This window comes from Anomalospiza imberbis, chromosome 3 (assembly GCF_031753505.1).
Source record: "Anomalospiza imberbis isolate Cuckoo-Finch-1a 21T00152 chromosome 3, ASM3175350v1, whole genome shotgun sequence".
NCBI classification, from domain to species: Eukaryota; Metazoa; Chordata; class Aves; order Passeriformes; family Viduidae; genus Anomalospiza; species Anomalospiza imberbis.
In genome coordinates, this window is record NC_089683.1 from 29,771,122 (window position 1) to 29,915,300 (window position 144,179).

At 39.8% G+C, this 144,179-nt stretch overlaps 2 protein-coding genes across 6 annotated transcripts; one reads left to right on the forward strand and one right to left on the reverse strand.

The window, feature by feature from the left end:
• Window positions 1–4,820: 4,820 nt before the first annotated feature.
• Window positions 4,821–96,686, forward strand: SMAP1 (small ArfGAP 1). 4 transcript variants are annotated; one of them, XM_068183770.1, is made up of 11 exons: window positions 4,821–5,033; window positions 31,685–31,818; window positions 32,516–32,601; window positions 35,526–35,601; window positions 47,517–47,591; window positions 51,592–51,672; window positions 74,246–74,330; window positions 83,631–83,758; window positions 92,263–92,431; window positions 93,068–93,399; window positions 95,706–96,686. In XM_068183770.1, exons 1-11 carry the CDS (start codon window positions 4,916–4,918, stop codon window positions 95,838–95,840), a joined length of 1,419 nt encoding a protein of 472 aa, XP_068039871.1. In that variant the 5' UTR covers window positions 4,821–4,915; the 3' UTR covers window positions 95,841–96,686. The 4 variants fall into 4 exon arrangements, with proteins under 4 accessions (XP_068039871.1, XP_068039872.1, XP_068039873.1 ...); XM_068183771.1 differs by having other exon boundaries at window positions 74,252–74,330; XM_068183772.1 differs by lacking the exon at window positions 47,517–47,591.
• B3GAT2 (beta-1,3-glucuronyltransferase 2) lies at window positions 96,135–116,506 on the reverse strand. Of its 2 annotated transcripts, none has more exons than XM_068183775.1 (4): window positions 116,398–116,506; window positions 103,863–104,007; window positions 97,316–97,464; window positions 96,135–97,236 (listed from the first exon to the last, which is right to left on the reverse strand). In XM_068183775.1, exons 2-4 carry the CDS (start codon window positions 104,005–104,007, stop codon window positions 97,150–97,152), a joined length of 381 nt encoding a protein of 126 aa, XP_068039876.1. In that variant the 5' UTR covers window positions 116,398–116,506; the 3' UTR covers window positions 96,135–97,149. The 2 variants fall into 2 exon arrangements, with proteins under 2 accessions (XP_068039876.1, XP_068039875.1); XM_068183774.1 differs by lacking the exon at window positions 116,398–116,506 and adding an exon at window positions 115,106–115,789.
• Window positions 116,507–144,179: the final 27,673 nt, after the last annotated feature.

Below are 144,179 nucleotides of genomic sequence, written 5' to 3' on the forward strand. Positions count from 1 at the left end.
GACAGTCACCCTCTCTACCCTTTATTCTCAATTAGGAGACACAAACTATCAAGGAAGTCATTCCCCTCCTTCTAAGGCAGGCCCTTCCAGACAGTAATTCAGCTCACCCCAGTCAGACAGCTGTCTGAGAACTTGGCAAAGCACTTCCACAAATATCTGTTTCTCTCCACTGGCCATCAAGGGTAGACAGGGTGACAGGCTCATAGCTCAAGGTTTTCTTAAGTTTGTGATAGAAATTGCATCTGAAGCATTTGCTGACACACACTGGTTATGGTCAGCTTTTCAGGTTCTGCCATTCCCTGCCAGCCAAGGATCACAGGTACCACATTAACTGACCCTGTGGGCTGCCCAGACACTGCAGCATGGGCAGCCAACTTGGAAGAGCCAATTTTCAGAAACATTACTGAAATGTCCATTTCCCGGGAAGTCATATACATATACATACTTATATATATATGTATATATATATATATATATATACACACACATATATATATGTGTGTGTGTGTGTGTGTATGTATATCTATATATGTATATATATATCTTTTTCTTAAGAGCTTGAAAATATCTGAAACACCAAGCTTTCTTATGAATCAGAAATTCTCAACTCAACAACTCTAACTGGAACCCCATTTATTTCCGGTCTTTGATATTTGAAGATGAGGCATTAGAGAAACACAGCTATTTTAACACCTGCTTCCAATCCAGTTAATAACTTTGCACCTGATACATTCTCTCCCATTAAGTCAAATTTATGCTAATACTGTCCTGATTAGCAAATGCTATTTAAAGCTAGTTTATGGGATGATTTCTGAATAAGGTAGCTGTCTAGATTTGGTGAACTTCAGCTATCAGATTATGAAGTTCACAAACTATCTATAGGTATCTCTGCAAAACAGTGGAATAGCCTGAAGGATGACAAGTAGTGACAATTAGGGAGAGATTTTTCTCATGCTGGGTAAATTTGCTTTTACTAAACACAACACAATCTCTAGTATTAAAAAGCACAGAACTCCAGTGTTAAAGTTACTTTATGGAAAATTCAGTTAGCCTCATGAAACTCACTCAATTCTGAAGATAAAGGTCTGGAAACACAAGGCATGTACTTTAAACAATTCCAGAACTGGATTGCAAAGGCTGCGCAGTACAGGGCTTAAGGAAAGGTGAAGCAAGGGGCACGGAGCTGACAGGCTCAGCATGACAACTGTGTATCTTCTTTTGAAGGAGCAACATCCCCGGCCTCTCTGCGCTACAAGTCATGGCATGGTGTGGGCAGACTTGAACTCGTTCTATAAATCATACTGTATCCTGAAAAACATATTTTCTTCCTTTTTTCCCCCTCTGAAAAATGCTTTTGGAATAACTTCACATCTACAACATTCTGCTACTGTTTAGGATCTAGAAAAAGCAGCAAAGGCACAGAAGGGATACATTTTTGTCCTCCTTCAATTAATTTGTGCTCTGAGGGAAACACCTAATGATGTATTTACAGCATGCTGTTTTCAAAGCACTATCTATTAAAATATTAATAACCTGTTCATCTCACCTCATGGTGAAATAGATGTTTTCATATTTCTACTACATTACAGAAGCAGAAGTACTTAGAAGGATAATTTTCAGAGCTGAACACAAGAAGCACATCATCACACTCAACAGTTAGAAGATGACATCCCACATCAATCAAGACATAACATTTAGTTTTAAGGCACTAAGGGCAAAAGCATACACTGAACAAGACAGCCTGCACAGTTGTGTAGGTTTTCTCAAGCACAGGAACTGCATCAATAGCCATTTTACATGGGAAGCATCATCACTGTATTTGTTTTAGAATCAGAGAATCTGATGCACATTAAACCAATTGCTTAAAGCTATTTGATATCTTCTGGCAATATGGCAGAGAGTTTCAGACTACGTGTAACCTACAGGTCAAGTCTGTCACAACGAAAAGCAACTACTATTTTCTTCTAAAATGGCAATGCTGCAGCTTATCTAGCACATGAGAAGCAAGTTCATGTCCTTTACTCTCTCTACCCATGGCTCTTGCCTTTTTGACAAGCATACAAGCATCCTGTTTCTCAGAGTCCTGGGATAACAGCAAGGAGTAGAAGCTCCCTTTCTAGCTGAAGCTGGTTTTCTCAAAAGAAAAAAAAAAAAAAAAGAAAAAAAAAAGTAAAAAATGGAGTAAGTAGCCCACTTTGGGCTAGAAAACAGTTATATGCTTGTAGATAAAATGTTCAGGTAGACGTCAGTCCTGCTTAATGTTATGTTTAATGTGCTTCAATAATCAAGCCTCTAGGCAAGGGCTGATGGCAAATATCAGGATACAGTAACATTGGTGTTACACACCTTCTGATGCAGCAAGTTTTTGTATTTTGGCACTGTAAGGCAGCTGGAGCTCAACTTTGCTGTGCCACTCTATATTTCTGGTTTAAACCCTTAAGGCCTGCTCCGAGTAGGATGCTAAACCATCTATTTGAATTATGTATTTATACCAGATCCTCATTTTACAACCTCATAGCCAGTAACTCACTGGCCAGGAGACTCCCAGTGTACAGGCAGACCTTAACTCTCTGTTTAAGGGAAATCTAAACACATTTTCCCATATTAGGTGCTAGTTGAACTCCTAATTAACTTAATGTGTAGTATTTACATTTTTTTTCTGTTGCAACTCTATTTAATTCACTGTTGTCTCTGAGAAAAAGAAAGACACGGAGAATGATTCAGTAATTTAGTGGCTGAGAGGGAAAAGACCTGAATTTCCATCTGCCTCATAGAAGCATTTTATAGGCTATATATAGGCTTCAGCTCTTTCCAGAAGGGTTGGATTAGAGGCAAAAAAAAGCAGCAAGCTAGAACTGAGCTGACAAAAAGGATGTTACTGGTGAACAGACTCTGTAACAGAGTACTCAGCAGCAGCGAAGGGACCTGATACAAAATGGAGGAAGGGGACAACAGAGACATGGCATTTTGAGGGGCAAAATGTAGAGGTGCAGTCTTGGTCCCAGAAGATCAGCCCGGGCTGTGCTTTTCTGCAGGTACTTTGGATCCAACTCTGACTTCCCCAGAGCAACTCACCACCTACACAAGAGTGGAAAAGCACCAGATTCCTCATTGTAAGGTCTCAGCCGCCTGTAAAGCTTTATTTCAGACAGAAACACGTACTGTTGGAGAAAGCTCCGAGGCCGAGTTGCGGCTACGGCAGAGTCCATTCAATCAAAAGGCTGTAAGAGGTTTTTTTTTTTTTTCTCCCCCCGCAGTGGCCTGGAGAAAGAGACAACTGTCCCAAGGACACAGGGTGCCCAAACTCACAGGCGCTGGCAGATCCCTTGGCTGTGCTTTGGGGTATCTGGGAAATGCAAGGACAGGGGTGTCCAGTCCCTCGGCGGTGTGTTTTGGGGTATCTGGGAAATGCAAGGACAGGGGTGTCCAGTCCCTCGGCGGTGTGTTTTGGGGTATTTGGGAAATGCAAGGACAGGGGTGTCCAGTCCCTCGGCGGTGTGTTTTGGGGTATCTGGGAAATGCAAGGACAGGGGTGTCCAGTCCCTCGGCGGTGTGTTTTGGGGTATTTGGGAAATGCAAGGACAGGGGTGTCCAGTCCCTCGGCGGTGTGTTTTGGGGTATTTGGGAAATGCAAGGACAGGGGTGTCCAGTCCCTCGGCGGTGTGTTTTGGGGTATTTGGGAAATGCAAGGACAGGGGTGTCCAGTCCCTCGGCGGTGTGTTTTGGGGTATTTGGGAAATGCAAGGACAGGGGTGTCCGGTCCCTCGGCGGTGTGTTTTGGGGTATTTGGGAAATGCAAGGACAGGGGTGTCCAGTCCCTCGGCGGTGTGTTTTGGGGTATTTGGGAAATGCAAGGACAGGGGTGTCCAGTCCCTCGGCGGTGTGTTTTGGGGTATCTGGGAAATGCAAGGACAGGGGTGTCCAGTCCCTCGGCGGTGTGTTTTGGGGTATTTGGGAAATGCAAGGACAGGGGTGTCCAGTCCCTCGGCGGTGTGTTTTGGGGTATCTGGGAAATGCAAGGACAGGGGTGTCCAGTCCCTCGGCGGTGTGTTTTGGGGTATTTGGGAAATGCAAGGACAGGGGTGTCCAGTCCCTCGGCGGTGTGTTTTGGGGTATCTGGGAAATGCAAGGACAGGGGTGTCCAGTCCCTCGGCGGTGTGTTTTGGGGTATTTGGGAAATGCAAGGACAGGGGTGTCCAGTCCCTCGGCGGTGTGTTTTGGGGTATTTGGGAAATGCAAGGACAGGGGTGTCCAGTCCCTCGGCGGTGTGTTTTGGGGTATTTGGGAAATGCAAGGACAGGGGTGTCCAGTCCCTCGGCGGTGTGTTTTGGGGTATTTGGGAAATGCAAGGACAGGGGTGTCCAGTCCCTCGGCGGTGTGTTTTGGGGTATTTGGGAAATGCAAGGACAGGGGTGTCCAGTCCCTCGGCGGTGTGTTTTGGGGTATTTCCCCCCTCCGCCGCGGGGCGGGGCGGGGCGGGGCGGGGCGGCGCGCGCACAGGTGCGGCGGCTCGCGCCGGGCCCCGCCCTTGCCCCGGGCACCACCTGGGGGCGGGGTCACGCGCCGGCGGATGGATACATCACTCGCCGTTGCGGATGACCCCTTATGGCCGGGCACGGCTCCGTGTCCTTCTAACGCCTGGACGGCGTTTTTTCTCTCTGTGGCAAGCGCCGCGTAGGGGCGGCATCGCGGCGCGGCCTTAGGGACCCGGCGGACTATTTCTCACGGCCGGAATAAGGGACGGTCGTGGCCAGGGTGGGCGTGTGCGCGCGCGCCATCCCGGTGGCAGGAGGGGAGGGAGGCGGAGGCGTCCGCGTCCGCAAATAGTTCCGGTTAAGGAAGTCGGCGCTCGCGGCCGCCGGTTCCCGTGGCCGCGCCAGGGCAGGAGCGTTCCCGGCCCCGCTCCAGCCCCGCCATGGCCACCCGCTCCTGCCGGGAGAAGGCGCAGAAGCAGAACGAGCAGCACCAGGCCATCCTGGCCAAGCTGCTGCGGGAGGAGGACAACAAGTACTGCGCGGACTGCGAGGCCAAGGGTACGCGGGGCGGGGGGCGCGGGGGCCCGGCCCGGGCGCGGCGCTGCCCCGGCGGGTCCCGGCTCGGGGCGGCTGCGGGGCCCGGCTCGGGGCCGCGCCACGTCCGCAGGGGCGGCGGGACCGGCGGGCGGCTCCTCCCGACGGCGGGCCCGGGGGCGGCAGCGGGGTCGGGCTCGGGGGCAGCGCCGGGGCGGGCAGGCGGACAGACAGCCTGACCTTTCCGTGTGAGCCGCGTTCCGCTCTTCCATGGCTGGGCTGCAGCCGCCTTGTCCTCCAGCGAGGAGCCCCCAGCCGGGCTTTATGCAATGACTGGCCCAGCCCTTTCCTGAAGTTTCACGGCCGCGTCCGCTTCCTGCGCTGCCAGGTATCGATTTGGAGCGGGCTGTGGCCTTCGGGAAGGGACTGGCCGATGCCAGGGGTAGATGCCAGATGAGTTGAATGTCGAGTGTCCAAAACAATATACCCTGCTTTGCTGACTCAGTCAGAATGCCAGGCTCTGTGAATCTGGATGTCCGAGTCTGGTTAAATGTGTCACAGATGTGGCTTTGGCGATGAATGGAATTTTAAAGATTGTATCACTGACAAACCTTACAGTGCTTTAGTCTATTTTTTTTCCCTGCACAAAAGTAGATATATATATTTGCATTTGTATTTACCTTGGATTCTGTCGCTTTCAAATGGAAAATTGTAGCACATCCCTCTTTCATCTAGAGTCAGTTTATTAAGATCTTTAGGTAAGGTGGCTGCACAGTAAGTTATTAAGTCTAATGTTTCCTGAATAACAATTGGGAGTTCACACTGTATGATTAATGCCAGAGCTGCCTTGTTCAGTCCTTCTGCACATAAAGTGGAGGTGAAGTGTGAGTGAGCTTCGTTTGAGCAACCAGAAATGGCGCTGTGTTTGTAAATTCTCTTCCCATCTGTGTGTGCTACTATTTTTCACTGTGCACACAAGTCATGCCATGCACAATCAGAGAGAAGACTCTATTGTCCTAATATAAACTCTTAGAAGTACATGATATGGATTACACCAAAGAAAGTGGGTCTTTATATTTTGCAAATAACTCTGCCTAACCATTTCCTAACACAGCTCCTCTTGCCCCCTGACAGCTGGTTACCATGTACATGACTCTTTTTAACCAGTGACTTTCTGGAAAAAGCACATTTGTATGTTTTATGTATTATTGGCACTTTGTATTTCCATGCTGAATGCTGCTTGGTGTTGCTTGCTGATACATATATAAGTTGTTCTGTAGCATTGGCCTGAGGGCTGTGTTGCCCAAGATTGGAGTCCAGAATTCTCCAATTCCAAATTTTCTCTTTCTGACTCTCGCTCAGTCAAAATGTTTGTACGTCTCCATAGCCCTTTCAGTTCAGCAGTGCTGACACTTTCAGCTTCCTTTTCCTTATATATGTGTTAATTAGTGGTTTTATTCACTATTCTTTTCTTTGGTGCTTTCTTTCACAAGATCAAGCTTTGGTGTATCTTAAATTTGGTTTGTTTTTTTTTTTTCCTGTTCAGGTTCTGGAGGACCTACCAATATCTTGACCAGGCTGTCTTCCACTAGTACATATTCATTCAGTTTTCAAATTTTTAGTAGACTCTTTTACTTAGGTACCTAATAAAATCTGATGGCACTTCTGAAAGCTTCTTGCTTTTCTCTTTTGCTGTCTCTGTATGCCAGAAGCAAGGCTTGCTTTCACCCTGTCCCCAAGAAAGCTGGCATGAAAATACTGGGTGATGCAATGTGAGGGACTTGTGGTTTGGTGGTTTCTTTTTTGTGTATTCTATTCTTCCCTTCAAGTTTAATTTGCATTTGCTTCATCCCGTTGTATTTTAACAGCCTGTTTTTATTTTAACTCTTGTATCATATTAGCTTTGTAGTGCTATCTGACTTTCCCTGTACTGTGTATGTTTGGGGTTTTTTTATAGTTGGAAGGAAGAGTGTGGAATGATAAACTTGCTTTAGTTGCAGCTCTTCTAAAGGCACTTGACTGAGATGTGCCCATATATACATAGTTTGTGGAGATGTCTTACTTGAAGTTTAGTAAGTTTCCTTCTGGGAAAGAGGATTGTGTGAACAATGTTGAGATGCTTCCATTATACTCTGAAGTCTAGATTTCTGTATACTTCCAGGAGACAGCTCGGAAAAAAGGAAGCATTATCAGTTGTTAAGCTGAAAATCAAGCTTGTCATGAGCATGCCACTGCGGAACTCTTGCTTAAAGGCTGCAGCCAGCTGTTTTTTTGTAATGTGTTTCATGTTTAATCCATGGTGCTTGAGTGCTCATGACTTGCTGCTGTCTGGCAAAGCTGTAGTTTTGCTAGTCCTGGAATGCAGAGCTGTCTGAGGCAGCAGCTATTAACGTGGCTCTGTTAGCTAACCAGAGCCTGCCAGCTGTCTGGCATTCCCCAGCCTGTGAGGTTCCCTTCACCTCTTGCAACACTAACAGCATCCCTTTCATCTCTAGTCGTGTTTATTAGTCTGGAGTTCCCTACGGTCAGTTTCACTGGAGGGCCTCTTCATCCTGGATTCTGCAGAAATTAACATGAAGCTATTTTTCATTAACATGACAAAAATTTAAGGACTTCTCTTGTGTCAGTCCTAGTTCATCATGTCTTTAGTTTTCCTAATGTAATGTATTCTTTCTTTCTTTGCAGTGTTGTCCACTTTAGTTTCTGTTACTTTCCTCTCTTGTGTGAGCTTTGCTCCTTTGCCTGTCCTTCTTTCTGCTGCTCAGTAGGACCCTCCAATTTCTGTGTTTTGTTTCTTTTTCTGTTCACCTAATTGTGGGGTCATGTCTTCATGATTAACTCTAGTTGTTTTAGCTGAGTTGCAGTTGTCTTGGATCTTATTCTGGCAGTACTTAAAAACATTGTTTTCAATATGTTCTTTCAGATAGCTGTCAGTTCAGCATGGGCACTTAACTGAAACTAATTCCTTTCTCTTACCCTAGGTATTACAGTATCTCTTAAATCTGAAGTATTACATTTTCCCTGGGCTTCTTTTCAGATACGACCACATCCAAAGGTTGTGGAAATCTTGCAGATTGTACTTGTATATCTAACTGCTATTCTTTGAGGCTCTGGGAATTCTTAAGCGGCTAGACATAATTTAAAATCTTACGAATATCCTTTTGACCCTAAAAATGTAATGTGGTTCTGTTAGCATATTTACCACTCATTGCTTTCATTGCATCTACTGGAATGCTGCTGGAGAACTCTTCCTTCATACCAATAAGGCTTTTCTGCTGGCTTTTACTTCTTGCATCAGAAAGGTGATAGAGGATCTCACTACCATCCTGTCACTCCTGAGTTACTGAGTTAGCTTCCCTTGCCCATGTATAGGACTGCCATATGCATTGCCTGCAAAGAAGTTTGAAGCATGCGTCTTTCCAGTATTTATTGCATGCTTGCTCTGTGTATGAATTAGAAAAGCTATTTCTTGGTCATCCTCAAAATAATCTTTCTGTCATTAGCAGTGGTCTTGTGTGAAGAATAAATCTATCCTTTGATTTGTGGTCTGCTTCTTCAAGTGTGAGGTATGCAGATACATTGGATGGCTTTGTAAGGTGAAGAATACAGCTGAGGGCACATCTGCCAGAGTAGCATTAAGTAGTAGTTAGGATTTGCTGACCCTAGCAACAGTTTCTGGAAGTGATTTTTATTCTGTATTTGCCTTTTGCCTGTTTAAATAGCTGCTATGAATTTGACTGTTGCTGCTAAAATGTGTTGGAAACTACCTGTTGTAGGGCCATACGGTAGTTACCATATGTCACCTTCAAATTGTAAGTCTTGCAGATGTCAGAAAGGCTAGATGATACTTCTGTGGGGAAGAAACCTGAAAATTAAAGGTTCTGGAACTGTCTTTGCAATCACTGAGACTTGAAATAGTGAGGAGCCTGGGATGACATTTGACAAGGCAGTTCTTGTCTGTGTACTGTCTGTTCGTTACATCCCTATCTGAACTGCTGTCTGCATAAGGCAATAGATGTCTTCCCAGTGTTACATTACTGGGAAGAAGTTACACTACTGTTTCTGATACTTGTAGGAAATAGTAGGGTGTGTTGACAGTAGCTTGAGTCACCCTGAAGTTTTGAAAGAGGCAACTGAAATTCCTTTGTGATCCTTTTGTTTGTATAACTAAATAAAGCTGGCAGGAATTGGAAGGATGTAGGAGAAGCTGTATCAGGTATGTAGACTATGCTGAAAGCTATTGTAAAGCATTTGAATTTTTCTTACTTTTCATTGTAGAGGGAAGGTAATGCATTTTTAAATTGCTGTTTCAATCCTGATATTTGAATCCCTTAAGCAATAACATCTCTTAGAAATCTGTCAAATGAAGCCAAAAAAAACCCCAAAACCTCAAACTCTTAACATCAGTCAGGGACCCTTTGACTATAGGGGCTATAATTTGCTATTTCTGTGTAGTTAATACCTGCTTACAACATGCTAGAAGTCTCCTAGACTTGTGTTCTTACTGCTTGACAGTAAGGCTGGTGTTGTTAGGATGCTGAAATGAAATACTGAATCAAGTACTTATAAGCTGAGGTGTGTGATGAAGCACAAAAGGAGATTAGTTTCAAACATCATTAGGAACAGTAATCAGTCTTATGCTCCCCATTTACAGAGGCAGTCACACTAGACCAAGTTTGATGGCCTTCAGTTTACAGACTTACTTGCTTAGATGGACAGTTCTTCAATTCTGTTGAATATCTTGTCCCCTTCTAAGAATAAAAAAACAATGCAACTGTTCTCTTTAAGCTGAGAGCTGTCTGAGCTGCTGCCTGAAACAGAACATATCTTTTCTGTCTGTTATGCTTGTATTTGGATGCGGTCTTTAATACCAATGGATTGACTACTGAAGTCTGTAAATTCATCTCCCTGTCAAGAAATCAATTACTTGAGCTGTCAACTGCTTTAGATTTTTTTAAACTAATCAAGTTAAAATAACATAATTGGAAACTTTCAGACCTTAGTGTAAACAATTGTAGATGTTTTGGAAACTTCAGAAAAGTTCTGGATCAGAGGAAGTGTTCTGGGTTTCTTGGGTTTTTTTGGTTTTTTGGGTTTTTTTAATGTTTACTTACTTCATGCTTGTAGTGCTTGAAGCCTTTTTAAATGATCTGTTACCAAAATCGTAGCACATTGACACTGTTGTTTGTTCAACCAGATTAAAATTGGTTTACTTTGGTTAGAATGTTAATGAAAATACTTTTCAGTATTTATAGTTGTAATGTACAGTCGTTAAATATCTGTATGTGACTGAAGACTTGGCCTTCTGTCTTAAGAGTAGCAGGTACAGGCACTTGGGAGTGTGGAGAGAGACTCAGCAGGAAAGATTGTGGTACTAATGTTTGTGTAGCTAGAACTTAAAGTTAACTCCCCTAACAACTGACCAATCCCAAGCATGGTGTCTCTTAGCAGTGGGGGAGAAAATAAATACATTTAAGGGAGCAAACTAGCTATGGAAAGAAATCTGGAATATCCCAGAAATATTTACAGCTGTTCAGACTCCTTTCAGTAGGCATTCAAGTCTTGCATATGATCTCTTCTATGGCTAGGAGACCAACTTAAATATTTGTGTATGCTTGTCACTTTTTGTGAAGCTGCTTTGCTGCTTATTTGTTTGATGTCTGGTATTTTTAACTGTCTTAATCTTGCCTGTATACTTTAATGGATAGTATACTTATTTCTCAAGCAGATGGATAACTCTTACAGCTCACTGCCCTCAGTCTGTGCAAGGCATCAGCTGTTGCTTCATTGTCAGTGTAAGAAAGCTTTGTGACAGCTCATTGACAGAGCTCACACTAGGGCAAGGTGCTGGCTGCTGTACTTCCTCAGGTGAAAATCCTGTCTTCCTCCTCAGGTGGAGAAACCCCTGGGAGTACACTAGGGGGAGCAGAACACAGTTGGACTATGCTGGAGGTCATTTTCACATGTCATCTCCACTGCAGCTTCTAGCCCTATATTGAAGTTCAAACACAAAGTACTACCTTACTAGCTAGATTGTGCTGTATGGCTGTTCTGTACCAGTTGCTGCAAATAGCAGATGTTACTGCAGGTCACTCAGATCAAGAAATTGCTGGTGTTTCTTTGTGTGTTTCTCTTGCAGGGTTCACATTATTTCTGCAAGATAAGCTTGGGAAAGATCATGTGAGTGTAACAGACTGGAACATGAATTGACAGATACAACTGGAGGCCTCTGGCTCTCCAGTGAGGAGCCATTATTCCTTATCCTTCCATAAGGAATATTGAAGGCAAAGCATTTTGATTCAGGGTTGTTTTTACTAAAGCTTAGCAAATGAAATTATATATCTTGAACTCTAATAATAGTAAGGAACTATATCACTAGAAGTCCTAGTGATAATCTGGTACTTAGCTGGTAGTTTTGTGGCCTTTTTGTCAAAGACAGTGCCTTCAGAGACTCTTAGGGACCAGAAACTCACTTTACTCTCTCTTGGGGCTATATAGCCAGGATTTTTTTCCTGATTTCCTGATACTAAATTACCTCAATGCTCTCCTTCTGTGTGCTCTTAACCTGTTGCTGACACTGGTTGGATGAGACTGAAACTTAGGAATTTTTTGCTGTTGCAGCCCTGAGAAGGATAATTGTCTTCTCCAAGAAAAGAGCCCTTAAGACACCTCATTTAGTGGGAACAAAGTGTGGCAGCCTTAGCTTAGGACTTCTGAATGGGGTGTTGCAGTGTTGGGTGACACTAGCAGCCCATGTAAGGAAGGGTCTTGTTTCTGTCTCCTGACACTTACGGTGCAGAAAAATATTTTCAAATAAGTCACAGGAAATATGTTTAGCTTCTAATAGAACTGGATTATTTGCAAAGTTGAAGGACTTTTTCCTGAAGTGGATGCAATCTCTATTCTTCAGGACTTAAATTAACTTGACTGTGTGAAACCCAAAGCAGCAGGATTTAACTTTGAACTTAGCATTGCTTTGACAATAGGCCAGACTAGGTAACCTCCAGAGATCCCTTTCAACCTAATTATTTCTGTGACTACTAATAGAAATATTTGTGGGACTTCTTATTTTTATTGTTTTATTGTGTTGCAAATCTTTAGATTCTCTGAGATGTATTATACAGATGCAGAAATCCTTATGGGCTTAGTTTGCTACCTGATGTTCAGAAGTTACTGGCAGTCTAAGCTTTTCTGTTGTGTGGACCATAAAGATGGCACAGTTCCTGAAAAGTGATTATTGCTATTGATGAGACCATGCTCTTGCCTTTTTAAAGTGCAAAACACCCCAGTTCTTTTGTTCAGGGCTCCAGGTGTGTGTCTTCAAGTTGTCCTGAAGCTGCAGTTCTGCCACCCTTCAGTGATGAGAAAAAGCTGCTGCTGCAGGATGCTCTTTGTACCACTTGGTCTTTGCTTTGTTCCTGAATTTCCTTTTGCAGAATGGAACGATGCTGTCTTCCATCTTTGGTCTGAATGCTATAAAGAAGAGTGAGTAACTGTGCTGCAGCCTGTATCATGTCCTTGTATATGATACAGAGGAAGCAATTAGACATATCTATGTGATAAGCACACTTTTAGGGGAGGTACCCGTTCCTGGAAAGGTGACTCCCTCTTTAATGCATGCATCCTATAGGATTTAAGAGAGTTAATTATCGGACATTACTCAGGCAGTAGTAGTAGTCAGCAGTTGATTCAGCTCAGGTGTCACATTGCCTTAGACTGGGTCCATAAGGTTCATTTGAGCATGATTCAGCTTTACTTTAAGAACTCTGGTGTTTTACAGTGTCTCTTGTGGCCACAACTAAATTCTCCTAGACATGTTTTTCCCTTGTGAACAGGTAAAGTTGTTCAGTGATACCTTATTTTCATGTTGAGGTGATTCTTTAAAGTTAGGCTGATGAACCCATGACTAATTAAATCCATCTTCACTGTATTGTCAGCAAGTTGTTTGCAGATATTATGGCAGAGTAAAATGAGTTAGGACTGAGCTGTGATTTTTTTTATTGGCATTGCTAAGTGGGATAGCTCACAGCTGGAGGACTGTAATGGGTAAGTACAGATGCTTAGGAAGGGCAGGCTGGGATGGTGGTAAAGGGGAGTTGCCGTTTGCTGTGAGAGCAGTGGGGCTGCCTGCAGCTTTACCTGGAGATGGGTGGGCCAGTTGAGGGTTTATGGGTCAGGAGTAGTAATGAGGATTTCCTCAGACAGCGCAAGCCTAATGTTCACAGGCTTTCTTGCTTATAGGGTACTTGTACCATCCTTATTTTTTCCTGGGGGAAAAGCACAGCAGGGAATAAGTAATTAAGGAAGCTTCTGGCATGCATTGATGCCCATATCTCAATACAAGTGGTTGAGGACCTGTTTCTTGCAAACAAGCAATGACAGGTTGAGGAAGTAAACGTAAGGAGTATTCTTCGCTGCAGTGGTCATGAGGTAGAAAAGTTCAGAATCTGAATTGCAGACAGACAAGCAAAGAGTAGGATTACAGCCATAATCTTCAGAAAGGAAGATTCTCTTCTGTTCAAGGATCTTCTTGGAAGAATCATTGGGAAGATGGTTCTGAGCAGAGAGAGCCAGGAAAGGTGGTTGACTACTTCTCTAAGCTCTGGTGTGGCATATTGCAATGAATAGGAAATGGTACAAAGGTACCAGGGGTCCTGCTTGAATGAATTGAGGAGCTTCTGAAAAAGCTCAGACACAAAAAGGAAGCATATAACCAGGTGGAAGCAGAAACGTGTTGGCCCAGGGAGTGCCTGGAGACATCATCCAAGCATGCAAATGTGTCCAGGTCAGAAAGCCAATGTCCATGTGGAGTTTAATCTTACAAGGTTCATGTGAATGGCAACAAGGGAGGTATTTACAAATAATTGGCAGAAAAAAGAATGGAGAAAATGTAGGCCTGCTGCTGAATGGGGAAGGGAACTGCTCATAAGGGATGTGGAAACAACTGAGGCATTCAATGTCTTCTTCACTTTGTTCTTTACTAGTTAGACTTGTTTTCAGTGATTCTAGGCAAGGAAAGTGTACTTTCAGTAGAGAAGGATCAGGTTTGGGATCATTTGTAGAAACTGGATGTACACAAGTCTGTGGGCTCTGACACGACACAGCCAGGAGTGAGACGGGGTAGCTAAGGTAATTTTGTGGTGACTCTCATTAACTAAGGTCATGGTGACTGTGGGGGTGGGTTTTGGGAGCTGAACTCAAGCAAATCTCTGAAGAGGGCAAGAAGGAACATCTAGCCAGTCAGCTTTGCCTATGTTCATGGAAAAGTGACAAGACATCCTGAAAACACATGAAGTAAAATGATGGGCAGTAGTTGCTATGGATTAATCAAAGGGCTGTAATGTGTGACCGACCTGATAACAGCCTTCCACACTGAACCAAGCAAGATGACTGGCTACTTGGATGAGAATGATGGGTGTTTTCTTACCTTGACCTTTCATGAGGCTTTGGAAACGGTCTTGTAACTTCTTTGGTAAGTTGATGAAATGCTTTCTGGATAAAGACACAGTGAGGTGGATTGCAAATAGCTTAGAGGCTGAAATGCCAGGCTCAGGGTGGTGATCAACATCCTAAAGCTGAGTGGGAGGCCAGTCCCTTTTGGTGTAGCTCAGGGATTGTTATTGAGGTCAGCACTGTTTAACATCTTCGTTAATAACCTGTGTGACCGGATAGACCCCTCCCTTGGCAAACATGATGGGATACAAAACTGGGAGGAGTGGTTGATAAACCAGATGGATGTGCTGCTACTCAGGAGCAGGCAAGTGAACAACTGGAAGAAATAAGCCAACAGGATTGTTACAAAGTTCAACAAAGGGAAATGCAAAAGCTCTGTACCTAGGGAGGGGTGTTGGTAGTGCAGAAGAGATGCTGTGGATCAAAAATTGGTCATGAATCAGTAATGCACCCTTGCCGCAAAGAAGGCAAACAACATCTTGCACTGAATTTCCAGAAGAGAGTGGTCAGTGCGTGGGTCTAGGAGATCCTTTCCTCAGCAGTGGTGAGACTGCATCTGTAGTGCTGTGCTGTTCTGGGCTCCACAAAGAAACAGGGACAGACTGGAGCAAACCTAGCAGAGTGGCATGAAGGGGAAGGTGAGTGTGCCTTACAGTCAAGTAGAGGCTGAGAGCACTGAGAATGTTTAACCTGGAGGAGAGAAGACTGCTGGGGGGTTCTTATGTATGTGTATAATAAATACCTGGTGACAGAAAGTAAAGGTGATGGAGGCAGACTTGTCTGTGATATCTAGTGATAGGACCAATAGGCAATGAATGCAAATTAAAGCACAGAATAGCCCACGGAAAGATAAGGTTTTTTGTTGTTGTTTTGGGGTGTTTTGTTGTTGTTGTTTTGGTGGGTTTTTGTTTTATTTGGGTGTTTTGTTTTGGTTTTTTCTATTTATGTTTGTCTTTTTTTTCCCCTCTGGGAAAGGCTGAATAGGATCAGATTACCTGGAGAGGCAGTGGAGCTTGCAACATGGAAGTCCCAAAAATCTGGCTGGGAACAGACTGCTGTGTTTCCTGTGCTCTGAGCACCAGGGCTTGGACTAGCTGATCTTTCAGGGTCCTTTCCAGTCTCTGCTACTTCAGATCCCTTTCAGTTGTTGTATCACTTAACAAGCTGATATGGAGTCCCACTGCAGATACCATGTAATTTATTTCCTCTTTCTCCCCAGTGTGCAAGTATCAGTCTAGGTCAACTCAAAGTAAATTCTTTGTTTAAAGTTGAAGTCCTTTATGAGAAAGTGATTAAATAGTACTAAATACAGACTGCAGTAGAGCTTTGAGTTTTCAATACAGAAATCTTGCTGTTGTTTGTGCATCCAGATACAAAAAGGTTCAAATCTAGCCACTTAAAGCAACTGGGAATTGAGATGCTATGGTAAAAGGGTTACTCATCTACTGTGTTTGACTGAAATGTTTTAAGTCTAGCTAGGATAATACCTTCACAACTTTAACTGCTCTGTGGAGCTGGTAGGAAGTTACTTAGAGCTAGTGTTCCTTGTGTCAGAAACTTCTCTGGATCTTAAAATTACTGGTTTGAACTCCATGTTATGACTAGCAACAATTTCCTCTGGAAGATTGAGGCAAAAAAAATTCTACAGATCTACAAATGGTACTATGGATTCCTGTTTTTCTTCCATTCTGGCCTCTTATTTGATTGTTTGCTGAGAGCTTGAGCAATATTAGTTCTCTTAACATTTTTCTCTTGAATGGCTTCACAAAAATCCATTCAAACAAAACTGCTTTATTGTCTTAGTGATAACGTGGCAAATTTAAAATTTGAATGGATACCTATTTATATTCATCTTTGTTTACAGTAGACTCCAGTTATATGATATACTGCTAGCTTCTGCTTATCTTCCACTGTCTTGATCACTTGTTGCTTTCCATTACATGATAAACTTGTATGTCTGAGTGCATGTTCCCAAGGAGCTCCTGCCCAGTACTATGAAACAACCCAATCAAGAGAACCTGAGTTCCCGCCTTGTTTCCTGCTTATCCAAAATACTGATGAGATTTGTCTTCCTCTGACCAGAGAAGACAGATGCTTTTCTGCTCTGAGGTAATGATCTGAAAAGGAGGAACAACTTGGAGGAACAGAGAACATTATTGTGCTGCAAGTCTGTGGTAGATGTGGATATAGGGAGTGCTGATGTTATGGAGTTTGGGACAAGTTTTGTGGGGGAAGCTGATCTGTGTGGTTTTTGTATTCTGCCTGTCTCTGTAGTCTTAAACTGTGAACTTCCCCTTTCCTCCCTTCAGGAAAGGTGTTTGTTTCTAGTAGATGATGGAGGAAAAAGAGGTAGAGACTGAAGCTCAGTGCCTGCCACAGTGGAGCTGTGGACAGCCATGTGTGATAGTTGGAGGCAATGTTGCCAAGCAACTGACTTTGCAGGTGTGATTTGGTACAGGAGCAGTTCTTTCTCTAAAAGCTGCGTAAGGCTATGATTTTGTGTTTAAAAAAGAAGAAAAAAATGGAGTAGGTAACATTCTCTCTTGCATGGATGAGAAAAGGAATGTAATATTCCACATTCAGCTACTGATTGCTATAGAAGAATCTAATGCATTTTTACTGAAGTCTTTGAATGGAAATGAATAAAGCTTCATAAATAAAGGACTTCATTGGTAGGATTAAAGGCAATAGTAGTCCTATAAGAAGTTGTCCAAAAGACAATGGAAGTGATTCATCATGTAACCTGGTATTTCTGAATGCCACTGAACTTGCAGGTGAATTCAAAACATGGCAGTAAGGGACAATCAGGAATGAACGATCATTTGAAATAAGCTCCTGACAATGTGTGCTGAAGTCATTTGGGTTTAAATTTGTCATTCATAACAATTCATAGAAGCAACCAATGTATTGATAAGTAATGATGCTTTTATAGTATAGGGACTGATTATCCCATTAAGGTGTATATGTATGAGGTATTTGTTCAGTTGCCTGTAGAATGACAGAAATATCCCTTTAAACATGGCAAATGCCACACTTTGTGCACTCTAGACCTTCAGAGGAAGTGTGCTTGGGTGAAACCAAAGGGGTATGTCAGTAAGACACTGAGTGCAGGCTTTTTGGTCTTTGTTCTCATTGCCCAGTGATACCTGGGTTATCCTCAATGTTAAATGCATTGAGCTGCTGTACTGGTGTTGTCTGAGGGGGGGACTTTTCCATAGCAGCACTCATGGTGCTGTGCCTTGCAGCTCTAGAGGGGTGTTGATGACATACCAGTGTTTCAGCTGGTGCTGAGCAGTGCAAGTGCAGCATCCAGGCTGTCTCTTCAGCCTTCCCCCAAAGACCACTGGGCTTGAGGTGGGTGAAAGTTTGTGAGGGGACGTAACCAGGACAGCTGACCCAAACAAACCTAAGGAATAGGCTGTAACAATTGACAAAGTAAAGCTAAGAGGAAGCAGGGGAATGGGGAGGTTTTGTTATTAGGGTGTTTGTCTACCAGAGAAACCGTGTGCTGAGACCTCACTTCCTAGGAAGTGGAGATCACCTGGTGATAGGAGAATAAATATTTTTCTTCTTATTTCTGCACATGGTCTTTGCTTTTCTTTATTAAACTGCCTTTATCTTGACCCATGGGGGTTTTTATCTTATTTTCTCCTCTTTGGTGGGTGCACAGTGATGAGACAAGATTTATCCACCACAGCTGCTGAGGGTTTCTTGTGTGTTCTAATACAAAGTAACTGTCATTCTCATTAACTAAGACTGTGAAGCCTTGGTTCCATTTTCTAGGCGTTCTGCAGCATAGAGCAAGCAACTTCTGAAAGAAGTGATGCTAAATACCCCTTGACACTTGTCTTTTTCACTGCGATTTCTGTGGAGCTTGGGTGTTCATGGAGTCCTTGCTTTAAAAAGGTTATTCCAAAAATGTATTTATGGAATGAAAGGATTCTGTCAAGTGTTTGGTCTTAAGTGAGAATTTGAAAAATACAACAGATCCAAGATCTCATGCCTGAGAGGCTTGCAGAGTTTTGAGAGCATATTTGGAGAAATGATAACTTTTCAAACAATCTTAATCCTGCTTTGAGCTCATACTCATGGGTCTGTATTCCTGACTGCTTTGGTGTTGTATTCCATTTCTCTTCTGGCATCTGAAGCAAATGGTATTTTGAGGAAAAATACTGTACAGGTACAACTTATTTTCTACACAAAGTACAGAAGATCACTTTGGAAAAACAACTTGCACAAAAAACCCTCCCAACTTTCTCTCCCTTTTTCTGAAATTCAAATCTAGTTAAATCAGCTGTGAAGAACACTACTTTAAAGTAAATTTGTTCTTTCCTTTCTCAGTCACATGTAGCTGATATAATGATGTCTGAGTATTGATGATTGTTTGTCATGCTGGAATGTTTAACTGTGTTAGTTTGAATTATATTTAGTTTAGTATCATCATGCAGGAGACTAACATAGTTGTAGGAAGCAAGAAGATGCCTTTAGAAAAATGCAAAGCACATGTAAGCCTTGAATGTGTGGCATGATGCGTTTGAATTGGATATAAATAGTCTACTTTGTGGTTTAAAAATTTTTCAAATAGTGGACTGAGCATTTCCTCAAAGAGTTGGTGAACTATACCTTAGAGTTGTTCAAAACAACTGAACAAAGTCCTAAGCAGCATGATCTAATTAGATCTGATTGAAACATCAAGTTAATCTAAGTGACCTCAGGAAGTCCATTTATGCCTAGATTATAGTTATTTTGTTCACTGACGGAGGAAATACAGAAGTTAACACCTGCTTTTTAAAAGATAGATCTCACAGAGCATAGATACCTTCTGTTATGTGATTGGCTTAAACCTAAATTCAGGGAGGGGTATTGAAGCACTCCAAGGTGTGATCCATTTGCCGAGACTTGGGCAGAATGTAGTATTGGGTTGTAGCTACCCTGACATGCAGGTGCTGGGCATTTGTGGGAAGGGTTTGTGTCTATGACACTGGAGCTTCAAGTGGAGAAAAGGTGTGATTCTGCCTTCCTCTTCAGCCTATTCTTTTCCCCCGGTCTTCTATTAATTTAGTACCCTGAGCTCCTCTGAAAGTTCTGCTCTGAAGATTGATAATATTGTTACAGTAAACTTGGTGGTCAGACCATTTGCGAGGTAGGCTGTTCCTGTTCCTGAGAACTGTGGTATATTAGTGTTTGAGGGTGGGCCAGTGGGCTCTGTAGGTAAGACAGCTGAATGGTGCAGCCTAAAAATCTACTTGATCTGATCTACATAACCTGAAGAGGAAGCGAGACAGTATGTAGAGGAGGAATGTAGATTAATGTCTGCAGTGAATGTGGATTATGTGGATGCCAGTGGGATGGCAGAGCGATTCAAAGAGTAAGAGTGAGAAAACTCATGGGTTGAGATAAAGACAGGTAAAGCAAAAGCTGTGCCCACAAGAAAAGCAAACTAAGGAATTAATTCACTACTTAGCATCAGCAAGTGGGTGTTCAGCCTTCTCTGGGAAAGCAGGGTTCCGTCACATGTAGCAGTTATGTAGCTACAAACTCCAAATGTCTCTCCTTTTTCCTTCTTACTCCAGCTTTTATTGCTGAGCAGAGTGTTGTTTGCGATGCCCCTTGGGTCAGATGGGGTCAGATGTCTCAGCTGTGTCCCCTTCTGGCTTCTCGCCCACCTCCAGCCTCCTTACTGGCAGGACAGTTTGAAGAGCAGAAAAGGCTTCAATGTTATGTAAGCACTGCTCAGCAATAGCTAAAACATTGGTGTGTTTTTTGATGCTGTTTTGGTCACAAATTCAGAACACACCACCATAGGGGTTTCTATGAAGAAAATAAACTCCATCCCCATGCAAATGAATAGAACAGAGAGGATTGGTACAAGAAACAATCTGTCTGGTCATTATAGATGTTTTCAGTGTATTTCTACTGTCTGGAGCCTGAAATCTGGCACTTTCCCTGCTCATGGCTGCTTGAACAGGTGTACTTTTTGCTCAGTATAAACTGACTGGATGGCCAGGCCCAGAGAGTGGTGAATGGAGTCACATCCATCTGGTCACTTGTGGTGTTCCCCAGGACTTAGTCTTTGGTCGATCCTATTTAATATCTCTATCAGTGATCTAGGTGAGTGGCTTGAGTGCACCCTCAGTCAATTTACAGATGATACCAAGTTGGGTGGGGCTGTTAATGTGCTGGATGGAGGCAGGAAGGTTCCACAGAGGGATCTCAGCATGGGACTCTATACATGGGCCAAGATCAGTTGTATGTGGTTCAACAAGGCCAAGAGCTGGGTCCTGCCCTTGGGTCACAACAATGCCTTGCAGTGCTACAGGCTGGGGTAGAGTGGTTGGAAAGTTGCCTGATGCAAGAGGACCTGGAGTTGCTGGTTTCACAGCAGCTGAACATGAGCCAGGGTGTGCCCAGGTTGCCAAGAAGGCCAATGGCATCCTGGCCTGTATCAGCATCAGTGTGGCCAGCAGGACTAGGGCAGTGATTGTCCCTCTTTGCTTGGCACTGGTGGGGCTGTACCTCAAATCCTGTGTCCAGTTCTGGGCCCCTCATTACAAGAAGGACACTGAGGTGCTGGAGTGAGTCTAGAGAAGGGCAGCAGAGCTGGTGAAGGGTCTGGAATGCAAGTCCTGTGAGGAGCAGCTTAGGGAGCTGTAGTTGTTTAGCATGGAGAGGAGGAGGCTCAGGAGAGCCCTAATCACTCTCTGCAATTCTCGAAAGGAGGTAGCCACCTCCGGGTGAAGGTTGGTCCTTTCTCCCAGGCAGCCAGTGACAGGACAGGAGGAAGTGGCCTCAAATTGTGCCAGGGAAGGTATAGATTAGATATTGGGGAAGATTTCTTACCTGAAAAGTTGGTCAGGCATTGGAACAGGCTGCCCAGCTCCACTGCCTGAAGTGCTGAATCTTCATCCCTGGAAGTATTAAAGAACACACGTGGTACTTGGCCATGCTTGGTTAAGGGTGGACCTTTAAGATGTCTTTTCCAACCTTAAAGACTCTGATTTTATGGCTCTTGGATAAAAAAAAACTTCAATTTCTGGTTTCTCTGCATCTTTTTTCAAATTCAGGTTCTTCTTGGAGGGGTTAAGGGAGTACATTTACCTTCTTTGTTATGTATGAGAAAGCATATTTCTGGAGTCACTGAGGACTGCGCAGAGCTTGTACAGTTTGTGGAGTGTTTACTTAAGAATCTCTTCAGTTGTATTTGAGAAAAAAAGGTAAAGGAAAGCTGATTAATGCAATTGCTATATAATGTCTCTGGTAGAGAAATGTTCATTCTTGTTTATGGCAAACAGGCTATATTATAAGCCTGTCTTGCAGACAAATCTTATCTCTGGGGTTTTTGTCATAGTTAAAGGAAGAACTTCAATTACTGACTGAAGGGTTTTTGAGGCAGGGGCTTATATAATCTTTATCGTTTGCCTGGGTGTGCAGATGGGTTGATACATCCTAACAGAGTAGTGTAGATTTATGAATTTCTTTTTCTTTTCAGTGATGCTTTTACTTAATGCTTAGCTATCAGCTTATGAAAACATTTTGTAAGAGCTCACTGTTGCCTGTTTTCCTTTTATTTCTGCATATAAAAGGAATATAAATTGTAAACTTAAAACAGTGTTTTAGCATTTCTTTGCTGACAAGGGAAAAATTGCAGTCCAGACCTGCTCCAGAAGCTTCCTACTAATACTGTAATAAGCTACATAACCTTGCCTTTTTTAGAAAGTACCAAATGCTGCTAACAGGAAATGGCAGCTTGCACACCTTATTCTTGCAGCCTGAACTCTGACACAAGCAGTCTTTCTCTGCACGAGTGAGCAGGCAGGATAAAATTGGAGTGCTACCCCTTAGCCAAATTGAAATTTTATTTCTGAAGCTGTTAGGTTATTGAATGGACCCTGTCATCTCTGATACTTGGGGCACTGACTTTACTTTCCAAAGGGTGCTGTAGCACCCACAAGGCTGGTAGGAGTGCTGTGGCTGTGTCCTGTGCATGTATTCTCCCTGTACAGTCACTGACACGTGTTCAGGCTATCCAGGCGTGGTTGCCAGCCAAAGGTCAGGAGCTTTTCTCTTGACAGTTCAGAAGTTGCTTATGATTCTGCTTACCTGGGTAGTATGAGGATGGGTGAAATCTGAGGCGTGAAGTACTTCCAAGTCAGAAATGCAAACTTTTGGAGATGGTTTTAAAGGAAGTTTCATTGCAAAACATTGAGTTAAACTGATATTTTCTTTAAAAATAAGTCTTTTAATGAGGTAGGTGTTCTTTTTAAATCCTGTCATTTGATTTGTAAGATAAATAGGAGGTCTTTGGGGAACAATTCAGAAAAACCCATCATAGTCTCCTTTTTCTTGTTATTTACATGAGGAGGGATCAACTGTGTATTTGTGTATATAACTTTATGGTGAACTCTAAATATTATATTTTATTTCACAACTTAGCTTTTATGTCCTATAATCACCTAATATTTGAAAAAATGACTTTATTTTGGAAAAGGAATTTGTTAATAAAGCAAAACAAAATTCTTTTGCTTTGTTATCTTATTAGATTGCTTGTGCCAAATGGCTGTTAGACAAGAAAAAGACCTGTTCATTTCAAGAATAAACTGACATTACCTGTGTATCTCTGATAGCTAATATAACCAACCAGTCCTCTGATTTACAAACTGCACTTTCATATTCCACACTTAATTTTCTGTATAAAGCTTTTGCTGTTTGAAATTACTTGGATACATTCCAGAATTTAAGTTGTTATGAAGCCAACCACTTGATTTTGTGGCTTAAACATAGAATTGAAGGAACATTCATGTCACTGTACTTATTTTCTAAGTGAGGCTTGATATAACCCTTGAAATTTCTTTGAAATGCTTTTAGCAATTTTTGATGCTACAGAAGCAAGTGGATAAGTGAGCTGAAGGAATAATTGAAACTGATACGTATTTCTCTCTCTGACTAATAGAGGTGGGACAGAGTTGTGCAGGGGAAGAGTTTAATTCATGATACTTCTACAGAGCCTATTTGGAGTTATGAATAGGTTCTGCATTTAATGGATTTTTTGATGGCTTTAATGAAAAATGGTTATCCAAACCAAAACACAAACATGGAGGAATTCTGTCCATGAAACTCTTTACCACCTATGAGACACTGGCTAAAAATAGCTAAGCAATGCTTCTGAGGCTTGTCTTCCCACTGTTTCTGCAGTATACCTTGAACCACATGAATCTAGCTGCTATTAGGCTGGGCTCTGGAACAGTGTACTTGAGTTGTCTGCCTTCAGAGCAATTTCATGCTGTTGTGTTTGACTTTACTTAAAAATATAAAAACAGCCTGTTACAAACAGTTCTTGATTGAGCTTCTGTCACACTTTTCTAAATGTGGTAAATTTTAAGTTCTCAAATTCTGGTCTTGACTCTCTGAACACAAGCTTGTGGAGCTGTGGGAGACTGCTAACAACTACCATTTATGCCCTTTCTTGCCTTTGTTTATATGAAAAAGTATTTTAATGCATAGTTTGACACCTTAAAAGCACATAAAGACTGAGCTTGTGTGGTTTTCCCAGTCATATGTATGGAAATAAAGCAAGGAGGCCTCTTCTACTGTAAAGGAAGTTATGCTTAATGTTGGAGTAGATGTGATGTGAAAACATGCTTCAGGCTATTTGTTCTGTTTAATCAGAAACTAAATTCAGTGGATCAAGTGACAAGTAAATAGTCCTTTATCAGTAGTCTCAAAAGACTTAAGGTTCAAGGGCCTTGAAGAACATTTAGCAGAGTAAAGATTCTTGTACTCTGGTTCTTGCATGATTTCCTTTGCTTCAAGATCTTTTATTCTTTCAAAGGTTTGCTTAATTCACAAAATCTTTCAATGGACACTAACATTGCAATTAAGCTTTTTGTCTTGGGTGTGGGTGGGTGCTGTTTTCTTGCAGGATTTGTTTCAATCCCCCCTCCCCATCGAGCCCAGGAGTCTGTGAATCAGAAATGGAGATGGTGGATCTACCTTTTGTATGAAAAACTTAGCAACTGCCAATGAAACTAGTAAGAGATGGTCTTTGAACCAGCAGGATTAGACTGAAAAAGCATGATAGTAAATTGTTTGGAGTACTTCAGTATTATTTTGATTTAATTGCTGTCTCTAACGTGTTATATTTTGAGCAGAGAAACTTGGTAAGTTCTGCCTTTTTCTTTTATTCTTCCCTAAGTTGCCCCTGGAGAAGAGACTGTTTTGTGTTGACTCTGATCTGCTTATTTGTTTCCCTTCTTTTCTCTCTACCTGCTATGAAAGGGTGCTTGTCTCCTGTTCACAAATCTTTATTTGTATCTTACAGATATTTTCGAAATACAGTCTCTCCTAACTTGGTTGAAATCTTGAGTAGCAGAACACTTGAGCAGTATGAATTGGGTGTGGGGGTAATGCAAAGAGAGAGAGCACTGCATAGGTATGCTTGGATTGACGCAACAACTGAGGCTTTCTTTGGCCAAAAGTGATAGTTTTTGTGAACTAAGAGCCACTCGGGATGAGTCAGGTGTGTAGATTTTCTTGTAGTTAATTCTCTGTTCCACAAGATGGAGCCAGTTCTTTGGGAAATTAAGTCTGCCAAACAGCAGCAGGATTTGGGGAAACAATAGAGTCAACATAACTTCTCTGCATTTATGGGTAAAGGACAGGCAGTGTGCTGTTGAGAGAAAAAAGGAATTGAAGTCTGTCAGAAGTATTTAAAAATGTTGGCTCAAGATGAGTTTGCTGCAGACAATATTAGAGATGAAAAGTTAGTACTGTTATGTGTAATACTTGGCTTCCTTGTAGAATTTCTAACTGCTAACTGCAAGAATGTAAAGTGAAAACTAATTTTGTGTTTATGTGCCTCTATCATACAAACCATATTTAAAGCTAGTTTTGACAAGCTTTTTTCATTTAAAACTTTGTCTCAAAACTTACTAATCTCCTGGCAAGCTGGTTTTTTGCACATATTATAAAGGATACAGAATTGTTTGCTGAGATGTAAAATGGTTGTCCTTCCCTTTGACAACATGTGTAAAATTGAAAGGCTTCATGCTTGCTATTTTCACCCCAATTCAGACCTCTGTGTTCTCTCTATAACTTAAGATGGTTGGTGAGAGGGGTCAGTACCTGTATTGAGCAAAAGGAGTGTTTCACTATTCACTGCAGTTACAGAGAGCTGAACAGATGGTGGGGGACTGATGGAGGGAAGGAAACTCTGAATTGCTGTAATAAGGGAAGCAACCATCATCATTCGACTTCATAGTCAAATCTGCAGTGACCTTATTCTTGCTCTTTTGTGGATGTCTCCCAGTTATGTCATGTTCAAATACTTTTCTTTTGCCTCTTTTTAGTTTGTTCTGGTCTTCACTGCTTGCTTTTTTGTATTTCCTTTTTCTTTTTTTTTCCCCCTAGCATGTTTGTGTGACAGGTTCTCCTACTCTGTCTCGCCTGATAGTGTATAATATTTCTCGCTAATTTCTAACTGCACCTGGAAGCTGAGTAGAGGATGGAGTGTCGACTGAGATGTTTAAAACAGTTAAAAGATTTTTTTAAACTAATCAAATGGAGAGCTAAAGCAATGATTCACACTGCTTGGATTCATACACAGGTAGTATATGAGGCTTTCACATTTTTTATAATGCTGAGAAAAGTACTTTTTCCTTGGCATTTTAAATGAACTGTACTGTGTAAGCCTTGTTTTGTACCTGATGCAGTACTATGCATGTGCTGTGCAAAATAAAACTTGAACAGTTAGAGTAAAACTTAAATCTTGGACATACAAACACTAATGTACTTTGTGTTTTATTTCCTTTGACAATGCACTATACCAGCTTCAGCATTACAATTCCCATCACTATGCTTGCCCAAAAATGTATGTCAACTGTACTCACAAGTAGATGGTTGTATCATGTAGAAGTGCATTAGGAGAGTTTGTCAGCAATGTATGAATTTTTATTGTGCCTTCATCAATCAGCTTATTTCTAAAATAGTGGAGCAGAACACATGGTCCTTACTGAGTGAGTTAATGGGGACAGAGAAGAAAGTGGTATTTGGGAGTACGTGCACAAACATTAAGCATATGCGAGGTATGAGTCCAGTTTAAATAGTATGAAGGAGAAATCTGTCATCAAAATGTATCCTGAAAAAAGAAAAGTGTGAGGGAAAAGTGGGAAAGACTTTGAAGTATGTTGAGAGAAAAGCTTTCACCTCACCAGAGAATATGTAAAAACGATAAAACGATGCCTTTTTCACAAAATTCACACTTTGATGTGCACTTTAGAATGAAAGAATGGCATGTGAGATTGGATAACTTTTCCAGCAATTTAAAAATTGGCTTGAAATCAACTTATCTGAAGAATTTTAGCTAAAATTATGTAAATTGCTTTCAAGCTCTTTATTGCTTAAGTTTTAAACAGCTGAAGTTGGTTTTTGAAATGTTCACAGTTTTTTAATAGCTGTAGATACTTCTGTGAGTAGGGAGAATGTTGGTTCTACACAATAACTATACTGGCATGGAAGTCTACTGTAACTAGAAATAAACTCTCCAGGATTTTTCTTAAATTCATGAGTTATCTAAAACTTCTGAAAACCTTAAGATATAACAGGTTACGTTGTTTCTTGGTGACTACATAATTATTTTGTTCTTAGAGCCCCGATGGTCTCTAATAAAGGACTCTTTCAATACCTTAAATATGTCACAGTTAGTGCTGTTTCTATGCACCTGATTGAATTCTAATATATATTTGTGATGTCCCTTTGGTCAGCTGGGGTCTCATGTCCCTGGTTCTTCCCTCCTGGCCTCTTGCCCACTCCCTGCCTGCTGGGAAGGGGTAGAAAAGCAATCCTTGACTGTGCAAGCACTGTCCAGCTGTAGCCAAAGCATTACTATTACCAGCACTGTTTTGGTCACAAATCTAAAACATATCTCCATAGGAGCTGCAGTGCAGCAAGTTAACTCCATCCCAGCCAAGCCCAATACTGGGAAATGTTGCTTGGTGTTTTTCATTTAGCATGTAATAGCCAAGACTCCAGATTAATTTTTGTGAAGCTATATGATGGCTCAAATCCACGTTTCTGCTTAGCTCTTACAAGAAACTTGCACTTGTGCTGTGTTTAAATTTCCAGTCAAAATTCATCTCTCATTTTTATGAAGGCAACTGAATTGCAGTTATCAGTAAGACTAAATACACACAATAAACCTTGTGCACCTAAAAAATAACCTGGTTATTTTAAGGATAGTAGTAGTAACTAGTAATAGTAACTAGTATTTGACCTAGTGCACTCAGACTCTTGTCGTGATTTCTCTGGAAGACAGCACACACCTTCACAACCACCAGCTAAGAACTGAAATAGGAATTTAAGTCTAACCAGTAGATGATGTATAGAAATATGGAAAAGAAAGTTTAGCATGAAGAAAAAAAAAAATATTTTTCTCTTGGAATCAGCAATCTGTCATTGGGTTGCTGAAGTTTATTCCTTTGCTCATCTGGGCAGTCTTCCAGGGACTTCACAGTATTCTAGTATATAGTCTAGTATAAATATTGGTCATTCTCAGTCCTATGGCCTTTTTCCTAAAATTAACTTTAGTAAAGGATGGAAGAGGCTGAAAATATTTTCGAGCAGTTGTCTATATCTTAGATGACTGAAGAAATAACTTTAAGTGTATTTTTATATTGGAGTGGTGCAGTAAGCTGCTCGAGTGCATGTTAGCACTTCTAGTAAAAATTCAAATGACTTTCAGAAGTACAAAATTACAATTCTATAAAAACTTACATCAAACATGTCAAGTATTTTCTGTTATTTTTGGCTGACTCAAGTTGCGGTGTATATTGCAGCTCTTGGCAGGTAAGGTAGCGTAACTAATGATCTGTTAAGGTGTTTTAAATAGTAGAAAAAAGCCGTCACCAAGATTCTTGATGTCCAGTCTTCATTTCTGAAGCCATATATCTGTCTTCTTAATTGGCTAGCAAAAATACATGCAGCAGTTAAACCAGGTTACTCTTGAAAATGTTTCTAAAGGAAACCAAATGTATCTTTAAGGACCCAACAAAAAGAAACCTGTAAATATTTCTGTTAGAGCAAAATATTTTCTGTGTTCAGAAATAAGGATCCTGATTTCATATAGAATTGACAAAACTGTACATTGTTTATTGAATCACTCTGAATTACTGTTAAACATTTTTCACACAGAAATGTTTGCAGCCTAGGCTTCAGTTGACTGTTAGGTTAAGTCAAGCATAGTTGGTATGATGAACACACAGAAAATATTTTCTGACTTCTTTTGCCTAGTGCTTAACTGTGGTTATGATTGATTTGGATTAATGGAAACATTTTTCATTTAAAGTGTTTAATATTGCATATTGTCATTACTTGGAATTAAATTCAGAGGTTACACATGAATATTTTTATCTGGCCTCAGGTTTGCCTGTTATTCCACTGTTTAATTTGTTCCTTCATTGCTTAAATAGATTTGATTTCCAAAATTTATTTCATAAATAAGTACTAATTAATGAAATTTGAGCTTTTGGGGAAATAAAAAACTACTCTTTTTCAGGAGAAAGCCATCTACTTCAAAAGTTGTCATACTTTTTGTTAAAAAAGTTTCAAGTGTAATATTTTAACTACAATTAATAATCCCTCCCTTAATTTATTTAGACTTCAGTCATGTCACATCCTCTTTCCATCTTGTCTCATTAATGTAGAATTTGGCTGTCTGGGATCTCATAGCTGAGGCAGTACCTGGAGAATAGGAAATTCATGTGATGTGTAGTTGTACAAACTCATTCGTGGTAAAAAGTTCATAGTGGTTATGTAAACTCCCTATAGGGATAAAAACTTGGACAGCATACAGGTTCTATAGTTAAACACCTTCTTGTCCCTAGTAACCTGATCAACCTGGCTCCAGTTTTTAGAAGGCACATGTGTTACTTCAAGGGGAAAACTGGAGAAATTGTTGGGTACGCAAGAGTTTATCTTGTCTGTTTCCAAGCTGTCATGGCTAGATTAATCTTTTGCATAAACTGAAGTACTTGATCTACCTTAGTGGAGTGGCTATGAAGGTTTTTTTATTAAGTTTCTTCTGGTGCACTATTTTAGCTAAAACTTGATTAATAGGTTGAGGCAAATGACCTGCAAAACTCTATACTGGAGCACTAAAACTAAAAGTGGTATAAATTTAAAGTGAGGCCTTCTTGTAATATAAATCTACTAAGTGTAAGAGTGAGTATTTTGTGTCTGTAGTGTTTTATAGGGGGAAATAAAAAGGCAGATCAATAGGTTGCTAGTTGTTGAAGTATTTAAGACACATTGCAAAGAGTCTCAGCATTCTTACCTGACTAGTAGTAGTTGTAATGTAAAATTGCCATATGGGAAAAGATGTGTTATTTTTGGTGAGTAATTCCTAGATCTTTTGACCCTTGAAATCAAATTTTATGATAGTAGCACTTACTTTGAAGGCTGCCAGTCGTTTTAATGGTTATGGTCTTAAAGGTCAAGTAGTGGACATCAAGTGTTCTGACTTTCTGAGATATTGAGCAAGATAAATTAAAAGCAAGGTGATTACACAAAATAGTGCTAGTATTTCCACTAGTAAGAGTAATGCTTCTTGCAGCAAATGAGGGAATCTGTGAATGTGTCTTGGGATTTTCAAATACCAATTCTAAAGAATGGAATCTAACTGAAAGGATTTCTCCTGCTTCCTTGTTTTGGCTATTGCTTGAACAGTGCTTAAACACTATCAGAACTTTTCTTTTCTTGTTCTGTTCCTCAGAGTTTAAAGGTTGAGTGGTGAGTGGGCAGGAAGTGCAGCTGAGATGTCTGCTGACTCGAATTGACCACTCTATGCCATGTGATAAAGTGCTCAAGGAAGGGAAGAAAGGACAATGTTGGTTATGGTGGTGTCCAAAACAAGCGTTGTGGGTGCTGAAGCACAGCTTTTTAGGAAGTGGCTGGACAGCTGCCTGGCCATGGGAAGTAATGAAGAAATCCTTTATTTTCTTTTTTTTTCCCTTTTGTCTGCAGTTTTTGCTTCACTTATAAAATTGTTATCTCAGTCTGCAAGTCTTCTCACCTTCCTGCTCTTTTCTCCCTGTCCTGTAGGAGAGGAGAGTGAATGGGCAGCTCTATGGGTGTTTGCCAGGTCAAACCAACACAGTCCTAAGCAAAAGATCAGGAGAGGGAAGCATAAAGCTCTTCTGTAGATCCCAGGAAAGTGTTGATACAATATATTGATATTGAAATGCAAATGGCTGCAGTTGCAGGAGTGGTGTAGGGGCACATCTGTCATACAAAAGCACAAACTAACTGCTTGAAATGTTTTCCAACTCTTCAATATGCCTTCTTGCTTTTGATGGTAATTATTTAATCTTTTAACTACTTAGAGCTCTGAACTAGATGGACTTCAAAGTAATACTTTTAACAGTGGTGATGTACAGGGCTGGAATAAAAGGATATAAATGTGTTTAATTGGAGAATGAATAGTAGTTTCAAATGAAAAATCCTAAGTGTCACTGTGATAATTCAGGCCAGCATACTTTAACTGTCTCAACATGCCAGCACAGTTGAGAACCAATGGTGGTTAGTAAATCAGCTTGATTCTGTTAGAAAATCCATTTGACTGTAAATGGTAGTTTAGAAATCAAGGTTATTGAACATATTCAGTTTCCCACCATTCTTAGATGGATATTTTTATCAGTTGGTTTTGTAAATCTCTGTATAATCATTTCCTAAGAGCTTGCACACTACTGTTGCAGAGCTGGTGCTATATGAGCTATTTGTTGCATTAATGTAAGATTGCCCTGCAGTTAATTTCAAGTTAAGTATAGATGCATGTCTTAAGAAGCTTTTAAATTGAGCAACTTCTACTGGTTTCTGTTGATGCTTCATCTGAGGCATAACCATAAAGATTATTCAAGATGCAAGCAAAAATCTTATTGCTAGTAAGCCAACTTTAGAAAGTTTGTTGTATTGTTTTGGAGGTGGACACAACATACAACTTTCTAGATACATCTGACTAGTTAATGTTTTGTGACATTATTTAGAAGTAGAAGTCTGTGAATAAAATCGTTAACAGTGGAAATTGTTAAAAGTGATAGATATTCTAGAGACGCAGAGGTGAGCCTTTATTCAAGCCTGTTTGTTCATGTTGTCGGTATAGAATTATGCCAGAGAAAATCCTTACAGTATGTGGAATTTTGAAAATAATTTATTTATTTCCCCATTTCTTTTAGGACCAAGATGGGCTTCTTGGAACACTGGTGTTTTTATCTGCATCAGATGTGCTGGAATACATCGAAATCTTGGGGTTCATATATCAAGGGTCAAGTCTGTCAACTTGGATCAATGGACGCCAGAGCAAATACAGGTAAAATATCTTCAAATATGTTTCCAGTTTGGAAGGGATGTCAGGAGTACTTCTGAAAGGATTTTCATTTATCATGATGCCCTGCTTGCATGTTTTACAATCCTATTAGCTTTTGCATGTATCATACTTCTACTGTAGTGAGCCTATGTTCATAACTCTCTTCAGAAGTTGGTTTACCTCTCATTTCTGTATCATTTTAGAGGTATTCTACCTTACCCCAGGGACTCTGAAAACTACTTCTTGGTTGTTTTTGTAGAAAAAGTGTTGTAAGCCTTTTTAGTAAGGGACAGGACAGTAGCACTCACGCATCTGTGTGATGCCTGTTTGTGTTCTTTTGATGTCTTAAGCACTGACTCTTCCAGGTATGCTCCAGTCTGAATCCTCTTCCTGCCATCAGGCAAATTTTATTACTCTTTGTCTTCCTGGTCTGAAGAGCCATCCTGAGAGGTCAAAGCTTGTCTTTCCCTGGATGGGTTAGTTTACACTGCGAACAGGATCCATGTTGCTAGCTTTGTCCATCAAGTCTGGGCAGGCAGCTCTCCCATGCCATGGTCATATCTCCCAAGACCTATGGTAACAGGGAGGTCTCCAAGTTAGGAACTTGTAATGTCATTTAAGCACTCCACAGTAGCATTCTCACTGTTTCAGAGTTTAAACTATCGACAGACATGAACTGTTTTCTACCACTTTTCCCCAGTGCATGCAGGAAATGGGAAATACTAAAGCAAGACTACTCTATGAAGCTAATCTGCCAGAGAACTTCCGAAGACCTCAAACAGATCAGTATCCTTTCTGTTTTGGCCTTAACATTGAAATGACTTCTAATGCAATTGAGATGTTATGAGTGTTTCAAGGAACTGCTACATTTGTCAGCTTATTTATTTCATTGATATTGTTGTATAAGGAATGACAGTGAAAGTTGAGAACAGTTCAGAAAAGATTTAAATTACTTCAGTCATAGCAAATCTACTTCGTAATGAGATTTGGCAAGCACCATTTATTTTTGCTTTCAGAAGAGGTGACTTCATAAATTCCTTGTATGTCAGAAGTTAGAGTGATATTGGAGAGCTCTTGAATATTTTCTTTGTCTTGAGTAACTGCCATCTGAAATTTAGAAGCATTTGATCAGGAAATAATGAGCTGAATGCTACAGTAAAATAAGCCATTGCATCTTACTCCAGTGAAGCATGGATTTCTTTCTCTAGGTGACTAGCATGGGAATACATAAATAAACCCAAGGTCTCTGAGGGCTGCCAGTTGTGTTTGTGTGTGGTTATCACTGTGAACCTGGACAGGAAGGGTTGGAAGAAAAACCGTCTGCTGGCAATAAATAACTCACAAAATACCTTTACTGAATCACTAGGATAATATATAATGGCATTAATTTAAATCTGGGTTTTTTTCTTGATTTAGTGAAGTTACTCCATAGGTAGAATTTGCTTCACCTGATCTTATTGTAACTCTTTAATTATAATGAGATCCTAAACACCTACTCTTAAGTGCGCTGAGTCTTTCCCCAGCTACAGGAGCTGATAAACAGACTTTGTTATAATTTGATCTAAATTTGCTATATACAAAGATGATTCTGGTTCTTCTGTTTATTAGATACTTCACTTGATATGTTATGACAGAGGATTTCTTTTTTTGGAAGAGTTAGACTCCTCATTAAAAAATGCACTTGAGCAAAACAGTTACTTTTTTCATATTCTAGTAGCTTTTGCATTAAACATACACCCTCATAAGAAAAGAATCAGCACCATAGTATTCCAGCTGTAATATTCAGAAACTTAATTTTAGCCATATGATTGAAATATTTTGACTAAAACTTATTAAAAATGGGTCTCGAAGATGTATTTTTTTTTTTTGCTGAAGCCAACTTAAATTCACTGGTGCTACTGCAGGAGAAGTAATAATGCGTTAAGCTTTTCTGCTCAGATCAGACCAAAAGTCTACTTTTTAGACTTTCAAAATAACTTTTTTTTCACACTGTATGCCTTGAATTAATTACATACCATTTTGAATAGTTGTGGACTAACTGGTGGACTTAGTTAACTGAATATACTTCATTGCCGTGTTTTCCTTATTAACACTGTACTGCCATGAGAGATAATTGCAACAATTTCTGATCTATCAAGTTTTCCATAACTTTGGCAGCTACTTACCTACTTGGCATTCATGACAAGCTGTTGTGTTATGGATGTTTTTTGCCTTTTTTATTTGCTCATTGTATCACTGCAAAATAGTGGTGCTTAGTCTGTGTCATCAGTGTTCTGCTTGTGAATATTCTTATACTCTGAACATTCTTTTGGATAAATGTTGAAAATATTTTGCATGTGATGATCAATTTTGTATATGTTCATCTGTATTAGTGTTTAACTTCCTGTAGCACTATAATGCACTTCTAGTTTTAAGGTAGTAAAGTGGAGACTCGAGAAGAATGTGTTTGTTTGTGGGATCTACCCAAAGCCTCCTGCTAAAGATCCCTCCTCATTTCTGCTTCTTAATCACAAGAGTGACCTTTCTAAACCTTTTTTTTCCTTCCCTGGTACTTGGCAGGGATGCTGTAATGTAGAAACTAACTTTCGGGATCATTATGATTTTTTTTTTTTATGGCAGCTTTAGTTTCCTGTTGAAAAATGTTTTTTCCAGCAGCAATAAATAATTTTTTCTCACTATTAGTACTAAGACAGTTGTACCTTCAAAGTGCTCAGGAAGCCCTTTGCAATTTATATATATTTGGAAAGAGGTAGAAGCAGTGTTTTGATTTTTGTAACTTTTATGAAACTGTCTTCAGGTGACATTTGCATACAGTTTGAAGCTATGTTTTTTCACAATATAATTTGATGCACAGAAGGGACTGAGTGCTCTGAATTGTGTGTTAATCTTAGGACACAATATGTGGAGCTTAAGGGTATCTTACCATCGATTGAGGAAAAATGCTTTGGAAGTTTGAGGCAACGAGTCTGAGCTTCCACAGTTACAATATCAGTTTTTGAATGGATAATCACATTGCTGGACAAAGTAGTTAAAATTTATTCTTCAGCTCCTAGAGAGTCAGCTTTACTAAATGTGAAGAATTCACACTGCTTTGGATGAGCTGCTCTATGAAGCTGAGAGAATCACTGAGGAAAACTGGCTGTCTTTTTTGCATTTGTGCTACTGAGTTGTCAGTTCTGGTTTTCTACAGCAATATGCTTGCTGCTACTTCCATCTTTGCTTCAATATCTTTTAATCACTAGTTCTTTTGGCTTTTTTCCCCCATCCACAGGGATGTTTGTTTTAACAGGAGACTCTCATGGAGGACTTAGTGATCTTGGAGAAGTGTTTATGATCAGCATTTGATAAATGGTATAACATGCAAATCAGACAACAGGTACATATATTTCACCTCTTTTATGAAGAGAAAGTATTTTTTCCCAAGTTAAGATGGTAAACTATAATTATTTACCATATATGAATACCATTGTTCAAGTATTTTCAGTCCTGCAGCCATGTAGATTATAAATACCAGGTGAAAATACCCTAATTGTGAAACACTGAGTTATACTCTTATCTTTCTCATATTGTTTTCTTCAGAGATTAAACTAATTAATTTTGTGTAGTACAAAGAAGCTCACTTTGGGCACTGCAGCAGCAGTTGTTCTGTGTAGAGTGGTTGATATTACTATTTATATGAATGCATATTTTCCTTAAACTACCTACTTCAGAGCTGTGGAATTTTTCATCAGGGATAAGTATGAAAAGAAGAAGTATTATGATAAAAATGCAGTTAATGCCTTCAATGTAAGTAAACACTTTAACCTTTTTTTTTTGAAAGCTATGTAAGACAAATGTAGCAAACATTATGCGTGTTAAAATGTCTCTTACATTTGAAAACCTTTTGACTCAGAGTTAAGTGCTTTCTTCTCTGTCTTTTTATGACTATTCCCAGGTTCCATAAGTTTTACCTACATTGTCTATTACATTTACATCAGCAAAGCATTATGATCCAACAGGTGGCTTATTTATGATGCTTTATATTGTGGTTTTCACTTATGGGTATTTTTTTAACAGTATAGTTTGAGTCTTTTTAATTTATCTTTTTCCATGTTACAGGGGTAAGATAGGATTACGATTTATGGTGACATAAATGGTCTTCCCTCATTCTCTGTAAACCTTGATGAGAAATCTTAGGGTGTTTTGAGCCCTTCTTCTGCTGAATTCCAGTTGTTGCTTGTGGTGAGGTGCACTGTAGTAGCAAACACAGGCAGTACGATGAGCCTGCCATTAAATCCTGTGGCTGTGTGTTCCACTACAGTAAGTTGGTGAGTGCTTCTCCGGCAAAGGAGTTTTGAGCATTTGCACCTTTACTGAAGTTCAGTGTCTTCTTAGGTTTGTTTGTTTGTTTTTTGATACATCTGTGTCTGGGATACATCATCTAGTTCATACACTTTTCATTATATAGTTGTATTTATGTTTAAACATACACAGCTGTGTACTTGCTTTATTTAAGTATGGCCTAACATGTAGCTTTACTACTCTGCCTTAATAGGCAGTGAACTTCTACAGGGACAAGTGCAAGTGTAGGTGTAAAGCATGAGAACTTATGCTGCATTTCCCATTTGAGAAAATGGATCTTTGAATGATGGTTTTGTTTTAGAAGGGTAAAAAAAAGAAAACCTGGGAAGTACAGAAGAGTATTTCAGTAAGTGCTGTTGACATGGAGGAAAATTGCTTTTCTTAAGATGTAAGATACAATTTTGGTTTGAATTACAAATTGGTTACCCTTCTTTACTTTTATTCCAAAATAGAAAGTAGGAAGAAGAGTTTAAAATTATACTTCTTAAAAAACTTTAAGACACGCAAGATCTTTCTAAACAGAGAACCTTGGTGTCTAATGTAACAGTTCACTGCTGCCTTAATATGTTTGAAGGAGTAATCAGCTTCATCATATTTCAGAGTAAGATGAATCACTTACCTGCCATAGCAGCAAGGATAGAATCAGACAAGCTGAAGAGATACATATATGTTACTGCTGAGTACTTTCTTCCTACGTGGGCTTTTCTTTCATTGACTAGTGTAAATGGCATAATCTTTCTGAGAACAAAATCTGATAATAAAATATTTTAGCAACAGGTGAGTCATACACTTTGAGAGTCACCTGTGTTTGTTCAGGACCACAAGGCATCAGGTTTGAGGTGGACAGTCTGTAGTCACAGTTATGGCAGATCCTTAAAGTACTCAATAGTAAATGAGCTGGACTAACGTAGCACCTAGTGTTGTCTGATGCTTGTGCTGGGGTATCCTCCCTGGCTCTGGCTCTGGCCCTGGCCCAGCTCACGTGTGCCTATAGTGCTGCACCTGGTGTTCAGTGATTGTCTTCTACTGGGCCTGGGCCTGACTAGGAACAAGAAGAAAAGGTGAAGCTGAGCCTCTGTTCTGCTTGTCTGGTACTCTGCATTTTTGCTTTTCTGGAAAATTTCTTTGCTCTACTTACTTTTGCAAAGACCATCTTGTACCCTATTTTTAATCAAAATTATATTCTTGGTGGGACACATGAGCTTTTTAGCACACTTTTTGTTGTTACCTTTGAAATGGAAATGCCTTCAGCTTGGATTAGGACTAATTTAAGTTAGAGGTGCATACATATATTGTCTTTTGGTAAAATGAATCCTTTCTAGGTATAAGCAGATGATACAGAAGTGTAGAAAGAGGGTTGCAATGCCTAAGGGTCACTTTCCTTAATGTGACAATTTCACTGAGGTGGCATGTGAAAATTTAAGGAGCTTTCCCAGATTTCATCCACCGTTGCAAGTTGCTTGTGGTAAAAGTTTCCCATAGCATAAAGGTTGTTTTGAATAGATTATTTTAAAACATGCAGTACAGTATTTCTCTTTGTGTGATTTTGGTGGGTTCATAAGTTTTTCAAGTTTGTCTACATCTCTGATTGTATTCTGTGTTTTGAAGCCCAGGAGTATATATCAAGGTTCAGTTTTTGACTGTCAGGATTCATTTGTTACAATGAGTTACAAATGTCTTTTTTTGTAATTTTTTTATTTTATTATTCTTAAGTATAGAAGATCTTTTCTTTTCTGACAAGACTGTTATATTACTAAGTTTGATTTTTAGAGTTGCACAGTATAATAGCAAGGTTAGTGCAGAGGCCCTCAAGCATGCAGACTAAAAATATGCAAATATGAATTATTTTTTTTCATGGTTCACTAAAAAGTGATGAAAGATAAAGCTGTGGGCAAAAAAGGCATCTGTGATTTTATTGGCTAGTTACATTTTAAATTGAATAGTGCATTTAAGTAGAAATCAAATATACATTAGAATAATGCTGGCTGAAAGCAACTGGATTTTAAAAATCTTTTAAATCTTTTAAAATGCATATTATCTCAGTTTTCTGATGCATCATTTTTGGAAAAATGTGAGATGCTTGTTCTGTATCACTGTTCAGGACTAAATGTGTGGTATAATTTACTCAGCTGTTTTAAGTGAGTTATCAGTAAATAGTTACTCTCATTTTCTTGTTTAGACCCAGTGCAGGCTTGTGGCTAATTTACAGAAATTAGCTCAGACGCTAATACCCTGGGACAATGTATGTATATTTGTCCTGTGAATAACACATTAGATGTGGTATTGTTTATTGGAAATAACTGGTTTTGTTCTTGGAAAAATCAGCTTAGGAGCAGCAATGGCTGTTGGCAAGTAAATGTATTTTAAATATCTTCAGCATAATACTGTTGTCCTAGAATTAATTTTCTGCCTGACCTCATTCTCAATACAGAATCCAGTAAATCGAACTTCACATAGCAGTGAAACAATTAGGGTATCTTTATAAATGGTGCCTCTAAGATACAGTAACAAGAACAGTTTCCTGTGTCAATATGCTGTGCTTTTTGACTTCATTTATTCTTGAAAGCTTCTAAAATGCAAGTGGGAGCTTGCATTGCTTCTGTAGTTAACAACAGACAGTTGCCATAGGTCAAGTCACAAGAGGTGATTTTGGATGATATAACTATCCTTCAGGTAGTACAGACATGAAACTGGGAATATTGTTCCACTTCAGAATTGTACTGGATCATCACTTTGAAGCACCCATAAATCCTTTTATATTCATCATAGGGGTTTTTTGTACACAGCAATCCTAGAACTAAAGGGTAAAGCTTGCAGAACAGTTTGGTCTATAATCATCTTAGTCCTGAAGACTGTTAAACCTTTTGTTTGCTTTGGATTCTCATTAGAAACTGCATATGCTCCTTTAGTTTATTGTCTCCTGGAACACTCTTAAAAGAGCATAGCTTACAATTAGACAAATACCTTTCCCCAAGAATCTGAACTTGTATGCTTAAATAAATGACTTGATGGACCTTTTCAGAATGGTTGCAATAAATATAAGTGAGGAAAATATGAGCCATGGAGAAATGCTCTGGGGTGTGGAGTTGTATGAAAGTAATGTCAAAATATAGTATTCATCTTGACGGACAATCTCTGTATTGAGTCCCAAATATTTACCAGAGCTATGCATCTGGTTATGTGGAGGAAGAGATGTTAATGAGGCTCATGATCTTAGATGCAGTGGCCAAGAGAAGTGGCAAATCCTTGTTTTAGGTTTTATGGAGTTACTAAGGATCTGCAAAAATTACTGGCCTAGAGGACACTTTCAGTTTTGAAGTAGATGATTACAGTTTATCAATAAATAAAGAGGAAATGTGTAATTTTTAGAACCAAGCTTTCAGAAAAAGTAAAATCTGTCTAGAACGTGTTGTTCTAGAATATGCAGTAAGAACTGCTGGAGTTACTGCTTGAGGCACAGGACTGCACTAAAGAAGTTTTTTGTGATTCACAACCCTAATAATTGAAATTGACCCTGTCTATATGCTGCTGAGCTAAAAGTTTACTGAAGTTGCAGAGAGATTCAGGAAATCAAGCTTTAAGCAGACATACTTTCTCAATTAAAAAAAAAATAGCACCTCCCCTTTAATGTAAAATAAAACTTGTAAAAAGACAATCTTTCTTCAACTATTGGTTTTTTTAATCTAATACAATGACCCTTATGCCATATAAGTAATGAGGAAAAGCAGTGAGGTCACTGTGTTGAGTGAGGATAAAGGTTAGCTATGTAGGTATCATCATAAACAATCTTCACAGCTTTTAATAAAAATAAGTATATAGGAGAATTTATATAGGAATCACATTATTCAGGCTGGATGATGATTCAGCTGAAGTAGATTTCAAATACTTTCAGTCTCAAAAATTATGAACTGGTACAATCTATTCCACTACATGAAGTGGGAATATGTTATCACATCCTGACAAAGTTTAGAGAATAGGAAACGAAGTTTCTGTATTTAAGAAAGGGTATGAATTATGTATGGAGCAGAAGTTTCATGTAACTCTTAAGTTCACTGAAGGAAAAGAATTATGGGTCTACATTTTACATGCTTTCATAAGACATTGTGTATAATTTAAGAAGTTTGAACTTAGGCAATTGGCTAAAATGTGCTGTGCATTTAGAGATTGTGATGACACACTTTCCAGAAAGCTATCTTAAAGGGGATGAAATCTGTAATACATTTACTGCACTAAAATACGTTAGGTAGGCATCTTAAGATATACAAATTTGGGTGCGAAAGGGCACATGAACACTTCAGTTTCTAGTAGCCAGCATTCAGAAGCATTCAGTCATTATTGTGGAGGGAGTGGTTACCAGTTACCTCTCGCAAAAGTGCAGTAAACTTACTGGGGTTTTTTGTGGTCTATGAAAAACTTTGGAATCAAGTGATAGGAAGTGTTTTTAAAATATACTAGTAAAGATAGGCATCAATAGGGGGCACTGAAATTCCCTACAAGAATTATGACTTGAAGGCAGGGATAGGGAAAGCAGGGTAAATTATTTTCAAGATAATTTTGTTAGAATGGGTTAAATTATAGAATAGCAGAATAGCTAGGGTTAGAAGCAACCCTTGGACATCATCCTGCTCCAAGTAAGAGTCATCTAGAACAGGTTGTTGAGTCTCATATAGAATTGAGTTTTGAATGTCTCCAGGGCTGGAGACTCCAAGACCTCTCTGGGCAACCTGTTCCAGTATTCAACCACCTCCAGAGTAAAAGAATGAAATTTATTCTTATGTTTCAATGGAGTTTTCTGTGTTTCAGTTTATGTTCAGTGCCTCTTGGTCCTGTTTCTGAATGTCACAGGCAACAGTCTGTCTGGTTTAGTCTTTGTTCCCTGCTCATTCCCCACCCTCCAGTTTTCTTTCCTCCTGACTAAACAATCTGAACTCACTAAGCCTTTCCTTGTCTGAAAAGTGCTCCAGTCCTTTAATCATCTTAGTGTGTCTTTGCTGGACTTGCTTCAGTGTGCCCTTGTCTCTCCTGTGCTTGTGAGCCCAGAATTGGCCATGGTGCAAGCTCACGTCCAGCTTGTCCACCAGGACCTCCAGGTCCTTTTCTGCAAATCTGCTTTCCATCCACTTGATACTGAACCCATACTGGTGCATGAAGCTACTGCACCACCATATGGTACAAGGCTTGGCGCTTTCCTTTGAACATCAGGTGTCTCCTGATGTCCCATCCTGTTAGTGGTGCCCTGAATGGCAGTACACCTCTATTAGTGCATGAACCACTCCTCCTGTTTGTATCCTTTGCAAACCTGTACTCTGCACCACTGCATGGCTTATTACCGAAGAAGTTAAATAGTGTTTGCCCTGGTATCAGTGCCCAGGTGTACCACAAGTGAAGCCCTTCAGCAGCACTTTGCCAAGCGGTGGAATAAATGAAGGAGTTGGAGAAGCCGGACTGGATTTTCAGTAAGCCAGCTGCATTCCCAGTAGCTCCCACATGTGGAGTCTTGTTTTCCCCACTTCCGTAAGTACTTCACACGGCTGGACCTCATAGCTACAAGTTGCTATGTCCAAGTAAACAGAACTTTGCCAAAGATGAAATCTCTAGTGACTACCTTGCCAGTTTAACATGGATCATGAAAATGTAAATGATCTTGCATGCAGCAGAGCAAGCCACTTAGGGGAAAAGAAGTTGTTGTTCTGAAGTGCAGGGAAATTCTCGCTGACTTTTCCCTGGAACAAATGCAGAAAACACTGGTTAGGCTGGACAAGAGAAATGGAGGGCAATTCAGTAAGAGATTAAAAGCATCTGTTTTGTTTATCCAGTGTCAGCATTTAACTAAGCCATGGTGACTCTCTGTAATATCCCACAGAGGTGGTTATCAAAAGGAGAAAATAAATAACCTCAAAAAAAAAAAAAAAAAAAGTGGGCAACAACAGGTGTAGATGTTCTGGGTTAGAGTTGTGAAAAAATAAGTTTTTCTCAAGTCTGTTAAATATATCTGTATTTTCCAAAACAGTGTATAATTGTCTGTGTTTGATGTAAATATTACAAACATCTACAGCTCTCCACGTGTTCAGAACTACAACTGGCTTATGCATAAGCATCATCTATTCCTGTAATTAGAATGGTAACTCTGAAGAGATGGAGTGCTGAGTGTGTTCACAATATTGACAGAAGAGCAGTACTGGCTTCTTTCATAGCCAACCACTGCTCTGTTTCGTGAAACACAGGATTCTGGATCTCTCTTACGGGAGTCCAGTGTTACAGCATAGAATAGGGGAGCGTTGTGGTTTCACTCCAGTCAGCAGCCAAGGGCTACACAGCTGCTTGCTCACTCTGCCACCAGCAGGACTGGGAAGAGAATTGAAAAGGGTAAAAGCCAGAAAACAAGTGGGTTGAGATAAAGACAGCTTAGTAGGAGAACAAAAGCCATGCACACAAGCAAAGCAAAATAAGGAATTAATTCACTGCTTCCCAATGGCAGGCAGGTGCTCAGCCGCCTTGTGTAATGGTGACTTGGCAACAAATGGCATCACTTTGAATGTCCCCCTTCCTCCTCCTTCCTCACATTTGAAATGCTGAGCATGATGTCGTGTGATATGGAATATCCCTTAGGTCAGTTTGGGTCACCTGTCCAGGCTGTGTCCCCTCCCAGCCTCCTATGCAGAGCCAAATTCCTCGCCAGGCTGGCAGTATGAAAAGCAGAAAAGGCCTTGGCTCTGTGTAAGTCCTGCTCAGCAATAACAAAAACATCTCTATAATTAATCAACCCTGTGTTCAGCACAAATCTAAAACACAGCCCTGTACTAGCCACTTTGAAAAAATAATTCTACCCCAACCAAAACCAGCATAGGGAGACATTTTAGTAATTTAGAAAAATGCCTTGCCAGTTAGCCTTAACTTCCAAAAATTCATACGTATATGTTGCTAATAGTACATTAATATTCTTATGCTCTTTTCAGTATTCCAAGAATACTCTTTATAAAAATACCTCTTTATAAAAATATCAAGCAATTGGTTTGTGTGTTTATAACCATCTACTAGCAGTCTATAATTGCTACTGCTTTAGGATGAATTACTGATTTTAGTATTGTAAACATTTGTTGGAGATACATAGTAATAAAGTTAAAAATCTGCTGAAATTAGACAAACATATGTAGCAGCTAAACTTAAAACCTGTCAAATGAAAGCAGAATAGTCCTCTTCATTTAGGATAATTCCCTGCATATTGTGTGTGTATAAACTGGCCACTCGAGGGCACTTTTGTATTTGGTTCAGCTGTGGACTTCCTGAATGGTTTGATAACACACTCATTCTTTAATGTCTTGAATCTTCTGTGTGATAGCAGCCTGCATTTCATATTTAAATGGAAGCTTAATGTAGACTTATAGAGCTTCAACTTGAATCCTTTTTGATAAAAGGCTGAATAATGACATGCATTACATCAATGCTGGATTTTGGAAAAACTACAAATCAAAGCAGGTGAAAACTTTATGAAGTACTTACACCTTAGTGACTGATAGTGTTTGTGTGACTGTTACGTAGCATCACAAACATGTCAGTACAAACTAAAATAAAATAATTCTTAGTTTTTTTATGTTATGTTTTCTGGTAACTTCATTTAGTTCTTGTTTAAATCTTACCTTTTTTTTTTTACTTGGAATAGTAGTCTGGTCAACAGAGTATATCAAGACATTGGGCCAACTACTGTTTGTATTGTTGCTTTTACACAAACTGTTACCTTATTATTAATTTGTGTAGTGCCACCACTAAGTAATAACAGACAATACAAAGGTGTTTTATAGGGAGGAAAATGGGGACAGGTAACACATTTACATGTAAAAGGGGCTGGGAACTGGACTAATACTGTAAATCTGCAGATTCTTTCTTTTCTGATCTTACATTTTTTGTGCACCAAAGGGTTTCTCACTGAGCACAGGTGAAACTTAAATCTTACAGTACTGTTGCATGTGTATGTAATTTCTTGCTCAGCACTAAAGGTACCAGATGCTTTAAAGAGAATATTGAATTTCATTGTGCAAAATGGTTATTTTTGCTGTAACCTCTTTCTAGAAAGGAGTCCTAAAACACAAACAATGGAAGAAGATTCAAGAGTTACTAAAAAATAAATGACTGCAAATCTTCTGGTCTGAAATGCAATCAAAATTTTGGGAAAAAAATAGAAATGTGGAAACTTAAGAAACAGCTCCTTGCCATCATTCTTTGTTTTAGGCAATTCTGAATTTCTTAATCAAAATACGTAACTACTCCTAAGTTAAAAGTTAAAATGATGTATTCATATGCTAGTTGTCATTCTGCAGTACATTGGTAATGTGCACAATCACCCAACTTTATTATTTTTCTGGCAGTATGTATGATTAGTTACAGAGGTCACCATTTGATACTTTAAGGTGCCAATAATCAAAGAAGTCTTTAGTTGACTGCTTTTCAGAGCATAGTGCAAACATGTTGTCAGAGTAGATCAGAGTGTGATTTTCCACTTGGATTCTGGAATAAGGTTGAAAATTGCTTTTTAGCTTTTCATGGAGAAATTTAAGTATCTGTCAACCAGCATTGCCAGATCTTTCTCCCCCAGGGAAATTTTCCAGTCACTCATCTCAAAGAGTCCTAAGTGCAAGACCTGGAAATTCACTATGTTGAACCTTGTACTGTTGACCTCGGGCCATTGCTCCAGCCTGTCCAGATCCCTCTGTGGAGCCTTCCTGTCCTTCAGCAGATTAACACTCCTGCCTAGCTTGGTGACATCTGTAAATTGAATTATGGTGCATTCCATCTCCTCATCCAGATTCTGCATAAAGAAAGATACTAAACAGGACTGGTCTCAATACTAAACCCTGGAGAACCCCAGTAGTAACCGGCCAGTCTTTGGTTGTGACTCCATTCACCACTGCTCCCTGGGCCCGGCCACCCAGCCCGTGTGTACCCAGAGAATAGTGCACCTGTCTAAGCCATGAGCAGCAAGTTCCTCCAGGAGAATGTTCTGGAAAATGATGTCAAAGTCTTTGCAAAATTCTAGGTAGACAATATTTACGTGTTTGGCTTTGTCTAGCCACTGGGTTTGATTTGATTTTTTCATTCAGCTTTCCTTATCTGTTGCAGCCTGGTATAGATAACAAATTCAACGTGATGCAGTGGTGATAAAGCTGTTGAGCAGCTCAACCTTGTACTCTTGCTTTCATTATATAAACTTAATCTGTTCTTTATACATTGTAATGTGTTTTCTCTTCAAGATTAGCTTCAGTCATATGTCTTTTGTTCTCTGGCTTAGTTGAATATTTGCGTGTGTGAAGGGTGCTTTCAAGTGCTCTTTTTTGCCTGAAGTGGTTGTAGTGATGCTGGTTGCCTTTAAACATTATGCTTGGGCATTTCTCAACTTGTACATCTTGTTCCATATCCCAGGCTAGACAGCAACTGCTTTTCACTGTGTCTCACAGCTCTGACAGCTTGCATGACACTTCTTCTTTAGTTCTATGATTCCATTACTTGATTGGCAAAACTATAATAATTGCTTTCAGGCCTTCATAGAATTACCTTCTTCTAGGTTAGATGATCCTTTATATTATGAAGAGGATGTGAAGATTAAGAACTATTATGGGAGGATGAATATTGACAAACACCTATGGTGCTGATTTTCCACCTAACTCCTGAATGAAATTCTGCCTTCTGTGTTCTGTGTGGCAAGTAGCTGTTACCTGCTGTTCACCTGTGAGGGCTATCAAACTTAAATTCTCCTAAAATCTGAAGTATACAAAAGAATGAAAAAACTCCAAACCCAAGCCAAAAATCCCACTTGTTAGCAGCTTGAAAGATGATGATTCATTATCAGAATTTTACACATTTTTATCTAATTGAAAACTCTGAAGCATGACGTTAGAGTACATAGTTCAGTATATTGTGTAGTTACCTAATAATTTTTCAGACATTATTTGGTTACAATGTGGTGCAGTTGGAATAAACAGGATCCCAATGTTCCTATAGCAACAGAAAGCTACTGTTTGTGAAACTGCATCATTGCAGCAGATGTATCCATAACTCTGCTAATAACCCGAGGATTTTAAAACAGTAAATTTAAAAATGAGAATTCTGTTTCATATTTCTGCAGGTAAAATTTGGTTTTAAAATTAAACCTTATAAATATCTTTCCTGCAGCTCTGCACCACCTTCCAGCATAGACATAGATTTTGACTTTGTAAAAATACTAAATATATAAATTCTATGAATATTCCAGCTGTATTAGTAAAGAAACTGGTAGGATTTTCTGTAAGAAATATGGGGTATTTAGACACAAGATATGATGGAGTTTTTTATCAAGTTTCAGTTTCCATTTAGTGCGAGCTACTTTTTAAAAACTAAATAAAAACATGTCATTTAAATTGCTTATTTTGGTCCAACATAACGACCTACTCTGTTATAGCTTCATTTCTTTCTAAATTTTCCTTCTAGATATTAGAGGTGATACAAAATAGTGTAGAAGTGTCAGCTTTATAGCACTGAAGATCTTCTTCATATTTGGAAAATGTATTTCAGTTGCATTTTTATAATAACGGAAATAGAAAGATGATGTTTCCATTACAGTAATCAGCTATGCATAAAAAAAATTTGATAGGAAAAGGTATGAAAATGCCTTTAGAGAAATCCAACTTTTTTGAGCAAACTGTATCTGTTGCATATTTAACTTACACCTTTTGGAGAGTTCTGGAAATCCAGTGGTGTTAATAGCAATTTTACACACCAATTCCTAGAAAAGAAGTGTCACTTGTCTGAGAATCTTCAACCTGCTGCTGAGAAGTGGTTTTATATTAACCCTAAGCTCTTTATGTACTTGGAAGGCTCTTAGAAGAGTTAATTAGAACTTTAATTAATGTATAACTTTCAGAGTTGTTTTGCATTCCTCTTAATAAAAATATTCTGTTGCATCAAACATGAACAAAGGCACTCTCTTCTCTCCCCCTCCTCTGGGACGGTCTGCCTTCATGCTTCAGGACATTAATATTTCAGTAGTTACACTGTGTAAAAATTGAACAGTAGGTGAAACCTAATTATTTTTCTTAGACCTTTGATATGATCTTATCCAGGTTCATTTTCTTATATTCTGTCCTAGTGAATTTCATTTTAAGTCATACTTTCCTACCTGAAATGTTTCCTTTAAATATTGTACTCAGGGAAAAAAAACCAAACCTTTGTCTCCTCTTCATGTTTCTTCTATGTCGTGTAACCACTACCATCGATATTATTGAGAGAAAAAAAAGAGAATGAAAATCATGCCTCTTAGCGGCCTCTACTGCCTCCCTTCCCAGCTGTTCTTGCTTGTTTTCTTTCTCATTTCTTTCCTCTGTTTTGTACAGATATCATCTGATGCTGCTCAGCCTTTGGCATCTTCTCCTTCTCTGCAAGCTGCTGCTGAGAAGAGCAAAGCAGAGGTATATTGGTTTTGGGTGTAACTCTTACCAGGTTACTGCTTTGCACAAATGTTTACATCTTTATAGAGTAATTTCACCGAGGTAACTTGAGAGTTTGAATTGCTGTTAATACTTTACACATTTGAAATACATCTCTCCTTTTTTCTTGGACTAGCTAAATGAAAATACCCAGTACAATGGCAAAGTATGTGTGTGGTTGTTACTTCTTGGTGTTTATATGTCAAAATTGTGGTTCTCTTCTGATTTAGTGTCACAAAACTGTGGAAAAACCACTTAATTCCCAGCTAATGGGCATGCGTGGTACTCTCCTGTCTCAGCAGGATAATTTCTGATACCTTTTTTAGTATTACTTGCTGGGATATGTGTGTGTGCTAACACATTTGCTGTTTAGATGGGTCTTTGAAAATCATAACACACAAGCAAGTAGTAGATGAGGCATCATTTATATCAACTTTCAGTAAATGTCACAATTTGCAACAATAATGAAATGCATATTTAGAATGTGAATATCCAGTGTTAGCTTCTTTTAGATACTTCACTCTAAATTGAGACTATACAATATATGAAATAATTTATGATGTGAACATAAATCAAGCTTTTTCCTTCTAAATACAAAAAAATTGGACAGAAGTTATAAATTATTTAATTCAGCTATATTTAAACATTAATTAAAATTTAAATGTCAGTGTCATGGACTAAGACCACAAGCCTTGTTGAATTTGTCATGTGTTTTAAGTTGTACCAGGAGTAGCAGCAGCCACTAAGAATGAAACTAGCTTTTACTTTATCTACCTCTATCGGTGCATTCACATTTGAAAGTTCTTCTGTATAACTAGTATGCCATGTTATTAGAAATGAAACTTGGAAAAAAATTAATAATCTTTGCTTAGAATTTAAGATCAGTATAAAGTCAATTTAATTTTATTATCTTCATAGTGCTTTTTGACTGCTTTTGCAAGTAATGAAGCACTTGAGTTGAAGTTCTGGCATGAATGCAACATCTGAGAATTTTTTTTATTTAGTCTGAATTAATTTTTATCTAATGGAACTGAAGCAGAAAGCTTGAATATTGAAATCAGGAAGTGTGAAGATGAAGGACTTGTGGGTTTTCAAGTCCACAGTGAAAATTAAATGAATGAAAATAAAGTTGCTGGGAATCAAGACTGTTTCTGTAGACTCTGTGAGTTGTGGAGGTAGAAACACAGGAGAACAGTTATTTTAAGTCTTAATATATTCACTATTAAGCTTTCAGAGATTTGTTAAGGTCAACAAGAGGCATATATTTATATTTGGTTGCCTTTACGGAGTGTTTGCCATATGAAACTAGCCCCAAACCCTCCTTGTTCTTGAATCCTTGAAAAATAAATGTTTCCAGATACTTTTTACTCTGGAAGTGAGGTTACTTTGACAAAACATACTTTAAAAAAATGTTGAAGTCAAACTGGAAATCAGGACATACTGAAAAAAATGCAAAAACTTTAACTCTGCTTTCCCTTAAACATATTCAAGGAAATTTACGTTACTGTGATTGAAAAGTAAGAGTACCTACATGACACTTCAAATAATCTTTCCTGGGAGGAGAGGAATCAAATCATAGAATTGTAGAGCCATAGAATGGCTTGAGTTGGAAAGGCCCTTAAAGATCATGTAGTTCCAACCCCCTGCTATGAACAGGGACACCATCCACTAGACCAGGTTGATCCACAGTCTCCCTGGGGAATCTATTCCAGTGCCTCACCATCCTCACAGTAAAAAAAAAATTCTTCCTAGTATTTAATCTAAACCTGCTCTCTTTCAGTTTAAAGCCATTCTCCCTTCTCCTGTCACTGTCCTGATAGAGTCCTTACCTGTGGTTCTTGAAGCCCCCTTTAGGTACTACTGTAGGAATACTGCTATAAGGTGTCCCCAGAGTCTTCTTTCTTCTCCACACCCATGCAACCTCAGTTTTCTCAGCCTGTCTTCAGAGAGAGGTGCTCCAGCCTCCAGTCATTTTTTGTGGCCCTTCTCTGGGCTGCAGTGAGTCGATGTCCTTCTGATGTTGGGAGCTCCAACTGCAGAGGAAGGGTCTGTGAGATCAGAGCAGAGGAGGAGACTCATGTCCCTTGACCTGCTGGTCACACTTCCTTTGATGCAGTTGTCTTAAGTTTCCACGGGATAAGAGATTATGTTTATTTAAATTATTCCGCTTGAGAAGGTTGGAGAAAATTAAAGACTTTGAAAAGTTGTTGTTCTGACAGTATAATTTGTGTGTATATTAGAATGCAGGTTGGTACTAGGGTCAGTGAAACAGTAATGGAAGAAAGGCTGAGCTTCATTGAAAGGTGTGGCTATGCATTTGTAATCCCAGTTAAATAAGACTGCAAGTCTCAGGTATTGTGTGACCTCAAAATAAAATACTGCTTTATACTTGTCCCAGTCATACAGACATTTCTGGAACACTTTGCACTACCACAGGTGAGATACAGTATTGGCAAGGCCTCTAGTTTGGACCACTGTGTTCACTTTTGTGTTCTTTTATTCAGTGAAAGTTGGTATCTGTTTCTTTTCATCAAAACATATGTTCCAAATTTCCCTATGGGGGTTTCATGACTGTGGTCATTGCTTTGTGTTGCTTGTAAGCAGGTGCTTGGTGTGGTAGTCTGATTTGCCAGGAACTGAGTGTTCAGGTTAATGTCTGATGAAATAATGCACATGGGATAGCTGGGACTTGAGTAGCCCCAATCCATCTGGTAAATATGGTGGAAGGTTTGAAAATGGATTACTGGAAGTTTTGAAGAATGTGTTACTTGGATCCCACTCTGCTTGGTCACCTCCAAAAAAATAACCCCAAACAAAATCATAAACAAACAAAAACCAACAAAAACCACAAAACCTTCATCTGAGTGTTAGAACAATATTAAGTAGATAGCATGCTATAAAAAAAATTTAATTTTATATACTGGATGTTAAAAAAAAATTTAAAAAGACCCACAAATATCCCTTAATGACACAAACTATTAACTGTCTTATTTTTAGTACTGGAGCTGCATGGACAGATGTAGCTTCTCAACCTTCTTCCTAATACTGGGAAAGTTGTAAACAGTAGTATTTTCTGAAACAAGGCTGTTTTGAAGCTTTGAACGAGGGGTGCAAGTCTAATGGCTGAAAGAGCATTTAGGAGCTACTGTTTCATTTTCTTTATTACAGATGGTAAATCCTTGTTTCATCCATTTAGTGTTCAAATATACTCACCAGTACTACGCTGTAGTTGTACAAGGTAAATGCAGGCAGACTAACACTTTGTCAAAGCAATTGCTAACCTAGAAAGTCTCAATCTTCTTCATGTTATTCCTTGAGGTATATTTTATGTTATGCTTCAGTCAGATGAGTCAATAATTTTGGCACATTTATTCATTAAAAACTAAAGTGAAAAAATTTCTGTAATGTCATTATGATGCATTCAAAGTAAAGAGATCTTTAGATATTCACTTTCTGGAATAACATAATGTCTCATGACTCAAGTGGCCTGTCATATGGCCCAAGGCAACTTTTTTTACATTCAGGAGTATTTTTTAGGACTACTAGATTAGCTTTTAAAAATTAGTACCTTTCTGCAGAAGGCAGCATGCAATTTACCTTAGCCTAGTTCTTTGGTCAAAGCAGCTGACATCCTCAATGACAGAGGCTATCAAAGTTAACAGAGATACTTGTAGATGGTTTTTTCTCTTCAGCTCTCCTTAGCTTAGGAGAATCAATACTGGTTCTTTTTTCCTTCTGCTTATTACGCAGAAATGCAGATGAGCAGGTGAAAAAAGAATTTATTGAATTTAATCTAAAAGTCACAGTATTTTTAGTGTTAGTATTTGAGCAAAATTAGTCACTTCTGGAAGGAGAGCAGATAAAAGCATAAATTCTGATTTAAAAGGGAGTAACTGAAGATCTCCGTTTATAGTCCGTATGGCTGTAGACATTCAATATGTTTGCAAATTGGGTACTAGCAAAATGCTTTTTCTTTTTGCAGAAGGAAAAAGAAAAAAAGAAAGAAGAGAAAAAGAGAGAGAGAGAATCAGAAAAAACATCAAAACAGTTAACAGCTGAAAAGGTAATTGGAGTTTCTTTTTTTCCAGTTATTTAAAAATAGCACATAGTATTAGATACGTTCAGAGATTTGGGGAAAAATAATGTGTGTCTATGTGTATATGAGCTGTAATCTGGGTAATCCACATAAATTGTTTGTTTGTGCTGTTGCTTGCATACAAAGGTTGGTTGACCATACAGTGAGGAATGTGTTTAGGAGAAGAGGGAAATGGATTAAGCTTTGTTAAAGTTTAGGCTCAGACCATAAATCTAATTAAGGTTTTTAAGATCACAGAATAGTCTTGAGTTGGAAGGGACCCACAAGGATCATCAAGTCCAGCTATTGAGTGCACAGCCCGTATGGGGATTGAACCCCCAACCTTGGTGTTGGGGCACTGACCAGCTGAGTTAAAACCTCAGGGTCACGAACCACTGCTATTCTTGCACAGAAAATTGTCGGTTTATTGAACTGTCTTTGATAATTAATCAATTTTAAACATAAATGTAAAATCTACAGAATTTAATTAGTAGCTCTAAGTAGCTTGAAAATTTGCAACTAAGATCATGTCATAAAACATGACAAGCCAACAACTTAAGGTGCTTCTTTCCATAGCTATGAGCAGCCTTAGCAATGTAGTTACAATTAAAATTTCATGTGCACTTCTACAGAGAGTTAATATTAAACAAAAATGAAATGGGTACTTTTAGAATTAAATATATTAATTTATTTGAATACAGATGTTGTCTCTCTGATCTTGTGAATCCAGTAATATGTTCAGGTCTGAAGTGTAGTCTGCAGAATGCATTGGAGTCTCCATCTGTCAGTTTATTCCCCCATAGTGCTGTGTTACAATTATGAAAAATGTTGTGTGTTCAAAGACTACAATTGAAGATGTATTTCTAATTCAGTTTTCAAGTAGAGTATTTTTTCATTTTACATAATAAAACAAGATACAAAAATATATACATGCATAGTTGGAGGGGAAAAAAAGCCTCTCCCCAATACAAATATAATTTTTCCTCAATTAAAAAGCAAGTTTGGAATGAGTTAGTGCAGAAGCAAATTTTGTTATGACAATTTGTGAAGCTTCACTGAGCTATTGTTATTGATATGGTACGAGGTAAAGTAAGATTACGGATAAAAATATTAGAAAATATTAGAAATTATATCTAAAAATATTAGAATTGTTGATTACTGAAGCTTTATGGGGGTGTCCAGCCAAGTAAAATATTTTATTTTGGTCCTTATAGTAGTATACTTTAGTTATAAAGACTAAAAACATTGCTGTGGTTTGGAAATGTTAACTTTCTAGAGCCCAAAGATCTACTTTTGGAGTGGGAGAGAGGGTTTCACTTTTTAAGGATGCGTGAAGTTTGTTATGTGGCTGGGAATATTTGGTTAAGTGAGGGGAAGTGACAACAGAGCATAGTTACAGCTGAGGGATTATCCTACCACTTGAAATAAAAAAAAAACAATTCTAATGCTACTGATTATATTTACATTTGAAAAGTCATTAGATTACCAGTTAATGATTAGGCAAATAAAAATAAATATTTTGATTTTAAATGCTTGTACTGCAAAATGTGGAATTTGGTAAATATATCCGTGTTAGAGAACTGTGCTGTTGTAACAGCTGTAAAATGTTTGAAGTACTGCAGCATATTTTATTTCATTATTAATGTGTCAGCATTGACTGCTCAAATGGAACTCATCTGTGTGCCATCTTTTTAATTTAAGACATTCTTCAAGCTTGGGCTTTTAAAGGATCATTCATTCAAAATAAACTGCTTTCAGACTGTAAACTTTATATATTTTAAAAGTCTAGTTGCTTTCTGTAATCTGAATGAAAGAGAACTGTATCATATATTTATTTCTGCTGGACCTTGTTGGTGAGGTGGAAAACAAAGGTTTTATTTTCATACGTGGAATAATACATTGCTGCTTTTGCAGTGTCATTCTGCTTTAGGGAGCTGATAAACATTAGTATTTCAATAATAATGATACACTTCACATCCAGTTAGAGACTGGCTATAGGATCTTTTAAATATTTCCTCCTGAATCAGCAGGAGAGTGCAAGCATCTTGACCATAGTATTTATCATGTTTTCAGCAGCCACATCAAGCAGTAGATAGTTATTTTTCCCAGTTCCTGGAGGAGGAAACAATATGAGAAGTCTACACACTTCATATTTAAAGTCACTGGTTGCCTTTACTACAGACATGGTTTATCTCCAGTCAAGTTATTCCAGTCTTGGGAAGTTAATGAATTGAAAATATGTGAGCAAGCAGTTGGCAGTTCTGTCACAATTTTGAGACTTCTTTTAGATTAAGGTAATTCAAGCAGTGTTTAGCTATCCTACAGAAGAATCACTAAAGATGGAAAATGTCAGAGGTCTTAAACTGGTAAAAAGATGAATCTAGAGAAAACTTCAGATCTCTTCTCAAGTGTTGTGTACTCCTACAAGTCTTCAGTTCCTAGTGACTTCAGTTTTATCTTTTGTTGAGATTAAATTTCTTAGCTCATAAAACAAGAATATGCATCCTAAAAATTTAAGATGTTCACATTCAATTTTCATGTTCTTATCTCTGCTTCATAGAACTGACTAATTTGCATCTACATCCATTTGAGAGTCTTTCTCTTGTCACTAACTAGGTCCTGTCACTAACTGATCCTTAGCCTTTAGCAAGCTAAATGTCTAGCATGATTTCTTTTACATTTTCAAATATTACTGAGAGCTTCTAGCATTGATGTAGTAAGCTTATGATCCTAATATTACATTAATGTGTCAGGCAATTATGGCATAAAAGATACTTTGTTGATTATCATGCTTTGATAAACAAAGACCATCATCTTTTAACTTATTTAATAATAGTGAGTTTTCTTACTGAAATTGCTTTTCAGTATCATCATGTGCTTGAAGTGGGTTTCAGGGGAAATATTTTTTGTAAGCATTCACATTGAAGACTTCAGATGTAGTGTAGAATTTCCTCAATATCAGAGATATCTACTGCACAATAGTGAGTAGCAAGGATACTTGCTTGACTCTGTTTTTGTGGGCTGTTCACTTTGATGAGATTACTGGGTAATTCGTGATATAACAAGATTTTACTACGTCAGCTACTGATTGAGTCTAATCCAGTGATTAGCATTTTATTAGAGGCAGCCAACAACAAGATGTTCCACATCAGATCTGCAGAACTCTTAATAAAACACATGACATTGCCAAGCTACTGGCAGCCATAAGTTTTTTTTTTAGTCTAACTGAAGAAAGTTAAGAAACTTGCATAAGTTACCCAGGGTCTTTCCTCCCTCTCTGCCAGTGCTACTTCCACCATTGCAGATCTCAAGTTTCCTTAGTTCTTCTGCCTAAAAAAACCTTATCCTTACAGTTACTTCAAAGAAACAGGAAAAATACTGCAAGTAAACTGCTGTAACAATTATTGTTATGTAGGTTTTCATGACATGAAAACTGGGGCCAGGTTATTTGAAGCTGACATGTTCACTCAAAACCCAGCTTGTTTGCAAGCAACAGAAGTGCAGATCTTTAGCAATATTAAAAATGTGTTGAATTGCAGGAATAAATAATCAAACTGAGCTAATTGTATGCTTCTTAATGTTTCCTATGGGCCAACAGCAGGGTAATAGCATAAGGCAGACTGTCATGTAGTGAAAGCAAGTTTTATGTTGCATCCTGGGTAACCAAGGGGTTGCATCCAATCGCAGGTGCCGCAGAAAAGGGAGAGACTCAGCATCTCCCTAAAAATCACTTTTCCCACATCTCAGCCCGTATATGTCCCCAGCCCGTGTTTATAATAAAGTTGTTGTCTCAGTTCCCCTATCCCCAAACACCCAGGAAAAAAGCAGCTCCAGTACATCCCCAGGCCCTCTCCATCTACAAAGCAGTCACAGCAGCAGAAGAAGCTAGGAGAAGAGGCCAAACAGAAACAACTGTATTTTATATTATTTAAAGCGGGGAGATGTTGCATCCTGGGTTTGGGTTCAAATGATGGGTTTTTTCTTTGTTAGTTTTCCAGTTCTCTGTACCCTCGTGCATCCCCCGGGTTTTCCCCTAGTGTGGTTTCCATGCCCATCTCCCCGTTCTCGCGGTCCCACTCACCCCAAAGTCTCATGTCCGCCCCTGCCGTGTTCCCATTGGTCTCTGTAGTACACGTCATCACCGCGATGTCTGTACCCATTGGGCGGGAGGGCTCCCCGTCCGCCCTGTCCCTTCCCTATTTCATCCCACTCCTCGGCATGCTCGAGGCCATTTGCGTCCGTGCGAAGCTGGGATCGGCTGCAGCTTTTCCACCGCAGCTCTCGCAGCCAATAAAGCATCCAGCCGCCACGCGGACGGATTTGGACGAATTCCCTGCCTCTTTGTTTCTTCCCTCACGCCGACGGCGAAGCGCGGCCAACAGCCCACCCCGGAGCGCGGCAGCAAAAACGCCCGGGAACTGCGGTGAGCCCCGGCCCCGACGAAAAGCCGAGATGCCCAAGCCGGGCGTTCGAGAGCTGACCGGGGCCGAGAAAAGTAACGCGAAGCCGCGGTTTTACATGTTCAGTACAGACAGTTAAGGTTAAGAGATTTTAAATTGACTTAAAAAGTAAGTCTCATGTTGCATGAGTGCATTTTATTAGTGGGGAGGGGAAGAAAGTCTGTAGGTTGGCCACCAATCTTACATGTTTTGTTGGTAGTTACATAAGAAAATCTTTAATTTGTAGGCAGGAAAAAACAGCTGGACTTCTGCTAGCCATTTTTAAACTTCATCATCCTGCCTGCCTTTTCATCAGCTGCTGAGAAGCTTTCCGTTCTTATTAATTGCTCTTCTGTACAGCTGAAGGTAGTGAAATTTCCCCCATCAGTCATTTTTTTTTCCCTTTCTTTTCTGCTTAAGCTGAACAAGTTCTCTGTTTAGGAAGAGAGTAAGCCACTGAACTCCTTTTTTATTTCTGGTGTGAGTAGAATTTTTGTTCATCTTTGAGTAATTGGATGTGTTCAATTTAGAATTTTTTGGTGATTTAAAAAGGAATATGTTGTATAAGTATTCTGCTTGTGCATGAGAGAACTCTCAAAGCCTCATTGTAGTTTTCTGAAATAAAGTTTAACTTGCGTAGATAGTTTAGGTAAAGTTTCTTCTTGGAGCACAGGGAGTGCTTCAGGTAAGCTCCATGCTATTCTTCATGCAGCAAGTTGGAGCAGGCTCTGTGTGTACTCCATCTGCCTTGTACCTGTTTTCCCCTGAAAGGGAGCACAGAAAAGTAGATGAGGTGCATGGAGGTTGCTCGGGCTGAGCAACCAGGGGCATGGCCAGCGTGTGAACTGGGGAGACTGTGTGCCCCAGGGACAAACAGGAGTGCAGAGTGAACTGAGGAATATTGTTCACAAGCAGTCAGAGAATGTAAGGAATAATACTTCGTTTAGTAAAGGCATTTGCTTAGCACTACTTAGAACAGAGAAGTTGAACTCATCTGTATGAATGACTTAATGAATTTCAGAGCAACCAGGACTGTTTAGTTATTCAAGATATATCTGTTTATGCACTTTCACAGTACAATTCAAACAAAGAAGGCATCACCAGGTATGATGCTCTGAGGCTCTGGAGTGCTCCCAGAGTAAAGAAGAAGAAAAGTGCTGTGCCGAAATGTTCAGATTTGTGTAGGGTTAAACTTTTTATGTAGTCTAATTTTTTAATAAAGAGAATGTAATGTGCAATAGTGTTAGCAACCCAGAATTAAGCCAGAAGTTATTTGAAAAATTGTCCATGGAAAACTTGGTAAGTATTTCTAATATCCAAAATTAGAAAGTTCAGCTAAGTCCATGACACTGAATGCTTTGGAAGTGTTTGGGTTCAGCACTGTGTAGCTTTCTCTGCTGTTTAGTTTAGAGGTGTCACAGGAGTTGGGTACTGTCATGAAAATATTGTGATGTTTTCTCTGTAAAATACTGCATGTTGAGGACCATCTAAATTACAGAAGTAAACCCCTTTAAGACAAGATTGTGTTGTATTGGGACAGTAAAGTTAAATGGTTAGAATATAAAGAACAAATGACTTTTTTCACTAAGTATTTGTGCATTTGCAAACTTAACACTCAAAGATTTTTGATTAATATCAACACCCAAAGTTAAAGATTTTTTCATTCTGCTAAACATACCAGGATGATTAATGGTTCTGAAAGACTGCAGCAGTTACACTTGATTAACTGAAGTTCAAAATGACACTGTGAGTTAGTTCGTTTTATTATATTGCATTTTGAATTTGAAACTGGTTCTTGTTTTTGTATAAAGTTATTTCAAGTGACAGGAATGGGTCAGTTGGAGGTTATTTTTCAATGGTAGTATATCAAATGCTGGTTTTCTTCCCCAAAATGAAGACTAAATTGGCAGATTAAACTTGGCAGTAACAGTGAGCTGCTGCCTCTCAGTCAGCTGGTACCAGGCAGCACCAGATTGCCTGTGTTAGAGGTACAGACATTGGTTTATTTGCCTTCAAAATGTACTGGAGAACCCCTCAAAAGTGGGGGCAAGTCATTCTACCAGCTTTTCCCGTTGTATAGGAAAAACAATATCTCAAATACTCATTTAACCAAAAGGGAAGAGATTAACATGGCTTGTTAGGATGGTGTGTTTGTTTTCCCCCAAAGACAGCTGAAACTCCCACAAATAGTCCAGCCTGTTGGACTATTGAGGTAAAAGAAACTATCAGTCCCCCTTATTTCTCTGGGATGTAATTTTCTTATCCAAAGTATTACAAGTTATCATCCTAATAATTTTGTGCAAGGAGAAATGAGTTTGAGCAAATACTGCTGTAGTGTTCTTCACTTCTTTAGAACTGAGTAGCACTGTAAGAATGCATGGAAGAAATGAAAGCCTGCAGAATATTTGGTGTCCACCTAAACACCAGTTTGGTGAAAGTGATCTGTTTAAGTGTTTGCTTTTAACTTGTAAGAATAAGTGAATTCACAAATATAGACCTGAATGATAATTTAAATACAGAATCCCATTATAAATAGTCTAAATGTTTTCTTTGTTTTGATACTGTATTGTTGATAATTTGCTAAATCACTTGAACAGTTGATAATAACATTTCTCTAGACATCTTAGCATTATTTCCAAGTGATTTCTTTTTAAAATATCTTTTAATTCTTATTTTTATATAAAATGAAATTACTTTAAATTGTAATTTTAAAAAATTATGTATATCATGGGAACAGAAAAATAGAAACCTGTTTTGCTCTCTGAATACATAGTCTTATTTATGCTCTTAGTCCTTGTTTTCATAAATTCAGAGTAAGCAGATAAGAATTAAAGCTCAGGATTTAGGAGTATGTGGCAGGACATAGGGCAGCCTGTTTCCCTGCCTCCTGCTGCCACAACCAGTGAAGAGTTTTAAGGCTTCTAGTTCTCTCAGTCTGCATTTTACAGTCTGTGGACCTCTCCCAGCCTGGTTTTACATTTCTAATCATACCTTCTCAGTCTTACAGAAGAGATCAGATTATTTTGGGTTCTTTGGTTGATTTGAATGCTAATCTGGAGGAAAGCAAATCAAATTAGATTCTTCCTGAAACTGTGCTATTCATTCCTTTTGCAGGTAACAAAGGACTTCTTCTGTTTGAGGATTGCCATGAAAAATAGTCTTACTTAATGGAATTAATCTGTCATGGCTCTTATTACTTATTTGCAGTTGTAGACAAAGAAATTAAGAAACAGATATTGCAGGTAGAAGCAATGAAAGAAACTCCTTTTTTGTCAGAAAAAAAGGAGAAGTTTTTACCTTTTTGATGTTGGAAAAGGAGTCAGCGTTCAGGAAGGGTATCACTTTTTTCTTCAGCCATGTGTGTGTTTGCTGTATCAGCTTGATCCTCTCAACTCTGGTCTTGCAGAAGAACAGTATTTTTATGTAATTTTTAAAACTTCTATGCAAGTAGAATCTAAAAACAATGAGGAAAAGCTTGAGTATGGGCTGCTTTCATTAAATTTGCTTCTGTTTAACTTGCCAAACTGCTTTTAACAGAAAGCTGGTTTAAGTTTGCTTAATTTTAATTGATCTTCTGTTGCACTTTTGCTCCATGCAGGTTCAAAACATAATACTGCCTTGGATTTCAGTTGTTAATACTTATTAATAGATGGCATTTTCAGCTTGTGATAAGCTTCATCATTTTTCCTGGTGACTTTGAGACAATTAAGACAACATTACATATGCTTATTTGTATATTGAACAAAATTAAGTGGACACATTAAAACAAGCATGTTCTAAATCAGCCTTATTCATGGGTGGATGCTGTCTCTAGAAAAAAGACGTTCTGAGAAATTTGACACCACAGGACCATGCATGATAAAAACTGCAAATATACATTCTCACGTAAAAAGTTTTATAAAAATTACAGTACTAGTTAAGAGATTGTGTACAGTCAATCAAATGTGCAGGAACAAAATGGATGCATTTACTTAAGTGGTATTGATATATGGAACTGAAAGTAAAGAAGGGTAAGGATTAGATAAGATGAATCTGATAAGAGGAAAAAATACTTTAAATAATGTCACTCAAAATAATAAATTTATCTTGTTTTGAATAATAAGCTACCCTTGTTTTCCTAAAATAATGCAAGTACTGGAGGATGGGCAAAGCAATCAAGTGCTTTTGTGTGTTCTGTTTCATTTTGCCATGCTGAAGCTAGAACGTACTCAATCTCACTCATGGTGTGTGACCATCAAGATAGGGCAGTGGTGTCGTGGGAAATCCTGTCAGAAGTGCAAATCTCACTGAAGAGTAAAGATACTGACTTATTTTTCATAAAAAAATATTTTAGATGTCACTGGCAATATTAAATCTCCAACATGAGTTTAAACTTTAGATGGATGGTGATGATGATAATATGCCATAAGATGTTCCAGCAATCTTCCAGTGTCATGGAACAACTTTGTGTGTCTTCCAGCTTAAATTTGTAGTTGACATAGGTATCGATTGTGTGCCTTTTTGCTAAAAAGAATATTTCTTCGGACTGTTGAATTTATTGCATTTTGATAGTTGCTTTTGGCACTAGAACAGTTGTGTGGAACCTTTGATGACTCTGACATTCATACTGCTGCATAATTATGTCTTCACAAAGTTAACTCAAAGGTAGTGGGAAAATAGCACTGTAGCTGTGGTAGAGGTAGAAGAAAGAGAAGATAGAAGCAGGGTCTTTCAACACAATTTGAAGGAAATAGACAAGTTTCTCACACTAGATGATTTTGTCAGATGAAAAGTTCCAGTTGCCTAGTTGTTCAAATAACTGGCAGCTCTTTAATGATAATACCTTACATATATCAGTCAGAAATGTTAACCCATCTGCAGTGAATTGCCTCTTGGCTCTTTTGAAAAAAGAATTGCAACTGCATGAGCCTGTGTTTCAGTTTTACTTGAATTTTTTTTCTTTTATGAAATAGGTACCTGAAATTAGAAGAAAATGGGGCAGTTCTGGGGTTGGTCTCTAGGCATGCCACTGTACTGTTGTAAAATAAATCTGTCCTGCCTCTGCTCAGCAAGTATTGTCTCTCAACTTGAGAATATTGTACTTCATGTCAGAGTAAGGTACTGCAGGCTAGTCTGCTAGGTAGAAAGTGTATTTTACACAGCATAGTAACAAGGGTGATTCTGTTCAAGAGAAAATACACTTTTTTTTTTGTCTTAACTATTTAATCTTCAGTTTACACTGTAAGTAGATATCAGTGTATCTTTTTCTTTGGTTTAAAAGTGGATTATTTTTGTTTAAATTAAACACGTTGGGCTGAATCTTACCATAAATGTAGAAATGGATGATGGAACAAACAAATCAGAGGCCTTATAATATCACTCTGAAGGGCCAGTTCAAAAACTTTGGCATCTTTGAAGTTGTGAAGATAAAAGCTGTAAAAGGCTTCTACATTTTGTAAGGATGATTTAAGTATTCTTTTTGAGAATATACAGAAATTTCATACAGATTCACATTTATTTAAACTGGAGAATTAGAAGCAGAAAGAAGCATGACTCATTCCCAGTTGAGATGGAGGCTGCAGTGCTTATTGATAGTTCATGTTAAAGATTATGATGGTATGGAGAATGAAGACAAAGAAAATGGTGCTTGCCCAAATAAAGAGAAATCCATTTTGGTATTGCATATGATCAGTTAAAATTACTTAGCTTTTAAAGTAATTGTTTCAAAGTGATTAACTTTGAAATGAGAGCAAAATTGAGGAAAAATACCCTGACTGGCAGAAGAAATTAATGTAGCTAATGATGCATAAGTATTTATTAAACATTTCTCCCTCTCACTAAGTTCTGCATTTGTGAAACAGAATTGCGTATATGTAAGTGAGGATGATAAAGTACTCATCAGCTCTCTCCTAACTTCTCCAGTAGTTCAAGAGCTAACTAGTCTAGTAGTTCAAGAAAGCAACAAGCTGATACAGAAGTAAGAAAAATAAACCTGTGGGACTATTTCAGTCTTGTTAGCTTTCATGAAGATAATTGAACTTCTGTGGAGCTAATTGAGAGGCTTTTTCAAATGTATCTTTAGAAAAATAGTATGCTTAGGCTTCATAAAGTATTTGTAGCATACTGTTTGTGATCATGTAGAAATGATAACCAGCACTGAGTATGAGTCCAACACTCTGAGTAAAATATTCTAACCCAGAGGTTGTTTCTATGAAACACTATGCAGTGTGATGTTGTAAGAATGACTAAAACATAAAGACTGTAAGAATCAGATGAACAGCAACAGGGGGTGAAGTGGAGTAATCTAATGAGTAAAAAGAGAGCCAGTGATCTGCTTCTAGTACATCCAAGGAAAGCAGTGAGATGGGTCAAGGAAAAAGATTATTTCCCAGGAATACCAGGCAAGTAAGGGGTGATTGCATAATAGGGTATAGGACTTGCGGGATGCAGAGAGACAAGTGTTTGGGGATGGCAAAGAATATTGTACACAGCTTATTATGGGATGTTTAGGTGACACAGACCAAACCAGGGGAATATGGAAATCAAGGTGGATTGGGGTGTAACAAGCTTGAGGAAGCAGGGGGGAAGTGGATAAAAAGGGGCAGTCACATTACATGCTGGTAGTTGGGAAGGTTGCTGGGCAGTAGGATTGTCTGAGCTTTCACTTGGTCTATGCAGGCTGTTCTGTATTCTTGCCAAATGCTATTTGCAACTACTGAGCCTGAGTGCATTGTCTCTTCTGTGCTTGTGTGTGAACACTTGCAAACTGCAAGTTCAGCTACCAGACAAGTAGGGTAAGAGGCTGGTACTGGACACTGGAAAGAGGCTGCAGGCCTGAGGAATCTGAGGGTCAGCACCTGCAGAGACCATTATCTAGAAGCCAGCTATTTGCAAAGGCAGCATGTCTAACACCAGCTGCCAGAGACAAACATACTGTGATCACACCTGATGTGTGTTAACAGGTAGCACATTTCACACTGGACTGCCCAGTAAGGTACAAGCACCTGGAAAGTTCTAAAGTATGAGCTGATTGCTGGCTAAGGGTGTAGGGTCTTGATATTGAATGAAGTTTCACATTTAAAAAAAATTCAGCAAAAAAAGCATTTCTGTTATAATTAACAAAAATACTGAGAAGCATACGTGCATGAATAGGGATGGAAAGCATTTCTTTGTTTTGGTACTGTAAGCTCAATCAGGTACCATGCCTGGAACAGCTCATTCTTGTCTGGAAATATATGAAAAAGGAATTACAAATAAATGTCCTTTAGTTCTGATTGGGTACAATGATGTTTTATCTATTACTTGAAAGGTTTTTGAAAGAAAGTTATGAAAGAAAATAGTTTAATGAGGAACTGGAACTAATATAGCTGCATTATTGTAATCTTGCTAAGGCTAATGAGCACAATAGAAATCAAGAAGAAATGTGTAAGCTGAGTTCATATAACCATAATATGTGATTTGAAAACTGCAGGTGTATTTAAAATAGCTTACAAAATTGCAAACCGTGTTTATTGCATTTCACAGCTTGCAAATTGCAGTGCATTAAAATACTTTGACCCTAACCCGATTTATAGATCTCATAACGGGATGCTGGATTAGCTGTAAGATTGATCTTTCAAGGTTTTCTGCTTCACAGTGATTTCTTCTATAAGATGCAAACCCCAGGTTTTATTGGATTAAAAGCAGAATTCTTCCATTTTATCTAAATCAAGTTCCATGACAAGATAATACAAAATAGGAAAAGGGTTGATAAACAGCTTTTTCTCTGCCTTTTATGTCCTTGTAAACAGGTCCTTGCTTTTGGGCTCAAATGCAGTAATTTCAAAGATTTACAGCTACAGGAAACTCTGCTCAAGTCTTTGCCCCCAGAATATCTGGAAAGCTTGAATACCTCTGCACTCAGACTGTGTGCCTCTCCTGTTCTGCAGTCTTGCCATCCCTAGCTCAGCTTCAAGTTGCTGCATCTTGTGACCATTACCTAGGAATCATCTTGCTATCTTTTGATGCTTTTATCAAGTATCAGACTTAGGAAAAAGAGCTTTTCCTCCTTTTTTCAGACCCTTTTCTGAACTTTTCCACTTTAAGAACCTTATATATTTGAATCTGAATGTATAGAACTATTGTTTCAAATGTGGTTGTTATTATATAGATTTGATGCATGAATATAAGAATATATCCCTGATACTTTTCTGTAGTCTCAGCAGTAAGTATAAAAAGAAAGCAAACTTAATTGTAGGAAATTGTACTTCTACATGGTTCATACGTCGTTTTGAGCAAGGTAAAAGGACCTCTGAGATTGTCTCATGCATTAGAAAGGAGCTAAACCAATTCAGCTAAGTACAAGACATAAAAGGTTTCAAGCCTTCTTGGAATATATTGACTAAAGTAAATGAGATCTGAGCTAACATTTTAAATTGAGTTAAAATACAATATTAGTACTGCTTGTTCAATAAGTAAGAACAAAGGAATAGTCTTAATCCATTTTCACAGAAATGATTAGTGTATTAGCCTGGACCCAGCTAAAATCATATTAATGGAATAAGATTATGGTCCAAGGTCTGTTATTTCTGCCTTGAAGTGTTTAATTCAAATTACTAAAGATATAATGGATTTTACGTAATCTTGCTCAAGTATCTTTCTCTAACTGTGAAAATCTAATGAAATCCACATACCCAGGTTTTTTAAAGTGAAGATGTCGATCAAGGACCACTTTAAAAGATTTTCCTTTGGGTATGTATTTTGACTGAAAGACCTTCATGTGTACAGAATCATATTTAGCAAGAACAAAAGGCAGTTTGGGTTTTTTTGTTTACTTAGTGTGAATGCCTTAAATAGGCTTACCCAGGTGAGTGAGATTAGTTCAGTGTCTGTGAGTGATTAACTGAAATAATCACAATAGACTCTTAAATAATCAATTTACGTTTTCCCCTTGGCTTGGCTCTTTGGTTCAAGATAATTCTAGTTTGATAAATAAGAATTGTGGCTTTTTTTGTTGTTGCTGACCTGCAGGTTTTTCTCTTGATTAGAAATGCATCAGAGTTTGATTGCAGAGTTGCTGTAGTCTATGCAACTTCACAAAGATACCAACATAGTTTTACTTGTGTTTCAATGTAGTACGTCAGTTTTCTGGCCTTTTTACTAGTTAAGCAAAATAGGCGTTCATCACTTCCTAAAAGTATCCTCAGTTCTGAAGAGTTAGTCTGATTTCTAAATTTCTGCATCTTTAGTTGTAAATCTGAAAAAACAAGTCCTAGTATTTTACAGGAGCGTAAACAATATAATACATTTCATCTTTAATGCCGTTTAATTAAAATATTATTAAAATATTAATTTTTACTTCTTTTCAGTTCAGGTATGAAAGCTATAAAAATATTATTTAAAAATTCTAGGGTGTGCCTTCATGGGTAATGCTGTAAATGGATATGGACTAAACTTTTTAGAGCATGTCAGGAAAAATCATATCTACAAACTTACTGCAAGATATAGTAAATTACTAACATTATTTTCTCATATGGCAATTCTCAAATGTTTATGCTCTCCTGCAAGTTTTATTGCAAGCAGGTAATGAAGAGGGAAGGAATCCAATTGCTTTATGCACAGGGCATACAATTCCTATGTATTAAGAGCAAAGGGGAGCTTTTGTTCAGTAACCGTAGTATATGAGCTCTAGTGAGTAAACTGGAAATTGCTTTTAAGTAAGTTAGAAATGCTTTTAACAAAATTATTTAATGTATCTTCACCTTTCATAAGGCTTCTTGTAGTTAAGGTAGGGAATATGAGTTAGAAATACAGTGGTAATCAGGTGCATTTTAAACAGACTGAGTTGTAGATTTGTATGAATTTTTCATTAAAGTGGAAAAATGAGGAAAAAAATGTGAAGGAAAATGGGAGCAGATAAGTGGAGTGGACAGCTGATGAATCAGATTTTTGACAGTGACTGATATCTTGCTTGAGACTAGGAGAGATTTTTAGATTAGTAACTTACGACTGCTCCGACTGTAGTGGCTTTCCACTTTAGAGGTATTAATCATGTGGCTTATGTCCTGCACTATGTATGCTACCCCTTTTAATGCTCTCACACAGTGTAAATGAGAATAAGGTCAATGATAATCCTAAATGCTGGTGTTGAAATCTGCTAAATTATTTACATTATCATCTTGCAGTAGTGAATTTGGCAAAATTCTGCTCGTTTTTAAAGTATTTGGTGTGGTTTACATTTTTACTGAATGTCATATCTTTTAGAACTGCTAAACCCTTAAAATCTGTACATATGATGATAACTCGCGTAAGGTTACAGAAGCAGAAAATGGAAACTTGACTCTCCCATTTATAAAGAAAAATAATCGTAGTATTTTCACTGTATGCTGGCACTTCTGAACCAGGCCTTATGGAAAAGGTTTTATCATAATTGTCAGTTCCAGTGCAAAATGCCCTCAGCTGCCTGTCAGAGGAGAGAATTCTGGGGAACAGGGATGTGCAGAAGAGTGGCCCATAGATTTAGACTATAGGCCCTAGAATGTATGATCATATTAAACAATGTTCTGAAAGGGTACCGGTGTCCTTACTTATTTAACAAACTTGTATTATTTTCCTATTTTACTACAATTGTATTGAAAAAAGGTAGTCAGTTTAACTGCAGAGCAATGTATTTGATGCTAGAGCTGAATATTCTTACTGTTTTATCATTAAAAATGTAACACTTAACAGAACATCAGATGTATGTTTGTTCTGTCAACCAAGCAAGCAGGTGTAAAGCTTTCTACTTGCCTCTTGTCTTTCCCTGCCCATCTTCTGCACCTAATAGCCAGATGTGTTTGGGCACAGTGCCAAAAGTTGGGAAAGGACAAGCTTGTTTTGCAGTAAGGGAATTTCAGTTGCAGAGCCATAGACCTCATAGCATCGTGTTACGTATGTGAATTTAATAGGTGAGTGACAGTCAGTCCTGGTGGTACTGACCCTCCTTTTTGTCTTGCCCATGTATCCCCTAGAGGCAACATCCTATGTGCTGTACTATAATCTTTGTATGGAGGAAGGAGGAGAATTGACTTGGCAATCCTTTCACTTTTTTTTCCTTTTTTTCTTTTTTTTTTTTGTTTTGTTTTGTTTTTGTTTTTGAGGTAGCATGAGTCACTCATTTAATGGTTATCTCCAAAAATAGCTGGCTGAAGAAAATTTGATTAAATACTCCACTGGCTTCCTACAGAATGTGACTATGCTTCAGGTGTTACTCAATTTTCTTCACAGTCCCATCTCCTGCAGACTTGCAGATCAAGTTTTTGTGAGGAAGCATTGCTGCCCATTTCAGGGAGTTGGAGTTTACCTTTGGATGAGTCAACTGCAAAACTATAATACTCAGATTCAGATCTTTGAGGCCTGTGTACACTGAGCTTCAATGGGAAAACTGAATTTGGGAATTCACTGTAGTTTGCTGGATGAAGTTTGTGTATAGGTTGATTCACTTGACTCATGTGCTCCTTGCATCTGTTTGACAAAGTCTATAGAGTACCAGAAAAGGGGAAGAGAAGGTTGTGAAGAAAATCTACCAGTAGGGAGGTACTGCTGACTCTTAAGTGTGTGTGATCCTTGAATGTACTTAATGAGGTGCTTGGAGATTGGCTGGCTTAAGTTAGCAAACAAGAAATATGATTGTGCAAAGCTAGCAAAACTAAAATTATACAGTTATCAAAGTATCACCACTCAGCAACAAAACACCAGTGTGTTACCAGCAGTGTTGTAGCCACAAATCCAAAGTATAGCATTTTGAAGAATGTGAATTCCATCCCAGCCATAAAAGAAAATAGTTTGAAAAACATACCATATAAAATGCCTATCAGTACACTTGTCCTTGTCAAAGAAACATCTTTATTCACTAATAATTTGCTTTAGAGTAATATACAAGAGAGAGGAACAAATCTGTAAAATCAACTCTAGAACTTAAGGTGCGAATAAAGTAGTTAATACTGTTACTTGCTGATTTATTTGGTTTCATTTAACTCAAGAAAAGTATATTACATAAATTGAACTAGAATGGTGTAACTAGTAGTATATTGAGTAGTATATTGAGAGCAGTACATTGTGAGAGCTCAAAAAAGGCCAATATTGATTTCTGTAAAATGGAGCTTTCTTTTTCTAATTTGACACCTATTAGAGACCTTTTTTTTTTTTTTTTTGCTGGTCTAACCTGGTGTTCTTACACACTTTTTCAAAATTAAACCTCATATAATTTCTGTTGTTGTACAGAATTTGTAAAGAAAGAATAAAGGAGGGTGGCACAGTAATGTAAACTTTCTGATGGAAATGGAATGGAAAACTTTCTGATTCTGTGTAAATTGGGAAGTTTTTGACCATGGTGTTCTTTTCATCTTTAAGGACGAAGCCAGAACTGCAGCAGAATAAACCTCAAAACTTTGGTACAGATTTTCATAGCTTATCCATCAAAACTTGATAGACTGGAAATTACCTTAAAGTCTTAGAGCTGATGTTGGATAAATGAACAAGATTCATAGGTGACTAACCCTGACATTTTCTAATGATAGGGAAATGAACAAGATTAATTAAATCATAGACAATATCTCTATGAATTACAAGAAGACTGACTGGTGCAGCTTCCACTAATGAAGGCATCATCTCAGTGTGATATTAAAGTAGGTTTGTGCACTTGGTTGCATTAAAATCAGATAAGTTGGAGGTGACCTGGTCTTCTCCATGGTTGCCTGCTTTTGGATTTTGTTTGTAATGGTTTCTTAGCACAGAACCTTATAGTTGGCCAAGGTGCACTGTGGAGGTATATGGAGATTACCAGCATATAAATTTCTATCCAGTAATTTCAAGCCAGTTGATTTCCAGTGACAGTGTGGGGGAAATTAGGTGAAGGTCCAAATACTCATTTCTGCATTTCCATTTTAATTCAATAGGAAAGAGATGCTGCTTCTTATGTATAGACATAATTTCTCAGTTGTTACTTTTGGTAGAGGTGGAATAATGAAGAGTTCACAAATATTTATAAATATTTGCTTTTTGATAATGAAAGATGATTAATCTTGTTGTGTGAGGACTACTTACAGATGTGGTATTAGCACCATACTGTCACATTATTTTGTAGATGTACAGCAGACAGGATTAAGACATCTCTTGATTTGGGTATAAAACTGGGAGTCATTCATCACTGGATACTAAGAATCAAATGAGAGCAGGAGCTTGAATAGGGAATTGTTTCTTTGACGGCACCTTTATCAGTTATCAATGCCATCAAAAAAGCTTATTGAAGTAAAGGAAGACACCCTGTGATTCTCCGCCCTGGTCTGCCAAGCCAGTCATGACACTGTTAAAAGTGTTGGTTTGGTCAAGCATGGCTTCCTCTTGATGAAGCCATGCTGATTTCTTCCATTAACATTTTTGTCCTTTATGTGCCTGGAATTGGTTTCCAGGTTAGTTGTTCCATTGCCTTCCTAAGTATTGAGCTAAGACTGAGCAACCAGTTGTTCCCTGGCTCTTGCTTCTTGCCCCTGAAGAAAGGACTGGCAGAAGAGCGTAAGAAGAGTGGAAGGTTGGAAGGACTGCACTGGAAAATAAAACAGTGAATCATTATTGTATCCCAGTTACCTGTCATCTGCAGGATTGCAAAAATTTATAGTGCCCATACTGGATCTGAGTAATGAGTGTGTCCCTACTCCTGTACTGAAAATATGTGCTCTGTAGGTGAAAATACTTCTAAGAGGTTGCAAGGTTAATTCTTTATTTGCCTCCTTAATTTGGCCAAAGTATCTAATACCTGCTGACAGAGGGGTAATTAATTCAGGTTTTGTGGTTCTTTTCATAACAAGGACTCAAGTTTTTTAGGTAAAAAATTCCAAGTAATGCTAGAAAATAAGGTGATCTTATGGAAAATACAAAAGAATCAACTCCCTGGAAGCTTGTTTTGGCTTCAGTTCCTTTCAGTGATTCTTGCAAACAAACTGTTTTCAATAATCTCAGAATAATTAAAGGCAGTGGACATCGCTTGCTTTCTGTAGATCTCCAACATGAGAGGAACCCTGAAGGGTAATGTAGTGCCCATTAGTGACGACTGTGAAAAATGGCCATGTAAGACCTGCATATTAAAGATGTATTGATGTTCTGCTGTTTTCAAGGACAGTATTTCAGAAGAATATACCAGCAGCATAAAAATTATTTCAAATGAGAAGCTGTTAATATATGACCTGAAGTAAATATATCTAGAAATTGATATAGCCATGTATTTCATTCACTAAACCCACATATATTACTAAGACAATCTTGAATGTCATAAAAAAATAGTAGCCCCAGTAACCTTGAAGGCTTCACTTGAAAATAAATGCACAAAATTGTGTACCTGTTCCTTCTACTTGCCTTTTTCATATCAGATTCTTAATGCTATTTTAGTTCACTTAATGCTGCTTAGTCTCCTGTTTTTAATGTGGTCTTATTCCAAAGGACATAACAAGGAATAGGTTATCTATTATCAGTATACTGGTGTCAATACTTGAAAATAATTGCTGTGGGATTCAAGGAGACTAACTAGTAATAGAAACTGAGATGAATCTTAGTGCAGCAAGACTCCCAAGCATTTGTCATGCTACCTTGCATCTCTATAAAATGTAGTATTTTTTAGAAAGAACACAACACTAAATTAAACAGTAAGTTTAAGAAGTGTTATGCAGGTTTTTTTTCTTGTTGCACGCTTCCGTGCTTACTGAATGCAGTACTTAATGTCTTGAAAGGCCACTGTCTACATAAAGCTTAGTCATGAATAAGTCCTATTGGGACAAAACTGCTAAAAAGAAATTAAACATCACATTTCTCTTTCTGATTTGAAACAAAACTTTCTAGTGACTCCAGTGTGGCTTCTGTTCTGTTCTTGTTCAGAAGTTTCAATACTTTGTTCATGCCAGAATTATATGGGCTGGAAGAGACCTCTTGATGTTCTCTCCTCACCCCAGAAATATGGCATGATCTCTGCTACAGGGCACTGAAGTAAGCCATTGCTTTTTGTTATATCTACTTCAGGTGGACCACAGTGCAGAATCCATAGGACTGAACAGAGAACAAGACTCTCAAGAAGCAGCATGGTAGTGAGGGTCATTTAGGTATTCTTAAGAGTAATTGTGTGTATGCAAGTTTTTTGTTCTAACTCATCCCACTGGTGCCTTACCTAGTTTATGCCTAAGTGCAGGTGACTTTAGAGAAGTCCCTGTCGATCTGTGAATCATGGCAGACCTTTAGCACCAAACAAATATCTTCTGAATTTGCACAAGAACCCTTCTATGTACCATGGAGCATCTTAAACAGAAATAAAGGCATACCAAATTACAGAATTGATTGAAATCTCAGACAGGAAGATAGGAAATTCCAGGAAATAGTGTTTGTTATGGTGAGAGAATGGGGGAACAAAATAATTTTGCAGATAAAATTAAAGAGGAAGATCTTTTCTTCCAGATAGCTGCTGAATATTGCTTTATGTGTCTGCTGTTATACAGATGAATTATTGGTGTTAGGTGACTAATGTGTTTTTTCATTTTCCAGAGTGAAGGTTAGAATGTTGGTGAAAACTTTGTAGCTGCAAAGTTGTTGAATTGTGCTAAAAGGAGAAAATCTTCACCAAGGAAACAAACGCAGATGGCTAGAAATATTTGATGTAGTAATGACCTTAAAAATAATTTTGCAGCTTTTCTTAAAGTAATTAACTATGAAGTAACCTTAAAATCTAGTAGTTTATATACTGGCCATATACTGGCAAGGGGAGCTAAATGGGACAAACTTTTGATCAAGAAATAGTAGTTACAATATTGGAAAAGGGCATCTCAAGGGGTGATATTTTTAATAGAAATTCATATTTTTATACCTTGTATCTTTATTGCCTTTCTTATTTAGAGAGTGATGAAACAGAAGTATGCATTTAATATGTATTGAAAATGTTTATTTGACAAAGCCGAGGACGTAAGTAGATTATTCCTCCCATATTTTAAAATTTTTAGTTTAGATAATGAGATTAATTTGCCACAGTAATAAGTACCAAATAAAAGAAAGTGCTATTTGAACTTTCTCTCTTTAGTTCTTATTAATGTATGCAAAAGTGTTTGACTTCTGTGAAAAGATTGCATTCAAAACTAACCTGTCAAGCTTTAAATTATTTCAAACTTATGGTTTTAGGTAGTTATCAGAAATCGAATACAATGTCATGAAAATTTGCACATTTAATATAATTATAACAGTTTTTCTTTTCATTTGAAAGAAATCATTCTATATTCATAGATTTTAAACTGTTTAAGCAAAAGAAGAAAAAGTGAGTTTCATGAAATAAAGGAGCATGTCAGAAATGCTTCTTTCTACAACTTCCATGACCCATAGTTTCACAGAAGTGTTTCTTACAGAGAAACACTTGCTTCTTACAGAGATGGAGAAGACTCAAATGTTCAAGGTTTTATGGCACATTCTGTTTTGAAGTACTCACTGTTAATTCTGATTAGTGTTTATAATAATAATTTTGTTGGTTTATGGCATATTTACCGAGATATGATCAGTTGTAGAAAACTTCATTTTGAATTGTCACTTTTGAAAAACTCTTGATATGCTGACATGGTTAACTTTCAAAAATTATAACTTTTTTTGAGTGTTTGGAATCTGTGTGCTATGCTCCAGATTGTAAACACAGTGTTGAAAGTTACAATACACAATAGAATCAGGGAATTAATGGACTGTTTTTTCATCAGGCTATTTCCCAAACAACTGGATCTTGAGCAAGATATGTAAAGTCAAACTAAGGATTTTTGGCAAGAGGGAGCAAGTATTTCTCTGAGACATTAGCAAGGATCAGATTATGTGTGAAGATACCTGTTTGCAGTAGTTGCAGGAATGGAGTTGGGTTAATTTGGACTCTTTGCTGAAGGTTTTCAGTGGGGATTTTCAAGAGGAGTGTGTGTAGTATAACAGGCTTCTGTTCACTTGGGCTGCCTTGGAATACTCTTTAGTTTCATCACTGCTCTTTACAAATGCCAAGCTCCTTACTCTTTATTCCCCTTTGGCAGGAGAGGAAGAAAGTAAAGGATTACCTAAAACAGATCTTTATACGATTGTGTTGAACTTTAAAGCTCCTCTAATACTAAATACTAAGATTCAATGACTTCTCCAACCTGAGGAGTCTCAGTGACCCTGTGAAAGCCACGTTATGTATGTGATTAAAGGTGTGAGTGAAGCAGGTTCTGTTGGTGTCTGCCCAGTGCCCAGCCTTGACAGTGTCCTGCCTCTGTTATTGGGTCATCTCTTGTAGTTAAAGGCTGTACTCATTGATCAAGCAGTCCACTTGAGGTTTTTCTGGTAAGTTTGGAGCAAAGGCACATTAAATGCACACAAAGAAATGCATTTGTCATGTCACTACTATTAACCAGTTCATCTTCGTTTTAGAAATTGATGTTTTGATGGTTTCAGGGGATCAGCCTCATACTGGTGTGAGAAGAACTATAAACAGATTTATGAAGTAATTTTCATAATCAAATTTCACAACAGTATCATCATACATTTTGACGTCTCTAGGCAAGAAAAGACTAGGAATTCCCTTTTCAGACGGAGAAGAATACTGTTAATAGCATTCAGGTTTATAAAGGAAAAGGTCATGAACTCAGGTTGTGTGCTTTGGTGCTCAGTATCTCTAAATTCTACATATTCTAGAGATATTCTTTGCAGAAAGGTGAATTGATATCATTAGTATGCTTCTAATTTTTAAATTTAGGCTTTTAAAAATTTTATTTTTTTTACTCTTTAATGTTGCAGAACTGTATAGTTTGGTTGCTGAAATGAGTTGATAAATTAGAGACAGCTTTTTGCCTATTGCACGATATGCAGTGGTTCAATTTAAGACTTCAGTTTATTTTAAGCTATCCTCAAACTTAGATTTATTTAAAATTTAGTACATACCAGTGAAAGCACAACAGTTATTTTTTACAGTCATGTGCCATGTCCCTTTTGACCATAACTGCCACATACTTCATTACAAATCAAATTCATTATGATAAACAAATATGGAAAAGGACTTTTACTTCTGATACTGAAGCAGCATCTTTAATGAAAAATTTTTAAGCACTGAATCGTCTCAGACATGTTACTTGTGTTTATTTTTTTTCCCTTACAAGCCACAGAAGAAAGAGGATCAGCAATCAGAAGCTAAAGCAAGTCCAAAAAAGTCATCAGAACCCACTATTGACCTTTTAGGACTTGGTAAGCAATACATAATTGCTTGGTTTGAAATCAAACATAGATATGTAATTTTATATTTTAATAGATATACTTTGTTTTTTCTTTGATTACTGAAAGATTAATTTGAAAACCATGTCATGCATGAATTTAAAACTGTAACAGAAAATGCCATTGGGATGTGGGTACATCAGTACTTAGGTTTTGCTAGGGAGAGTAATGAGATCCTGTGGGAAGAGGAAGTTATCAAAGTGATCTTCAAAGGTCTTTCATTGTTTATGGTACAAGTGTACTTTTTAATGAAAATGCTGAGGTCATCTGAATTATGTATCTGTAAAAGACATAATATCATACATTTCCTATACTGGTTAAAAGAACGGTAAACTGTCAGACTAATACCTTGTAAAACTTAATATAGTGGCCATTTCAATGTTCTGTACTGACTGCAACCATCATTCATTTTTATCTGATCCACCTTTTTGTTTTCTGACTGGCAGGTAACTATGGGTTTGTCCTGTAAATAAAGTAGTTTCTAGTAAAATAATTTAATTAGCACTGTCTGCCTATACTGTTGTGTATAGGCCATTCTCATAAAATATGTCTTTCATTTATCTAGTGTTGCTCTAAATGTATTTTTTTACATTTGATGGAATCCTTAAATGTAAATGGAAGAATAAAATATTACGGTATTTTTATTTCCTTTTGAAATTCAATGTTAGGAAAATCTTTTACAAATTGTGGATGGATATTAAGAGTATTCACTTTCTGTCCATGTAATGGTTACTCTTAATTTTCTACATGATTTCTACATTATATTGGAGGAGGCTAATAAGTCTCTTAAATGCAATTCTGGAAACTTCACTTTGAAGAAGAGTGTTTTGGGGGTTTTTATTTTTTGTTTCAAGGTATGAATGTGACAAAACAGTAAATGCTTTCTCTGTTTTAAAACTCACATTCTCATCCAAAATGTGTGTTTTTTTCCCTCTGATGTAGAGCTAACTGTAAAGTTCCATTTTTACACGGGTTATGTGTATGTTGTCCATATCTCATTCCAAGTAATTGCTACTATAGGTGTGCAAATCTTAATTAACACATGTAGAATGAATGTAGAATGAGCCTATTAAAAAAAAGTAATTTAGACCTGATGGAAAGCTGATTCTCCTTTATTTTCCTTTAGCAGACCAACAACCTAATTAAAACCTAAAATTTAATCAATATGTGGTTTTGAGATTGCTAGGCTTCTGTATTCTGTTGCTCATGATTTGAAAAGTATCTTGGTAACACTGGTTTATGATACAATAATGAACTCCGATTACATTGGCTAACTTGAGATGTAATGTGCAATGAAAATAGTATTATAATTGGTGTTCAACAGCTCTGCTTCTTCAGTGGGTTATAAAAAGGGCAGAGTTTATAATATGTATGTTAAAACCCCATAATTTTAGAGGAGGGAATGCTTAAAGATCTTTTAAATAACAAATTGAAAAGCAGTGTAATAAGCCAGAAGCACTTAGAATCCTCTGAACTGCAAATGAGGTATTTGTTAATGAGAGCAGACCTGCATATTTCATTTCAAGGGTTGTCTTTTAATTAGCACCTGCAATAGAAGACTTCAGATAGTATTAAAAGAGAGGTCACATCAACTCAGTATATCATAGAAATATAGAGTAGTCCAGGTTGGAAGGGACCTCAAATGACCTTCTGGTCCAAGGAGTCCATGGGAAGGGGAGTGTAGAGATTATCTAGCATCCGATCTGGGCACACAGCCTGCAAACCTCCAATGATGGGAACTCTGCCACATGTGGAGTTGTTCTAGTAACTGATCTCATGGTAAAAAAAAATCTTTCTTACGTTGACAAACTTGTACCTGTTGCCCTCTGTCTTCCCTGTGTGGCTCCGTGTGTTGAGAAGAGAGGCTGTGTCCTCTTCTTAGCTGCCCTTTAAGTACTGGCATGCTGGGATGAGAGTCTTCCTGACCCTTCCCTTCTCCAGGGAGAAAAGACCGACCTCCTTCAGTCTTTCCTCTCAGAGCAGGTCCTGCAGCCCTTTGGCCGTCTTCTTGCCTCTCCTTTGGACCCTCTCCAGTCTGTGTCTGTCTTGAATTGCGGGAGCCAGAACTGGACACTGACTCCAGGTGAAGCCTGGGAAGTGCTGAGTTGAGTGGGATGATCACAACTTTGCCTCAGCAAGTAGCACCCCTGTGGATACATCCCAGAATTTCACTCATCTTTTTTTGCTGCAATGATGCGCTACTGATTAAAATGTTTGATATGTCATATCAAATAATATTAAAATGGATATGATTGCTTAGCTCGTTCTTCTTACTGAGCAGACATTTTTCTAATGAGGATTCATTCTCTTAGGACTTCATTTCTGCAAGTGAAAAATAGCACTAGCTTTTAGTAGGGCAGCTCAAAATCACTTGTGATAGCAGGTTAAGTAATTTTAATGGATCAGAATTCATGCTAGAATAATTTTGGCTTTCAGAACAGCCCAGCTTCTTGGCAAAGTATTTTCTTGAGTAACCCTCACTGCTAGCTTTGGGTATGGTGTTAGTCTCTGGGTCATTGTTCTTTTTGTCTCAGTTGGTTTTGCAGTAGTGACCTCATCAGGAAGTAAACTTCCTTAGATAGAACTTATCCTATGAAAATTGTACCTGGGCAATTTTCTGAAAGGAAACTCTCAGAATTTGTACCTGGGCAATTTTCTGAAAGGAAACTTTTCTTTACAAATTGCAAAATTTTCAAGAAAATATGCCTTGGGGAATTATACCTTTAAATCTTGTAATAGGAGAAGAGGCATAGTATCCTCAGTGACTGTTCTATCACTTTTGTGTTTGTTCTGAGCCCTTTTGAATAGATCTGTGTGGTTCCCTTGATTTCCTCATCAGGAGATTGTTATTGAGATGCTGTTTAGATACTCACTTTTTGATGATGCAACAACATTTATGGGTTTTGGCTTTCTGATTCAGAATAGATTTTAGTTCAGAAGTCCTCATACGGAAAGGTGGAGAAATGGACATGAACAAGCTAAATATTGTGTTATGCTCTCTGCGGTCAGCAGTGTCAGTGTTCTTGCTGTGCAACCCCAGATTCCTTCCTTTTCTTCCCAAGCAGTGGGAAACAACAACCTGTTTATGTAGGCCAAGCCTGAAGCTGCTTTTTTAGTCATCTCTACAATTATTTGGATCTTACCCATGCTGGAAGAGTGCCCTGCTGAAAATGTGGAGATCTAAAATTGACACTAAAATCAATAATACAAGATGTTATAAAATGAATTTTTAATGGGGTAATTATAGGAAACACTCATTGGTTTTAAAGTCACAGTATGTAAACCACAGTTCTTCAGCACTTAAATGATTGGCAGTGCTGTATTTTCATCTCTCTAGTGTTTACCTTGTGCTCTGTCCTCTCTTTTGGTTTTTTTTTTTTTTTACTTACAAAGTAGATGTCTCCACTTATGCCAGGTTGATGTAAATGATTTCTTAATATTTTGCAAAAAATGGTATGATAGCTATGTACAAATGTCCGTGGAATATTGGAATGTTACACAGGCGTTTTGTGATCATTGTGTTTGCCAAGATATGCCACTTACAAATTACTTTGACATAGAGAGGAAAGAAAGGAAAAAATAGTGGTTTTAAATTATATTACCTTACATAATTACCAGGAAGAAAAGTGCATTTTATGTATTCTGCCTCATTTGCCTTGTTTAGATATGCCCTTCAAAAAATAAAGAATTTCATATTCTGGATTAACCACTGTAGTTACAATGAATAACCAGAAGAAAACAGATTTAGTATGGTATCTACTGAATTTGCTGTGTGGGACATTCATCTGGCATGGCTGGAGGTAAAATATGATATGCTAAAAGCTGCTTCTCTGCTTCTGCATGGGAAATATCCTCTGAAAGAGTTCTCTGAAGTTTTGAGAGCTTAATCATGATATGAAACGTAGCTGAATGTTGCATAACTGAGAGATGTATTTTTGTCAGGACTGTTGGGTAAGTACCAAAGCAGCATGGTTGGTCCTAAGTTGGAAAGTTGCATTTAAGAAATAGTAAAGATAGATTTGTAAATACATAAATATCATATATGCACATATAGATCATAGACTCCTAGAATCCTAGAATAGTTTGGGTTGGAAGGGATCTTTAAAGGTCATCTAGTACAACCCCCCTGCCATAAGTAGGGACATCTTCAACTAGATCAGGTTACTCAGAGCCCCATCCAACCCGGCCTTGAATGTTTGCAGGGAAGGGCATCTACCACATCTCAGGTCAACCTTTCACCACCCTCATTGTGAAAAGTTCCTTTCTTGTATCTAGTCTGAATCTATCCTGGTTTAGTTTAGAACCACTACCCCTTGTTGTATCACTGCAGACCCTAATAAAACGTCTGTCCAGATCTTTCCTAAAGGTCTTTAAGTACTGGAAGGCCACAGTAAGATCTCCCTGGAGCCTTCTCTTCTCCATGCTGAACAGCCCCAACTATCTCAGACTTTCCTTACAGGAGAAATTCCTCTGATCATGCTCATGGCCTTTCTCTGGACCTGTTGCAGCAGGTCCATGTCTTTCTGGTGCTGGGGACCTCTAAGCTGGATGCAACACTCCAGCTGGGGTCTCACCAGAGTGGAGAAGAGAAGTAGAATCCCTTCTCTCGACCTGCTGGCCATGCTGTTTTGGATGCAGCCCAGAATACAGTTGAGTTTCTGGGCTGCAAATGCACATTGCCTGCCCATGTCCAGATTTTCATCCTCCAGGATCCATAGGTCCTGCTCTGCAGGGCTGTTCTCAATCCATTCATCCTCAAGCCTATATTTATAGCATGGGTTGCCCTGACCTGGTGCAGGACCTTGCATTTGGCTTGTAAATATGTTAACATTTATAGTGTTGCTGCAATGTTCAGATTATGCTTAGGAAAGCAATATATGTACCCAAAAGGAAAACATTTACAACCACTTGAGTCATTACTAACTTTCTGGCTTTTCACAATTTATTTTCGGAAGTATTATGTAGAAATCGCCCCTCTATGATTGTTTTTTCCCTTCTGCAAATGTTTTAGCAGTAAATAAAATTTTACTAATGCATTAAATAATTATGCAATAATTTTGGCCAGACAGACCTTATTTGAGTCTTTGTCCCAGATTTTTGTTGAAACTATTGACCTATTTCTCTCAGTTCTGCCTTTCTAGTAATTTGGTGTAAAAAATAACCATATGCATATTCTCTCTATTGAAAGTCTTGGTATGGCTGTCATAAATGATTGTATATATAAAAATACATGGCTGCTTAGTAACAAAGTTCTTGTAAACAGTTTGGTTCATAAAAAATGAGTTTCAGAAATGCAGAGTTTAAGACCAGATCTGCTTTTTCTCTGTTTCCTCTCTTGCTGTCCCTTTGAAGCCCTTATGCTGGTCTTTCTCACTATTGGTGCAGATTAATATACCAAGGATTGATGATGTGTATGAAAACTATGATGTATATGAATAACAGAAGGCAGCACTGAATTGGAAATTATCATGTCAGGGATTAATAAAATCTATACAGAAAAAGAACTGTAAAGGTAAACTTCACTGGAACCCTTGACTATATTATTAAATACATCCTGGTAAATAATTCCTGTTTCTCCTATCAAACTGAAACAAGACTTCTAAATCTGAAATCAGAAGCATCATCTGCTGTTACAGTGTGGCAGACAGCAGTCATATATTACGTGTAATATTGTCATAAACTGTAAGAAGAGAAGTTTTGGAACCACACCTAGGAGCAAGGGTGAAGAACAGCATCTACTGACTCTTCATATTCCCTTTTCTGACTGAGCATGGAAGCTCTGCTTTGCATCTGCTCTCATTGCACTGGTTTTTGCTACATCTAACATTTCATTCCTGGCTATGTGTTCTCCAGAAAAGTGATGGAAGTCCTGTTTCTCAAAAGCCAATTGCTTCAAAGTAATCCTGTGGTGGCTGAAGCTATAAATTTCTCAAAATACTCAGACAGGCCCATGTAACCTAATCTGATGTTTACCTGTTCCCTGGAATGGCTACAGCTGTGTTTCCTCCTGTCATATACACACCACCTCTTCTAATCAGGTTTTAATGGTAGGTGGCACAAGTTGAAAGAATAGTGATATACTTAGAATAAATTAAAACTGAGAACTCTGCTGAAGTATCTTTTTTATATTACAGAAATATTTTAAAATGAGAAGGGAAAGGAGGTAATACATCCTAATCCCACAACCTGTTGTGTTGAAGTTGAAACTATCCATAATCTATGTATAAGAACTGTGAATTATTATGTTGAAAAACAAGACTGTATATGCCTGCATGCAAATATATTTAAATGGAAACACTAATATTGCTACAAGTAACAAACTAGAGTGAAAATACTGTTAGGTTTTCTTCCATATTCTGAAACTTAGTTCTTTCAGTAGGGAAGGAGGAAGGTTTTTGGAGTCTTTTAATAGATATAAATATTCCAACTATTACATTTTGAAAAATCAATAAAACAGGATCATCTGTTAATACTATTCATACAGGCTTAAAAAAGGGTTGTAAACAGTAATTCAAAATGTCTGGTTTCTGCAGCCGTGGAGACAGGGAGGTAATACATTCGGTAAGAGATGAAAGATATGTGCATTACCAAATAACATTCTTACAGAACAAATCTAGCAAAAATCTGGGTTTTCATAATATTAGTTTATAAGCAGCATATTAAATATTTGAAAAATACTATATTTTTGCAAATGGGTTCTGTCATGACTGTTCTAAATATATGAAGTGCTTGTTTCAGTAAATGATTGCATTTAAATGTTCAGTCTTCTATGTTAAACACCTTTACATTCAGGAAATCTAAACTACTTTGGAATATGACAAGAAAGATTTTTTTTTTAATACATGTACCTGACTGAGAAAATGAGAACATAAAATTATTATTTCCTGACAGACCTTTTGCTTCAAAATTACGCACAGTTCATTCCTAAATTTATCTGAAACAGTGAACCTTTGGGGAGATGTTTTTGGAACTGCCAGTCTGCAGAATGACCCCGAAAGAAGCTTATGCTTAAATGACCAGTACATTTATTTACACACATCTCACAGCACTAATGTGCATCAAATGGTGCAATAGATTATACATATGGTCATTCTGCTGTCCACTGGCTTCCATTCATCAGAAATAAGGGAAAGAGGAGACCTTTGCATTAAGGTGCAAGGAGCTCTATCATAATCATGGCTGAGTTTGTAACTTTGCTTTTCAGAATCAGTGCAACAGCAGTCCCCCAGCAAAGTCAAATCACAGAAGAGTAATAAAACTGACTGAGATGGCTACTTCACCTTCCTCGAGCTGCTCACTTTTTTACTTAGCATAGAAGATCTAGTAGTGTCAACTCATTCCCATGGCCACTTGGCCTTCATCAAAGGCAGACAGAAATGAGAAGGCATCTGTCATGGTTTGACCCCAGCTCGCAACTAAGCCCCACACAGCCACTTGCTCACTCCCCTCATGGGATGTGGAAGAGAATCAGGAGGGTTAAAGTGAGAAAACTTGCTGGTTGAGATAAAAATAATTCAACAAGTAAAGCAAAAGCTGTGCATGTAAGGAAAACAAAACTAGGAATTTATACACCACTTTCCATGGGCAGGCAGGTGTTCAGACATCCCCAGGAAATTGAGGCTCCATCATGTGTAACAGTGACTTGAGAATACAAATGCTATCATTCCAAAGGTGTTCCTCCTCCTCCTCCTTCTTCCTACTCCTTTATATACTGAGCATGACATCATGTGTTGGGTATGGAATATCCCTTCAGTAGTTGACGTCACTGTCCTGGCTGTGTCCCCTCACAACTCCTTGTCCACCCCCAGCCTCCTCATTGGTGGGTTGGGGTAGGGAGCAGGAAAGTCTTTGACTTTGCAAGCACTGCTTGGCAATACTGAAAACAGCCCTGTGTTATCAACTGTTTCCAGCACAAATCCAAATCAGAGCCCATACTGGCTACTGAGAGAAGCATTAACTCTGTCCCAGCCAAAACCAGCACAGAATCCGTGGGTAATGGTCTACTGAGTGGATTGTTTCAGAATGCAGTCTTATGATATTAGTAGCAGTGTACTGTTTCCAGTATACTGTACTTTAGGGCTTTTGGAATACTGACCCTCCTGTGATATATAAACAGCTGTGCCAGTCATGGCAGTGTTTCTTTTGCAGAGAAAGTTTTGACTTAATTCAGCTAGTTTGTTCTGCCAGAGAAGTCTGACTTCTGCACTGAGATTGGTTAATTTTAGACTTCTTCTATTGCCCATAAAAGCTTTCTTAAACTTGCTGTTAGGACTATTCAGTCATTATAAAGCTCAGTAGAATCTAGAGTCACCTTTGTATTTGTCACGCTCTATGTAATGGCAACCCACTTGTGATATGCTTAGATATGAATTTATTAGCCAATTCTTATGCCTTTTTCTTGAGCAGCTTGAAATCAGAAGAGAATGGTTGCTCTGTTCCTTAAAAACACTTTTGTGATATTTCTGTCCCTGTATCTTTTAAAGTACTTTATTACAAATTCTCTTTAAGGCATAATTCTTCTTTTTTGTCATGCATGCATCCACGTCCACCTAGATCAGTAAGTGTGTTCATGTGTTAAAGTGGTTTACAGACACCAAGGCTCAGAGCGAGAGCCATAGGTTCTTATGGATTATTAGCTCAGTGTGCCTGACAGGTGTGCTCATATGGAGCTATAGAATAAAGTCTGTGCAAAGTACTTTTGAAAAAGGGGAAGAATGGACCTTTTCCTTAATGCAAAGTTTATTTATGTACTCTTGAGTAAAATAGCATATCAATAATAACTTCATGGATTCTAAAATGCAAACTTTAATTCCGGAGCACAGATGAGTGTATTTTGTCTGATACATGGCTACCAAATTTGGACCTTCTGAGTAAGACGTCTGTTTAAATTCTTACTAAAAATGTTGGTGTGCAGAGATTGCAGAGACTCTTGAAAAATGAGTACTGTATACTGCTTAGTTGGTGTGGTTGTCCTTAGGGAAGTTTTAAGTGGTATTTTGTCATGGGTTGGTTTTTGTTTTTTGTTTTTTTTTGTTTTTTTTGTTTTTTTTTTTTTTTTTTTTTTTTTTTTTCTTGAAGGACAGTAATGTGCCATCTTCTTCGGGAAAGAGGTCTTTACAAAATCTGAACAATATCACAGTCTGAAAAATATCTCAGAAATGGAGCACTTTTTTGAAGGGGGCAGGGTGGGAGAGAATAGACAGCTTTAATTATTCTCATGGTGTTAAGATATTCTTGATTTTCACTTTAAAAGTGATTCTGTTGCTTTTTTAGATGGTCCAGCTGAAGCATCTGTTACAAATGGAGGCACTGCTGCTGTCACAGCACTGAATGATGACCTGGATATCTTTGGCCCAATGATCTCTAATCCTTTACCAGCAGCTGCAGTACCTCCTGCTCAGGTAAAATTTATTAAGTGTATTTAGTTATATGTATGTGTAAATAGGTGCATTCACATATGTATTTGCCTTCAGGAAATTGTTCATTCACACAGAAAGAGTGCACACTTCTCAACACATCTTAAGCACCTCATGATTAGAGATGCTTAAACAGTAGCACTTTTATTTTTCTCACCTCTTCAAGCTTCTGGACTGCTTGGATATAGAAGTAGATGGTGTGGTCTTCCCTTCTGGTTATTCAGCTAAATTGGATTCTGTCTTACCCTGGTGATGGTAGTAATGTTTTCTTTTCTTTTATATTCTTTGGTCTTGTTCTTTTTTTAATAGGTATTGCTGAATATAACTTTATGTTCTCAGGTTATTGGGCATCAAATAATCATTTTAAAGACCTCTTATTGCTTTGTGATGCTGATATTTAGAAAAGGCTGCAGTAGATACTTCTCTCTTAGACCTGCTTAAAATTTGGCGTCTGAGGTTTCATACTCAAAATCAAGAACAGACATCAAGAAAAAATTATATTGCTACTGGCGCTCGTCTGTCTTTAGTAACATCTTGGAACTTGTATTCTCCCTTATTTTCTTAAGGGAGAATAGCATAACTCCTGCATCTGGCTTGCTCCTTCTTATAGCTGTGATAGTTAGGAAACAAACCCATCACCATGCCTGTTGTAGCCTGGAGAGGCAGCTTTGGGACACACAAAGAAACTGCTTGAAGCTGCAGCTCTCCTAAAGTACCTGTATGACTCAAAGAGCAATGTTTTGGTAATGGACATGTGCAGACTTCCTTAACCCAGACTTTCTTCTGAGAGGGAGGATTTGGAGTAGTGCTGGGCTAACTTCTCTATCTGGGGCATTTTGTTAAGGTCATTTAGAAGCTTTTTTTTGTGGAGGGCTCCCTGTCTCGCTCTGCTAAACCAGGTAGAATTGTGTGTATTCTTGAATTTATGATTTTGGGACATGTGATCTGTATTCTCTTAATCCTTTAGTTTTCATAGTATGTACAATGGAAAGGATAATGATGAAAAGGAGTTCTGAGTGCTTTAAAGCATATACATGTTATTCAAGAGATTTTGTTATCCTTTACTCTCCCTTTCCCTGCTTGCTGCTGAGGGCTGACTATGTGCAACATGCTAGTGAGGGTTTCAGAGACTGAAACCACATTTCTTTTTAAGCATAATGCTACAGATAGAGCAAACTTCCCACCATGCATTAAGCTACTCATAAACAGTGAGGGAAATAACATGTATATTTGCATTTAGATTTGGATGTGTAAGCTAAAATTGCAAAGGAAGTTATTGGTGTAGATTTTCTTATCTCTTCTGGAAGTCTCTGGTCAAAGTACCAGGAGCAGCAATACTGGAGTGCTTATTGTCTACTACTCTAATGCCTTATGTCAGAACTGATCCCTGTAGAGCTAGATGTGAAAAGCAGTAACCCCTTTCTAGCTTCCCTTAGTTTTTAATTTATTACATTTGGGTGTAGATTGAGCAAATTTAAATCTAGAATTGTGAAGTTTTCACTTGCCCTCAAAATAATTGGGCCAATGGTGGTATTGTACATAATGGGTAGCACGGAATTCTGGTTTTCCACTTTTCCAGCCATTCTGAAGCTGGAAATGATGACTGCTGTATGTAGTTACTGTGTGCCCAGGATAAAAGAGCAGCCTGAGAAAGAAAAGCCTTCTTTTGTTTCTGTTCCTTGGATATGTGATGTAACCTGCTGGTTAAAGAATTATTTAGCTGAGGAATGCAGGAAATCCAGAAGAAGGCTAAATATTTAAGAGTGAAAAAAAGCAAAGTGAGGGGTGATACCCTAGGTGATGATGACTAGTGATGGATTAAATAATGGAGTAGCTGCTAAAGCATACTGAATTATATGTATATATAACATTTTAAATGCATTTCTGTCATAAAGATTTGGTCACTGGACCTTTTGTGAGAGGAATATTTTGACATGTTGTTCATCTTTGTGCTAGTTTCTAGAAGAAGTATGGTACTTACTAAATTGATTAAAAAGTCATAGAAAGGACAATATTATTCTCAATATCTGGTATCACCTTGTTTGCATACTAGAAACCATGAATATAGTCACATGCTGTAAACAAATCTGTCCATATTTGTAGTGACATTTTTCTTTCTTCTGAGTGCTGTCATCGGGAGGAACAAACAGAACTTTCAGCAAGCATGTTTTTATCAAGCACATGATCTTTATGGTGTATTGCAAGATTTAATTCTTGGTTATCTTCCATTTTTAATTAGTAATCTCAGAGAAAATGTAATGTAATCAAATAACCTACAGATAAGAGACAGAAAAAGGAGTAGGTAGCAGAAGACAAGTTTCTGATGGCGATTACGTGGGTTGCTTGCTAAAGTGGGGCAAAGAGAATATTATTCTGTTTTTCTTCAAGATTATCAAGACCCTGCATGTGTTCTGTTTCAGGATGCTGGTATCTAGTCTGGGAACTGAGACTGGGGAGAAGTTGCCTCTCATTTGGCAGTGCTATATACATTTTGTAAGATCTTTCACCTTTCAACATGAATAAAAGTTGTATGGGATTCAGAGAAGAGTTAGGAGAATACAGGGTGCCTTATTATGACAGGGTTTAAGAGCTTGGTCTATTTAAATTTCTTGAAGTAAATAAGAGGTGTGATTATGATGTGAAATTATTTTGTGCAAGGCTGTAATTGGTGAAATGGGCATGAACTCAGATCAGCAGTTGAGTAACCCTCACATTCACTTCCTGTGCTTGAAATTGGAAAATTTAAAGCAGAAGTCCATGGCCAAACCCTAACTTCAACTTGTTTGAATATCTATTAACAGAATGTATTGAAATTTTAAAAAATTAAGTAGAAGAAGGGGGTGAAATGTGGAATAGCATGGCTTGCTTTCTCACTGAGATATTTATCATTATATTCTTCATTGGAGGCGTGTCTGAGGTGCCACAGTGGGATTTGAGAGCTTTTCTTCTGAAAAAGAAGGGAATTTATTTGTGCTCCTCAAACTGATCTGTATGACCCTTGAGTTTTCACAAGACTGCTTTATTTCTCCATTTTAACCTGAAAGGCAGCATTTAATGCTAAATGCACTCTGTTTTATGGCACTGTGGAGCACAGAAATGTCTGTTTGAATGTTTTATTATGAGACTGAAACATCATGATGTCTGCAAAACTTGGGATTTATGTCCATTGTCATAGCCAAGACATATTTTTCAAGTGAAAACAAAAGCATTTTTTTCTCCTTTTTCAAATGTGACTTGAGCATTGATGATCATGAGTACTTTGACTCAGCTTTCAGATATATGTCTTTATCACAGTTCTCAAAAACATTTAAAATGTTTCTTCCCACTGTTCTGTATAGCTCAATGCTATTTGCAAACTGTTGAATTTGTAAAGGACTGGTAAAGAACAATATGTGACAGAGTAATTTGGTATTTGATAGAATTTTGCCTATTTGCAAACTCAGGAGGGTTTAAAAAGAGTTACCTTAAGCAGCTCCTACAGTAGAACTAGATAAAAGGCATGTGCTGTAAATTATGCATTATTCATGGGCACAGAAAGGAAAGAAGAACGTTTCTTATGTTTAATGATGTTTTTTCATGTAAAGTGGGCATAGCTAAATTATAGGTATTAAAATAGGATTTGTTGCCAAATATTGTATAGGAATTGAGCAAAAGTCTATCATTTTTATCTATACTTAAAACAGTTTCCTAAATTATTTTAGCCGGATGTTGATTTCAGATTTTGTATGGTATGTCTTCCAGCAAAAGTGTGATGATCTTTCTTCAGTGAAATTTGTAGGGAGGAAGAGAAGGGGAGAACTGTGACATATTAATTTTGGAAGTATTAATTCAGTTAAGTATTTAATATATGTCTTTCTCCAAGTAGGATACTCAAATCTAGTCAACTTATACTTTCTTGGATTTTGTGTGTGTGGTGCAGGGGGCCTGATTTGAATTGTACTGTCTTGAGTATGAGCTGAGAATCAGTTCAGTGGCTACAAAAGTGTATTTTCATAGAGATGATGTATGTTTTTTCATGATTCATATCTGAAAAACTTTGGTGGCGTATTTTAGATAACAAGATGTTCATAAATACTCATTTTTCCCTGAGGTCAGGTGTGTGTACCTAGCATGGTTGCCACAGATTGGCAGACAAGCTTGAACTTCTTAATGAATTGTTGTGATGTTAATGTGTCAAAGTCCTCAGATTTTATGTAAAAATGTATTGTTTTAGAAATTTGCTTTTTTTTTTTTTTTTTAATTTAAGCAGGGCAGGACTGGAGAGCTATGTAGTCCTATTCCAGTGCGATCAGTTGAAATGCTTGTAGCTTGTGCTTATGTTTGCTTTACCACTGTCTATATTTTCAGGTATCTGAAAGCAGAAGTTTCATTCCTTCAAATGGAGTTAGAGCAATTCCAAACGTGAATACAGGCTGGGCAGTAAGTTGAGACCAGGCCTGCACAGAAGGACTTGGTGGGGGCTGGTGGGTGCAGATCTGAGTGTGAGCTGGCAATGTGCACTTTCAGCCTGGAAACCCAGCAGTATCCTGGGCTGCATCAGGAGAAGTATGACCAGCAGGTCAAGGGAGGTGATTCCCCAACGCTGCTACACTCTCATGAGAGCCCTTCCTGCAGTGCTGCATCCAAGTCTGGGCTTCCAATGTAGGAAGGACATGGAGCTGTTGGAGCAGGTCCAGATGGGGCCCACAAAGATGCTAAGAGGGATGAAGCACTGGTCCTGTGAAGTGAGACTGAAACAGTTGGGGTTGTTCAACCTGGAGAAGAGAGAGAGCTCTGGAGACATCTTACAGTGATCCTTCAGTATTTGAAGATGGACTACAGGAAAGATGAAGAAGGACTCCGTTTTAGGGTCTCCATTGGCAGTATAAAGGAAAATGGTTTCCAATTGAACAAGGATAGGTTTAGATTAAATATTAGGAGTAAGTTCTTTACTGTTAGGGTGGTGAGACTCTGAAACAGGTTGCCCAGAGAAGTTGTGGATGCCCCCAACTTCTGGGAGTGTTCAAAGCCAGATTGGACAGGACTCTGAGTAACCTGATGTGGTGATCTGCCCCTGTCAAGGGGTTGGAACTTGATGATTTTTAAGATCCCTTCCAACCCAAACCATTTATGAATCCATGATTATACTCTCTTAGGTGCTTTAAATGCCTTAGGTGGAGCATAGCGGAAGAGCAGGCATCATACTCCAGAACCAGAAGGAGTCAGATGAACAGACTCTAGAGGAACAAAAATTTATTTTGAGTTCTAGAGAAGGGAAATCTGAATAAGGAGTTGAAAATGGGACTGCAGGGAAGAGAAATGTTTTCAAGCCTAGACAAGGATGATTGCAAAGGAAATGTATTGCTTGTTGTGAGTACTGGACATGCAGCAAAAAATAAAGTTGAATTTTTAATCTTATTGTAGGGTTAATTATATTCTTGGATGTGATCTGAGTGATAGAAATCTTAACCTTTTTCAGATATTGTTGATAATTCCTAAAAGCAAGAGAACACACGAGATTTCTTAGTGTTTTTCTTTGTGAACTGGATATAGTTGAGTGCCCATTTCCTCATTAGTTATTAACAGGAAATAACAGTTGATTATTTTTAATGGACCGGGGTAGATGTCTAAAAACAAAATATGTAAAATCAAACCAGGAGGAGTTGAAATAAACATCAAGTCCATTTACAGTGTGAAGATAAAAAGGGTAAGAATGGTATATAGAATTTAAGACCTTAATAATGTACTTAGTACCTTGCTTACATAAGAATAATTGTGTGCTAGGCTGTATTTTCCCTATGCAAATAGCTCTTCCAGTCAGCAGGGAGAAACTGAAAATGTTGTGTGGGGCTATTATTTATCACCATACAAATGGAAAACAGTAGAGGCCTGGCTTTTCTACAGGCTATCCCTGCTTTCCTAGATACCAGCCAGAGCCAGAGACATGCTGGTAGCAAGAAAGTGCATATGTGCTTTTTTCTCTGTTCCAGTCCTTCTCTCAACTCTATGTGTCCCACTTCCCTCTTTCAATTTGCAGGAAAAATTCTGTTGCATTGATATCATGAAACTGCTTATCAGTATGATCCTTAAGCAGCTGATGAGCATTCGGTTTAGCATAATGACTCTCTGAGAGCACTGTGTGTAGGAAAATGATTATATGAATGCCAGGTGTGTTTTTATAGAGGTCTTGGGTAGCATGACAATGTTAGAGATACAAAAATCATGTTAATGTTGGTTGTTTTTTAATTTGGCTGCTACCTGCTGTTTTCTTGCCATGTATTTTGCATTACCTTCCATTTTTTCAGCTGATGAGCACTTCAGGGAGTGCTCGTCCAGTGCTTTGGCTCCTTTGAGGATCTTCCAAAACCAAACCGAACGAAGAGACATTAAATGAACATTTAATCTTAGGTTGTAAACATAACATGATCAGACCTCCAGGCTTCCAGCTCTGCCTTCTAGAGAAAAGCAAAGTCCTGCCTTGCTGCCTGCAGGTTGCAGAGGGGAAGCTCCCTCTGTTCACCCACTTGCAGTGCTCCTGGGTCCTCCTCCCTGCAGCCTGCTGGGCACGGCTGTCACACAGGGGCTGTCTTAGGCAGGCACCACGGGAGATCCGCGTCAGCAGGGAACAATTCAGTAATGGGCCGTCCTGGGTGTGGGCACAGGAAAACAAGTATTGCTCTTCAGGACGGGCTTTTACCTGAATGTATTCTTAAATCTGATTCTGGTATTTTTAAAGACTGGTTATATCACACTGATAACATTTTCTCAAATAGGGCTTCCTACTACCCCCTTAAATAAAAATTTATTTGCTTTGCAATCAGAAATTATTGTGAGAAGGAAGAGGAAGAATTTTTTTTAGTATGTACAGAAAAAAATGGAAAATTTAATTGTATACTGGCCAAAGAGGTTTTATAGGTATTTTTCTGTTTGCTTTCCCTCTGTAGTGTTGTCAGCCCACTCTTGGTTGCCCACTAAGTGTTATTGACTTTGGCCTAAATTGGCTGTAGTATAAATTCAGATTTTTCACTTTCCAGAAAGTACCCTTTTTTTTTTGTTTTTTTCTCTTCCCTTTCTACAGCAGTTTTGGAATTTTTTCACCATCAATTGTGTGAATCTGTAGTCCTTTCTCTTGCTGGCTTCTTGCAAATTTAGCTGGTAATAGAATTGTTCTGTGTTGTTTTTTTTTTCCCTAATCTATGGCACTACCTTATGCTACAGGTTTTAGCACTTCAGAAGTCATACACTTAATGTGTTTTTTGAAGCTGCATATTGAATATATGTATTGTGGTGTTTGTAACAAATCCAGTGTGACCATAGTGGATGTCTCACGGCTTAGTCAGCAGCACACCAGCAAAAGCAGAAGATCTGAGATAGTTGCTTTAAGGAAGATTATAGGGGTGTTCCATATTTGTGTATTTTGTGGTGTCCTTTGTCTGTCTGGTAAACTTGGGTATGGGATCTCAATGAACAGACCTGTTTACATGTTGAGTTCATTGACAGTGGTATTCCAAAGAAGATTTTCCTTTAGTATGGAGAAGAGTTGAAACTCATGCAAGCTATGAGTGCAGTAGGTGGATGCTAAGCAGCTGGGGATCACTTAGCTGGACTAAAATAGGGCTATAGCTTAAGTATGATTTGCAGTCCTGGCTCTTTTTCATTGTGCATGCAGTTGATTTGCGTTAAAAGTTCCCAGTGGTAACAGGATGAGTTGTGTATTTTAAGGAATATAACAAGAACCTATGTATTGCCTGGTTCCCTGAGAGAGCCCCCATATGAAACTGGATGGGTATGAACAGCAGCATAACTAAGTATGAACAGCACTAAGAGACTGGATATAATTTGCTTACAAAACATTCTAATGCAAGAGCAGTACAAAGCCTGCCAGCCTGCCTGTATTTTAGTTTTTTATTTGTAGGTTGCAGTAAGTTTTAGATAATTATGCTTTCTCAATAAGTGAAACGTGCTTAAAGAACTCTAAGCCAATTATAAACAATGTATTTTAGAAATTTCATTACTTGAAGGAGATAACCAAAATTTTGCCTTTTCTCCAAAGATACATTTCAAAGCACTTAATCTTTTGTTTTAGCTCTTCTCTAATCTATTCTGCTTATGAGAGGATTAATGAGATGTGAATTTTAATCTCCTTATTGATTTCCTAATTATTTTTCATAATCTAACTCCAGCTCTTGATTTATGCTTCTCACGGATGAAAAATGTAGAAGCAACAGGAGTGAATAATCTGTATGTGTATGCCCTGAAGCTGGTTGAGGATTTATGTTTTTTTTTTTTGTTTTGTAACCTCCATCTGGTCTGATGGTCTTTCCATATTGCCTGTACTGCTTTTTTCTGTCTTTAGTCATACCACATATTTTTTAATTCTCATTCACTTAAATTTAGTTTCTGTAAATTAATGAGGTTTTATTAAGTTGAAGGGCAAGGCTGTTCAGCAAATATTAACATCATCTTTTGCTGTTTTCTTTCAGTAGTCTGTCTTGTCTTTTATTTCCCAGAGCGCTTCCACTAAACCAGCAGCTGCCACCTTGTCTGGAGCAGCCGGGGATCTTGATCTATTTACTGAGCAAACAACAAAATCTGAAGAGTCAGCGAAGAAACAACTCTCCAAAGACTCCATTTTATCACTGTATGGCACAGGAACAATGCAGCAGCAAAATGCTCCGGGTAAATAATGTTGTGAAGGTTTCTGTGCAGTCCTATTTTAATCTTTATCTAGAAAAGTTACCTTCTACAGGTATAAAGCTAAGGTTGGATACCTGCTAACTATATTCAAATTAAGGTTTTTATTTTCAGCTTTTATAAAACTGAGAAAAATTACTGAAATGTAATATGGATGCTAAAGAAAAACATACATGTGGTTTTAATTTATTTATAGCTGTTCAAATTATCAAGTGTACAATTTACTGCAAGTTTTCTGAAGTCTGATTCTGCCATGCAATTAATCAGTGAGGATCTGAGTCTCCAGTGTGCAGGCAGCAGTCTGTCAGGATCCCTGCAGAACTGTCAGAGCTTTGGTTTAGCTGGGTTTGTGTGAACACAAAGACCTCCAATGCAACAATTGAAAGATTCTGGTTCACCACAGGGATGCCAGAATTTCTTAGCAGTTAATCTTGTGGTGAATCCCTTTTCTTTTGAGAGTTTTAAAGTAATGTTTTGCTTTTACCAGAAGCTAAATTGGCAGCATTGACATACAGATGGACAAAGTTATCCTTACAATTATTTTGGTGCACTTCTGACTTATGGGATGGGGGTGGAAAATCATAAGACACTTCTGCTGAAATCTTCTCTTCTCTGGTACAGGTATGTTCATGGGGTCATCTTCTATGCCATTTACCACACAACCATCAACTCACTTTCAAGGCTTTCCAGCCATGGGAGTTCCTGTGCCAGCAGCAACTGGGATGATGGGAAACATGATGGGACAATCAGTGCCAGTTATGGGACAAAGCACAGGTGTGATGGTAGGAGTGGGAGTGCCCAATGGATTTACTGGTACTGCACCAACTGGTGTGATGGGACTTCCTCAAACTGTCGTTGGACCTCAAGGTGGAATGGTGGGACAGATGGTCACACCACCACAAAACAAGTATGGATTGCAACAAAACCAACAAGCTCAATGGAATCTCTCTCAGGTAAAGACTGGCCATTTCCAGACAAGAGTGCTTTAGGAAGAATGATGCTTTTCAGATAGAAAATGTGTGGCTGTAGGAGGAAGGTTAAGTGTATCCAAGTTAAAGACTACTGGACTATGAACTGCTCAGAGGCACATGTTAACAAACCAGTGAATAGTTCAATGAAAGATAACTACTACGAAAGCAGAGAATAATTTTGCCAAGGTAGACCAAACTCAGTACTCCGCTTCCATAGCTCTTCTCATCCTGTCATCAGAGCCAGCCAAGTAAAAAGCTTAGCTCAGGTAGAGTTACAAAATTTGGAAATGAAACACAGCCTTATAACTAAAACCAAAATTTAACTACTTGGGGATAACCATTAACAATTAATACTTTCATTAACAGATTTCAGGATAAATTTTGGTGGAATGTGAAGTGCTTTCTGCTCTTAACATTTTCCTGGAGATAATTTGCTTAGGTGCATCTGTTATTTATCTGTAACATTTCCATCCTATGTATTAAACATGTTTCAAAGGTTCTCTAGAAGGGTTAATGTACATGTAGTACTGTATTTGTACATTTTCCAAGGAAACATCTTGAAATCAAGTATTTGAGCATTTATTGGGGCAGGGTGAGGCAGAGGGATCAGACCTAAATTATTCCCTTGGAGTTCAGCATGGATGATAGCAACTATTTTTTCATACTATTGTTTGTATTATGATAACAATATAATAATTCATGCTGCTTACTTAGTAATGCAGGAAGAGAACCTTAGTGACTGACTTAAATTGGATGATATGAATTTTTACTGTTCTGTTCCATCTTACGGTGTGAACATTTATGAAGGTAAACAGCATTTCCTACATGGATAAAACAGCCCCTGTTTGAAAATACAGGCTGTCATTCTTTGAAAAGTAATTCTTAAAGGTGAGAATTTCAAAATGTCAGATAAAAAAAATCTGTGGATATACTGGGGCAGTCTTTTCATAGGTAGCTAGCCTTAAAAAGACCCATATCAACTTTGAAATTAAAATCTTGCCTCTTACCAATTACATGTTAAAACTTGGCTCCTTGAACAAGCTCTTCACATGTTTCTGTACCCCTTGCACATCAGATGTTGTCAGTATGATGACATTCCACAGTCTGCAGAACCCTGATCTAAACTCTGACTTTAGTTGAAAGGGGGAGAACTTGCTTTACCAGACTAACTATATAGTCTGCTGCTTAAGAATTCTACTCCAGAAGAGGTGAACCACTGGGTAAAGCACATTTTTATCACCCCTACTTGTATTTCCAAGTTCAGTGGTAGCTTGTTTCTGCAGATACACAGTTCTGTGTGAAAGCACATGGAACTTAATTTTATCCTGAAATACTAGTTTGCAATTTACTTGAATTTTTCACCACTGTTTCAGTTTCATTTTGCAGCCTGGTATTGTTCAGTCATGTTTAAATGAACTCTGATTTTTACCTAGTGCTGCCTTTAGTTTGAATCAAATGTTGCTTATCCAACATCTCTTTTCATTGGCTCTGATTATTAATTGCTCCAAAAGCTCTTTTGCTCTTAAACTCATTTTGACATTGAGCACTTAAAATTACAGTGACTAGATATTTGTAAAGACTAAAAATAGTTTTGCAGCAGCCCTAAGGTGAATGTGCTGAATTTTTAATTCCTTCCCACCTTTAACTAGATGTTAAATTCATGTGAATTTAATTTGATGTGGATTATTTTACTTGTTTTTTAAGGAATTACAGTATCTTGAATAGATTCTTTAGCAAGGATGGTTGGATAATACTCAAGTTTATAAATCCACTTCATTCTTTGTTGATTGTCACCTAAATGGACAATTTCTGTAAAAACTGATTTAGTCAAGATTATGAAGTCTCCAAAGAAATGTTCCTGAAAAAAAAAAAAAATCTGGAGCTGCAAGTGCAGACAAGACTATATTACTGGCTTTGCTGTTTCTTTATCACAGTTATGACAGGTTTGTTCATTATCTTTGAACCTGTGAAAGCAAACTTTTACCAACCAGCCACACTGGCCACCTCCTTCACATGCTGACAGTTCTCATGCGACACAACATACACCAAGTGCTGCAGCCCATCAACTGATGTATGTTGGTGGTTGAAGGGCTCCAGAAAAGCTGGTAGTATGAGAAAAAGCTTAGAAACTAAGATGGAGTCAATATTTTTATTTAATGAGAAATATTTTTAGGGAAATGTACTTGTAACTGGGTGGCTGGTTGGAGGCAGGACTGCTTTTGGCCAGCAGCGTGCTGTGTTTCAGTGCCAGTGCTAACCAGGCTCGTGTGTGTGTGTGTGCTTTGCAGATGAATCAGCAAATGGCTGGAATGAACCTCAGCAGTTCCAGCAACGTGATGGGCTTTGGCCAGCCCCCTAACACAGCCGCAGGATGGACTGGAAGCTCCTCTGGCCAGACTCTCAGCACACAACTGTGGAAATGAAAGTTGCAATAGAAATCTTTCCCAGAACAGCCACCTAACATTCCGTGTTCAAATACATTTACTTTTGCTCTTCCTTCCATGTACATATATATTCTTTTTCTTTTTCCCCAGCTGTTCAGATTAAGAATATAACTGACTGACCGTGTTGTGGTCTATATTGATTTAAATTTGATGTAGTGAAAAGCAGATCAAATATATTTATACATCATTGGAAGCATTTTCATACAATGCATATGATTTCATAGACCATATTAAGAAGCTGCTTAACCACGTACTGATTTTTTTCCCTCAAAATTCTAGATCAAATGTTTGCATATAAAGGATGTAGCTATCATGTTAGTAATATCCAAAAATATGAACCCCAACCCCCCAAAATTACCCAGTAATCCTGTAGAAGGTACTGTATGAACAAATGTTTAATCATATATAAATAGAATGTAAATGTATCACTGAGCAATGTTTTCTAGTGTATCAAACAAATTTTGTTTCATCATACATTTCACTGTGATGTTGTTATGGTGTGCATAACAGGGAATGTGGTTATTGAAAGAAAGATAAACCTGGATGTTACTGTAGTTCTACAAATCAATAGTTTATTCTTTTAAAGATAAGCATTTGATGCATTTGCATTTCCCGTGGTAAAGTCTCTGACCTGGCTCAGGAGGCAGGCGCACAGTGTTAAAAGAGAACTGACAGCACAATATGCATTCAAGGTAACTCAGTGTGAACAGATATATTTTGTCTTGCAGAGAGATCCAGGTTTATGACAGTGATTGTGTTTACATTTTATGGTGCCTCGTAATGATAAAATGTTATTTCCCTATATTAAAAGGATAAATACATAAATGATTGTGGGCTTTTTATTTCATTGTTGTATGACCTGTTTGCTACTTTTAATGAAGTAGAACATGTTCAGTTTGGAGGATCCATTTATACAGATATTTAGACCAACAGTTCGTGAGTTAAAATCAGTTTATAATTACACCATTAAGCTGGATAAATACAAAAAGTATATACATAAATAATGATTTTGAAAATACTCCATTGCAGCCATGTTTATCTATGTGGAAACAGCGTTAAAGAAAAGGTAAGTGTCAGTTTATTAAGCTGAGAGTTCAGAAATGCATGCAGACAAGTTAGAACAAAGCACACCCACTTGATTTGCTTTATCAGAGTCTCTGAAAGCTTCCTTTTGTTTCCACAGAAGTCTGTCAGGTCTCAGGCAGAAGCAGATGATTTTAGCTGTCCGAACTGGAACACGCGCTGGTGCGTCCATTGTCCTGCCCTTGCTGTGGGACTGTCCCCCCCGTCATACCTCAATGTTGACTGTGTCCAGGTGGTACTTTGGCTCGTTAGCTAGATTCACTTTCTCTGTTCGGGTGTGCCATACAAGAACCTAGGAAATACCATGTGTGTCAGTAAAGTCATCTGCAGAGATGACACAACAGCTTTTCATAAAGTGTAGCAATCGCTACCTTTGTGCAGTTGTTTGCTTTTGGCTCCAGTTCCTCCACTGTTGTTATCTGTTTCAGAAAATCAGATTCTTGCATTCCTGGTTGAGAACCACGACGCTTGAATACGGCTTTGGGATGCGACAGGATCACTTGAAGACTCACAGCAAATCCTTTGAGAGAGGGAGACAGGGAAAAAGGTTGAGAAAAACCTTTAAGCCTTACATTTTTGTGCAGTTATACTTATGTCTAGAAATCTTCCATGTTCTTTTTAAAAATGTGTAAATCTGATTGTGTGGATAGACAATATTTGGTAGGTTTGTACATCCTACATAGTATTGTTTTGTTTTGCCCTTAAGATATGATCAGATTTTTTTAATTGCACCATATTTTCAGCGTTAAATCTTAATTTCCCATCACGTAGGTAATACATGCTCTCTTGCCTAAAAGTCAAGTATTGCTAAAATCTTGGGTTATTCTTCCTTTCTACGTTTAATTAAGAAATAAAACTCAATTATAAATAAAATAAATTGTATGCAATTCATACTGTACAAACCATTCTACACTTCAAGGTGAGACTCAGGAAAAAAGGTTAAAATATGTTACAAATGTGATATTTACATAGCTTTAGCCTGTAGATTTTTAACAGCCTTGTTGAGGAAAGACAAGTCATACTAATGCTCTACCTTGGGAATAACTTTCAGCAGCAGTGGTCTGACAGGCAGTCTTGAGCTTGGCACAGCACGGCTTAAAGAATTTATTCAGTGTACACACCTCTCTGCAATGCTTTTCTCTACTAACATGCATCAGGTTCCTTGAAGGAAGACTGCAAACTGAGAAATCACTGGTTTGAACAAACTCACCCTCTCTGAAGAAGCTACCATGAATCTCTAATTTGCCATTATTTATAGAAGTCTCCCGTTTTCCTTCAGCAATGCTCAGTCATATGTATGCTTCTTTAACTATGACTCAAAAACTCGACTGATAGACTTGTAAAGAAAAATTACATTTGTATCTCCTTTTGTCTGATTGCCAAGCCTACCAAAGAAATCCTTTCTTCATCAGTTCAGAGTGGTTCCAGCTGTCCCTATGACACATGTAGTAACAGTTTTGACATCAGTTCTGGAAAACTCCAAGAACATTTAATTCTAAAGCCAGTATTAAAAAATTATCAGTTTAAAATTCAGCATAACTTTCTATAACTTAATGTAATTCTGAGCCCCTTTTAGTAGAAATGTCTTGCTGTTGTATTTTCCTTGAAAGTATCTGTGACTTTACGGGTGCCTTTTGAAGAGGAAAATATAAAGAAGTAATTGCTACATCACATGTAGAGAAAGGCACACTGAAAACACTTTATCATGGTCTTGCTTGTAGGAAGCAAAGGAAGACACCAGGAAGTTTGTTTGTTTTCAGTAAGGATTTGGACCCTGATGAAGTCTATGGGTTGGATGTGAACAGGTCCCAGTTCACTGATGGACAAAGAAAACATTTATACATTAAATCTTTGATGTAGCTTTATACATCCTGTCCTGCCTGAGGTAGAGAATAGGTGACTGCATGGACAGGGCTTACCCACACCCTGCAGTGCAGACTTGCTTCTCACTCCTTGTAGCCTGGCCATGATGGAGCAAAAGGTGGGCTCTATCTCAGTGCTCTTGGTAGCCAAATGTAATCATTTGGGAAGAGCTGAGGGTGAGAGTTTAAAGTCCCTCAGCTACAGACAGTATGTACAGTCAGCTTGCTGCACTTTCAAAGGGGCCCAGAGAATTAGTACTGATGAAAAAACAGTCTGCTTCAGTTTAGTGATTTTGGTTAGGTTTTGTTGGCCTTTTTTCCTCACATAAAACAAACTATAAATTTTGAATGCAACTGGGCTTTAATAATTTTGGGCACAAAAAAAAAGTTATTTTGCATGGGAAGGCATTTTTGGAACCCTGATCAGCTGTGTGAGCTGCTCTTTTTAAATATATTTAAGATTCAAGCTGCCCATGCATAAAGAAGAAAATGAAGTAAACACCAAAATTAGTGTCCCAGATTTTAGTGCACAGAAATAATCTCCCTCTAAGCAGAAGAAGCGCAGATTTTCTGCTGTTTATCTTTGCGGTGTCTGTGTGGCTCCCTGGACCCATAGCCTGTACTTAGCCATACATTAATTTCTCTTGTTGCAAGGCTTGCTCCTCTGTTGAGAAAATTGCATTGAGTTCTGAGGGTGGATTTCTCCTACACACAGATGTTCAAGTGGGCCGTGGCCCTTGCATGTGACATGTGCCCTCGGTACCATGATACTGCAAATTGTCATTTGTGGGTGCTGTGAAAACTATTGGTGCCATCAAGTAAAAGTTAAATTATAAACTGAGTGTCGCAGGTGGCAAGAACGTGGGCTACTGTGCACTGACTGGCCTAAGGTTTGTTTCCTCGGTCAGTGTCCATGCAGGTTTTTTTTGTTAAAAGAATCCAATAAAGCAGCAACTTAAAGAGATAAAATAATTCAAGGAGACTTATCTCCTGGCTCTCTAGTTCTTCAGCTCTGCTTTATAATGGCTTTATTTTCACATGTATGGCATTTTGTAAGATGGATTTGAGAGAAAAGCACTTTCTAGTGACAACTTTTAAGTTGACTTTATCAGATGTATCATATTGATGCCAGAAATAGACATCTCAAGTTTTGACCAGACTGGCACTAATTATTTCTCTCAGTAGATAATGATCCTGTGCTAATAGATGAAAAGACACTGTTGTTTTGAATTCTATCACTAAACAGGGATTTATCTGGGATTACTGTCTCCAGTGTAGCATAATTGAACAGTGCTTACATGCATACGGTTATTTTACTTAGTCATTATTCCTACAAGGTCATACTGGGCTTAACTTCACATGAAATGCCACAAGACAATTTCATAGCTGGAATGTGAAGAGGTTTCGGGGGTTTTTTGGTGTTTAATGCAAGGTTATAAATTAAATCTAATTGGCTGAAGAACCACCTAGATAGGAATTAATTTGTTGGAGGACGAGATACCTGGGAGACATGGCAGATATTACATCTGTTCTTTCAATGTAAGCTGTTTCTGTTTATTCACACCTTGACTTGCGTTAGACCAATGCCTTCTCATAAAAGGCAGAACTATTTTTCTTCATCCAGTTAAACTTGAGCCAGGGTTTAAAGATTTTGTTGCCATGGTTAATGCAATTGCTTCCTGAATGTTCTAGATAGGATAGTAGCTGAAGGCAAGCTAGAAACTTGAGTGTTTATCATTTCTGGAGTGTATAAATGCTAATGCTCTGTGCTGATGTTGGAACAGATGTTCTGGTTTCCACATAGATCAAGATCCCACCTTTGGCTTGGGCTCTATGGCTTTCAAGTTCTGTTCTCCCTGTGGTGTACTTTTTGGGTTACAATAAGGCAGAGATGTCTAACCAAGAGGTTTTGTAGTTAGGAACAAATGGATCTGCTGGCATTAATTCACCATGAAAAAGGCACTTGATTATAAACTCAGTGTTTAAAACAGTATTTATCCTTGGATTGGAGGGGAGGTTGGTGTTTTGGTTTGGCTCTGGGGGGGTTTTGAGTGCTGGCTGCCATACCACTTAAAATTTTTTTGTTTGTGACTTCCAGCAGTGACTCTTTCAGATTCAGTTAAAATATGCCATGTTTTGCAGTGCTGTGAATAGACTGGCATTTTGCTCAGGGAACCCTAAGAAATATGAGATGTACTGAAGATCTCATGACTATAACAAAATTTTAAGAAAATACAATAATAAAAGGTGGTTGATCAGGCCCTAGCAGAGGCGCCTAGGGCACAGTGGATAAGCTGTGGACCCAGAGTCCAAAATCTGCTAGCCCAGTGATTTACAGTCACATATTAATCTCTGTGACTGAAGTAGCTCCTGAAATGCTAATGCAAAGCAAGTATCTGCCTTCTTGAACAACCTTCACATTAGGACAATCACAATCTAACTTTTTTTCTTGAGTGATCCAAAATTCTGGCACTAGGAACAGGCCAAAAGTAAAACAACATTTAATGTAGGAGACTTGGAATCAGATCCATACTAAATAAGTTTTTTCCACAGTTTTTGCTTTCTACGTTCTCTCTCACTTTTCTTCCCCAAGGGTAAGCAAGTCTGTGTCAAACTCTAGAACCCACCTTGATTGAAAACTGAAGCAGAACTTTGGAAATACCAGAACTAATTCATATGGTGTGTTGGTTGCCAGGCAAGAAGCAACACAGGAAATGACTACTTTGCTTTCTGAATCCAATTTAGTGTTGGAGAATAGCAGTATCAGCCACAATTTTCTCAAAATAAATAACCAATGTTTAATGAACTGACCCAATGTGATTGCCATGAGCAAGTGTGTTTCAAGGAATCTGGGGAGGTTGACCAGTTAGGGTCATTGAGCTGAGCTCAATGAAATCAGCTGGACCTGAATTTGGCCTTGCATTTTGCTGTCTAGAGTAAGAATTTTAGTTGCTTAAAGTCAAGGATGTGCTTCTCTGAACAGCCACAAGTTAAATTGGTGATCCCAAACCTTTTAAGCCATCACTCTGTTCATACCCAGTGTCATGATCAAATTCTTGTGATAATCACTGTGAAATTCACTAAACCAAAGGGAGCCTCCTTACCAGTGCATTGGGACATGAGCACAGAACATTAATTGTAGACAGCTGATACGTCTCCATATCAGTATTACTGTATGCACCTATCCTGTTTGCATGGCAATATTTTTAAGAGATCCTTGATGTTCCTTATGTGCAGCATTCAGTATAACCTAAGTTGCTTGTGTATGGAAAAATGGAAAAATGCCAACAATGTACTACAGCATGGACTTAGGTTTGGTAGCAAATCCCTGGAGGTGTGTTGGGAAGTCAGGAGGGAAGGGTGAGGGTAGGAAACTATGTTGACACACATCCTGTACCCTGCACCTGCTCAGACACCTATGCAGTTCGGGATTTGCAGTTCTGTTCCTGTCTGACACTGTATTCCTGAGGGGAATGAAGATGCAAATTTCACATCATTTTTTTAGCAGTCTACACTGCATCCATTTCTTTCCTTGCTGAAATTAAAAATTTAATTCCGTTTTTTCAGTATTTTTTGAAGACTAAAAGATCTCTCGCAAAATAGTAACTCTTTGTTTGTGGTTGTGCAATAACTTCCTGTAAGTTTTGGAGGGTTTTTTTGTCTATGTGACCCTCCCTGACATGACTTTGGTCAAAGCACAAGCAGGGAATGCTCCTAATGGACCTGCTTTTCCCTCATGCCAGTGATTTAGCCAGCATCTGCAAGGTAAACAACTTAAGAACTTTCCATATATACCTTCATGTCTAGGTTAGAGTCCCTTGGCTGATGTTGTGTAATGGCTTTCTGCCTGCTGCTGATGAATTATGGACCACACTCACCTTTGTAGTGCCATCAGTAATCCCTTCTAGAGTCCAGTATGAATATGTATCTGTAAATCCACAGGGACTGTTCAACTGTACAGCTGCAGTCCCTGACACACTGCATGGTTTTGGGCATTGAATACCTGCTTCACCCCTGAGGAATGCCTTTATGTGAACACCCAAATACTTAGTTTTATGCCAGGTCATAGTAATGATGTGAAATACCTCTACAGTGCAGAAAAATTCACCTGATAACCTTTTTGTCTTTGAGGTGATAACAACCATTAGTCCTCCTTTATTTACTCTTTAACCACTTGGACTGTAAATACTGTGCATATTTTTATCAGTAATTTCAATTAATATAATAATACTCTGTTAAGATGAGAAAGAACTGTACACTGTCCTTTTCCCTCTCTCAAAACATAGGGTTATCAGGATTTTTAAAAAGTGGCTATTTCTACCCTATTCTTGCCCTTGTATTCCTACTTTTCCTCTTCTCTCCTGAGTACAGAAGATGTCTAAGCACAAATACCGTATCATTTGCTGGGAAACCAGCTTCTGCTATATCAGAAATTGGACCTGTGCACAGTGGTGATTCATGTGGCAGTTGTGAATGTATACAAAAGATTGTCTAAGCATGGACTGTCAGCAAGACAGAGCTGTGTGGTGTGCAAACTTCACTGCAGAAGATTGATTATATTCATTTTGAAGCCTTTCTGCCTTCATCTACCAGGCAACAGCTGTCAGTGATTTTTCCCCTAAGCCCAGTGTTTCAAACTACATCCATCTACAGTTATCACTGTCATTCCAAATAACCAATGCAACATGAATAATTTCATGATAAAGTAGCATTTTGCAACATGAGGTCTAAGAAGCTCTGCATTTTTGCTGCCTGGTTTAGACTGATGACAAAATGACAGGCAGGGACTCCTTGCAAGAATTGTTAGGATGAATTAATTTACAATTAACTTGTTTCAGATAGACAATTCACACAACATAAAAGCCAAGTTGCCACATAAAAATAAAAACAAAGTAAGTTCAGATACCACCAAGCAGCAAATTAATTAGACAAGATGTACAAGCTTAGACTTCTAGGATAGTTAGGGCCAAAGGGCCTACGCTCTGCCAGCAGTTCAGAAGTTGAAGCTGCTTAAATTGAGAAATGGAAACATTCATGTATCGTAAGTGAGCCTCACCTGCCATGTCAATAGCAAAGGGCCTGTCAGCTCTCCAGCCCGTGTACCAGCCGACGACTTTGCCATTCTCCACGACCGGGCGCTCGTAGCGCCGGCCTCCCACCAGCCCCACGGGCCACACGGACACCTTGCGCGTCGTCCGCATCTGCAAGAGGCAGGCACAGCGTCAGTGCCAGCGCTCCCAGCGGGCTTTCCTGTGCATGCTGCTGCAAACCCACATCAATCATCAAGGCTAGGAATTCAAAAGCAATTCTAGCTTACAGACTGTGGCCCAAGAGCTGTGTGTGCTCACTCATTTTCTGTGAAATCTCCAGCTCTGTAGTCCACAGGCATCTCAATTCTACTTTAAACACCCTATTCATGATATCTTTTATACTAAGAGTTTTTAAAGCTGTGAAAAAACAGGGAGTTTTGTTCTTGTTTGTTTGGGTTTTCAAAGGCATAGTAGATCTTTTTTATCTGCAAGACTGCAGCATTCTGGCAGTGGGCTTATGTCTGTAGATAGCTGAGATACTATAGAAACCCAGTGAGAGAAAAATATAATAATGATTAATACACACTTCACTAGGACAAGTACAATTAGTTTGGGACTTGTTAAAAATGTATTGAATAGAGAAAATTATGACACACAACTCTTTCCTACCTGCAGCAGGCCTGGGATGCAGCTCAGATCTATTAAAGATTCATGAAAAAAGATTGCTAAATCTAAGTCTTTTTAACGTCTGTATTTTCCCTTTAAAACCTCTGCTAAATTTCTGAGAGGGACAAAAAGCAGGCCAGGCAGGATGCTTATTATCACCAGCAGCAGTTTTTCCCAGTGATGTAAATTAACTAAATGCAAAACTGGACGTGTGATCCTTATCTAGCATAGAAGAAGCCATAGGTATGAAAAAATGACTGTAGCAAAAATATCCATGACTGGGAGTCACTTCAAGAAGGGCATTGAAGTGCTGGGGCATGTCCAGAGAAGGGCAGCAAAACTGAGGAAGGGTCTAGAAAGTGAGTCCTGTAAGGAACAGCTGAAGGAGCTGGGGGTGCTCAGCCTGGAGGAAAGCAGGCTCGAGGGGACCTTACCACTCTCCAACTGTCTGAAAGCAGGGTGGAGCCAGCCTCTTCTCCCAGGTACCATTAGGAAACAGCTGCAGGCTGTGCCAGAGGAGGTTCAGGTTGGCATCAGGAAAAAATACTTCACTGAAAGTGTTGTCAGGCATTGGAATGGGCTGCCCAGAGAAGTGATGAAGTGACCATCCCTGGAAGTGTTCAATAAACTGGATATGGCACTTAGTGCTATGGTTTAATTGATGTGGTATTCAGGCAAAGACTGGACTCAATCTTGGAGGTCTTTTCTAACCGTAAAGATTCTGAGTCTGATTCAGTGACTTCAGATAACTGGTTCGGTGGTCCATTTTCCCCAGTACACAGGAGATAACATGACACAAACCTTGACACACTGCTCCCCATGGGAAAATCAGACGGTCTGGTGTGAGAACTTGAGCAAGCGAGTGCACTGACACAGAGACTTACACAACTTAACCACACTGGTTCAAAAGCCACTGTTTTAACTACTGTGCTTTAAATATGGTTCTATTTAAACAAGTATTAAACTATTTCAGTGTAATGTGGGCTTGATTTGATCTATTCTAAAAACGGTCTCGTCTTTTGTTGTAATTGAAACTTATTCCTTGGGGAAACGTTATCCCTTTTTCCTTCCAAGCACTCTTCTCAGCAAAAACAAACACAGTTTTACATATTTGTAACCGCAGTCCCCTATTGATGGATGCTGAAATAAAAGACAACCTTGGTTAAATATTAAACACTTCCCTCTCTCTCTGCCAAGGTGAAAGATTTATCATGCATATTATCAAGACTCGCAGGAGTCACACCAGGAAAAAACAAAGACATCACGTCAGCATGGTTCACATTTCTAAGCTAGAAACATTAGCAGATTCTTAGAACTTTCACATAAAGTATAAAATACATATGTAAAAATCCACAAAAATGTAGGCACACACAGAAGAAAGACATGCACCTTCTCTCCCTCTGATTATTTGTGTATCTTCAGATTTATTAAAAATTCCTCTCTTCTGCCCTAGTAACTGTTGCAGCAAGCTAGAACATTTCACTCAGTAGCAGCAGCCCATAGTGCATAAGAGCAGAGTATGTATTCAGCTGGCAATATAGGGAATTCTTGTGATAAGGATTCTCTCCAAGCCATTGCCTGGTTAATTGCCAGTGAGAGGCTGCCATGAATCTTTCTAAGGTTATTGATAAATGTATTTACCTGCAACTGTTCTTCCTGCTTAAGTTTAACTTTCCAATCTCTCCCACTCCTCCGTGTAGTAAATGCAAAGTTAGCTATTTGGGTTAAATTGGCTATGGGTATGGACATCAGCCATACCTTCTCATGAAGATCTCTTAGCTCTGGTTTTAATGACACATCTTTTTTGCTTATTTTGTTAACAGCATATTTACATTAACATCCAGACACGGACACAGGGAATCATCCTCTTGGGCGTATCTACACAGCACCATCAAGCTACATTCACCTAACTATGCTACACCAGTAAATACCCCAAGATAAACACACATGGTGCCATTAATACTTCCTGGAGGGTGTGGATACCTGAACAAATCATTAGTGTTCAGAATTGCAGTACTTTGGCTGTCCTGTGCCAACTGTCTGTACCTAAACTCAAAATGCCACAAGACAAGGGCAGGCATACTCTGATTGCAAGAGAGTGGCCAGAGCACAGTGCACCCACACCCTGCCTGTGTGCACAGTAAACGTTCGGGAGCTCTACTACAAAATGAGCCAGGTTACACAGGACTTCTGAACTGGGTCAATAGTGGCCTCAGCATCTATGCTGGCAGAACCAGCTAGATTTACATTAATACTCTACAATACACAGTGTTTTGGAAAGCCTTGTCAATCAAAAGTATTTCACTGACCTCATAAAACCAGCACAAAATGACCCAAGAAGTTTTAAACTAATAATCGTGGATCAATCTCAGTGTCTATAAGTTATGCAGTAAAGCCACCACACGTTAGATGCAAGTAACCCCTTACAGAGCTCCTACTTCTGTCCTTGGGTGACTTTATTCTTATGGGTTACATTTTTGAAGAATGAAATAAGCAGGTGTCAAGAATACAGCAATTCCTTTAAGTGAAAGCTGAAATAGCACATCTAGACCAGTATTTATGCTAATTCTGAAATACCTCTCAGCCTTGGGATATGCTAGGCAGATGAAAGTAGGAATATTTCTTTTAATCTTCTGAGAGTAGCATTACTGCAGTTAACATACTGATATGTGAAAGCTGTATTTATGTATGATGGGGAAAAAGCTATTATTCAGATTAAAAGGCCTGCTTGCACCTGGAATTTTATGCTGCTAATCATCAGGACACAAAAAAGTGATTAAAAATGTGTTAAATCTGAATAACTTTAGAGCTGTGGGTTAAACAACTGCCAAAAATCGTAGGACTTACAAACAGCTTCCTAAATGACTTTTCTATCTGTCGTTGTAATGACAACAGTGGCACAAGCTGTGTTAACAGCATTTAAAGTCCTGGTAGCTTACATGAATGATATTCATCTTACTTACACTTCACTCTCTGCAAGTCAAGCATCTGCCCTGTCCTAGTTAAGACTTCTGCAGTTAATGAGCAGAGATAGGACCCCCCCAGCAGGATTCATCTCGCCTGGCTTGGACAGCTCTCTTAAGGTAGAAATGCTTTTGTCCTCTGTTTACCATTTGAAAGGGGGTCTTGGGCATAGGAGGAGAGTGATGTACTGGGTGGGGAAGATGGTAGAGCAAACCTGAATGAAATAGGAGGGGGAGGAGAACTGGGAAGGAGTGGGGAAGGAAATGACAGGAGAGATGAGTAACAACTGACCGAAGAAATGCCAGTGAGGTGAAGGGTATACAGCAGTAAATACAGTAACAACAGAGTAATCACTGAAGAATAGCAAATGAAATGGAGGAAATGGAGCTGAGCAATAAAGACAGTGATAAAAGCATTGCTAAATTTAGCATCTCATTAGTCAATCAAGAAAAGCTGCTTAATGGGATGCACTGGACTGATGGATAGGGAAGATACCAAGCCAGTAACAAAATATAAAAGCCCAAGGGGAATGAAGGCAAATGACAGAGAAAAGGAAGCATGGCTGTACTTCCTACAGTGAAAAGGCTTCCAGATTGGAACAACCAACCTGCTGTTTTTGCAGCATGATGTCAATGTGTTTCTGTTTGGGATTTAAAGCCCTCTGCGAGGGCAAACCTGCTGCCACACCTCGTAAGCTTTTTGTCCCTGTCATTTCAACCCCTGTGTGATTTGTGATCTGTCCTGCTCAGGCTACAGATTCACATCCACGCTCATCCTACTGATACTCCAGCAGATTTATATGCAAAATTCTGATTTATTACTACCAAAGACAGGATCTAGAGCTCCTTCACTATAACTGTTCCTCAGGACAAAATTTTATGGGTTAAAGCATAAGCACAGTCAGGTTCCCTGTCAGTTCTCACACAGTTCTCTGCATTACTCACAGGCCATTTAAAGCCAAATTCTGCTTCAACAAAACTTACATGAGAGCACTATGGCTCAGCCAAACAGCTCAGCCTGATGCTGTGGCTGTTTACTGAGGCTTTTGACTGAGTTCCTGCCCCTGCTTACCATAATTTCAAAGGAGGTACTAAGGCATAGAAAACCTGTGCCAGTGGCTTTTATGGTCCAGGAACTGGGATGCTTAGGGGTTAGGAACTTCAAAAGGCAAGCTTGTTGTTGGCAAATTTGACTGTGAAGTATATTGTCCATGGGAACATTTGTAGAAGGGATCTCCAAATCAAAAAATTGTCATTCCTTGATGTAGCTTCTTCTGCAGGTCTCACAGGTGCTCTGCTTCACCATTCTCCCTGCTAGAAAGCTTTCTTTCCAAGCATCTGCTCTAAACCTCCTCTGCTAATTTGTACACAATCTACATTGCAGAGGGAGGATAGATTAATTCTCCCTTTTCTTCAGCAACATTTTATATATAAGGTACATGACTAATGTTTCTAAATTATACCAGCATCCTTGAGCACAAATGTCAATATTGCTTCCCTGCAGAAGAAAACTGTACCAAATTTAACTAAAGCAGTTAGCAGCCAATTTCTGTGGACTGGGACAACTTCCAAAACATTTGCTACTCATTTTACTTCTGGGTCCTTCTATTTACTGGTTGCCTCATTCTACTCCCTATCATTCTACTGGGCTGTGTTCTAAAGACTGTGCCTCTAAAGACTGTGCCTCTAAAGAGCTGCTGACCCCATGTAATTAATTTCACAGTAACAGTATCAGTTTCATAGGTAAAACTGCTGCTGCCAGTGCAGAAACAGAGAGTACTTGGTACTTTGTAACCAAGCAAAAACCTGTTTCAAATACCCTTTTTCCCCCCTTTTTTGGTCACTGTTTCCTCTCATTTTTATGCTATTTAATTCTCTGCCAGTCTTTTCTTATCCAGCTTCTTTAGCATAGGTATTACATGTCTATGTGGAAGAAAAATGTCAGTGTGCATTTAAAATCTGTCATGTACTTCTAAATCATTTATATACTAGAAAGGTATTTAATGCACTGCTAACTCATATTTGGATCACTTTTTATTCTGAAGAAAATAACTAATGACTGCCAGCTAATATTTAATTCTGTCTAGACTACTGAATGTTATTTTTAAGACTATTATAAAAATCTGGTTTTTCCAACCAGCTCCAAGAGATACAACAACAAATTTTCATGTTTTCAAAGATAAAGAGATTCACTTATACTACTTTTAAATATTTTGCATAAATATATCCAGTAAAAAATACACAGAAGTTAGCTTAATACAGTGTATAAAAATTAGGACAGTTATGTAAGTGTTTTTGAAGGAACACTAACACTTCCCTAGTCAAAGCTGGAATAAATAGTAAATATTCACCTCTTCTATAATGCATTTTTTGAGATCCCCTCAAAAAATTTTACAAAGATGATCACAGGAAAACTGAAGCCTGTGTCACATGCAATGCCAGCAAGTATTTCTGTTCTATTTTTAATAAACAATGAATTCTTTTTTTTTAGGCTACTGAAATGGCAGTTAAAAGCCATTAGAATATCTGCCACCTTCATATATACCTTTTGAGAGGGAAGGGCAAGGACACAAGAAAATTCCTTCAGTCTCATTCTATAGCTCTTTGAATCTTGAGCTATCTGTAAAGACTACCTCAACTTAGGGAGAGCAGGATGAGATCTGTCCTCTCATACCTCCTTTCCAGCTTCAACTCTACCATCATATTAGGGCACTCTTGTGCATGAAACAGCTACAGCAAATTGAATCCTGGTCCACAACTCAGAGGGCAATAGGACTTACTGTTTGGTAAGTTTGGGTTGGGTTTTTTTACCCCTGAGAAATAACAGTTAGGGCTGTGATCTACTCTGAATTCCATGCTGCAAGGCTGTATCCACATCACACCTTAGAGTGTGGCTATCTCTAAGGAGACCCAGTCTGCAAATCCTCTCCTTGCACTCAGACAAGACAGTGGAATGTGCCACACTTGCATGCTCTAGGCACCCAGCAAACATTGCTATGAAATTCTGGACATTGATGACCAGAAGCCTGAGGGTGGCAGGGAGAGGGAATATGGTTTTAGATAAAAGCATCTTAATTTCAAATATATCTCAGCTTAGGTGTCTGAACAAAACACAAGCAAAAGTGGCAGAAATAACCTAGACAGGAATCTCTAAAACTCAGTGTGTTTTCAAAAGCAGCAAGCTCACTTTCAGACAGATACTGGAAGATCTTTACTCCTCATGCTGCTCACCCTTCACCTTTGAAGGTTTCAGGGCAGTCTGCACAATCAACAGCAGAGTGGATCTCAACACTAATTCCTCCAATTTGCACACATATCCAAACATGGACCATGGAAGTGATGGCCTTTAGCCAGCTACTCATCATATGGAAAGAGCAGAGAAAATTCCTGAGACACAGAAACACAGGAATTCTGTGAAGAGTTAAGGGAAGTGGAACTTAGCTGTCTATCTTCAGTTTCCAGTGCTTAGGTTAATCCTGTTTTTAAAATCTCTCTGTGAAGGTGGAATGCCAGTATTATCTAAGTTTTTTTTTCCCTCTGGAAGTTTAAAATGTGAAATCAGCAGTTGCTAGGCATCAGTCACAATATTGCAATAACTTGCATTCAGGAATAAGATGAAGCACAAATGCACCAGAAACTATAAGAATCACTCCAAAATGAACAGTGTGTGGTAAAAAATAGAAGCTATGGTGAGTCATGTGGAAACATTTGTAAAACATCTTAAGTACAATAGGTGGAATTCCAGGCCTCTCAGTGGCTTTTTTATGAATGCAGGCTGACTTCTAATGTAAAAGGTATTTTCGGAAAGCAGACTTGTTTTTGATGGAGAGATGCACAAGGACACCTCCAGATAAGCAGATCATACCTTAACAGAAAATACATAAATTATTTCTGTGGTCTCAACCCCAAAATAATAAATGACAAAACACGATATGCCAGATGACAGGCATTAAAGTAAAAGCATGATTTTTCACCTGACCACCACTACACTCTCAAGCAGAAAGAGTTGGGAACAACTTAAAAGCCACACCTCTGCTCCTGGAAATATTTCTTTGTCATTGCTGCAGCCCCATTTAGTACTCTAAAGAATTTCACAATCACTGAACAGGTTGGTTCCTTCTTTGCAGCATTTCCATGTAAGATGAACCTTTCCTAACAAAATGCTAAACTGAGCCAATGCTGTAGCAGCAGAAAGACAAACCAGGCTTTCCACCTAATTCTAGAGGCAACAACTAAAACTGTTTAGACCCTGCCCAGTTCAACTTTGAGGACATCGTTTCACCAGTCAAAAACTGACCTATCCACCCACATGCCATCGTAAGTCTTAGGAAAAAAGATAAACAGCAGCCAAGGGTTCCAGATTTACTACAGAAGGTAACATTTTCCAGACTACTGTAAGCTGGTTTTTTTTTCCTGATTTCCATGAAACACAATCAGCCTAGGTCTACTGGGCCCAGCTCACTCCACATCAAATAGAAAGTACTCATTCCTATAAGCACCAGGCAGAAGTACTTTGGACAGAGATTAGAATTTCTTCATCAAATGCTCTCAGAAGTATCCCATGGTATTCCATGTCAAAGCATGCTCCTTTTTGATCACGGCCTCATGGTTTATACACTACAGCTCACAGGAAAGCCTTTGCTGATCTTGCTTTGTTAAAAGGCTCCATCTCCTGTAAGGACACCAGGGAAACCCACAGCAAAAGAGCTCTTCCTTAAACCCAATGCTTCACGACGAGCAGTTCCCTTGCTCGCCTTGTGCTCCGCAGTCCTTCTTGTTTGACCTCTGAGCAAAACATTTCCCTAACGCAAACATTCCTCTCATGCTGGCTTTACAGTCCTAAGCAGCCTTGGTTCCCATCTCCCCGAGGCCCCACTGCTGCCCCTGGAACCAGCTTTGACTCAGCAGCAAGCCATCACAGAGAGGACAGACCTGCTATCTCATAAAGCAGCAAATGTCCAACGCATGCACCTGCCTGCACGCAGTGCTGCTGGCACTGTGTGGCTGTCCTGTGCCCGTGTCAGCCACCTGCTGAAAGTCACACAGCCAGCACACGATGCTGCTTGGATGAGAGTTCAGAGCTCCTGTCTCATCCTACATTTAAACTTCTCCCTCCTAGTGAGGAGACTACAGTTTATCAGACCTCCTTAGGGAAAGCAGCTGCTGGTCTGAAGAATTGTTCCTGGCAGGGCAACAAACTGAAAAAATTCCCTCTCAGGTATAGTTACCACCTTTTCCATAAGAGGAATTACTACCAGATTTCATCTGCAAACAATGCATTCTGAAGCTGTTCTTTTCATGCTTGGAGAAGACAAGTATAATTTACATTCATAAATCAATCAATTCCTGAAGGGGAGATCAGGATTTACCACAGAGTTGTCAAGCCAGAATCCATGAATACATGGATTTTCTTTTATCGAGTCAAGAAGCAACCAGCCCTCTAGCAGTGCCTCGACTGCAAAATCAGGCTCCTGGCTCACTCTAAATGTAACCTCCCACACGTAAAGGCGCATCCCGTTGGCAAAGCCTGCCAATGGACTTCTGTTAACTTTGCCAGGTCTGCAAGGCTTTCCCCGTGTTGCTACCAGTGCATCCCAGAGACCCTGCCAGCAGCTCCTTAGTGACCCCAAAAAACACTCGCAGGAACTCGAAGCGGCAACTGAAGCAAAAGCTCCTCCTCTGCTCCTGTAACTGAGCTTTCCCAGCTCCCCATTTCTCAGGGAAAACTCATTCATGCATGTGTGTCTGCCTGAGAACACAAGGCTCAGAACAAACAGCTCTTTCCCAGCAGCTCAGCGCAGGGGAAAGGGAAGCCTTAGGGTTGCAGAGGTTCATGCTGGAGGTTACAATCCTTGTTAGCAAGAGGAAACACAGGTTGCCTGTTGTGCTAGCAATTCTCAAGGTTAACCCTTCAGACAGCTTTATCCCTTCATTTTCCTGCATTTCCTGGCTAAATAGAGAGGTAATTTGTACCTTTCTGTTTCATGATTCACAGCAATTAGTAGAATAATGATAGAAATTTTAAAAGAATAAATGTGACCAGACTTTTTCAATAGCTGTGGAGCACTCAAGAGAAACACCAGCCAATATTGTAGCTTCAGCTTGTCCCTAACATTGGTACTGAACAACAAAAAACAAAAGAAACCTCCAAACAAACAAACAGTAGATATTTGCCAAATATCGTCTGTCCCACATCACTCATCGTGCCAAAGTGTATTTTCTGCTTCTATTAACAGACTCCCTAAGATTCAGTCAAATTAACCTTATTTCTACAAATACATGTGAGCACTCCCATAACATCAAAGACGAGTATGTGAAATTACTCTGCATTATAATGCACTGAGCACAGCTATGAGAATTTTTAAAAAATCAACTGCAACAAAGGTTTAGCCTCTAGGCAAAGGTCCTTAAATTAGCAGCTTCAATGCTGAATGCCAAGTGGGCAAAAGAAGTAGGGTATCCCTGTTGAACGGGGAGCCAGCACCTGCCCACCCACTGGAAATGGAAAGGGATGCATTATGAACCTAAAAACAAAGGAGCCTAAGCATTTCTAAACCAGCTTTCCCTCAGGAATTGCATGTGCTTCACATTTCTGTGTACCACGTTCACTTTAACTCACTGACTGTAAAGCACGCGAGGAGGGGCACAGCTCGGCAGCCAGCGGCAGGGGAGGGGTGTTCACCTCGGACTACAGCTCTGTCCACCGGCACAGCACACAGACCGCAGCATGCCTGAAGCCCTCTGCTGCCAACTTGCTTTCCTGTTTACCTCCTTCATGTCTCTGCCAAGGTTACTTTCCTAGCTGTCACAGAAGATGTGCATGATCTTTCTTCTACTGTTTTATGTCCACCTATTAAACACCCTCCTTCCTGCCAGGGGGAAGCCAGAAAGAAAGCTGGATATCCTCTGCCCCGAGCGCCTGCCAGTTCCCACCAAAATGAAAAAAAGCCCTTCACCAAGGGGAGGCAATGAAGACAAAAACAGGTCCCTTAACAAACGAGACTCCTGAAAGGGCGTTCAGTCGTTACACAAGCGATTTGCTGCTTTTAAGAGCGAAAGGCTTCAGAAAGGCAACTCCACGTGAAGAAGCCGGCTCTGGCTTAATTCATTAGCGCCAAGGAAAAAACTGTGAAGGATGGAGACTCCTGATGCGAGCTGCGCTACAGGAAGAGGGATGCAGCCTGAAAATAACAAACCAAGGAGCACTTTTCAACCCAGTTCTGACAAAAAACACAGGATCCCTTATATAAACCTTAAACTTGCCTCGCTCGGCAGCGAAGTGAGAAAACAGCAGTAAAAAGTTGGGGGAGTTTGGAGAGGAGGGACAAGAAACTTAAAATCAAGAGAGCGGTGGTCACACAGAGGCAGCCCCGGGAAGCCCGGGTGAGGGACGGGCGCTGCTTGACTTGAGGCGGGGAGTGGGCTTGACTCCCCCGTGCCCGGAATTTTTGGATAAGGGACACCGAGTTCGCCGCAAATCGGGGATGGGGAACAGCCCCGCGCGGGAGCCTGAGGAGGGGGAACAGCAGGAGCCAGAGGGGAGGCGGGGAGCGGCGGGGAGCGGGGATGGGGACGCGGCGGGCGGCTGCGGGGAGCGGTGGAGCGTGGCGGCCGAGCGCGCCCCCCTGTCCCGCACGCACCTCCTGGAACAGCTCCAGGCTGTAGGTGTTGTCGTCGTCGGCGAAGAAGAGCACCCCGGGCTGCGGGGGCGGCAGGTGCTGGTGCCGCTGCCGCAGCCAGGCCAGGCCGGCGTTGCGCTGCTCGGTGGCGCGGGGCAGCCCCGGGCGCTTGTAGCGGCGCGGCGTGGGGACGTGCAGGTGCGTGCAGGGCAGCCCGGCGCCCGCCACGAAGCGGGTCACCAGCTCGCTGCGCGCTGCCGCGTCCTCCACCAGGATCCAGTGGAGCCGCGACACCTGCCGGAAGGTGTTGGCCAGGCGGGTGAGCTCGGCCTTCTGCACCGGGCGGCTGTAGGTGGGCGTGATGGCATAGATGGTGGGCAGCGCGGCCTCGGGCCGCCGCCGCGGGGCGGGCGGCCGCGCCCCGCCGCTACCAACCTCGGCCCCACCGCGGGGGGACAGCGCGGGCAGCGGAGCCCGGCTGCTGTCGATGTCCAGCACGATGACGACGATGAGCACCCAGGGCAGCAGCAGGAGGAAGCGGCTGAAGAGCAGGGACTTCATGCTGCCCCCGGCGCCCTCCCGCCGCGCCGCCGCTCAGCGCCGCCCCATAGACGGGCGCGGCGGGGCTGCCCCACCGCGCTGCTCCGCGGGGCGCCCGGGCGGCGGCGGCGGCCGCGGCGGGCGCCGGGCGCTCCCTCCCTCCCGCGGGCGCGGGGGCCGCCGGCGGGGCGGGTCAGGGAGCCCCGCGGTGCCTGCGGCAGCCCGGCGGGGCAGCTGCCGGCCCCGCTCCCGCCGCTCCTCTATTCTGCGAGCGGCCGCCCTTCCTCCTCCGCTTCCTCCTCTCGCTTCACCCTCGGCATCGCCGGACCGGGGCTCAGCGGGGGGCTCTGGGGAGACGCTCCTTCTCCTCTGCTTCCCCGGGCGGCTCTGGCGGTGCGCGGGGGCGTGGAGGGGAGGGCGGGCGGGGAGGCGGGAGGGAGGGTCTCCGCGGGCGGGGGCTCCCGCTCCGCCCCGCTCCGGCTGCGGGGAGAGAGCGGCGGCTCGGGGAGCTCCGCGCTCGGCGTCCTCGGGGGCGGCGCCGGGCTCCGGCCGGCGGGGACGGGGACTCGGGTGGCCACGGGGTGCTGCTTCTCTCTGCGGCGGGCGACAACTTTGGCCGGTGGCCGGGACGCCTTTCCCCGGACAGCGCCCGCCGGCCGACGGTCGGGGCTGGGGTAGGCGGACGGGTCCGTGCCCGAGTACTTACTCCTCGGAGCGGCGGAGAGCCGCTCGCTTCATTTCTGCTTCGGTTTGGGTTTTGGGTTTTTTCCTACCTCGGCCGAAGTAAGAAGTTATAAATAAGGCGGGGTTTGCCGCAGCTCCCCTCGGTGCCCGTCTGTCGGTGTCGCCTCCCGCCCCCCGCCCGCGCTCCCTGGACGGCATCTCCCGTTGTTCGGGCGTGCAGCTTCCCCGGAGGTCACATGGAATTGAGAGCTCCTTCTTAAAAAGCATACGTATATCAGAATTTCGTAATAATCCGCCTGTCTTTATTTTGAGGAGAAGGCATTCATCAGGTGCTGCAACACACATGAAATGCACAATCTAAAACCTCTTACAAATCCTTTCCTCACGGGGAACTTTCCGATGCATTTTTCAACACTCCCTGCTGTCATAACTAAACACTTCCTTACAGCTTGAATTATGCTTTTAAAACTTCATGCTGCCTAAGAACACAGAAGCACAGCAGTAGAGTTTGCAAATTACTGAGTTCTACACGATTCTCTGATTAAAACGTAGAGATCGATTGATGTTCTCACTGGCTTCTGAGCTATTTGAGATAAGAAATAGAATGATTCGTCACTGATACTTTGATTTTTGGTAGGAATAGCATGGCTTGCAGAAATGGGGGATGCCTTCACGCCAGCCTCCTGGGCTTACACCGCTGCTTTCCTTCCTGTTTTATATTCAGCCTTCACATTTGCATGTGTATAACAAATGTAGATAACGTGGACACTCTATCTGTCATTCATATCTATCCCAAATCGATTTGTTATTCAAAAGGACACACACACAGAGGACATCGATCTGATGTAATGTAAGCTGAAATTCATGAGAAAGTGAGGGCGACACCTGGCCAGGCACTGAACATCTGAACGAAAAAACATCTGTGTAGCAAAGAGATAATTAGAGTTAGCATGTTTAGTGGAGGAATGGAAGGGTTGTTATGTGATTAATGAAATCATATGGAGGAATGGAGCAAGCATAAATAGTTCAATATATTCAAATCAAGAACAGTTCAGACACAAAATTACAGTTGCATGTTTTGTGCTGATGCTGTTTATCTAGAGGATGATCACCTAAACTGTGTCTTTCCAGTGACTGAGCACAACACTGTTTTCTCATTTCCAGTACAATTCTATTTACAGAGATAATTCGTTCAAATAATGCAAACATGTGTATCAAAGCAACATACCAAGAATATATTGCTTGGTATCATTTGCAAGTCAGCAATCATTTGGAGAAGTTAATTCTAAGCTTGCCATTTCTAGATACTCTATGATACCATGTCAGGATTCTTACAAAATTATTGGGACAGAACCTAGAAACTAAGGGTTACAAATTAATTTGTTTAATTGGTATTCTTTATAGCCAAACATATGAAAATATTTTTAAAATACTGATTTTTCCCTTTATATTACCTTTCATCCAAAATACTATCTTTAGTTAACTGGTGTGTTGTATTCAGAGCCTATAGAGGATACTTACTAGTTTATGGCTGTAAGACCTTAGTAAAAGCAGCAATAAGAATAGCTGAACGTAATTGCAGCAGTTTAGGAAGGAGCACAAACAGTAAGGAACAGGGAGGGATCCCGACGAGCTGTGATCTTCCATCTCTTTAATTGTATTCCTGAAAGCTGGCAACTCTGTCTCTCTACACTTGCTAACAAATACTGCCTTTACTCCCATCACGGCTGCCGTAACCGCAATATGAGACACGTGGTTATTTGATAACAAATTGCAATGACTACATTTTCCCCTCAGAACCATTGTAACACTTTCAGGTGCCACAGAACAGGCTCGGAGGTCATGCGCCAGATACATCAGGTGTGATATCTACTAATGTAGCAGTATTTCCCCATTAGCTTCACGTGCAGATTATTTCAGATGGACTGGTAAAAGATAATGAAGGCACTACATACAAGCCAACTGCTTGTATTAAATTGTTGTTTCTTGTTAAGCAAAGCAGAATGGTCTTCCTCTGGAAACTGGAAGAATCCAGTCAAATTACCACTCCATTTGTGGGGGCAAACTGTCTACAGAGATACTTTTTTCAGCTGAACACCTTAGCACTGGTTATTATAAAAATTGTCACATCTGATTTGAGGCCTCAGGTGCAACTCTGAAACAAAGGACAAGTTTCTAACTTGTGATGGATGGTACCAATCACTGTGTGGCTGTTCCTATGGTTTCACACATCGTATGCAGCACAGTGCATATTCTGGGTAGTATCAGAGTGTGTGGGCAGGCATTTCTCTTTAGGATCTGATCCAGAATTGTTTGTTTGCAGTAGTTTATGGTTTGGGTCATCTATTATGGTGTTGTGATTGCTGCCTCCATTCTTCAAAGATTTTTTTCAGAGATGTGTCAGGACTTGGCATTCAATTTTTCATTTGTTTTTAAAAAAAGCTACCTCTACTTCAATTTCTTGTGCTTCTAACCAGCAGAGGATGCGTGACTCTGGCAGGAGAATGCTCAACACAGTCCTAGAAAGCAGCCTGTGTGTGCAAGTGTGCATATGCACACCCATACTAAAGAAATCCCATCCCTAGGAATGCTCTCCACAGGCCCATGGAAGCTTCCTGTTTCAAACAGGAGCACACAGCAGGTGCTGGCTGGATGCAGTCACAAGGGGTTGTGTAATGCTAGCCAGCAATGTTGTGCCCGGGCTCCTTTCTTCTTCATTGCTTTCAGTCTTGCCAATATCTGTAAAAAAGGATAGGTGTGGCAGGAGAGTTGCCTTAGTTGTGCAATAGATGTACTGTTCCACCATTCTTAAAACAATTAAGCTCTTTTTGCCTTTGTCCCCCTCCTAACTCAGGGTCACCCACCCATCAGGCAGCTCTGTGTAGAGACTGCTGCACTCCCATCATGCCTCTCAGCTGGGCATGCCTGGCAAGGGACAAGCTGGCCAAGCCTTTTGCTTGGTCCATTTGAATTTCCCCAGTTTCTGAACATCAGGATTTGCTAAAGCTAGGTACATTAAAAACTGTGTTGTTTGGGTTTTTTCCCCCCAGTTATTGGAAAGTTGGTCTGAGTTATACGATAGCATCTGAAATAAAGCTATTAAAATTTATTGTTTCATAGGTTCTGCAGTTGATAGAACTATTACAGTCCCATGGGAAACAGAAGAAAAATCAGTTGGATAAACATATAAAAATGTGCAATTATTTTTAACTAGCAGATGAAACACTGGAGAGAAATAGTTTCAATTTCACATGGCTGTAATTTAATAGATTAAACCCAAGGATGGTTCATTTCTTTGGGCTATTTCATATTTTTCTTTCAAAAGCAGTGACTGGTGGTGACTGGAGGTGGGTAATTAGCTCTGGCATGCAAAGGGGTCTCACCAGCCTGGCTTTGTGATGGGTAAATCCACATGCCAGGTGACTCAAATCACAGCAGGAAAAAGAGTGCCCCGCCTGTCTGAATGAAATATAGGCAGTGAAGCTTCTAGTGTTTGCAGTTACACCTTTTGGCATTGCTCAGTCAATCAAAATGTGCCATTAGCCAAAAAAAAGGGCATTGAGGCTGCATCCCACAGGAGTGTCAGAGAACATCTGCTGCGTACTGCACACTCAAGTGCAAAAGCCTGATCTCAGTGGAGTCACAGTGTATCCAGGGATTCAAATGAGAACAGATTTATTGCACGTTAGTGAAGGCCCAAAAGACCAATGTGTAAGCCAGGCATCCTACTGAGAAGGTGGTGTTCTGCCATCTGACAGGCACAGATCACCACTCCAAGTGTCTGCACAGAGGTGTCTTGGCATCAGCAAGAGGCAAAAAAGGTACCAAAAAAAAAATGAAGCTGCAGCACAGGATACAGCAAAAGCATAATTTCTTGTGTCCTCTTCTACTTCTTTACACTTAATTCAGCCTCATTAGACCACCTAACAGTTTGTCTAAGAAAGCACTTTTTCCTGTAGTATCCAGTTATTGGAGCCCCTGAGAAGTTTAATCATCCAGCTCAGAAGAGAAAGCCCCACACCCTCATACAGGACACTTTGTGTCAGAAAACACAGGCTGTGGAGGCTGGGCTAGACTTGCTAAAATAACGTATGAGGGGTCTATGCTGCTCCAGAAACAGGAAACCTTCTGCTCAAGCTGACAATGAGGAGTGAGATGACATGTTTATCTATGCATGTAGGCCATTTTGAAATAATTCTCTCTAGTTCTTTGTTCCTTTTCCTAATAAGCCAACTTGTTTATCACTATGGCAACCAGTGACAGATTCCTGGAAAAAAGAGCTGCAAATGCCCATTTGGACCTCTGTGGTCACGGGTGGTTGGTATGAGCAAGGTGTCACACCTGCCCCCCAGAGCTCTGAAATGCCATGCAGGGAAAGAGCAGGGTGTGACAGAGGCAGGCATGGCAGGGTGTGACACAGTGTGAGGGGGATGTGCAGAGTGAACAAGGCTAAGCGTAGCTTGATGGAAGCCGTCACAAAACTAAACATTTTTGTTTTAAATGAAAACAAACCTGCTGTACACAAGGCAAAGTAAGTTTGAAGTGCAGAGCTGAATCCTGAACTGGAAAGACTGAAATTCAATTATCCTTCTGTGACATGGGCTCTGGTGATGAGGACTGGAAGAGGTGGGAAATGGATGTACAAATAACGTGCTCAGATGAGGTCCTGCAGGCACGGGAATGGATGAAAATCAACACTCTCACCAAACATCTGCTGACAGCAAACACATCTGAAACCTCTGTCAGTGACCTTCTTGCTGGCACTGAGCCATATTCCAGGTGCATCTCATGCCTACAGCATTTGTTCAAGTGGCAAAGGTGTGTAGGGCTGAGCAAAACATGGTGTCCAGAGACAACCCTCAGGAGCAACATACTTACACAAAAATTAAACTGTTTCTTTGCTTACCTACCTAGAAAAATTAATGCACAACCCATTCCCTCTCCTCCACCCCACCCCTGGTTACAAGACTCTTAGCAGAAATGCAAACTCTTCATCTTCTTTTAAATCTGTCTTTTTGGATAATATTGAAGAGGACCATTCTTATGCTGTTTGCCTGCCCCTCCCCTGTGTTCACATAACTCATATCAGAAGCCCCTGAGCCCTCCTTATGTTCTGGTACCTACCTAAATTTGCTTATATTTTGAGTAGACCCTGAGTATGAAGAGATGAAAGTTAAAAGCTGTGTGGTTGAAAAAGGCTACTTGACCCTTGGCCTTCATATGAAGGGGGTTGATTGTTTTATTCCATGTGGGTTTTTTTGTAATGTAATGTTGTATTAATGAGGTAATGTTGTTGCAGCACCAGTGTCCTAGCAAATGTCAAGTGAGCTTTTAAGGAGATGTATCTTCTAGTAGACTACATGATACAGTAAAAAAAGAACCAAAGCAGATGAGTGTTCAGGCATACAAATCTTTCTTTGGGTCCCAAAGAGCCCTCAAAATAAATGACCTCAAAAGAGGATCAGTTTCAAGATACTCTATGGAATTACTCCTCACAAAGATAATGTTTTCTTTCACTGTGTTGTGTTTTTTTTCTAAGGACCTCGAGCTGATGATTTCTGATTTGGCTTGGTTTAGTTTGTTTTTTGTCCTTGAGAAGTCAAAGATTCTGCTCCAGTTTCTCTTGGAATCATAAAGGAACCTCCCACATTTTTATGCTTCAGACCTGCTTGAGGCTTTATTGACAGAATGAATAGTTTTGGCGTAACCAGGCATGGACTTAAACCAGCACTGCCAGATGTAATCAAACTTCTCGGCAAGCATGATTCTCCCTACCTGAAGATTAAATCATTGCTGCGTGAATCTCTTATCTTCCATCTCACTGTTCAAAACCGGATCTGGGCTGACAGCAGTAACACTGAGACAGCTTGCAATCACCATGGTAAGTGGGTATTATATGACAAGGCTTGCAAACTCTCTTGCAAGGCAGCTGGATGACACCTCATATTGTGAACCCACAGATAGGAAAATTTCTTGTCTTGGCTAGATTTCATAACATAATATTTAATTCTGGGTTGGCCCTTACCATAAGAAAATAACTGTCTGACATTGCTCTGCTTTTTATAAAGATGTATTTTGAAAATAGGTGTTGAGGATGTATCTCTGAGGTGATAAGTGTTTTATGGCATCTCCGAGTGATTTATGGCACTGTAATGTTTGAGCAGCTGGACACTGTCACATAATTTCAAAGACCTAGGCCATTCACCTGCCTCTTCAAACCTGAAGTTTGGGGAGCTAGTTGGCAAAACTGGGGATATCTCTTTATCTTATATTTTTTATGTGTGCTATATAAGTAATTGTGTAGGATCCTGGGAGACATTAGGCAGGCAATGTGAAAAGGCATATGAAGGTGTGATCTCTGTCGAATAACCCTATAGTCCCAAAACAACCATGGATTTATTGTGGCTAGGGAAAAGCAGGCACCTTTTCAAATTATCTCCTCCCTAAGCTCACATTTTTCTCCTCTAGACAGGCTTGCCTGTGCAGATCCAATACAAAAAAGAAAGAAGAGTTTGCTCCCTCCTGGTGCAGACTGTGAACGGTGGTGCTTCTAAGGCAGTGAAGATGGCATTCTTGTCTTGGGCAAGACAGGCCATGAAAAAAGGGTCACTATCAACACCAAGCAGAAACTCATGGGCAGGGACTATTACTTGAAACTCTGCCTCTTTTTTCCTCTCAAATACTCTAGATGAAAAAGAAGGGACAGCTGGCCTTGGTCAGCACCCAGTTGGCCTGCATGCATTGTCAATATGTCTGTGGATTACTGCTGCCTTTCCATCTGTTCATGGCATCTTCTCCCACGCTGAAATTCTCATTGAACCCTAGCAGTGGCCATGATACAGTAAATATCAAAGTTACACAGTACCCTTGCACTGAGCTCACACACTCAGCTCGAGATTAGCTGGGTTTAGCGGCACTGAGGAACAGGCTCTGTGTTGGTAGTGTTTGTAGCACTGCCACCGAGCCACAGAGATAATATATTGCTCCTTCCCACTTCACTCACCTTCCCAGTATTTCCTTTCTGTCCCAGCAGGATGTCTCTGGAGCCTTCCAGCTTGTCAAGCACAGCACACTGCTCTGTGCTTTAAAGCATATGGCCAACAAAACAAAGAGCTTGCAGCTGGAATTTGAATGTGGCACAAAGTGCATTGCTTTAAAAATCAAGGTGTGTTGCTAGGAAGAAACAAATTGTAAAGATGCCAGACACAAAAGGAAATGTAGACCAACCACTGGTCTCAAGCCAGGAGTAATTGTCTAAACTTCCCACAATGATAATCCAGCCATCTCCTGATGCAATACCTAACCATGCTGATGGTAAGAAAGTTCTCCTGATATTTTACACAAGCCTTACTGCTACTGTACATTTATAGGTTACTGTCTCCTTGCAAATTGAAAATAGTCGACCACTTTCCCATTTATAGCAACATTACAGACTACTAGCACCAACACCGCCCCTTCATATCTGCTTTTCTACAAAAAAAAAATTCATAGAAATTATTTTTTTAATTCATAATAAATAAAGGTCTTTTCATTACAGCTGTGTATTTCTTAAAACATGGACTTCAATACAAGAAATATTGCTCTGATCAAGATCTCATCAGTGCCATGTCATGTACAATATTTAGCATCCATGCCTTTCATATGATAATTGGAAGAGTTCATTTCTTTTTGTTATCTGTTATAGCTCCATTTCTATGGTACTCTTCCATAGTCAGGTGTTCTGTACATAATCCTACTCCCTCCTTTCCCAGGTGATCATATGGCTGTGTTTTTCAGGATTGTTCTTGATCATGTCCTTTTTCCTTAGACTTTTCCCCTTTCCTCACAAACTCACAAAATGTTCAGTGCTTTCTGTGAGTTTTTTTCCACAGGAAAAGCAATTTAAGTAATTTCAGCTCATCCAAGTATTCCCTAAAAGATTCTTTTCCTATTCCTAGGTTGTTCTTTTGTTATTAAAGATTGCTAGTCAATAGGTCATAGTTAATGTCTTTAGGAAAGATTAATTCAGTCCTATTTAGGCTATAATTTTTAAAAATCTATATTTAATATTTGTGTTAATTTAGTGGAATTTTAAAGGTTTTCTAAATTATCCTTTTCAGTACCTGCAAACTGTGGAAAACAAATCATGGCCTTTCTCCTCCTCAAAATGTTCTGATTTTGAAAACTTGCTGTAAGCTGACTGTCACTCTGAAATATGATCAACAAATTCCCCATAGGATCATCACAGAAGGTGTAATGCAACATTTTTCATTAAAAGCTGGGATAAAATACAGCAGCAGAGACTTTTTTTGTAGGTTGCCGATAGGCTCATACACTGACTCCCCTGGTGTTTGGATTTGCCTTTGTGCTTGCAGTTGATGCATGAGTGCAGGAAAAGTGAGAGTAATACTTTAGTCAGGATGCAGGCATGCTCAGTGGGTGAAACAGCAGACGAGGGATGGGAGAGCTCTCACAATCTCCCAAACCTGTGGTACCTGGGATGTAATCTAGGAGGAAATTCCTGCACAGATCCTCCCAAAAGAGCTGCCAAAGGCCTGTAACAGATTAGTAATGCATATTTTGGCTTTCCAAGGGTGAGAGGATGTCTCAGAAGCTGTGGGCAAACATGGGTCAGGTAGACTTGCAAACACTCAGGATGGCTTCAGGGGGTGGGAAATGGGAGGAAAAGGCTCTTCTTCATCACTAGGCAAAGGTTGAGGACATGCTATTATTCCCAGGAGTTATTTTTCCAAGGACAATGTGCCCTTGGGCACTTCTATTTTGTTAATAAGGATGCAGCCAAGCTAAGCAATTTTCTCTAAGTCATTGTGTGCATTTCTTTCTCAAACCATGTCCATGGCAAATTATGTATAATTGGTCTGTAAGGCTCTCTGTGTCCTGCTTAATCTGCTGTTTACTGATATGGTCTTTATCAACAGTGACAGTTTATTTTCGTGATGATTTTGTCACCTCTAACAGAATGTAAATAGTGATTATATAAACAGCTTACACTCCTGTTGAACACTTTGATTTCTTATCTCTTTAAGTGTGAGGACTGTATACAGAGATGTGGTAGCACCTACTGCAATTCACTAGGGCTGGATGAAAGCACAATCCTGCATTAGGGATGGGCCACCCCTGCTGTGCTCTGCAGGACTTGCACATAGGGCTGTAACTTTAGATGGCCCTTGGGGCATATTGTCAGATAGATCAGTCTCTCCTTCAGAGCACAGGTCTATGCCAGATGTTGGCATGCTAGGGGACTTCTCTGATAGGCACAAGAAGCAGGTCCCAAATAAAAATATACCCTCATCCAACCCCATGTGCCAGTGTAATGATACCAAAGCTTTCAGAGACGTGTATTACCAAAATTAGGATCCAAAGAGATTTCTTGCCCTGCAGCCTGCAATTCAGTACATATCACTAAGATACTATATGCAGAAACTTTGGGGGTTTTCTTCCCTGGCAGGTGGAACTTTATGGTTTAAAGAATATTATTCTTTCCTATATCCTTAACCAGTTTTGGCATTTGAGAAGAAAAAAAGCATTTCATCCTTTTTGCAAAAACAAGGCAAAGTTAGTATCTGTTACAACCTTCCTCTCAACTTACTTTTTGTAATTCTCAAGTAATCCAGCTTGACATCACTGAGCTATTTGCCTGAATTTTTCACTAGAGATGCAGTATAATTCTTAAATAGCACAGTTCAACACACCACCAGCTCTTCCAAATCTGCATGTATCTGTTATGTATAGTATAAAAATGAAAGTCTCATGAACTTGCTCTATCAATACTGGATACCAGAACTGCACCATTTTTAATCTATTTTTTGTTCTTCCATATTTAGTCCTGCTGTTATTCCAAAGAGGAGTGAAATTATTCCACTGCTTCATAGAAATCTCTGCAGTGTAAGGTTGAAAATGACCTCAAGAAATCATTTTATCTCGTGATTCCCACATGTTTTTAGCTAGTGGGGGACAAGTTCATCTCAATTCTATAGCCAGTTATGGACAACTGAACTCCAGGCTCATGGGCCACTAGATATTCTAAGATATCAATATAGGTATCTTGAGACCAGGAACATCTGCTCATCACCTCCTCCTGCAGATTTGGGTGTATCCTGCTGCCACCTTTATAATTCATATGACTTGTTCTTGGCTCCTTCATTTTCAAGGTGATCCTTGAGGAGAGAATGAACTCTGAGCAGACAAACAGCATGGGCCACAGCATGGTCCCAAACATCACCCTTCTTGAACAGCTCTTGTCCTTCCTTGGTCAGGGAGGATGACATTCACCCACCATATCAGAGATCTTTCTATGCAACTGTGAGCTGGTCAGAGGCTGCCACGCCCAAAGGTTCAGCCAGGTTTCGTTGGCTTCTGGCTGGCAACGCACTGGGCAAACTATCCAAGCAATCTATGGATGGCCATCAGAACAAGCACCCCTGATTTAGTCTATCCCCATCCTTGAGGCAAAATTGAACAGATTTGCACCATCCTCATCTGCTCTTAAAAACATTCAGTGTAGAGGATGCTGGTCGCCTCTGTGGTAGCCAGTGCTCAAATGGCCTTTCAATTAAAAGGACAACTTCTAATCTATATTACCTTCCCTCAGCAAATGAAATTACTTGTTTATCTGATGATTTTGGAGAAAGAGCACATTTCTCATGCATGTGAAGATCCACATCATCCTTGTTTTCTAGAAAACAGATTCAATTCTTTCAGCCATTCCCAAGAAGTCACATGCCTTACGGTACGTGTTGCTCACCTCTGAGCTCTGTGATTCATGGAGCTACATTCTTCTAAAAATACCTACCCCAAAAATGGACACAGTTTTCCAGCTGAGGTCACTAATGCCAAGCTGAGTAAAAGTACAAGTTCCTATATTTTATACCTGCTAATGCATCCCAGAAGGGTATTTGAATGTCTTGCAGCAGTACTATATTTGGCACCAATTGCAATCTATTGTCATCTTCTGAATCTTTTTCTGCAGCAGAAAAGAACAAACACATCAGGACAACTTCTACAGGCTCCTAACTCTTGACTCATCACATTTAAAGATACACTGAATTACAAACTCAAACAGGAATTAGCAATCAGTTATACATACACCTCATAATTTTATATGAATCATTTTTCTTCAGCTTGCTTCTGAAAACATTGTGTGGGATTATCAAAAGCTGTGGTACAGTCAATATAAATTCTGTCTGTGGTTCCTCAAGGTTTTGCTGTGTTTCTATTTATGTTTTAGACTTTTTAGGATGGTATCATGTGATTTGCTCTTTAAAAACCTGTATATTTTCTGTTTTGTTGGTTATTAAGTGACTATTCAGTGAGAGCATTTCCAGGTACTGAAGTTAAATTCATCCATCACTGTATTCCCAAAGATTTCTTTCTAGCCTTGCTCTAAATATAGGGTTTTTTTCAATTTTCACGGTAAAAAACTCCCTGTCCATCTGCAATTTTCATAAATTATCATTAACAGTTGAGAGGTTGCTCAGGATAAATCCTGAAATACTCCTGGAGAAATTTCCTCAGAATAAGCTCACATGAATAGAGCTAGTCTGTGCTAATCTATCCTGCTCTCTTGTTGAAATTAATTCATGGATATATCTGGTCAAAATTAACTTTGTTTTGTGATTAATAAGGGAAAAGAGGAACTCCATGGAGTGTCCATCAATCATATTGCTTTTAAAATAATATGCATTCTTAAGTAGATTTTTCAGAAAACCTCCTCTATGATGCAGATTCCCATGAACAAACAATTCAGTGATTTCAAATTCCACCCTGAGCTCTGTCTGACAAATATGTTAATTTCACTATTATAACTAGATTGCAATGTAGATATGGAGTCACAGTCACCAAATTAATTTCATGAGACTAGTCCTTTTTAGATCACTATTGAACGTTTGAATTATGTCTCTTTCTCAGAATCCTTTAAAGGATTAAGTATTAAATTATATATATTGTTTTAAGAGCTGGGTTTGCAAGTCCTTTCTCTCTCCTCATAATTCAATGCCTTCACTTCTACCTGTATTTATAGTGTGCATGAATTAAGTTTGCTCAGGCAGAAAGCAAGATTAAAATACTTTTGAAAATCATTTAATATCTCTGCTTGGATGTATCACATAACAATGATCATCTCTATTTTTTCAGATTCCTCATGTTCTTGAGAAGTTTTTTGTGACTGATATGAATTCTACTCTTTTACATTTTTTATGCTTTTTTTTTTATGTTTAAACAAAGCTCCTCCTTCTTATGCCAGAGTTTTTTCCCCCGATAGATGCAAAACATCACCTGGGTATGCTCCTTCTGCTCACGCACAGGCTCTCCATACATGTGCGTGCCCACAATGCCAGATACTCCAGATGCCAAGAATAATTTTAATTTCTAAATGAATTTTTTGCCATTTGGTAGCTTGGTGGGGGCACTGCCACTGACTTTAACAGCGTCAGACCATCAGCCACTGTCTGTGCAAAGTTGTATGTCATTCATACAACTACAGGGTCAATACAGGCATCTGTCCTCACTTGCTCACTATTTCATTTCAGGGAACAAGAAGTCTCAGAATGCACCAGGATGAAGGTCTCACAGCACTAGTTGCACATAAAGAAGCTCCAGTCACAGCATAATCTAATTTTGGAGACAATAAGTGACTTTAGCACAGAGGTAGAAAACTAAAGGAAGCTTGAGAAGTTTTTAAGCTCTTACAGAAAAATAAGATACTTCCCTCAATGCTAAAAAGGCTTTTTTTTGTGTGTGTTTAACAGACCTTTTCTCCTTAAAAAGGAGCTACATGCTTTTTATATCTTCTAGGAACTGCTGCTCTAAACAGAAATGCAATAAACCAGGCATTTTCATTATTAAAATATTTTCTTCAGCTGCTTATAGTTTTCTAGAAATAAAACTTGTGTGATTTTTTACTATCACAATTAAGAGAAAACAAACAAAATAGAAGCAGACACTGAAGTGATATAAGGAACATGTGAAATATTTAATAAGCAGAAAAAGAACACCAGAAATAAAGGTTGTCCAGTATCTCAGATTTCAAAACATAAAGATTAAGTAGAGTAAGTTTAGGGACAGTAATATCACTTTTCTGACAAGAAGCTTCTTTGCAGAAGATTGCATGAGGTTAAATTCCCTACCCTGAAAAAAATTAAACAGCACTGGCTCAGAGTACAGCCTGGAAACCCAGGAGACCAAATTACTTTATCTGCCTCCTCTTGATGAGCAACTCTTCCCCAGTCACATTAAAAAGAAATTCAAAAACAAACCCCAAAACTTTGCAGGACTTTGCCTGCTTCTTGCCTCTCACCTCCTTCAGTGAGCCCTGGCCGAATGGGTGCTCCTCATACAGGGCTGCAGTGCCGGTCTCAGCTGTGCTGCCCTTTGCTTTGTCACTGCTGCTGATCCAAGAGGTGATAGCTGAGTGCAGAGCACTCAGACAGACACCCAGCCCTGCCTAAGAGACACCTTCCCAAGGAGAAGCTTCACCCTTAGCAATTCCCTTTCTTGTTTTCCTGAGGTCTCATTATCAAACCTTCCCAAAACAGAGTTGTGCTCACTGCTCATTTAATGCAGAGCATAAAAGGCTGGCAGAGAGCTCCCTACTCTGTAGGTACTTCTGTCCCCTGCAGCTCCTTGGAGCTCTATTCTTTTCTCCAACTCTTTTCTCCAAGTCTCCTGAGGACTCTCCCAGGTAGCTGAGAGGCTCCCTGCATCAACTTGCAGAGGGATTGACCTTACATGGACTCCTTAAGCCATAAATGCAGACAGACTTTTACACCTGCACAAGGTTCACGGCAAGGCTGGGGCCAAAATAATTCACACTGTGAAATATGTGTGTGCCACAGTCAGGCTCAGTTACTCATTCCAGCCTCGCACCAGAAAAAGGTCTAAGGGTGAAACCAGGAGGGAGAAAATCAAATTAAACATCCAGAATAATACAATTTTCTAACATTATTTTTTCCATGTCTCTATCTTCCCCAAGCCACTTTTGTCAAATGCCCTGATTGGTGCAGGATTGTTTGGCATGAGCATGGTCTGAAAAGCAAACATCACCCCCTAGAGAATTTTGCTGAGAATAATAGATCTGTGTGAAGGTCTAAATCAATAGAAGTCTTTCTGAATGCATTTCTAGGAAACCTAGAAATATTACCAGTGACTTTGACTAAAATACTAGGTGCTATTGTTTGGAAAGCAATTTATAGTTAAGTAGTTTAAATTTCATAGCAAAGAAGGCCATATAGTGAGAACTTCACCCACTGCAGGAGAGGGAAAATGGAGCTGTTCAGGGACTGCAAATACTAGCACAATTTAGGTTTGACAGGGTTTTTTTGGAGGTTTTTTTTAAAAAAAAGTATGATTTCTGGATCCTATTTCAATCCCAAAGGAATACCCTTTTCTGTCACCCTTGAATTTCAGCTTTTGCATATTTTTTCTCCCTAAGGTTTATTTTCTGTCAGATGATTACTTTCCCCTCTACTAAAAGCTTCTTTCAGGTTATCAGAGTAGGTGTTTAACGTCTGCATTCTGTCACTTCTTATTTACATGTTTTTAAGTGTTTCTCCTAAAGCTTAAGCTTAACTGAAGGAGAAATAAATGTAGAGGCTATACTATCATACAGTCAGTTGAAATGCACACCAGGGATTCTTCCCCTTTTTCCACTATTAGGGCAAGCATTTATGAAAGGTCTGATTCTCCTAACCTCAATTTTGTTACCCAGTGCTATGCACAAACCTTTTTTTTGAGCTTCAGAACCATCTTGTTGACACCTAAAGTGGGGTTGCATCCCCATGTGCCAGTTCCAGATTCAATGAACCAGTTTTACTCTTGCATCTCTTTGACTGAGTAGCTCAGCAACTACCTTCAGTCCAAACCTAGTTGAGGTGTCTCAAGCCTACCCTACATTTTTCACCTTCCAGAAGCATGTCCTCTCCATGAGGATATATGCTAGTCATGCCAGGAATGAAGGAAAGAAATTGTCATTTCTATAGAAAATTGTGATGTTCTATAGACATTGTGATTTCTATAGACTGAAGTGATGCCAGCGGGCGGATGGCAGCGAGGCCAGGAATCACAGGGCCAGAGGGGTAGGAGAAAGGGATTTCATATCACCTGGTGCTCCCACCTGATATGATGGTAAGTGTTGTTCAGAGCTCTCCCATGCTGTGAAGGTGCTGACCCTGTATTTCTCTCTTTCTAAAACTAAGGTTTCACTGATTACCAGGGTATTAAATAAAATATGGAGTCTGCTGTCTCAAGCTCTTTTAGTTCTTTCTCTTCATTTATGAACGAGTATTTCTAGTGTTTCTCTTGGGAGACAGCCTACATGTCTATGGTGTGTTTAAAAGGAGGCATCATTCCCTTGCACCCTGTGCCTTCACATCCCTGCCCATTCCTCTGTGACCAGCCTTTCGAGGGGTCAGGCTGACAGGAGCACAGCAGAGGAGGAGGGTGACCACAGCTCTGGCTTCAGGGCCCACTGCTGGTACCAGGATCCCCGTGGTCAACATAACTTGATAGCATCCATGTACTCTGTGAGGGGGCTCAGTTAGGTTAGCCCTGCAGCAAAGCCCTATGATGATCTGAAGACTAAAGGCCTGGCTTTACCACCATGCTGCTATATGTTGATGACTTTAATTGTTAATTACACTTCCTTTTGTCCAGGTTTGATTGATTCGAACTCATTTGGTTGATACAAACTCATTTGCTTCCAGGGATCTCTTACTGGGGGACATCACAGCCTTGAAAACCTTAGAAAGAAATTCAAAGTGTGAAAACCCATTGCAGCAGCAGAGAAAACAGTTTGCAGGAAAACAGAGAACACCAGCAATAAGGGAGGCAGGGGGAAGGGATGCAGCTCTCCAAGGCTCCCCCAGGGCACAGCGAGCTAAAATCAAAAGAGAAAACAGCATGCAAGACCAAATCCTGCCAGTGGCAAGTCCAACAAACAGCTGGAGCAAAAGGCAGCTCTTGGAAACAAAGCTGCCGCTTACTCTCACCCCTCCTGTATAAGTATTCCCCACATGAAAAACAAGATATGATGAAACATTAGACAGTTCTGCTCTGATGAATTTCTCCATCACTTTTCTCTCGGGTCTGACTGTTTTTTTAACCTTTGGCAGCTTCCTCATCAGACCTGCTGTGGAGGGGCTGGGACACCACGGGGTGTGCAAGTCCATGCTCCCTCAGCAGCCTGGACAGGAATGGAGGTGAAAGCAGTAGGGAGGTCGCAGCTCCAGCTGGCTTTCCACATCCTTATAGTCAGATTCTTTCTCTCTTCAGGATAGGAAAGGCAACTGGAGAGAGAGTATTACGTATCTGGTGTTCATAAAATAGTTTTGGTTGGAAGGGATCTTCAAGGACCCAGACTTCCTGCTATGAAAAGGGACATCACCTTCCACTAGACTGTTGTAGATCGCATTGCTCAAAGCCCCATGCAGCCTGGAGTTGAGAAATTCCAGTGATGAAACATCCTCGTACTTGGTCTTTTGAACTTCATGAGGTTTGCATGGGCCACTTCTCAAGCCTGTCAAGGTCCCTTGTTGTAGGTTGGGTTGGTTTAGTCAGAAGCTCAATTAATGTTAGTTAGGTATGTTCCTTGTAGACCCCTATCATTCCCTCACAGTGGTTTGCTCCAGGTTGTTTACCCCAAGATTTCCTGCCGCTCGGACCCGCAGTTACCTGTCAATCTTCTCACTTATCCCAGTTTTCTCCTTATTTGGTTCTGTCAGTCGAGGTTTGTTCACTCCCTGTTGAGTGTCAATCATGTAGCCACCCCCAGAAATTTCTGTGTCAATCATCCCACCTTAGCCTTTCTATTCGTCCCAAAACGCTGCACCCACCTCTGTTATGCTACCATTGGTTGTTATGATCCATGCCACTCCTCTAACGTTTGTCCCCACAGGGCGAGGCAGGTTTCCACCCCTGTACGCCCACCCCCTACTTAATCTGATGCGTTCCGTTGTCCGTCGCCATTTTGCCTTGCATTGCGCTGAGGGCGATTCTCTCCGGCCACGCATGGGGGAATAAAAGTTCTCAGTTTCGCAGGCAAAGTGTCCTTCTCTCGTCCCTTCGCTCCCTCTCAGCATGAATCTACCAAAGCTGCTTACCCACACCGGGGCACTCTGCAGCCCTGGAGTGCCCATAAACGTGGCAGCTACGGTCTCACAAGGCAGCGCTAGCCAGCGCTTTTCGACTGCTCGAGGTTGTAGCAGGCAACCGCCACAGTCCCTCTGGGTGCCATAGCTTCCCTGTAGTGAGTCAACTGCACCACTCAACATGGCATCATCTTCAAATTTGCTGAGGGGGCATGCAACCCCACTGTCCATGTGTTAAGTTACCCATTTTCATATTGAATGCAGTGTTCCATTCACATATATATAATCTTTACATATATATATTTATATAAATGGGACCCCTCTTCAAAGTGTTGTGCTGGTTTTGGCTGGGGTAGAGTTAATTTTCTTTACAGTAGCCAGTAATAAGGCTGTGTTTTGGATTTGTGCTGGAAACAGTGTTGATTACACAGAGATGTTTTCATTATTGCCAAGCAGTGCTTGCACAGTGTCAAGGTCTTTTCTGACCCTACCCCACCAGTGAGGAGGCTGGGGGTGCACAAAGAGTTAGAAGGGATATGGCCAAGACAGGTGACCCCAACTACCAAAGGAATATTCCATACCCAACACATGATGTCATGCTATATATAAAGTAGTAGGTAAAGCAGTGTAAAGAAAAAGGCAAGGGAGACTTTTAGAGGGACGGGGCTTATCTTCCCAAGTCACTGTTAACATGTGATGGAGCCCTGATTTCCTGGGGATATCTGTACACCTGCCTGCCCATGGGAAGTGGTGGATGAATTCCTGGTTTTGCTTTTTTTCCTTTACCTGTTAAACTGTCTTTATCTCAATCCATGAGTTTTCTCACTTTTACTCTTCCAATTCTTTCCCCATCCCACTGAGGTGAGGGGGCAGACCAAGCAGCTGTGTGGAACTTAGTTGGTGGCTGGGCTTAAACCATAACATTTCTTTTTGGTGCCCAACATGGGGCTCAAAGTGTCCACGATAATAACAGATTTGATTAGAATGTGCTGGATTGAATTTGTAGCTGTTCTTGCTGTTTAGCTATTAATGGGCAGGCTTCTGTGCTTGCCACGAGGCTCGCTTGCCTGACTGTGTATCAGAGCCGAGTGCTCGTTAGTGGCTGCTTTCTGCTTTTGCTGCTTGCTGTGCTGCTGTGCTGCTTATCATCTTACTCTGCTGTGCTTGGGAACGTTTTGATAACAGCCTGGGCTGGCTGATGGCCAGAACATTGCTGCTGTTTCTGTGCTGCTGTACTGTTCAGGCTGGAATGCTGGCGAGAGCTTGAGCTGAGCAGACTCTGACCAGTGAGTGAATGTGGGTGCAGGACACCTGAAATATCTGTGCTGCAGTAGTTGTACTTCTGAAGGGATGTGGCCTAAGGATGAGGACACACCGGAGAAGGTACACCTCGGAGTGTCACTGGCTGTGACCAGTGAGGTCATGCCTGAACACTTCAAAGCATGTGGCCAAGGATAGGTCCATGACAGTATTCGCCATCTGAAAGTACAGAATGGTGCAGCAGATAAACATGGAGGCAGTAGTTTTCTACATCTAGAAAGTGCACAGAATGTGAGAATCTCCTGCTGAAGGCAGATGCACTTCTAACAGTGTTGAAGAAGGTTTTGGAAGGGCTATGAAGGTCATTGGGAATGGTGCACTCAGCCCCAACTCTGTATTTTTAAGCCTCCATGGGTGTTTAACATTTGGGTTTAAAGCAATTTGTAGATGACTTGTCAATTGGCACTGTAGCTATATTGTTTTAAAACATTATTGTAATGGTAAAAAATGGAAAAAAAAGTGAAATTTGCACTGGTATCCTTACCTTGGGAATTTGTAGTTGGAGAATTACAGCTAAGGATTACAAGCTCCCAATATGAATGCATATTTGAGTGTGTGTTTATAATATATACCCACAGAGGAATACATGGAAACAACATCTATTTTGGCAACCCTTGCACTTTTCAAATTAGATGCAAAAGAGTTATTCTAATTATTTAAAGGTCTCTGAGCCTCAGCAAATATTATTGACAGAGCTTTCGCTTTCAATAAAAAACAGACCTGAAATGCTTTTGTAAATGTGTTGTTTTCATCAAAATTTTTATTTCACTGTTATTGACTTTTACATTGGGCAAAAGCTGTGCAGGCAGCCACATTTATGCACATCCTCATCCCTAGTCCCCTTCTTGCCCACCACAAGGCTCCTGATTTCTCCTATCTATTAACACCTCCAGTTCCTGATAAAAGGTAATCTAGCTACACAAGGAGCCAAGTGCATTGGGCTAGCTTGTAAGTCAAAGCAGAGGCAGGGAAAATAAACTGAAGGAGACGATTTCAGAGTGCAAAGCATGAAACTGGGACAGGCAATATGAAGAGAGCTGAGTACTGGTGAAACAGGAATCAGATGAGCTGGGGTGATTGAAGCAGAGAGGAGCAAAGATTTTGCCACAGATTGTCCTGTCACGAAATTGAAATATAGGGCTTTAAATTGCAAGGTAGGTGAGGCAGAATGAGATAAAAGGAAGCCAAGGGAGTAGTAGTGAGTAATAAGCTGTGCTTTGATGCACATGCACCATAAGTGTATAAACCAATTAATGAAAATATTGCATTAGCATCTGCAGCAGGATTATCCTTTCTTTAAATCTGCGTAGAGTTCTCCTGGACATGGCTGCCTCTTACCAGTTGGGTGTTGCTCATGCCCATCCAAATTTTCCATTAAGAGGAGTGGTACTGCTCTGGTTTTAATGAGTTTCCTAATAAAGAGATGATGACTGGCAGAGTAATTTCCCTTCTACACTTTGTGCTTTCATGATGGGAGTTTATTATTAACCTTACTACTACATTTTCTGTTATTTTACTCTGGTGGTTTAATTGTATTTCCACCTCAGTCATGTGCATTCATTTTCTGATAGTCTCCTTTCCCAGACTGCTTTCATGTGAGCAGCAGGGTTTTTCAGTTAAGTACTCTGTGATGGTTTTAGTATGCATTTCTTTCTGGTTTAATCTTTCTCTTTTTTCCTCTCTGTCTGTGTATTAGTCATCCTTAATGGGGTACAGCACCTTGTGCTCTCTGACATGGAAAACAGGGACAGTGTAAGCAAACATCAAGGACAAAGCATAAAAATAACAGAGGCAGTCTCCGTAAAAGGAGAATTAATGACTCAGGCAAATGGATGCCACATGTTAGTAATTTTAAGGAAAGAAAGCATCAGCCATGCTTAGAAATGCAGATGTATTTATCGCCTTTCAGCCCCCCTATTTAGCTGTTACTAATGGCGTATTGAAAGAGAACAAAGGAAATTTCTGAACGCAGAAGCAAGGATGTCTTAGCAGGTGGTCCAGGGTAATGGAAATTTAGGGCACAAGCAGCAGATCTGATTCTTATTTTATTAATGCTGACATAAATCAGGCATGTGTATCCGCTGAGGGAGTGAAAGAAGTTATGCCAAGGTAGGGTTGGAGACAAGTCGGTCAGGTCTCCCATATCCAATCTAACACAGAGCAGCAGCCCTCTCAGGAACTGCACTTTTGCTCCCACTAAATAACACAAGATGGAAATAAATCTTTGTATTTCACTATAAAATACGAGGATGTGTGCACAGACAACTCTTGGTATTGAGTGCCAGTATAATAATGCAAAGGAGCAAAAGTGCAGTAACCCTAAAGGTACGGTCAGTGGTTTGGTATTCAGTCAATAAAAATAATTGAGAGTCAACTCTTATCTACAGTTTGGCCCCTTTCCAACACCAACATTTTAGGGGAGCTGTACATTGGATCTAAATGAAAAGTAATTTGCCAGAGCTAGTTAAAGGTCTCCAATGTCAACAGGAATCAGGACCTTTGATTTTACATCCTGGTGCATGTTTCTATTCGGCATGTTACACGCTAACACTGTTTGCAAGAAGTGAGGGCAGTCATATACATTTGCTGAAAAATTGTAAGCAGTGCAGAAGGCCTCATGAAGCTGAAACAAGGCTCAGAGGGATTGCCCTGTAGCACAGGACAAGCCTTCCTGCTGATGGGGTTATGAGAAAGATCCAGAGGTGTCTTATAAATACCTCCATGAGTAGAAAAATCCAGGTGCTAAAGAGCTCTTTGAACTACTGGGCAAAGGTATTATAGGAACCATAGGCAGGTGGATAAAATGTACCAAAATCAAATGGAAAATGAAGCATGTCTGAAATGGCAAAGATGAATAAGCTTGTGTTGATGTGGGTTGAGATGTGGGTTGTGAACTCTCCATTTCTGGTTATCCATGCTGGATACCCTGTAAGAAAACATACTTTAGCAGGGGACATACTTAGAGTTCAGAAGAGGAAACCCTCAGCAAATTAAAGGGCTCATATTAAATAAATATTTGCTTAGGTGGTCTAACAGCCTTGACTTTAATCCCTGTGAGCCATTTGTTCCGGCTGTCCATCACGGCCGGATGCCCTAGAGCCAGATGGGGAGCGGTCGTGCGTGCAGCCTTCAGCCTCCGTGTGCCCGGCTGCCTTAGCGCGGGCAGGCGCTTCCCAAAGCGGGGCTGAAGAAATCCTGCCACAGAGCTCTGCAAAGCGCGGAGCTCCACAGGGTTACTGTCCGAAGAGCTCCTCTGGCTCCGAGCACGGGAACCCCGCTGTGCTTGCTCAGAGCCGCAGGACGCGGGAGCACTTGCCCAGCATCCTTGCCATCTTGGCGCTGCTGTGCCGAAACAGAAACACCAGTCCCCGCTTTCCAGACAGTGCATGGAGCGCAGAGCCCACATCGCCTGGCCTGAGGTCTTCAGCATTATCTGCCACGCCATCCGGGAAGACTGACCGGGACATGTCCTGCAGCTTCCTGGACAGTCCCTTCCTCACGCCTACAGCGAGATGAAACAGATGGGGACAGGTGTAACACGGCTCAAACTAAAACCCTGTCCGCAAGCGCGCCGTGGAGGGGCCCTGCGGCGGAGCGGCCGGGCCGGGCCGGGCCGGGCCGGGCCCCCTCAGCCCCGGGCCGGGGCGAGGCGCAAAGGGCGGGCGGCAGCGCCACCTGGCGGCCGCGGCGGGGCCGGCGCGCCGGGGGAGCTGCGCTGTTCCTGCAGATCCTGCAGATCGTGCAATTCCTGCAGTTCCCGCACTTCCTCCACTTCCTGCAGTGCCTGCAACGGATGGACGGATGGATGGACGGATGGATGGACGGACGGACGGACGGACGGATGGATGGATGGATGGATGGACGGACGGACGGACGGACGGATGGATGGATGGATGGATGGAAGGAAGGGCGGAAGGAAGGAAGGAAGGGTGGAAGGAAGGAAGGAAGGAAGGGCGGAAGGAAGGAAGGGCGGAAGGAAGGAAGGAAGGGTGGAAGGAAGGAAGGAAGGGCGGAAGGAAGGAAGGGCGGAAGGAAGGAAGGAAGGAAGGGTGGAAGGAAGGAAGGGCGGAAGGAAGGAAGGGCGGAAGGGCGGAAGGGCGGAAGGAAGGAAGGAAGGAAGGAAGGAATTTTCAGTTCTGTCACATTAAGGATGGAGCTGCAGCCATGCGTGACCTGTGCTGCCTGCTACAGTGGAGCCAATGCTACATTTTGATCAGTGGAAAAATCGGTTATTAATCAGCAAAGAACTATTGATTTTCCAACCGCTCTTTCCATAGAATAGGAAGTCAGCCGTTGCAGCTGGCAAGCGTTGAACGGTGAAGTGCCACCGGGAGCACCTCTGGCCCAAAGGAGCGAGTTGATCCATGTTGGGAGCTACGGGTTTTCTGGGGTCACTGCTCAAATAGAGCAGCTCCCAGTTCACAGGAGACATGGAAGTACATTTCATGTTTGTAGTTAACAAATTAGAGCAAATTCACTGTTGAACTGGGAAGCAGGATGGAAGATGTGGCATATTCCACATAAAACTGTATATTTGGTGGATGTTGGTAGTTTTCCAGTCAATTCATAGTGGCCCTGAGGAATACATCATTTTCCTCTGATAGAATTCAGTTAGCAAAACAAGCTTCTCTCTCTCTCTTTTTTTTTTTTTTTTTTTTTAATGCAGTAGAAATATTCATAAGGTGTTCAATGAGATAGAGTCTTCTGATTGCTTTTCTTCTCTGTATAGATCAATTTTGATGGTTCACTAAGGCAAACATGTGCTAATCTGGACCATATAGATTTACCTATTTATTTTAGTTAGGTCTGTAACTGAGATTTTTATCACCAGCTGCTGGGATTTGGGATTCTTTTTATGAAACCTGACCAGAACCATAACATTCTGAAATTCTTCTTTTGTAGTCTTTTTTTCTAATTTCCCTGAGTAATATACTCAAGAACTTCATTGAAATATGTCCACAATGCAGAGCTTACGCTGACATTTACCCAGGAGAGTGTCAGCATCAGCATAGTGCTGCATAATAGAAACAGGGCAGTGTTCTTTCACACTTTTTGGTATGAAAATTATAATTTCATTATCTAGAAGATGTTCTGCTTTGGATCAGAGTTTTATCTGTCCAGCAGTCAGCAGAGAGTGAGGGCTGGTTTGCATCTATTTTAGGTACCTTGACAATATACACATAGCCCCTGTTACTCTGCATTTCTCCGACAGATCAAACTGTGGTTGTTTCTTCAGTCATGGTCCAGCAACATAATGACAGTAGCAAAGATGTGAGCTCTCACTGCTGTCATTAAGAATCACGAGTTCATTTACTCACTACTGAAACTTTTATCTGAAATAATCCAATACTGTGCAACCACTCCATGATACTGGAAAGAGAAAAAATGTCTCTTTGAAACCTGAGCTATAAAAGAATTATCCTGGAGCTTGACACAAAGAGCACTGTGCACAACTCTAATGATCACCATCAGGAGAACATTGGAAGGCAGGTTAGATGCTAAAATTGCTTGTGGAAGTTAGTGTTCCCAGTGTCACAATTAGTGATGTCACTATGGCAAAAACAGTCCTGGTTCATATAGCACCAATGGCACATGCAGCCCTACTACATGGAAAAACCAGTCAGCTTACATGGTATAAGTCCAACTGAAATTAAAGCAATTTATTGATTTATTAGCAGTGCATATTCAACCTGTTACCGTGACGTGTCATATAAACCACAGCACCAGACAATTGCAAAACGTTAGTAAATGCCTGCAGATTTCTAAGCATGCCCTTATCCCCCAGCATTTAAGAGCCTCCATTTAATGCACACAGGCAGTGTGCATTACACCCCCCATGCTCTGTGTGTGGGTGCAGGTGCCCATGTGCAGCCCCTCCTGTGGGGCACAGGGCGCGCCCGCTGTGCCCACACCGGAGCTGCTGCCTCACCCTGCCCAGGGCAGTGTCCCTCATGGCCCCATGTGCACCCCGAGGAGTGGTGCACCCCGAGGAGTGGTGCACCCCCTGTGCCACCCCGTGCTCTGGGACACGGGCTGTGTGCTGCTGGGCATGCTGGGGGTGAGGCCTGGCAGTGCCCCAACGAGGTCACTCCTCCTCCCCCTTCTCCAAGGCATCTACCTGGGGTCTCCTTGTCATTCCCTGGTTATTGATTAATCAGGATAGTCATCTCCCTGGTTAATGCTACCAGTATCAGGTGCTCACTCTCAGGTGGTTTTGGGTGTCCCAAAAAGCTGCTTAAATGGGGTTGCTGTGGGGCACCCCAGCTGGGGATGTTCTCCTGGGTTTCCATGGCTGCCTGGCCCTGTGAGCTGGACAAGATCACAGCTGACACTGCCCTTGTTTCTGGGTGCTGAAGGTTCATCAGCTGATACTCCTTGCTTTCCTGGAGTGCTGCCTTTGCTGGGAAGGACCCTCACTTCTGGCAGGGGTGTTGAGCAGGAGATCTCCCTGTCTGCTCTTGGCCCAGTCCACGGTACTCCTAGCTGACTTCCCCATGGCAAAACCTTTAGAACCCTTTGTTTTGCTCTGTTAGAAGAGTTTGCAATACAGCTAAAAAGGTCCAAGTTTGCTGCTGGTTGGTTATATGGCCCTGGCCTGGAAGGCTATATAAGCTTCAGATCCTCTCTGAATAGGGCTTCCTACAAAACTGGGGGTTTCTTGCAACTGTTTCTCTCTCTCCCCTGTAGTGATAAACTTCCTGTTTAGATACTAGTAATCTGTATTTCGAGGTACACTTATTTGTTTTCAATCTAATATTTCTGTGCCTTTTCTTCTTTTGGTGTTTTTAATTTTTTTTCCTTAAATATGTTTTCAGCAAAGTGTTCTGCTTTTATGTGGATCATTCCTTTCCCATGCAGTTTCTCTGCTGTTTTCCAAACTGTGTCAGTGCCTCCTCAGCTTGATATTACTCATTTTGGGGTTTTAAAAAATTCTTTCTTAGAGATTTCTTAGAGCTGTTGGGTCTCAGTCACTGCCCCAAAGCAACCAAAAGTGTTCCCAGTGCTGCTGGGGCGATGGAGTGCTTGTGCAGTCACACCCTGTGTGCTGCCGAGTGAGCCTCCTTGGGGCTATGCCGGAGCTGATCTCAGCAGCTCCTGTTAGTCTATAATAGTGCACAATAATGTTGTGACTCTCAGTGTGCAGCTGTTTGCATTTGACCAGGACATGGAAAAAGAAACAGTAATTTGGGAGCACATTTTTTCCCTTTTTTTTTTCCATCTGAAGAACAGCAAGTGGTCCAAATTTAGCCAGCTGTGGCACTTCTCTCTGGTGGCTCTGCAGCACAGCTTGATCAACAGGAAAACAGGGAATTGTAGAGAAAAATAAGGAGCAGTAGTGGTATTTTCAGATGTGAGAAGATCCTTATAACTGTAGGATATTGTTCTCCACTGTTCTCCAGCTCAGACAGCATTGAATTGTCCTTTTGAGAGAAAAAAAAGACAAAGGATGGAAAACAGTCTTTTTTGGGTCCCTTCTTATATTTCACGTGCACTCACATCTCCAGTTTTATAGACTGAACCAGATGGGACCAAGTCTTGTTCAACTTCTTCCACTCTATGAAAGATGCAGAATCCAAATAAATCAACAAAATTAGATAAGAATCATGTTTGCAAAGTTGTATTTACAATGCAACTTCTTTACCTCACTCCCTGCAGCCCTCCTGCTCTTATGTTTATGCACTGTGTGAAGCTTTATAAAGCTGACATTTGGGATCTACCCCTGGAGTATTATCTTTGAAGCAACATAACACTTCTTAGTACTAAAGATATTTTCTTTTAACATCCTGCATTCATAATTCTAAGACACAAATAATACTATCAATATTAATGCACTGAAGACATTTTCTTCTGTACCTGAGGGTATGTTACTACCCACAGAGATAAGTAGAATTTCATAAATATATACAAAGATCTTAACTTTTGTCATCATGACATCTTCAGAGCTGTAATTGTACCAACACTCCAGAGCACAGTACTGTTACTAGCTGCCACAGAGCCAGAAGTTACTTCTCAGGAAAAATTGACCCCACTGAATTACACATCTCTACTCATGCTGAGAAGATACTAAGCACACACACATGCACATCTATGTATAAATATATATATATATATATATATATATATATATATATATCAAAGTGTGGTTATTAATTTAAGTGAACGTAATTTTGTATTTTAAAAATATTTCACTTTCTGTTAACATAATGATAATGACAATTATGATAATAATGATGTAATTTAGGAAGAAATGGTTAAGTAGTTGTGTAAGGATGTGTTTAGGCTTCTGTTGACATAAAGATTTTGTAGGCAGTCCTTCTGCATTTAGAAGGTACCATTTATTCCTCTGCATGCAGAAGAATATTGCCATTGTTTTGTGTCTAGACACCCCCATGTAAGAGGTGAATGATGACTCACAATTCCTTGATCTGAAACAGATCTACTGAAATCCTCAGAAAACTTTGAATAAAGGTGAAAGAGTGACATTTAAATCCATTCACGGATAACTGACATGAAGGAAATAGGTTTGTTTTAATTATTTTCTGCTGAAAATAGTGGTTTTAGTTATGTTCTCATTCTTGGATATAAAACCGGGGCTTCTTCACCCACCCTGCTCAAACAGTTCTACATTATATAAATAAGAATTGTTAAAAGAATTAGGTCACTCATGCTCACAACAGGAGGAAAATATTTTAGAGGGCTAGACACAGTCAGTGATGATAAACAGTTCTTAGTTATTCTTGTACACCTCTTTCTGTCCAAGAAGGTTGATCTGAAAGAAGAGTGTGCAGATTCTGGATAACTTTATGTGCCTCAAATACAAAAGGGATATTGTACTATTATCCACATTGATAAAGAGTTGGGTAAGATGCCCTAATTATGTCCCTAATATTGAAGAAAACACTAGTGCCCCTTGCAACAAAGTGTTATTTATGCTTCCTTTATCTCTTCGTAATTTTCTGTAATGTTTGCTGTGGAGTCCTCAAGACTTTTCTTCAATATAATTGTTAAATAGTATAGTTTTTATTAGTTATCTAATTCTCTTTTAGACATCGCAGAGAGATTAAAAAAAACAAGGGTATTTGACAGACGAATTTTACATTTTGGCTATTAAATAGATAGAAATAATCAATGTACTGATTATTTATTTATATATTTTAAACAGGCAGCAACAGGACTAAAGAGGGCACATTTAAAAGCCTTATTAAAGGCCCTAGGCAACAGATTTCTTCCTGTAATGTATTTTAGTATGCTGATTTATGGATAATAGAGCTGCATGAGTTGTTTGCAATGGAATTGGAGTAATTTGAAATTTACCTTGGTATCATCACAGAATGAAGCACCCTTCACCTAGAAATCACCAGCTATAACCACTAAATCATCTGCAATGGGCTGCTGAGCCCATGACGTTCCTATATGTACAATCCAGAAAGGTTCTCTGCATTGTCTTCTCCCTTGAGACTTCTTTGGCC

Excerpts from the sequence above, each read along its gene's own strand:
- SMAP1 (XM_068183770.1), top strand. The coding sequence starts at position 4,916 with ATGGCCACCCGCTCCTGCCGGGAGAAGGCGCAGAAGCAGAACGAGCAG. Across the intron at positions 32,602-35,525 it reads CGAAGACCTCAAACAGATCA|AGCTGTGGAATTTTTCATCA; the intron begins GTATCCTTTCTG and ends TACCTACTTCAG. Across the intron at positions 74,331-83,630 it reads TATTGACCTTTTAGGACTTG|ATGGTCCAGCTGAAGCATCT; the intron begins GTAAGCAATACA and ends TTGCTTTTTTAG.
- B3GAT2 (XM_068183774.1), bottom strand. The coding sequence starts at position 115,645 with ATGAAGTCCCTGCTCTTCAGCCGCTTCCTCCTGCTGCTGCCCTGGGTG. Across the intron at positions 104,008-115,105 it reads GCCTGGAGCTGTTCCAGGAG|ATGCGGACGACGCGCAAGGT; the intron begins GTGCGTGCGGGA and ends TGCCTCTTGCAG. Across the intron at positions 97,237-97,315 it reads AAGCAAACAACTGCACAAAG|GTTCTTGTATGGCACACCCG; the intron begins GTAGCGATTGCT and ends GGTATTTCCTAG.